The 144,179-nt window shown below is 42.5% G+C and overlaps 2 protein-coding genes across 4 annotated transcripts; both read right to left on the bottom strand.

Annotated features, from left to right (window-relative positions):
• Positions 1 to 23,957: 23,957 nt before the first annotated feature.
• Positions 23,958 to 118,817, bottom strand: PAX3 (paired box 3). 3 transcript variants are annotated; one of them, XM_044751516.2, is made up of 10 exons: positions 118,346 to 118,581; positions 116,795 to 117,030; positions 115,318 to 115,447; positions 114,055 to 114,189; positions 54,399 to 54,604; positions 44,620 to 44,785; positions 43,506 to 43,720; positions 25,995 to 26,241; positions 25,470 to 25,500; positions 25,121 to 25,314 (listed from the first exon to the last, which is right to left on the bottom strand). In XM_044751516.2, the coding sequence occupies exons 1-10, from the start codon at positions 118,428 to 118,430 to the stop codon at positions 25,248 to 25,250; spliced, it is 1,518 nt and encodes a 505-aa protein (XP_044607451.1). In that variant the 5' UTR covers positions 118,431 to 118,581; the 3' UTR covers positions 25,121 to 25,247. The 3 variants fall into 3 exon arrangements, with proteins under 3 accessions (XP_044607452.1, XP_070345756.1, XP_044607451.1); XM_044751517.2 differs by having other exon boundaries at positions 23,958 to 25,500; positions 118,346 to 118,817; XM_070489655.1 differs by having other exon boundaries at positions 23,958 to 25,500; positions 115,318 to 115,444.
• An 18,365-nt stretch (positions 118,818 to 137,182) lies between these two features.
• RNF228 (ring finger protein 228) lies at positions 137,183 to 140,250 on the bottom strand. Its single transcript, XM_044751540.2, has one exon. It carries the CDS (start codon positions 140,001 to 140,003, stop codon positions 138,966 to 138,968), a length of 1,038 nt encoding a protein of 345 aa, XP_044607475.2. The 5' UTR covers positions 140,004 to 140,250; the 3' UTR covers positions 137,183 to 138,965.
• Between the last annotated feature and the right edge of the window lie 3,929 nt (positions 140,251 to 144,179).

Raw genomic sequence — 144,179 nt, 5'->3', positions numbered from 1 at the left:
CACACCCATCACTGGAGCTGGGGGGAAAGAGGTCAGCCTCCCCTGAGACACACAGCTGCATGAAGTTGACTAAATACCCGAATAACATCAAAATTTTCAAGATGGAAGAAGGAGGAAATGGCTGTTGTGGAGGCCACCAAGGATGTAACTAACAATGCAACCAGCAAGTACCCCACATAGACAAATCGTCCATCTGTGAACTTTGTTTCTTAAAGGTTTCAATTATTGACCACAGAACCGTGTGGTTTTCTTACACAGAGAAATTAAAAGTCTAAGAAGAAAAAGAAGATAGGAAAGTAATAATGCAGAAAATGTGCTAGAATTCCTTTTTTCTCGTTTGCCTATTCCCAATAGGCTACAAAGTGGTAGAATCTCAAACTTAGCAGACATGTGAAAAAAATGTAAATGTTTTACTCAGTCCCTATAAGATCCCTGTCCACACAGTCTTCCTTCATCCACAACTGGGTCAGCTGACCCCCATCTCCATCACTCCCATCTCCTCCCATATGTACATCCCTGCCTCAGCCCCTGGAACGTATCCTTCTAGTGGTCAGGAAGAATTTAAGGAGCCAAAGTTCAGTCATTCATCAACCATTCTCTGAACCCATATAAAGCTTCCTGTCTCCAGTAAGTCCTAACGAGTAAGGCATAAATCCCTACAACTAATAGTAAAAAAAAATATGAGCTTTGGAGTCAAACAGATATGGGTTCAAAATCTAAACTTACCATCTGTGGAACATTGGACAAATTTCTTAATCTCTCTTTGACTCAGTAAAATTGGAGATGACAATAATATCTACCCCCTAGAATCACTGTGAAGATTAAATAATGCAAGTGAAGTGCTTACCAAGGTACCTTGCACAAAGGAAGCATTTGATAAAAGTTAGTTTTTATTATTACTTTTTTCCAGGAATCTGATTTCTGCTAACATCATACTTCTATTTCAAAATGTAACCACCCATCACACATTACTAGCTGAAGTTTGTGGATTTTTTTTCTGGAATAACGATAATTTAATAAATCTATTGGAAATTTGTCTCCTAAATTAGTACTTGGCTATTTATCCCTCACTCTCTATCTCAGTTTTATCCATCTAATATATTTATTTCTCTCTTAAATGAGTTCGTCACATCTGAAAAATGAATATTTAAATTATGATATACCAAAGGTCCAACCCATTGTAGCCTACTGCACTAAAAGAATGAACAAGAATTTCATGATCCAAATGATTCTTCTCATTAATGTGATGATTTCACATCTTAATTATGTATGACTCAAGTCTATAGCAAGATAAAACAAAATTGAACTTTGGATCTTGAACAGAACTGCTCCACAGAGGAATGACAGAGCAGAACTGTGTTTGATTATTCTAGCCTGTGCCAACCTGAACAGCTATAAGAGCACCGGTGGGTCCAAAACACATCACTTATCACCTGGATGATTTCAGTAGCTTCCTGGCTCCACTCTTTCCTCCCCAGGGTCTGTTGTTCCCACAGCAGCCACAGCAATCTTTTAAAAACAAAAATCAAAACCCTCTCGTTCCTTCCCTTCATGCTTAGAATAAACTCCAATGTTCTTACTGTGACCAACGAAGCTTTGCACGGTCTGGACCTTTCCAACTCTCCTAGACTCCTGTCCCCCGCTCTCTCCCTCTCACTCCTCCTCAGCTGAATTTATCCTCCAATATGCCAAGCTCTTCCCCTTTGCATTGCCTTCATGCTTTTGATCCCTCTGCCTAGAATCTTCTTCCCCCCAGATCATCAGACAACTAACTCTTTCTTATCATTCAAGTCTGCTCAAATATCACCTGCTATGACACAATAGGTCTAGGCTCTGCGTCAAACAGCGCCCCTGACCCCAACATCTTACCCTGCTTTATTTTTCTTCTCACCATTACAACTTGACCTGGCATTTATTTACTGTCTGTCTCCTCCACTGGAATGTAGTCTCCATGAAGGTAAGTGCTTTGTTCACACATCTCTATATCCCCAGCTCTTAGAGCTGTGTCTGTCACATAGTAGACACTCAGTTAATGAATACATAGCACAGTCGTGGACGTTGGCCACAACACAATAATTGTGAGGCTTTCAGAGACAGCGGGAGCCATCTTCATTTATTAATAAAATTTGCAACATAACATTTGTTCATATAGATGATATTATTATCATTCCTATAACTCTTTCAAGAATGCCACTGAAAATTGTGATATTCAAAACAAACACAAAGGATCTCTAAATTAGTCTACAATATCAAGGAAATCATTGACAAAAAGAGATAATCTGATACATTATAAATAAGTACACGTTAAAAATACTTTGCCCTTACTTCAACTTAATCAGTATTAAATATATGCTGTTTTTATATTCATGGGAATAACCTGTGGAAATCAATGACCATTAATGGCCACCAATGAAAATAGGGGAAACACTCATATTATAGGATTTATGAATGTTTTCAAGTCATGGAAAGGGAGAATGTCAGCTTTCAACTCTTAGCTTTCCAGTAAAAGAATATGAAACAGCACTGTAATTATGTTCTGCAGATGTTGTGCTAATAATTTTCCCGTTGCATATAAATTGTATCAGGGTAGGCGGAAAGAGGGAATTGATATATTTCCATATTCAATGGTATTATTTCATAAAGAATGATAAAACATGTTCAGCTATACTACAGATACTCCCGGAGTTAATTCCGAATGAAGGCATAAAGCCATGGTCTTCATAGCCAGATAATATCATGAGTGACAAATTCCTTCAAACTATTCACCATACTTGATTCGAGCAGTTTTTCTTCCTTTTATGCCCATAATTTAAAAGAACACAATCCAAAAAATTCCATTACTGATGCCCATGATAAATCAGCGGCATGTTAATACCAACTTATAAAGGGAGAAACAGTCAGCGCAAGTTATGCTGCTTCTTGAAAGTTCTTTTGCAAATAAATCCGTTTTTTAGAAAGTTGATCTTTTTTCTTTTGCTTAGACGTCATCTGCGTTTAGGCAATAATTCTGGCTTATCAAGCTGGAATTAACTGAATAAGGTGTCTACGTCTCCCTTGAGATAGGAGCCTTCTACACGTATTTAGCACAGGATCCTTGTTTCAGTGTTCAAAGAATACTTTCGTCTTCAAAGTAATACTTCTCCGCCACGGACGGGTCACATTCTTGTTTCAGTGCTTGCTCTCATTGAACTCCTGGTAAAGATCTTTCTTTGAAATGGCTTTCTTGGAGCGACTGTAACCCAAAAAGACAGTTAATGCCAGGAAAGAGTAAAACAACATGACAAAAAAAAAAAGAAAGAAAGAAAGAAATAGGCATTGTCATATGGTTTGGATTTTGGATTTTTTCTCTTCTATGGCATTTTTACTTCGCTTTCCAGTTTTCTTTCCAGTAGTTGAAAAACACTGAGAGATGCAAGCATTCAGTTCTCTTGATTCGTGGTATTGCTTTTCTCAAGAATGAAAAAAGGGAACCTCATCTTCAGATCAAGCTAGCATCCTGTCCTGTTCCTCCTTTGTAGGGCAGTGACCTCCCTGCTCTCAATTCCAGCTACTTGATCATGAGTGATTTGCCCTAAAACTCTAAGTACTCGGAGAAGAAACTCATTTTTAAAACTGAAACTAAAATGCACTTACAGACAATACAAATGTAAATCTTCATTGCAACTTTAATGAAAACAAGTTTTAATATGAGAGTAACATGCAGGCTTGACTGCCCGATTTTTTTCTGAGGAAAAGTAAATTGAAAGACACATTGGTTTTGTATAAATTATTTTCAAACAAAAATCTGAATCATATCCCTCATTTCACATATTTGCGCTTGAAAAAATAAGAGACAGAAAAAGCATATTCTAAAATCTTCAGAACCGACTCACAATTTAACATTTTCATTTCAGTTCCCAAACAAACAAAAATGTTCTAACTTCACTCTCAAGAAAAGGAAATGCTTTTGTACATTTCCCAGAAAGTGAAATCCTTAACTGTCCTGGGCAGGTCAACCGTGTGGGGAAATTTCAGATCTTTTTGGGGCAGTTTGTCCTGGATCAGATCCCCCTGCTTGATATTAGTGACCCGGACTTCTGTGGACTCTAACTTCCCATTATGTTTTACCAGCACAGCCATCTAAGGTAAATTGTTGTTTTACAAAGTAGTGAAACCCTATCTCAGCTACAAACATGCTCGAACACACACAAACCTTCCATCTCTGGACCAACGACAATCCCAGCTGTTTCTGCCTGGGATCCCAATCCTCGTGGCCAAGCACGCCCCCTTTGAAGTGGAGAGCACCTCTGCCGACCTGCATTTTGCAAACTTTGCGCTGTTTCTCTAAGCCTGACCCCTGAACTGATTGTCTGATGACTAATTCACATGCTAAGCTTGCGGTATATCAGTATCACTGGCTTGCCTGCGTTTGTCATTAAGGGTTTGTAGTAAAAAGAAAGATAAAAGAGAAAGGTGTAATATTAGACCGGCAGGCAAACATCTTATGAGTGTGTTTTGAAAATGTGACTTAGAAGTAAGCAACTCATTTTAAATGTCGTTCAGGTTATGTAGAAGGCCTATATATTGTTATTTATAACTTTCCTAACTTTCATTTCTTTCTTTCCAAACTATTGGCTACTGTTGAAAATCTGTCTTATGCATGAACGACATCACTGCTATGTGAGTTTCAAAACTGTCTAGGAAAGTAAAGATTAATTCTTCAACAATGCCTGCATCTGAAACAGGTTCGTTTCAGGTTAGTCCTTCTGATACCATTACTGTTACCAGAGTAGTCTAACAAAAATTAAAGAAAAGCGAGTATACGGATGTTTCTGATCAAAAACGCTAAGTGGCTTCTTAAATCAATTACCAATTTTTCTGAGTTGTTAAGATAACCTTTTGTCTTACACATATATGCAGGAGATGAAAAATAATTTGTTTTAACTTTTCATTGCAGGAAGTAATTTCACTAAACATCATTTTGTCCACAAGATTTATGTTCTATTAATACTTGAAAGATAGTCTGTCGGACTATCTTGGCAATTGCTGCAATGAAATTCTTTAAAGAAATAGTAGGCCCTCTAAATGTGGATAATGGCTCTTTGAACAGACTCTAAAGACCCATTTCCATAGACTGAACCAATTCTTTTAAAGAAATACACAAGGAGAAGTCAAATAAAAGGGGTGGAGCAAAATGAGAAGATTAAAAAGAGAGTAAAAGATTAAAAGAAGGAAAGAATATAAGGAAAACTCAAAAGGAAAAAAGATCAAAAAGAGGATTAACCACGTTACTTGTTGTTTTTCAGAAATTAAAAAAGTATGGAGGATGAGGAATTTGTTTCCTTTTGGCCCAAGAAAAACGCCAATTATGGTAGCTAAACTGCCCGGATCACATATCAGCATGCTTTGGAAATGTGAGAAATGGATGGGAAATATAAACACGGAGCAATAGCTTACAGTTATGTTATGAATTAAGCCAGAAAAATATCAAGATTTAGTCACTGAATAAGCTGCCAAGGTTAATTTTCCTTGATGAACTTGAGCAAGATCAGAATAGGAGCGATAGCGCTGGAGTTGCATGTTTTGTGCATCGCCCCCACTGCTTTCTAGAATCAAATTCTTCATTTTCTCATGGAAAAAAAACCTCCGGCTAAGAGAACACAGTCAATAATAATGAAGTCCTGAAATTCCCTTGCATTTCTTCATTTTTATTTGATCAGTGCCCTAGGTTCTAAGTTTAGATCTCTGATACAGTAAAACCAGGTAGCCAACACAATGCCACGTAGAGTCATTTACTAAGGGCCTTTGTATACAATTATCTTTTGCCTTTTTTATTCTATCATTTTGATATCAGGAATTGATCATTTCAATTCACTTTTAAATATAGAAAGTATTTCAGATATTGTATATATTAATCAATTTGGTAAAATTTAATTTTGCACATCTTAAAATGGGATGTATACTTTATCATTAAATATATGTGTGTGTCTAATTACCTAGTTTACTTTATTCCTGGGGAATTTATAGGAATATTTTCATTACGATTTTTCTGGTCCACATATTTCCTTTGAGTTTGACTTTTTTTGTTGTTGTTGTTGCCTTTACTCCAGTTAACATAAAACTAAAGATTTTTTTCAACCACAGATCTTTTTAATTGTCAAATATTAATTGCTTAAAAAAGAAGAAAATCAAATAACTTAGAGACTCGAAAAGATAGAGCAAAGAAACGGTAACTCATGAAAGAGAAGCTAGAATGGGGCAAAAAATTACAAAGCTGTTGGATTACACTGATGAAAATGTGTGAATTCTACTAAAAATACAGATTTAAATTCTGAATTATGAGGTGGAATTAAATTAAAAATTGTTTATGGCATTTAGATACTCTAAGCATGTATTTAATATACTCTTTCTCAAACACGCAGAGGTTTATATATACCAGCAACACAACTAATGGGACTTTGAATAACTTTTAGCAGCCTCTCATTTTTCCCCTCCCCTTTATGAACTACGTAAAATTTTTCTTGAATCTCAGTTGCTCTCAGTTTTATCACGTTCCTCTTATAAGGCACGTAGCATAGAATACAACTCACAAAAGTGCACGAATGTTATGTTGTTACCCATTTGTCAGCAGTCAAAACGAGCAGACTGTCTGCTCTCTGAGGCAGGTCACCAGAAACAGACAACCGAGGTCAGGAGCCACAACTGCTACTTTACCTCCCGCTGTCGCCATCTTGTGTGCCCTTTGGTGGGTTGGCTGGAGGTGCAAGAAGGATGATAGGTTACTGAACAGGGATGGGACATTGACTGAAAATAGAGTTGCTTACCACAGCAATTGCACTTCTGGAAACCCATCCTATGGAAACAAAGTGCCAACGTGGAAGGAGATCTATATATATCTTTACATATAAAGCTTACCCAAGTATAGTCACGAGCAGAAAAAACTCTGGGTGTCTGTCCTCCATCAGGAAATAGTGTAATGAATTATGGCAGATCCACTCTCTGCAATATTATGTAGCGGGGTGTCCATTATATCAGCTGTTATGTGAAAAAATAAGGCACAGAGTAATGTGTTAAAAACAAAACACAACACCATATGTGCAAATATAGTGTTTGTATGAGCTTAAAGAATAAGTGGAAAGATACTGTTAATTTAAGGAGATGAAAGGAAGATATGCAGACTTAACTTTTTATTTATATGCCTCTTTCTGGTTTGGTTATAAGGAGTATAGAATCAACTTATAGAATCAATATCTAATTTTATACATATATTAGAATATATTCAAATACTTCTAATAAGGGATCATAAGGAGAAAAATACATGTTTTTTTCTCCTATCCATTTTTTTGGAATCCTTTGTTCTAGAATTAATTTTTTGAACCAACCTTTAGACCTCTGAAGATGACAAAGAAGAATGCGGGGGAGGGTCTCCAAGTAGGTAAAGGAAACTGAAGTTGCAGAATAACTGGGGGATGAATGTTTCAGGAAAACTTAACACCAGTCCAAAGGCCCTGACGTAGTGGATGCTTAGAGTGTTAAGAAACAGCAAGGAGGTCAGTGTGGTTAGGGCTGAGTAAACAAGAAAATTAGAACAGAGAGGTTGTAAAGGCACCCAGGGACCAGATTATAAAAAATAGCTTTTCAAATTTTTTCACTACAATTCAAAGTAAGAAAAACACTTTTGCACCACAAACAGTATAGACACACACGCACAGAGATCACAAACCACAGTTTAAGAAACACTGATTGGATTTTATTCTAAGTCTAAGAAAAAAAGGTCATTGGAAGCAGAAGAGTTACGAGGTTTGACCTACATTTAAAAGAATCACCCTGGCCGATGTGTGGAAAACAGACTTGGGACTGAGGTGGCAGGAATGAAAGCAACGATTCCATTTAGGGACATTGAGGTGATGGTCTAGGGACAAGAGGGTGATGGCTACACTGGAATGTTACCAGTACGAGGAATAAGAGGTGATAGGATTTAGGATATATTTTTGATGCAAAGCAACTAGAATGTGCTGAGAATTTGGTTGTGCAGTATGAGAGAAAAAGAAGAGTCGAAAGTGACTCCCGCATATGTGTATGGGGACAAATGGCAACTAGACTTTTGGTGGTGGACACATGCAGTCTATACAGGAGTCGAAATATAATGATGCACACCTGAAATTTATATAACGTTATAAACAAGGTGACCTCAAGAAAAAAATTTAAAAATAAATAAATTTTTAAAAAGTGACTCCCAACTTTGGGGCGTAATCTGCTGGGTGAATGGTGATGCCATTACTTAGGCAAGGAGTACCTGATAGACTCAGATTGTGACCGAGGGGGAATAAAGACGTCTACTTAGGATACGTTGAGTTTGAGCTGTCTTTAAGAACATCCACTTGGATAAGGTAAGTGGCCCCTTTTGAAGTGAGAAATACTATATGGCTTGCTTTGGCTAATGAAATATGAGCAAAAGTGAAGTATGTCACTCTGGTGGAGATGTAAATTTGGGTGACGTCACTGTCTAGATGGCTAACTGGTACAGACACTGAACAAATGGAAAGCTTTGAAGGCAGAATTTTTCAAACAGTGAATCTTGGCCATTAAATTAACGTAGGAGTCATGACCAGAATTCTTTTAGTGAAATAAAATAAAATGAAATTAATAGAACAGGATAAGATAAAACAGAACAGAACCAAATAGAATGGAATAGACTAGAATAGAATAGAAAACATCAGAGGACACCACATGTACACATAGCAGGAACTACACACTCAGCAAAAAAAAATGCAGCCATTTATGATGAACCATGTAAGAGACACAGTAAGGAAGATGTGATCAATGCACATATTGAAAAACAATATTTGATCTTTTGCTCACCTGTATTTCATTTAACTTTCCAGTAGGTGATGGTTTACCATAACAGGATAACTAATATTGTGTATATTTTCAATTAGGACACAGGAAGTAAAAGTAAGTTGATAGAGAAAATCCCCAGGTCACAACCGAATGCTAGACCTTTCCTTACTTGTCCTCTTTTTTTTTTTAGGATTTATGCCTTTTTTTTTTTTGTAAGGAAGATTGGCCCTGAGCTAACATCTGTTGCCAATCTCCCTCTTTCTTTTTTTCTTTCTCCCAAACCCCAGTACCTAGTTGTATATCCTAGTTGTAGGTCATTCTAATTCGTCTAGGTGGAATGCTGCCAGAGCATGACCTGATGAGCTGTGTGTAGGTCCACGCCCAGGATCCAAACCAGTGAACTCTAGGCCACCAAAGTGGAGCATGTGAACATAACCACTTCGCTACGGGGCTAACCGCTGTTCTCTTTCTTTATAGCAGTTCCTAACTCATATTCGATTTGTAATATTAAAAGAACTGAGGGGCCCAGTTATGACCACACCTTCCATGGTTATTTTTGTGTGTCCTTAGGGATCTTGATGATGGTGTCATTTTGTTTGTTTATATCCAAGCTTCCACTCATACACGAGAATAGAAAAAAGATTGAGAAAACCCCCTTGGTATCTATTACCTTTGAGTGCTTACTAACTGTTACCTACTATAATAATAAGATTCAATGTGAACAAGCCCTTAAATTCAAGTTCAATGACTTAAAGCATTCACCCAGTCAATATTTATTGAACAGCCACTAGGTTGCAAGAAAATTATCTTGTTTATTTCTGACGACAACCTTGTGAGAGGTGAGTTAATGTCTTCAATTTGTAACTGAGAAAACCAGGACTCATGATGTTTAATGAGATGCCTATTCAGTTACTCAGTGGGATTTGGGATTGCAAACCAGATCTTTCTGAAGCCAAGCCAAGCTGGATTTTGTTACACTACATCACAGCAGCTTCATCTAAGAACGCTGTTAGCGTTGTTATCAAAGGAAGAGATTGGAAACACCCCACTTCTCGTCGAAAAGGGAATGGTTCAGTGAATTATGGTACAGTACATTTGACAATGCGCATTAATGCAGAAGAACTATATGATACTTATAGGAGCGTTTTCAACATACATTATGTAGAAATAAAACAATCCAGCAACTAAGGAAAAGAAGACAGACGGTGTTTATTGAATATTCTTATTTGAGTACCAAAAAGGGATACACACATATAGCCATATGTTTACATATGTTTACATATAAAGAGAAAATTTTGAGCACCATCTACCAGAACCTGTTAACAGTGGCTGCCCCTAGAGAGAAGACTAGGGGTCTAGAGTAAGAAATCAAATTGCTTTTCATTGTTTACTACCAAGTTTGCCGTTAACCTACGTGGTCTTCATGAGTGCTACAGTTAGAATAACCCAGATCTCTTCCCAGGCACACAGTGGGAATGCATTTCCCCCCGCTGTTTTTGAGGTTAGGCTGTGCAGCTTCCTTTAGTCACTAAAATGGGAGCAGATATAAAATGTGTCATGTCTGAGTGGACATTTTAACAGCTAAAGGCCAATTCACCTATTACCTTCTCCTGTCCTGGCCATGCTGAAAGCATGCTCAGAGATAAAACCTGCATCAGCCAGAGACCCTGAGCTACCGTGATGAGCAGAGCTCTCCTGCCTGCCCACATCAGATGTGTAGAGAGAGCAACAAGTAAACTTTCCTTATCTTAAGCTGCTAAGATCTGAGGTTGCTTGTTATGGCAGCATCATTCAGCCTATCCTGGCTCATACAACACAGCAAAGAACTGCTGATGTAAAGAGAAACACAAACCTAGCAATTACATTAGAACTTTTTAGTATTTTTAAAAAGGGGGAAATGTGTTTTAAAATAATAAATGGGTTCATTCATTCAGTAAGCAAATATTTATTAAGGACCAAGTATGTTCCAGGCAATTATAGGCACAGGGGAAGTCCTGTTAAATAAGACAGACAAGATCCATCCTCATAATTAGCACAAAAAAATAAATGAGCAAGAAGGTATCAGGTAATGATGTGTGCTCTGATGAACATAAAGACACCTGATGTTATTGGGAGGGACCCGGTGACTAGTTTGGGAGGCCAGAGGGATCTCTGGGAAGAAATCACTTCAGCTGATGGTTGCAGTTATAATGATAGTCTAAAACCACAAAGAAGTTTCTTTAAACTTCTCCGTAGTCTCCAAATCTTCTTGAGTAGGTCTATATTTCATTTTAAATCAGAATAATAGCATAATATACATAAATAACAGCAAATAAAATGATGCGGTAATGGAGTCCTCAGTTAGAAAACCCAGGAGGTCCAGCCTTCACCCGGAAAGTGAGGCACCATATTCAGTTACACCTGCAGATGGAACCGATAGAGTCGTAAGTGGATACAGAAGCAAACGTTGGCACCTCTCTAAGTGGAGGAGGCCACCAATTGAAAATGAATCCCATAAAACATCAATCAAGATAGCAGTAAAGGGGGTGAAATGTGTACACACGTAGAAACAATTGAAAACATATTTGCCTAATTATACAGACAAAGATATCAAGATGAGTGCTGAAAGGATTTGAAAACGTAGGCGATGCAGAATCTCTGCCCTAATGGAACTCAATTCCGGCGCTGGTTATATGGCCTCGGGGACAAATGCCACCAATTACGAAAACATTAAAGAGTTAATAAAGCCTGTGAAGTGTTTCCAAAGAGAGAAGGATCTGAAAGAAGGAAGCCACAATTCCGCTTTTATCAGCAATTACTCTTTCATATTTTTGTATCAAGCTAACTTTATTAAATCATTCTGCAAAGGTCAAGTGGGATGTGTCTTTTCTAGACTATTTTCGAATTTCATGACACAGGCTGAGTAACTGGATAACATACACTGTATTTCCAAAGACTGGAAGACATTTACACCCAAGTACTGATTTCCTGTGGTGTGATATTAGTCGCTTAGACAATGGGGTTTTATACAACTCTGTGTATGGATAGTAACCCAGCCAATTCCTTTCTGGGTGCCTGAAAATTTTCCAGTCACCAGCTGTCAGAAACACAGATTAGCTGCTTATGATTAGAAAAAGAATCTAGTTCTAATTCAACTCCACAGCAATATGGCACAACATCCTCAGGTTGCCATAATCAACACTTTTTCTTAAATGAAATATATTATTCCAAAGGTATAAAATCCATTTAGCTGCTTGCATAATAACTTAGGAGACAGAAAGTTCTCTTAGTCAAATGTCTTGTTCCCTAGTATTGGGGCAATGCTGACGACTGTGAAAAGTTGACCAATTCAAAATAAGACCCCAATATTTAAATTTGTATGGCATCTCTGTTATGGTCATGTTAAAAATGACAATAAAACAAGTGTACTATATTTATTATCTTTTACCAAAATTTTAAAAATTTTTCACAGATATTATGTCACTTTTCTTTCAGCATCTCTAATAGGGTCGGCACTTCTGGTGGTGCTACCCCAATGCAAAGAGTCAAAGAAAACCAAAATGGTATCGGTGGTTGTGTTTGGGCTGTGGTTGTCTTTAGGTGAGTTTTTTTCATCTTTCTATTTTTCTGTGTTTTCAATTTTTCTTTAATGGGTCTTTATTGCGCTTACAATGAAAACAGAATTTTTAACATTTAGAAGTAAATACCAACAGATATGACTACTTCCATAATAAACCTGGTAAGGCAAGATTTAACGTCTTTTCTTTGTCCTATTTTCACCAACTCATTGGCCTCTATGCTGCACACACTTCTTCATTAAGAAGCAAAGTATCACGTTTTTCATCTATACCCAGTAGGGAGGGAAAGAGAATGAACATTTCTAGGAAGTTCACTATATACGCCAGAACTGTGCTAAGACACATAAAATTAACCCAGTCAATCTCCCCATCCTATGAGCTAAGTATTACTCACTTAATTTTAAAAATGGTAGCTCAGAGAAGCTACTGTCTCAAAGGCATAAGTAAACTAATAATAGGAGATGAAATCAGGATCTAAACCCACATCTGACAGATTCCACAGGCAAAAATCTCTCCTGTATGACACACACAGAGGTCAAGTCTCATCCAGCCACCTTCCCAGCATTTCCAGCCCTGCCTCTCTCAGACTCATCCTCCAGTTGGGCGATCTGTTGTTTGACCACCCGTGCCCTGGACCATGGGGTTAAAAGCCCACTTGTGTCTGCAAAACTCTACTCACAATTTTCCCCTTACAAACACAGATTTCTGTAAAATCCAAACCCAAAAGCACTAGAAATACTCCTCTACAAGAAATTCCTGATACCCCCAATAACCTCTCCCCAAGTACTGTCATACCACCATTAGGAACCAGTCTTGCAGTGAGATATTCCTCCATGTGCAAGTACAGCAGGTAGGGGATTGGAGACCACTGCCTCAGACTAACCCCTACTATACTTCCTTTGGGTCTTAGAAACATACCTGCTTTCATGACTAAAGCTGCAGTGATAAATAAACCGCCATCAGAAACGATTCTTTGGAGTGGAGGTCAGCTTATTATTTGCTGGTTTGTAACTTCGGCCCCATTATTTTTGGAACTCTCAGTGGTAAGAGAGAGTCATTTCAAAAGTATGACCATATAGGGCAAAAAAAAAAGAAACTATGAATACGTCTTCTCAATAAACTGTATTCAATAAAAGAGCTATTTTGTGACTTGTCCATTCATGGTCATTAAAATAATCCTTCCAGCATTTTAGCAGCTTGGATAAGTTAATGTTCAAGTTTAAAAGCCCAGGAATATGTTTTATTATCTCCATATTATGGTTAATGTGATTCAATAATAATAGTAATAGCTAACACTTAATTGCTCACTACTAGCCAGGCATACGTGAGATCTCGTTTAACCCTCGATAGAGTCCAATAAAGAACCCATCACCAATTTTATTTCTTTACAGAATTTGAAATTAAAGAAATTAGATAACATCCAAAATCACTTAGGTAGTAAAAATTTTAAAATTGCTAACTCAGAACTTAAAACCGAGGTCTGGAGTCCCCACACCCTGTAGCATTAGGCTGCACGGCCTTCAGAATATTTTCAGAGCAATATGTTATTTTTAAGGACTCAGAACATGCAAAGGCATGGGAGGAGGGTTGTCTCAGAAGAATGTCCCTCATACTTTGGAACTCTGTCAAGTCCGACAGCTTGGGGTCCCTTTTCAACGTATCTGTGGGATCCCCAGGCAGAAATGAAGTCGTCTCTTCTCTGGCACACAGTGGCACTCATCTCGGTTATTGTCCCAAGCCCCAGAAAGCAACTCTCCAAAATGATCTTTCCAATGATATATTTTAGGTTGCATTTCTCCCCGCTTTAAAACCCTAGTTTAGCTGCCTCACATGTACTTAGGAGGAAACGCTTAGAATGGCCCTCAAGGTCCTGAAAGACCCAGCCTCTGCCCTCCTCTCCAATGGCATTTCTACCACTTACTCCTAGCTCATGGTGCTGCAACTCCCCCAAAAAGGATCAATCCAGTCTCCAGTCCTCTTAGTCCCTACACCTGAGCCAGGAAGCACGGCTAAAGACGATCCCTCCACCCTCGCCGGGGCCCAACACTGCTCCACATCCTCTCTGTGTTCCAAGACAGAGCCCTACCTGCTCCCCGTGGCCATTTTAAATGCTTGCCCCCTCCATTCTGCTCTCAGCTCCAGAGAAAACAGAAGTGGCAGAGGTGAACTCCTGCAACTTCGCAGCCTCCTCTTCCACCTCCAACATGTCTGAGTTCTTCACTGCTTCCCATATTTAAGTAGAAAAGGTTTAAAAGGATGCTTTTTCCTGGATAAAGCCAGTCCCTCTAAATGTGCACTGCATCTTACTCATTCCCGTCTTATTCTGCAAGGATTTCCTTGCTTCCATCATTGTCATCACTGACCTCCTTCTACTTTTTCAACATCTCACAGGGCAACAAGGCTTGCCCTGTGGCTTTAGGAAAGGTGCTTAAACTTTCTGAGTGCCAGATGATGTTACCACATTGTTGAGTTGCTGTAAGGATCTTTAGATAATATACAAAGTCCCTTTCACAATGCTGGGAGAGTCATTCTTTGCAAAAGCTCAACAAAATGTAACTATTATTATTATAGGGTAATTTCCTAAATCACTAATCTAAGTTGTCAGTATTCTACTTAAGAGTTCTTCAGTGGCATCGCTTTACCTTTAGAATAAAATACAAATGCAGGAGCATGATATAATTCAAGGCACTCTGGCCGGGGCCCTGGCTACCTGTCCAAGCGCATCATTCTGTTATGTGGACAATTGATGTTGCATTTATCAGTCAGTTTCAATGCGGCTTAGACCTCCCTTTCTCTCATTCTCATTGCTCCCCCTACCCACACCTCATCTGCACTTACACAGTTATTCTGGAGCTGTCAATACCGCATGGGTTGAATGACTATGTTCATCGCACTTTCCATCAGTCGGCTGGCAACATCTTAAAAACTGGCTCTGTATTATATCAGAGGACTAGTCTATCATTCACAATGCCTCGTAAAACTTAGAAAGCCGGTTTCTTTTACAAGTTCAAATAATTTGAGCAGAAGTCTAACAGACAACAATGTTAAGCAAGTATTTAAGAACCCAGTGAGGCCATCTCCTAGCTGAAGGCTGGTACTGTGGAGAGAGAACTAAACTGAGACTCAGAAAAGCTGAGTTGTATTCCTGACTCTACCATTACTAGCTGAGTGTGAAACTTTGGACAATCATTTGATGTTTCTGTTGCTTAACCTTCTTGTAAAAGGAGAATTGTTTCCTGATCTGCCTTCCTCATGAAGACATCGGGAAGGTCAATAAAATGCATGTGAACATTCCTTGCAATTCTAAAGTGTTCTACAGACCACCACAGGTGCATAAATAGTACCCCTCAAACTCTTCGATATTTACAATAAAAAGAAAGTCTACAGATAATAGAAATACATATGGAGACATTTTCTGACAATCAGTTCTCAAGATGGTGTCTTATTTCCAATGTCAAATTTGAGAGTCAGAACAAAGGAGAAGGGAAATAAATGAGGTCAGATAAGTAGCCAAAAGAAGGAAAACCGAAAGAAAATGTGCTTGGATTTTGTAAAAAAAAAAAAGAAAAAAGAAAGAAAAAGAAAAATAGATTTAAGGAATTTACTTTTTATTAATGTTTTCTTTACTGTGCGCTGTAGGCAGAGCATAAGTCTGAGCACAAAAGAGAAACAGAACACATAAAAAGCTCCATAATTCAGACTAAATCATGGGGGTAACCAAAATCCTTGAAAATTGCAGTGGATATGTGGAGAAATTAAACAGCTGTGTAAGAATTGATATGTGGTGATTTTTTTCTTTCTAGAATTTCTTTTTACTGTTTAAAAGTAAATAGGTTTTAAATGGTGCCCTAGACTGAGTACATTCTCCCCCAAATTCATATGTCGAAACCTAATAGCCAGTGTGATGGTATTAGGAGGTGGGGCTTTTGGGGGGTGATTAGGTCACGAGGGTGGAGTTCTCATCAATGGGATTAGGGTCCTTATAAAAGACACCTGAGAGCTCCCTTCCCCCTTCAGCCACAGGAGGACACAGTGAGAAGACAGCCAGCTGTGAACCAGGAAGCAGGTCCTCACCAGACACCAAATCTGCTGCTGTTTTGATCTTGGACTTTTGGGCCTCCAGAACCATGAGAAATAAATTTCTGTTGTTTTTAAGCCACTCCATCTACCGTAGTCTGTTATAGCAGCTCAGATGGACTAAGATACATATAATTGAATGATCATGAAAATATATTGTATATTTGGCTGAATACTGGAAGAGAACATGCAAACCTGAAAACGTCTCTTACTTTGGCAGAACAACATATTTGTCAAACTTTCTCTAGAGTTAGACTATTCTCTATTTTTAAAAAATTGGAACAAAATTAAATTGATAGAAATTTTTCAAGAAATGCAGTTTTATTATCACCAAATATATATGGTAACTTAAACTACCAACAAACGAAATGTTTCCAAGTATAAATTTCTATAAGTATTTTGAAAAAAAATACATGTGCCTCTGAATTATAATTACCAGACAACTTTGTTCATTCCTAAATGATTCCTTTTGTGATCTTGAAGATCTGATTTTATTAAGTAGGCTCATGACCATCAGGATAATCACATTTACACCATAATTTTCTTGGCATTTGCTTTTAGTACAAAGGTATACTAAAATTTAGCTTTCATCAAATAGCCTTAGAAGCTATGTTATAAATTCATCCATAGATTATGAGCTTATTAAACTAGGAATTATGACTTGTTTTATCTTTTTAATCTCCCCAATCCTGGGAACTAGAGCAGAAGGAATGAATTCATTGAAGCCCCAAATACCTTCTATATTTTTTCCACTTGTAGGGACCATCCACGTTACATTATCAGCAAACTATAAACACTAAGACACAATTGTAGAATTTAGTATTTAAATCAATTACAACTGAAAACAAGTGAGTGTGTTATATTTAAGGTGTAAAGAACTATTTGTGTACTGCATAATAACCAAGCATAGATGGTAAGCAACAATTTAATTCCATTCAATAAACATGTCAAACAGGTTGACAATGAACAAAAGATAGCTGGAAACACAAGAAGAACCAAGACACTGTCCTTCTCTTCCTGAAACAAACTGTGGAGGAGACAGACAAGTTCAAAACAGCTGTGAAACTGTTTATATAAGCAAGTCTGATGTTCCAGATCTCCTGGTATGGTAACTATAAAAGAACATTCTCACTCTCTTTTTTATGCCCAGCTTTTTAGAGTACAAACACCCCACTGCTTAACCCCAAGAAGTCCAACATTTGGCGAGATTCCTCTCATCCAATATCTCTGGGAATTCTTGGTAAATGACTCCATCTCATGTAAATCTCACTTTTCCATCACAGTCAACCATCTGACTTTTGATGGCTGCTGTGAATGACACTTCTTAACGTCCCCATGTCAGCCTTCCTCAAGCAGTGTTTGCTCATGTTGCACCACTTCTCCCCAACTTAGGCATGGACCCGTTCCTTAATTCCTTATGATGATGGCCTGACTTTTCTAAAGCATTGAGAAAGAAACTGCAAAACAGAAAGCTTAAACCCAGGTACGATTTGTGGGCCCTCCCGGATCCTTCTCCACTCTTTTCCACTCTGCTCTCTGTGTAGGGGTCTGCTGTGTGGACCCGCATACTTGGCTCCTGTGCTCTCTGGCTTCTGACTGGGTTTCGCCAACGGGAGTCCCAGCAGGAGTTGGGAGATGGGAGAAAAGTGAGGCCAAGATATTTTCCTTTGGCTCCCTCCTCTCACAGTCACCTCTGGGTGTCTGTATCATTTCATCAGAAGTTGCTCTCAGAGCCAACTGCTCCACATGACTCTCTCTCTTTCCAGGTTGCCGTATGCCCTCCCTCCCCTCTCCATAGCAGCTGTCCCACTCTCCAGGGGTTTCTGCAAAACCCCTTGCAATTCCCCTTCGCCCCTCCAACTTTGTAAATAGTCTCTTTATTAAAAAACCTCTCTTTAAATTTCCAAATTCAAGTGCGGCATTTTTTTTCAAATTACAGTCAAGCATTTCACCCTGCCTGATACAAACCATCACTGCCTGAAACTACAGCACCCCCAGACACAAATGCTTCCGCAAGGGCTCTCAGCCTGTCACTGTGCTTCTGGGAACAGTTTATTTCCCTTGAGGAGGCCTCCACCTTCCAACCCCGGAAAGTAATAATTGGTTTTTTACAACTAAAACTCCACCTACAAAGATAGCCTTTGACATCCTTCTGAAAAGCTACTTAGTCTCTCTTCATCTGTATGTAGATCTGCATCCCAGAACTGGATATTTGCTTTCTCTTTACGTAAACAAGAGACCCATCAGAGTGTGTTTGGGAATGGGGGAGGGGTACAGTTTGCCCCAAAGAAGAATTTAAACTTGGAGGTTAAAAAAGAAAAAGAAAGGGACCGGCCCTGTGGTGTAGTGGTTAAGTTCCACACATTCCACTTCAGCAGCCCAGGTTCTCTGGGTTCAGCTCCTGGGCATGGACCTACGCCACTCATCAGCCACGCTGTGGCAGCAATCCACATATAAAGTGGCGGAAGACTGGCACAGATGTTAGTGCAGGGCTAATCTTCCTCAAGCACAATGAAGAGAAAGATTGGCAACAGATGTTAGCTCAAGGCTAGTCTCCCTCAGCATGAAAAAAAAAAAAAGAAAAAAGGCAGTTCTTTCCATTGATGCCCAGGAAGATTGAGCAAAGTGATCTTGGGAGCCATCCTCAGCAGAGCACTCAATTATACACATCTGGATAATTAGTAAGAATGGATGATCCCAGTTAGCCCGGAACAATAGGTAGAGGTAATGAAGAGCATTGCAACTTCCAGACCTCCTACAAAGAGCTCTCCACCAATGAAAATGCACCCAGGCCACTAAGAGTTGGCATTGCACCCCTACCAAGCTCTTGGGGGTCAGTTTAAGAAGGGGATAATCATGGCAGGTGTATGTTCCTTCTCTCACAAGTTTCTTATCAAGCCCCTAAGATTGAAAGTCTCTCAATCCATTTTTTTTCTGCTTTTTCTCCCCAAATCCCCCAAGTACATAGCTGTATATTCTAGTTGTGGGTCCTTCTAGTTGTGGCATGTGGGACGCCGCCTCAACGTGGCCTAATGAGCAGTGCCATGTCTGTGCCCAGGATCCAAACCAGTGAAACCCTGGGCCACCACAGCAGAGTGCGTGAACTTAACCACTCGGCCACGGGGCCGGCCCCTTTCAATCCATTTTTAAGAAAAAAAGAATTGCCCCGTTTTACCTAATCTCACATCTTCTGACCCTATCAACTGGGGATTACCAGAAGGCTCTGACTATGGACTCGTCTTACTGGAGAATCCACAAGGCCCAGCCCCTGTCTGACCTCCCCAGCTTTTTTTGTCTGGCAACTCCACAGCAACTATCATATAAAAATAGAACTGGCATGCCCTTTGCTGCATCTGCCCAGTAATTTTCTATTTATCCTTAGAGATTCAGCTCCAGGGTCACTTCCTCTGAAAAGTGTTTCAATGCCAGGTGCAGTTATGCCCCCTCTCCTTGGGTTCCCATACTAACTTTTCCATACATCTTACTTTGTGTTCCAACTCTCTGTTTACTGATCCAGCTCATTCCTCTGCTCAGGGCTCTTTTGACAGCAGAAACTGTGTCTTTTTCACCATTATAGCCCCACTGTCCAGCATGCAGTAGCAGCTTGGTATGTATCCAACAAATTAATTAATTAGGAAATAAAAATCATTGCCTATCTCCCTCACTCTACAAGTGGTGAAAAGAGCTAGCATGCGTGGTGCTTATTTTCAAGGTTCAGAAGCTGTATGAATGCTCAGCTTGGAGGAATCTGGAGAGTCAGATGAGTGGGATTAAAAGGCACTTATGTCTTCAGTTCCATGATTAAAACTCTCCTCAACGCTACAGGATCATAAGAGCCTGGGTAACAAGACATCAACACACCTCTTGGGGAAAAGCCCAGGCACCACTGATTTTCGTGTGGTGGGGCTTTGCAGACCTCCAGCTGGGGATATGATGGGATCATACATAGCACAATGCCAACCAAACAGTAATCCCACAACTCGTCCTCATGCAGCATCACTGCTGCCTCCCCACATCTCTCCCTCTGGCTTGAGAGCTGGTGGTGGGGTGTAGGGGAAGATAAGGCTAAAGCCTCTCCATATTCCAAAGTGACTTCCCTCCCTCAGCTGTACTGTGGTGAATGACCCTGACCACTGCTTCGAGCCCCATAAAACTCATCAGTCAGTTTTCTGGCCAAGGCTTCAATGTGGCCAAAGTCTTCACCCTGAATTCTTGCTTTGTCAATGCTCCCTGCATCCATCTCTGTGGATTCTGAGTCCAGTGGCCCGGGTGGGCCCAGGCACTAGTCTGTTTTTTATATATAACTCCTCAGACAACTATACAGCCAGGGCTGAAAACCAGTACTCTATGCAATAAACCAGCTGGCTATTTCCCTTTTCTGTTCTAATCATCCCAGTAGTGAATCAAAAAATCACCACTTAGTAGCATCTGTATCCGTCAGAATCACCAGAAATATGGCTTTCCAGTGACTTGATAGGCCCTCTGCCTTCCACTCCTTCCTTAAGGTTTTGCACCAGTCCAATCTTAGGAAAATCTGTGTGCCTTTGGTCTTATATGAACCAAATGGCTGGTCCTCTATACCCCAGGGATTATTGCAATGTCAAACCTGTTCGCCCCAATTCCCACACCCTGAGGTTGAGATGTCTTCAGGAGATCATGTGGGGACAGTATAAGACAGTCACTCTTCATTCATTCATTTCTTCAACAGGCCATTATGGGTTATGGGTCATTCTGGGTCATCAGGGCACAGGGCACTTAGGGTACAATGGTCACCAATACCAAAGAGTGGGTTTATGAAGAAGAAAGAACTAGCTTATATCACTGACATTTGGCAAGAAGCCTGAGCCAAGCTCAGTTTCTTCCTTTTCTCTGATATACTGTCTCACACTAATTCCAGATCCACGAGTGCTTGTCTAAGGCTGAGTCTGGCCTTGTGGATCTCTTCACATAAATACTGCCACTTGTCACTTGTTCTGCTCCTCGATGTTTGACAGCAGCTCTTCTTACCCATTAATGATTAAACACCAAACATCATTTACTCAGAACGGTTGAGATCCAAGTTTTCATCCTCAACGTAGGTTTCCTTCCTGTAGAGATCTTGGTTCTGGTTCCATGTGGTAATTATGTCATTTGAGGATTGATTCTTCCATGGCATGCCACATAAGAAGCATCAACTAATCCACCCCCTCCCCCATTTAGACTCCTTCTAAACTCATGACCATGAACCAGTGACCTTGTCTGTTACACAGGTTCTACATGCCAGCACTAACGGAGATCCCTTCTAATCTAGGAGGTCCCCCAAATACCCAAATGCGTGTGAAAATACATTTCCAAATTGAGCTAATTAAAGGCATAAAACATTCATGCTTATTTCCGTCACAGATGTGAAAAATGATACCTATTTCTAGGAAAATTGCTCCCAAGGAATGGCCCAGCAACTGACATTAATGCATCCATTATTTAATCATTTTAAGTTCTGATTTTCACTTATTTTTAATTTTTTGAATTAAATTGTATAACTATATGGACAAGGGGGCACCTCTCCACACAAGATCAGTTTCAAGTGCAGTTGAATGCCAAGGGTTCAAAGTCTTCAGGGCTGCTTGTCCCAAACGATGAGAGTAGGGGCCCTGACTCGAGTTAGAACTGGCAGAAATCAGATCCCCATTCCCCTAGAGATGGATTAAATACCTCCCCAAAAAATGTTAGAGAAAAAATGATCTACAGAGACTTTCAACATGAGAAATATGAGCAGAGCAACAAATCCAGAGACATGCCAAAATAAGAGAAGGGCATAAAGAAGTGTATGAAAAAGAGATATGAGCTACACATGGCAAGTTCTGAGATGAGGAGGGAAGGGAAAGTGATATGTAAGATCGTTTTCTGTTGTGTGATCCCACATACTGGTAGCATTTCTCTCATGTATTGGGAATGAATTACTTTTTTTTTTAACGCTTGTTTTCAACTTGAGTTTGGCATGAGGCTAGGTTGACATAGTGAAGTGAGTACAGCAAGCAGGATTTGGAGAGGTAAAATAATAAAAACAGCTTCTGCCACCAGGCTGAACAGAGGTCAAAGCCTGCTTCTGCTATTTCTGGCTATGTGTGACCCTGGCCAAACTGATGAACAATGGTGGACCTCAGTCCTTTCATCTCTAAATTGCGGCTAATAATGCCTACCTCACAGGATTTTGTGAGGATTAAACAAGATACAAAAGCAATGTTCAGGAACATTCTTCTTATAATGTTTTTGGAATAGATAATTGTCAGAAAAAGGGCAACATATTTGCCTGGAAGGACAAGAGTGTGAGCTAAGAAGACCTAAGGCATTTAGAGAATTTGGAAATATTTGCCTCCTGCACTTCGAGTCCTAGGCGTTTTTAAAAGATGAACTCACACGCTTTTGAACAGCGCTGACCAATAGAACTTTCTATGATGACAGGAATGTTCTATGCCTACACTGCCCAATACAGTAGCTTTGAGCCACATGTGGCTATTGCACACTTGAAATGTGGCTGGTACAACTGAGGAACTGACTTGTTAATTTTATTTCCTTTAATTTAAACAGCCATGCACAGCTAGTTGCTACCGAATTAGACAGAACTGCTTTAGATCTTTTTGACTATAAGGTTCTCCCACACCAATCTGGACTTGGGGAAGCAGAAGAGTTTGAGTTTAAGCACAGAGGCTCTGGAATCAGTCTGCCCGGGTTTAAACCCAACTCTGCTGCTGAGTGACCTCACGTAAACTCCTTGTGCCTCAGTTTCCTCATCTGTAAAAGACGAATGTTAATGACATCACTTGTTTCATATATGATATTGGGAGGAATAAATAAGTTAATAGAAGTAAGAGCCTCAAAGGGTATTATGATTATTTCCCCAATATAAACAGTCCTCACGCTTTATTGTAATTATGCGTTTATGCCTCTGCTTTACCCACTAGTTTGTAAGCACTGCTATTAACACCAGGGCCAAGCAGCCTGCCTCGCATGTTCAGACTCTCATTAAATATGTGTTGAAGGGAGAGAGGGAGGGAGGAAGAAAGAAAGAATGAAACAGGTATAATATTTTTCATGAAGAGTGAAGAAAGCTTCTAAAACATCATATGAGAGCTTTCAATAAAAATTTCAGTGGAGGTGATAGTAGGAGATGAAGATAGAGTCTGGTGTTCTGGAGGAAAACAGGCTTTTAAGTGATGGTGGAGGAGTTTCATAGCTCTGAGAGAACCAAGGAGAGAGGAAGGCAGACTTGAGAGTCTTTTCTAGATTCCACGTCCATGAAATCACAAACTCAAAAGTGTGTTCTTAAAAGTCCTTAAAAGTGTGTTCAACCAGGCTTCTTCAAAAGAATACAGTTGTGAGTTGTGCAACCTTATTTGTCCAAGTTATAGTCTAATCTAACAGGCACTTGGAGGTGAAGTATATATTTTGTTGGGTCCCCATTTCCAAGTTTTTATTATATGACATTCACCAGTTTCCCCAAAAAAGCAGTGTGGGGCAAGTTTTCATAACTGTTTATTCATTATAAATAGTAAATATTTACTGCACTTTTTACATGAAAGACATTTTTACAACACGTTGTTGGTTGAGGCTGCAACACAAAGATAACACTTCTCTTGATCCATCACGCTCTAAGACCAATGTATGAACTAAACTCGGTACTATGTGTCTAATCTCACTATCTCTCTACATCATAATTCTTAACTCTAAAAGGAATGTATTTGTGCCTACCTCGTTCATGGTTCCGAGAATAGAAAGAAATAAATAACACTGCCTTCCACCTCTTTGTTCCTCTTAAGATCTCAAAAAGCAAATTTATTGACATTCTAAAATGTCACCACACAAACGTATATAAACCTCAGTTCCTAGAATCTCTTAATATTGGATATCATTGTATAATTTAAAAGTACATGAGAGCCACGTGGACATTTCTGTTCTTGCCCTGCCTTTCACAGAAAAGAGAAGAATGCAAACGTAATCATTTTAAAGCACTATTCTCAAACATGGTCTCTAATCAAAAGGAGCAAGTCGGGTGTTGGTTGTCCAACCAATGGCGAACATCACTGCATTCTACCACAATGAATCACGGGCTGCGAAAACAAAGCACCTGCAAAAATATAGTTCTGATTCTGTTTATATGGCCCTGGCCATTGCCAAAGCATCCGTGAGGTACACAGTATTGCACACTGATAAGCAGCTGTGGGAATGCACATCACTTCTTCTCCACCACACCCTCCCCCCGTCCAGGTTGGCTTCCAAATGAAAATGAATTGGGAACACGTCACACACTTCTCCCACACCAGGAAAGAAAACCAGTTTTTCTTCCTGCTATCCCATATCTTGTTAGCAAGCTGGTCCGTCCAGGACATTTATTGACAACTGGATTACAAATGAGGATAACAAATAATTTATTTGGGAGGTCCTTTACATCTAGTCTAACTTCCTAAAAATGGCGGCATTTATTTTGATGTCAATTTCCAGTGTGTAAAAGTCAATGATTCCTCCATTCCTGCTTCATTAAGCAAGCAGTTTGAAAGTTGAAGAAGTGTCCCCATTGGACATCAAACATGTTATAGTTTAGAGTATTCTCCGACTATCTTTTAGAACATTCTGCTTGCACAAACCAGGCTAGATAAATCTCACGCGTGCACACACGGCCACGGACACACACACACACACACACACACACACACACAAATGGAATGTTTTAGCTCCTTGATCATCAGCACTAAAGAGCTGGGATATTTTGATATGTAGCCATGTTAAATCATTGCTTTAAAATGTTGCATTTGTCTTTTATTGTTCCAGGTCTTCCTTTTCTCCACTGCTTATGTTCCACACGTTCAAAAGAATTTGAAACCAACTACTGGAGAAAGAAAATCAGTCACTCTCCTTTGTCTCCTGTCAGGACTTCCCCCCAAAAGGGTGATTTTTTTTTTTCTGAGAAGGTTCTTCATGTCTAGGCTGTGGAGACCGGAAACAGGGCCAGTTTCTGCTCCAAGTGGACAGTTCACTTATGCGATATCTGGTTTGAGATAATGAAAGGCACCTGTAAGAAAACACACACAGCTTTTTAGGTCACGCTGGGACAATTCACAGCAAGGGGCAAAATCAGCTACAGGCTGACAATGTCATATTTAATACCGCGGTATCAAAGGATCGAGACTAATATTTTTATTCCTGAGACAAGTTTGACACAACTCTGTGTCTTTGGGATTATACCTCATATGATCCTTGAGCTGACCTCATTAAGAACATGTGTTTCTAATGCCAGGGGTTATTTCATTTTGGCCAACCCTTATGTTTTACCTAGTGGCAATCAGGTTTCACGTCTCAGCAATTAATAACCGCAAGATGTTGTTGACATCAGTTAAGAAAATAATTATACAAGGGATCCCTTGCTGGAACAATCAGCAAGCTTTGCCACAAAATTGATGCTGGGATGTAAGGCTTAATCATGTGGCCATATCCTGTTTCTTAAGGAAGAGTGGACGTTTTTCACCCTTCTAGGAGTAATTACCCCCTAGACAGTCTGAGGCTTACTTTGTCCATACTGCCCGTATTGGTAGCCTGTGACAGGGTCCATACTGTAGCCCGTGGTGCTATAGGTGGGTGGACAATAGGACTGAGATGTTGGCAGACTGTCCAAGCTCTTCATATGGTCTAGTCTCTGACTGCAGCTGGCCGACACCGTGGTGGTAGGTTCCAGGCCCCCCGTGAGAGGGGAGAGAGCATAATCGGTCTGGGGCTGATGGGGTACCCCGCCATGGTTGGTCAGGAGTCCCATTACCTAAAATAAACAGGCAGATTGGGAAGAAATGAGAATGCAGGGCAGACCAGGTTATAGCCGATCGCTGGAAGAATAACTGGGGAAGTCTAATTTTTATCTCTTTGGAAATCGACTGTTAAAGAGCTGTCCAGAAGACAGTGACCCCAATTCAAAGTGACACAGGTATTACATCATGCCCAATGATAACATCTGACTGCCATTTCAGAAGAAGGAAAGAGGGGAGGGAGAAGGGGGGAGGAAAGGAAAAGAGAAAGAAGGAAAGGGGGTGAGCGAGAGAGATTACACTCACCATGCCTCTAGTGATAAAATCGGACAGGAATTTCAAAGAAGGGGAAAAAAGGAAGGACGGAGGGACACAGGGATAGAGGGATGGAGGGAGGGAGAAATTATACCTGTTCGTATAGAATAATGTTTAACCATATATTACATCTGGAAATTTCACACATCATTTCAAACAAGCATTTGCTTACATTTTTTTTAAAGTTAATAAATTTATATCCAATTCTTTTTGTGTATTTTGAGATCTCTATGTCCTTTTTCATAGAGTTCCCCCTCAAGAAAGTTTCTCTCTCTATCTTGGCCATCTTCCAGTAATTAGAAATAATTACTTCCTCCCCAACGTTCCTTTGTCTCACTCTGGAATCATTACTTCGGTCACTACTTTGAATTATTAGAGCTTTGGGGGGAATAACCCACTCATCTCTATCCCCAGCATGTAACAGAGTGCCTGGCACATAATAGTGAGTGAATGAATGGATGAATGAATGAATGGTGATTCTCCAGGTAACTGCCTCCATTACCTATCCTTTCTTTTCTTCTCTAAACTAACATTTCATGTATAAGAAGTGTTAAAAGGAAAGAAAAGCCTGAAATGCAAACATATTAAACAAATTCCATTCCATTTCATAAATAACCCTAGAGAGCAAGACAGCTTTAAAAAAAACAAAACTGTGATAACAGAACAACTTTCAGATGAGCAAGGTGAAGTGTTTCACAAACTCAAGCTCACTGACCCTTGAAATGCCTTGTGATGGAAGTAAGTAGATAATTAATTTTGCAGCTGGAAAACGGCCACAGGAGAGAAAAGATTTTTCTCAACTTCCTACAATTCAGTGGCAGGACTCACAAAGCAATTGCGGAAGAAATGGACTGCTGGGTGAAGAGTCTGACCTGATTACAAACTACCACCCACTTACAAAATACTTACAAAGTGCAGGGGCCCACAATCCCACAATCTTGCCATAATACTCCTGTCTTTTAGGACACTTGAAGCATATGGAGAGTAAAGTGTACCAACGACACAACTGGAGAGGGCAGCAATGAAACCCACGCCCTGACTCTAGGCCTTGTGCTATCACCCAAGGTGACTCAGCCAGTAGAATCCTAGATCTAGGGGTTCCAGCAAGGCAGGTAGGAGGGACTAGTCCTGCATCCCGGAAAGCATCCTAAGTTCCATTCCAAACACAGTAAGGCCACAATCCCCTTTAGAAAGGATTTGCATAATCCTCATAGCAAAACAAAATCTTCTTGAAATAAAACTTTAAACTGATCCATCTTCACTTAGCCCCAAGAGACAGAAAAAAAGAAAAAGAGAGAGAAGGAGAGAGAATCTGTTCACCACCTTCTATGGATTACCCTTTTTTCCTCCATTCTAACGAGCCACTGCTTCCCCTGGCCTTTCCCCAGAGGCCCCAGTCTTCCGTCCTTGTCTCCCTTTCATGTGAGTTACTGTGTCTGTGCGCACGTGGAGGGGTGGGCCAGTGTGGAGAAAGCAGCCAAGTAATAACCAAATTTTTAAAGACATCCCAAAGGATCTAGACTGGAGTTATGTGATAAAATACCTTTTTAAAAATCTCTAAAAATTACTTATATTCTAAAAACTAATCATAAGTGACAGAGCATGGTTTTGTTTTATTGGGGATTTGGGGAAAAGGAAAATCACAAAATAAAGTAAGAATCCACAGGATTCACGGCTCCAGGAGGATGGAAATCACTAGAACCTGGCACTCTCTGAGGGTCCCACCCCACAGCTGTTTACAGCAAGTTGATTACTTCATTTTCTCACTTTAAAAATGTGAACATAACCCAGAATGCATTGAAGCTATTTCCTGAAAGTTCTTCCCCCTATGTGGGTTTTTTTTTTCTTCTTTGCCTTTCTTTGAGCTTATATAAATCATTTTACAGTGTATGCTTGGAAAATTCATAAGCTTCCATTGATATACTAATTTATGAAATATTTTATTTCAAGTCAAAATTACCCATGTCTATTAGAAGAAAAGAGTCTTTAAAACAGAGGTTGTTACTCCTAAATCAGGGGTACCTCTTTGTGTACTGTCTGATGGGCAAGAATGGATAGGGAAAATTAAAATGTGAAAACTGTGATTTTTTTAAAGAAAAGGGGACAATGACACAGGGCACCAATATTTTACTGTGTAACTAAGCTGTGCTAAGTAAAAAAACAGCCACTTAGAAAAAGCAATTTTGCAATTGTATCAATCCAGAGAAAAAAACTATCCAGTGGTTCCAGAAAAAAGGAAATTTATTTTAAATCAAGAGTGTCCTGCATGAAGATACGTACTTGAAACTCATTTAATGGTATGTCACTTTAAGGGAGAAATGGAATACTCTATATACGGTTATAGTTGAAAAGGAAGAGCAAGATTTTATCCAAAACATGCACACTCTCCCAAGCGTACATGAGCTATATGTACATCTTTGTGATAAGCTTTTTTTAATCCTCTGCCATACATTTCTTGTTTACATTTTGAAGGCAGCAATAACTTTGTCCATGGGGGAAAAAAAAATGAAGATCCTAAAAGAGAAGAAATGAGTACTTCCTATAAGCAAAACTCAGCTTATGATGTTCATGTAGCAACTTTGTGCAACTGCTGAATTAGAAAATACTTTAGGATAGGATTTAAATCTAAGACCTTAAAATAAATCTACTGGAGAATGGAGAAGATATCTGCCAGGGCTGTATTCTAAGGCAAAAGAAAGATAGTTTCTCAAAAATTCCAGGGCTCAGTGTCTTTAAGACATCCTGGAGCGTGACTCAGTCAGGAGTATGGCTGCTGGGTGAAGGGAATACGATGGATGCTTACTGGTCTTCCTATCCGTATTGTCTCTGTCACACATGGGAAACTAGTGACAGCTCCTGCTTTAGCAATGTCCCTTAGCTCAGCAGCCCAATACTTGCAGCGGCTAATGTGAGGAGATGCAGAGGACCCAAGACCGGCTTATCTTTGGTCCCTTTGACTTTCCTGATAGAGCCCAAGAAACAGGCATTCTCCCACAAATTCTGATTTCCGCTGTGATAGTCACATATTGTAATCATGATTTCCTTCTCAAAAATTGTTTAAGGATGAGGAAAGAGGTACTAATATTTTCCTACATTGATCTGAAATTGAAATTTATAGATAATTATAACTAACGTGATTTATTTCAATATTTCACATTGAGAAGGCTGGAAATATATGCCTTTTTAATAACTTCTAATTGAAGAATTAAAAAGGCAATCTGTGTTGGGAAAATAATAGTGAATCTATCAATACAAAATACATTACTTTCCCCTAACATAATTTAAAATCTCAACTCTCTGTGGAAGGGTCCCATTACACTTTTATGTATGTTTTTCTAAAAGCTATTTTGTATTTCACGTGGTCCAAGGGAAGCGATGGAAATTTCTTCTTGCTGCACAAAGTTGTTGTTAAACGAACTTCTTGGAACTCTCTCCAATATGGTTATAGGATGTCTTCCAGTCATATTTTCTTTTTAAGAATAGTCCCAGGATTTCTTTTATACATGCTTTTCCTATAGCAATTTATAATTCAAAGCCGAAAATAAAATCCTCATTTGTGGCAAAGTGTGTTTTTTTCCCTCATAAGCTATTAGTAAGCTGTTTCTACTACAGGGTTGGCATTTTTCCCTGACTTTTTTTTTTTAATTTGGGGTAGGGGAGGTACGACTGCCTGGTTTTCACAAACAATTTCAAAGGAAAAGAAAGAAACTCTGTGCTACTCAGTCCTGTTGATGGAACGCTGACCACATTCTTATTAATTGCCAGATAAGTCCAGGAGATACAATGACCAAGAAAAGAGTTGTCCCTTAATAAGAACCTCTGTTTTGTCCCATTGGGAAGGGACATGGGGGCAGGACTTAGCTTTTACTTTCAGTTGAGTACAACTCTTAGGTAAGGCATCTGAAAAAAATCTAATAAGTATATTTCTAAATTGTTACCTCCAAAACATTTCCCAGACACTACTTCTAAATTGTTTTACGGATAACCTTTAAAAACAAATGCGTGAGCTGACACCTCTCCCACCAGTTCCTCAGTCGTTTGCATTATTAGAGACATTTTCTGAAGATGTCTTTAAGGTCATTCTCAAGTTTCAGGATTCCAAGTAGGTTGTTTATATCTTGATTGGAAGATTATATGGTTCAGGAAAAACTAACTCTTTACGATTGCTTCATGCCATATTTCTCTTAATTAATTTTCCTGCCGTAAGATCAAATATAAATCATAAAAACTACGGGCCAAATTAAGATTTACATTTAAAACAATGTATCTGGAAAAATGTCTGTCTTGGTGTAAGCATTATGGTTTTGCCATCAGTCAAAGGTGCTCAGAGCTTATCAGAAATCTAAAATGGTTTAGCAAATTATGGTGTACATCCAGGCGCTTCTTTATTCCTTAGCAGGAATCCTGGTTGATGTCTTTATTTTCTTTTTTATACTTAAATAATCAGATCTTCTTCTGATTTAACATTTAATAATATACGTTTAAGTTGCTTTTTAGAAAACCATTGTGCTGATATACAAGGTTTTAGGGGTTTTTTTTTAGGTTCTACCCTCCTCTCCAAAAGTCTACTGACTATACATATATATTTAATTTGGATATCACTTATTTCTAGAACCAAACAAAATATTCGAATGTTTATCCGAATGTTTTTTGCCTATACGGGTGCTACCGGAGTCACTTAATGGTTTAATTTCAATGACTGTCTCTTTGAGCCTGAAAAGCCTAAAATTTGAACAGAGAAAACGTTCCTGAAAATGTTGTCTTCAGATTGAAATGCCTTAGGAATGATCCTGCAGTTGATTAGCATCTAAATAATTAGATTTTTGGCCTGGTCTGTTTGAAAGCTGTAAGAGGGAAGTGGCCTGAAGGCAGAAGTTTCTCTCAAGGTAAGTATGGTGACCTTCTCACCCACACCGAGAGCTATGGGAGGGCATGCATGGCTGACTGTTGCCTAACCACACAGAAAACCAGGGCGTGTAAAATGTCCACCTAAAAACATCTTTATTTTCTACTTTCATCCTGAGCTCACATTTTGCAAGTAGCTATGTTTAATGCATGACAAAAGACTGAGCGCCAGGCAAGTGTGGCTCATATGTTGCATAATGTCCAAGTTTTATTTGTAAAGAGCACAGTCAGTACTGTCTTAGTAAAACTCCAAGTGGTGTATGTGCTTTAATCTCCAGGCCTGCAATCAATTACAGAATAACTTTTATTTTATCAATTCTTTAGAGTATCTGTTTCTCAATAGAGCTAAGCTACTAAATAGATAGCAACACTCTTTAGGGACTGATGACTAAAATATTAATCTAGGCGAAGAATTAGCATAGAAATGGCTTGCAAGAAATACATATATATACACACACATGCATATATACATATATATAGTTTACTTCTAGCTAATGATAAACAATCACATCACGTCCATCTACTATCAATAAAATAAAGCCCATTAAGAAAAAGCTTATTCCACCTATATGAAAAAGTATGCTAGTTAATACAGTTGGTATTTGACTATGTTAGACCCACCATGGGCTGTAATAAAATTCTCATATGTTTGAATTCATTTACGCATGCCTGCATTTAATATGCTTTGTGACCATGTCTACAATTAATATGATTTATGAGAAAAGAACATGTGCCATATTGGGGGGTATACCATACGTATTTTTTTTCTTCTATGAATGAAAAATATAACAGAACGGCTCAGGGAAAATTGTTGGCCGTTAGCATATTGAGAGGGACTCACAGGGCCCTGAGTAAACTTGGGAGAGTTAATGATATCCTCTTATCTGACCCTGACACATTTGCAGCATGTAATTTACAGAAGCTCTGTCCAGGGAATCTTGACAAATGCTCCTAACGATGTCAGGGCAATGTTCCATTCTAATGTAAAACAGATGTGGGTCAGATACCCTCATTCATCACTTAACACAGAGAGTCTCAAACTCTTTCTAGCAGGAATGACATTACCTGCTGTTAACTCTTCTCATTTCAGGAAATTTCTTACAACCACAGTAGCTCTCTGAAGGATAAGCATTCAAACCTATCACCATTTCAAAAACCTGTCTAAATACACGACTGTGGAAAATCAAACATATATCTTGGTTTAATTTCATGACTACTTCAGGACACGTTTGCTAAATGTTAATTGACCCTTGGGGACCTAAGATTCCAAATATAGAAAGGGAAAAGCTCTATGCTCGGGCATCCCACAAGACCTCAGTGAGACGGCGTTTAGAACTTTACCTCTAATTGCCCATAATATAAACCTGCATTCAAGGAGCTGATTTACCCTAATAACCATTCATAAACGCAAACCTTGCCAAACCTTAAATGCCCAGCTCTGTGTGAAATTCACAAAAAAAGAAAGAAAAAAAAAAACCCCATAATAAAGTACAAATCCACATTGCCTTTCAGGAAGAGGGATCTCAACTCCACCCCTCCTAAGAAGAAGGATGTTGGGCTACACGGTATTCCGGTTCCTCTAGAATCTTCCCTACCACCCAATACATTCCAGCCCACTAAGGAAGGAAAACAGCTGCCAACTCAACAAAGAAATTTCTTCTTTCTTCTAGACCAGGTGTGATATAGGCAAACACTTCCGTGGCTGCGCAAAGTCAATGTCTTAAGACTCCATCTATTAAATGCCTGAAGATCACAGAAGAGAAACTTCCCTGCCCTCTTCACGTGAAGGAAGCTATGTCCTTAAAATAGAGAAGAGAGCCAGCTGAAACAACCAAGTGATACTGACTTAATGAGTAGATCTCAACAATGAACATCCCCTTTAGGCAAGGTTTTCTGGTCTGTTTCACAGACGTTGCGGTAAGGCAGAACAAGCATGCATTTAAGATGCACGGAGACTTGTAGCAACTCTACAGATATTGGAGTTTGAGAACACAGTCCTCCAAGAACCAGAAGCTACTACAGCGCTAAGCTAAAGTCCCATCTACCTTAATTTCCTCTCTTACCTGATTCCAGGGGCACTGGACCGATGAAGATGTATGGCTTTTCCACCTGAAAATTGACTAGTGTCCTTGATCATAAATTGGGCAGTGGCTATGTCCCCTATTGCACAGGCAACTTTGTGTAGGCTGGCAACATACAGGGCCTACAGTGAAGCCACTTACATAGTTTTTTGATCTACAAAAATTTAATCTGCTCCTACAGATCTCGACAAAATAAAGTCTTTGTAATTTAGTGATTAAAAGAATGTTCCTGGGGGCCGGCCCCATGGCTGAGTGGTTAAGTCTGCATGCCCCACTTTGGCGGCCCAGGGTTTTGCTGGTTCAGATTCTGGGTGTGGACATAGCACCACTCATCAGGCCATGCTAAGGCAGCATCCCACGTAGCACAACCAGAGGTACTCACAACTAGAATATACGACTATGGGGGGTGGGGGGGGGGGGGCGTTGGGGAAAAGAAGAAAAAAAGAAAAGCCAGAAGATTGGCAACAGATGTTAGCTCAGGTGCCAATCTTTGGGGAAAAGAAAAAACAAAGAATGTTCCTCAGTCAGTTACTTCCAAATTACTTAGACTGTCCCTTAATTTCTAAAGCCTTTCTACTTTACCTATTGTTTCAGATCCCTTTATCCCTTGCTGATGAGAAAGAAGCACAACACACATCAGATTCTCCTGCCTTTGAGATAAGTATCATGCTTCTAATTTATCTAGTACCATAGAAGCTGGACTGTATATTTTTGAAAATGTGTTCCTGTTGATATTATATTTCAATAAATCAAAACAAGAATAAGAAACAGAAAACAATAGGAAACTCCTGTCTGCTCCCCACTCTTAGCCCCATGGAATGAAGGATCATTGGCTCTTGTTCGTTGTAGTGGATTCTCATGTTATTGTGATCTGAATTACGGAAACAAACCTAATTTTTGTATGATGTATTTCTAAGGACTATCATATCCCAGACATATTACAATTACTGCATTCTGAATGGACACCAATATTTAAAATATCTAAGTGGAGTACCTGAAAATACTCCGGGCCACCAAGAAACTGACTTTCCTTTATATTACTCAGTTTCCACATTTGCCTTCTTTGTCAAAAACAAACAAAAATTTTGGGGCTTTTTTTTGGTCAGAGGTTCACGTGATATTTTTAAGTCAATAATGAAGGCCCTGTCGCGATAGTATTACTACTTTATCAAAAAACATTTAAGTTTCCTAAGTACTGCGTATCTCAGCATAACTCTACAGGACAATTCTTTTTCGATATCTTCCAAGGTTAACAAGGTGAAACAGAAGCTGAGATATTTTAGGCAACGTGTCGAACACACCCAGCTAGTGAGCGGCTGAGAAATATTGGAAGCTCATGCTTTTGACCTTGGGGTTCCTTTTGTAGGTCAATGAGTTACACCCACTGCAATCGATTCACTAAACAGGAATTCTCTTTCTTTCCTTTACTCCCTTATCTGCCTCATGGAAACATTCTTAAGCAGTTTATAGCTTCTTCTTTAAAATTTCTCTTTTTCCTGCTAAGTTCTTATACAGAGACATGGGAATGTGTTGAAGTAGAAGATAACACCAAATGTTAAATAGAAAGAAACAGTCCCTTGTGAAAAAACTCAAGGGAAATATTCATCATTTGGGTCTCCAGCTGAGTTTTCTTTCATTCAGCACTTTCTAGGAAATGTTTCTCAAAACTTGGTAGTTTGATGCTCAACAAAAGGGCTCCAAGTTAAACTGGAGAACACCGAGTTACACAAACATGTTTCCATGCTGCAAGACTTGCCAGAGCCTTTAGTAGGCTAAGATGCACTGGGACTCTGAAAGATAAAGAGAGATAATTTGTAACATTTACCAAGTTGCTGATTCAGAATCCTTTTTGCCCAAACCACTGTTCCAAGGAGCCCAGTTTGGGGAACAAGGCTTTAGTAACAGGCACTGTTTGGTTTCTGGGTATTCAAAGACGATGATGACCTAGTACCATTTTTCTAGAAGCGCATGGTCAAAGGGAGAAATGGATACATTATCATATAATACAGTGTGGTATGGGTTTTAACAAGGTATGATGAGCACACCGGTGTGGCAGCAACGGAGGCCAAAACAAGACATTCTGCCTGGAATAGTCACAGAAGGGCTGATATTGAACTAGAAATTTTCCCATGGAGTCATACAATAGAAGATCAGAGGGTTTTTAAATCTCAGAACAGATGCAATAGTTTACTTACATTTTTTAATGCAAGCTGCCCAAAACGAGACATCAGTATTTTGTGAGAAAGAGAGTTATTTCTTTAAATAAGGGCTGCCTCCTTCATTAGTTCAGAGCTGAGGACTGGCTGCATAGTCATCTTACAGCTAAGAAATCTGCCCTTCAGGGAGAAATCCTACCCTGTGACTCCACAAAACACACTGAGTCAAAGGGCCTCCCAATTCCCCATCTTTCCCATTGATCATGAGGGACAATGCAATCACCAACCTCAGAAACCAGTTTACTGAGCTCCGGCTAAATGTCAAGAGTAATTTTTAAATATTATGCTATACATTGAAAAATATACACCTCTGATGAAACCCAGACTGTTTTGCAGAGACAGATTCTTTAGAAAAAAACCAAAAAATAGTACACAACTAATGACTGAATCCAGTCTCCTGTGCCTACAGTACAAAGCACACATTCAACCCCTAATTGAATAAATATGCAAGTATTCAGATTTCTGTAGATATTCCCATTTTGCAAATGCAGTAATAAATTAAAAGCTTTACATTGCATTCCAACCGCATATAAAGGGTTGATTCAGACCATTAGCCTCACACCAGAATCCAGCATGGCTTTACAGTGTATTACCAACTACAAAGGAAAACTTTTTATTCTAGGAACTTAGTTATAGACTAAGCAATCACACTCAATTTTTTTCTCCTCAATGGCTAAAGGAATTCAAATGGACCTAAAAACCATGAGGTTGTTGCATCTGATTTGTCTAATGTACAAGAGAAAGTAGCTGATGGAGTTTCTAGTTAAATCAATTCAACAAATACAAAAATATTTAATTCAGCAGGAAAGGTTTTCTTGTGGCTCATTTCAGTAACATGATGTAAGATTTAGTCACTGGCTGCTGCTCCTTCCCTTTCTTTAAAAAAGGAGATTTTGGCCAAGTAGTTGTTTCTCTCACAATTCTCCAATCTGTAACTAACTCAAGAGGCTGTGGCTAGAGTTGACATAAACCAGGGCTCTCCTCATATTCTTTAAGGGTAGCAACCACAGCCTTCGGAGAAAAACCAAAGGCACCAGGTCAATTACAGCCTGCATTGCTTCAACAAATGGATTAGCAGCAAAGTTTTCACCACGGAGCAGAATATCTCGAAAACGTAATATGGCAGAATGGAAACATGCAAATGGCCGATGGTTATTCTGGTGTAGCTGAAATGGGCTCATTTATGATCATAAACATCCTCGAGCTTTCATAAACATGTGAGGCTCCTGCAGCCCTGGTTTTGAGCTCATGAACTGCTTTAGAAATGAAACAGAAAGAGGCTCAAACTTGGAGAGGCTGCCACTTTTGTACGGAATGTCTCTCTGTCTAAGCTTTGTTTGACACCCAACCAATCTCTTTAATCAAAATCACTCTTTTGCTTCCACAGATGAATTTCTGGAAAGTGTAAAGGGAAGGAAGTGCCTCTGTTGGGAATTTGGTTGGTGGCACCTGCTTGTTTGGATCTTCACGATGATAAAGATAGGCTGAGGGCACAGGATCTGCAACCGGTGTGTGAAATGGACAAAACAAATAGCCTAGCATCAAGTAGCTTCTGGATGTGAGCCCAAAAATGTCCAGAAAAATAGCTCCTCTGAAACAGGAGCTGGCCCTGCCACCAGGGTAAACCTTCCTGGTTTTATATGTTTCAACAGTACAAGAGGAGGCTAAGGAATTATCATGCTACAGTGAAAAAGATTTTCTCTCTATAGGAAACAGAAAAGTACCCATCACAACCATTCTTAATGACTATACCCCATGCACACAAGCTGATTCACAGTAAGCCCTTACACCTTCGATGGACAAAGAACCATCATCCTGCCTTACAGCTAAGGAATTTGAGATAATTATGAACACTGCAGTCCAAAAAATGACAAGCAAAATCAAAAGCAGCCTTGAGTTTTGTGTACACATATTAACACTTAAATGCTTCTCCCTAATAAGTTTCAGGATTAACAAATGTTTGTCAAAAGAAACTGTGCTGAGCAACTGAAATCTAATTTGAAATGGAACCACAACAGTCTAATACATATATGCATGAAATGGAGAAGCTGCCTAATAAGCGTGGCTGACACCAAATATGCAATTTACATACATTACACACTAATAATCTCAATTTTAATATTACTCTTTAAAAGCAACTGGATGGGTGGTTGAGTTAAAGGTTTTCTTTTGTAAAATGTGAATTAAGAACAAAAGTTGATCCTGGCATCTTACGCCCTTAACCACAATCTCGTTAACACAAAGATCTATCTGCTCTTTCTTGAGTCTATTTCAGAGACGGTACTTCATTCCCACAAACAAAGCTGTGATGATTCAACCAGACTTAACACATGAATGGTCAGTAAACTTGATGAGATCTGCAGACCTGCTCTTTGTTCCTGAGGTGCTGAGTGGTGAGCAAACATTCAAGCATCTTTAAGCCTGGTACGCAAATCTTTATGAGAATTTTTTCTTTCCTCAGTAGATTATCCATGAAATAGCCAGGTGTACTGCTTATTCAATTACATCTTACCCAAGACCTGGACAAAATTCGAAATAAGGCCTTTGAGCATTAGCTCTTACCATGGGGATTTATTAATAACAGTTAAACATTCTCTACAACAAAACTTTTTTGTGTGTAATTTAAGCCTATTTTCTTATTTTGTCATTGGTTTCACTCATAAACCAGAAACGAAAATCTCCCCATCTGCTCTAAACATAAAATGTGTTCATAATAACCCAGATTTATACCAAATGTATTTTTAAGCATTGCTGAATTCAGAGAGTACTCAAAATTTATGGCCTCTGAGGTTGCAAAGAGGACTTCCTCTTTTTAAGGAGGAAAATGCTTAAAATGAACATAGCAAAGGTTCAGAAAGCTTCTTGGATATCAAATGGCTCCACAGGAAAAAAAAATGTCAATGATATAAGAGTAAATGAATCAAAACCATATGGATCAAATTTTCCCTAAAATACACAGTTTGAAAAATTAAGGAGGAAAAGTACTTGGCAAAATGTGTTTTAGGTTTTACCAAACCCAAAACATTTGAAGAATCATTTGCAATGGTTGATGAACCCTAAGTGCAGCCAAGTTGGCCCATTTTTGTATACTGCAGAACAATAAAAAAGCTTCCTAGAAACCATGTAACCCACTGATACTGTATTTCACTCAAGAAATCATTAGAAGCTGTCACCAAAAACTGGGGAGTTTGTAGAAGTGGGGTGGAAGTGGGGCATGAAATGATAAAAGTTTGTTAATTTAATTGGTGTTGTGTTTTGGGGTTGGCTATGTGTGTTTTGGAGGTGGGGGAGTAGTAAGTATAGTATTTCCTTCAAAAGAAAGTTAATTAGAAGAACTTCGGCCAAATGTTAATTAGTCTCACGTCTTGAGCATATGGTAGTATTTCCTCAGTACTCCATACTCCAGGTCAGTATTCCTTTTTCTCTCCTGCACATGCAGGAAGGTGCTGGTAATATACCATGTGGGTTCAGAGGGGAAATATATGGTCTCTATTTCCTGTATTCTTTCTGTACTGTCCCCACGTGAAGAGAACACAACCTCTCTAAAGAAGGCTGCCACTGCCGAGGAAAGCCCTCGTTAGAGCAGGTTGAATGGTTTTCTTCTCAGACCGTGTTTTGCCGTTCATTATGTAAGTCCTGTCTCCTAAAAGGGTTATGTAGTTCAAACGATCCCAGCAATTCAGAGACAGTAGAAAATTTTGAGGTCATTAGCCTACTCCCTCTCTCACCCATCACTGAGAATCTCAAGTTCCCTAACAGATCCAGCCTTTGAGGGAACGTGAAGCCAAGCCCTCCATCTGTGAATCCTTTCGACCATGCCTGCAGGAAAATCCGAACGTCGGTGATAGAGACCCTGGAAAACTTCCTAGGACATTATGCTTATTTAGCCAGTGAAATGTGTAATTTGTGTTTATAGAAGAGTTAGTAACAACGAGAAGAGAGATAGGTTTCACTCCTAACTCTACCAGTAACTCACTCTGTCATTCAGATGACTGTGTTTCATTGGCCTCAGTTTTTCCGTAAGTAAAATGGGAATATTCCCCAGATGTAGTTACTGAGTCCCTCAGAACAAGACAAACTTGCCAACGATTAGGTAGTGCACAGACCCTTTCAGCCACTTGAAGAGGGATCGGACCAAACCCTCTAAAAGTTTTTGTCAATATTCTGAGACTTAGAATGTCACAAATACATGTCACTCTTGTTACTCCAATCTGACCAGCTGGACAGGTGTGACCTTCCTGAGCCACCGCTTCACATCTGTCCCTCATGAAGCTGAGACCTCCCCGGAGAACAGGACCGAGGGCATCTAAGAAACACCATTTGGCTAACGGCTCTTATTCCAAGCTTTAAGAGAGTCTTTGCTTGAAGGAACAGATATGTTAGAGAGCCCAAAGGAAAACCAACTAAAATCTACATACATACAAAGAAACGATTTGCCTTTCATTGTGGTCTCTATTAATTCCTTGACAAGAAACTAGGAAGCCCATGCTACAAGAGTTCACACACATTCTAACTCATGATTTCCAAGTCTGAATGGCAAACAACCCATCAATTTCAGTGACATGAGGCAAAAAAGTCAAATAAAATGCACAAACATTTTTAACAAGTCAAATAGCCCGCAAGGAAGAGATCAACAATGAATTGGCCATAACAACTCAAAACAATTTAGATCCAATTCCGTTTAAATTAATAGATGGGAAATATCCTGTGATGAAATACAAAGGCAGAGAAAAGGTGAGATGCAAAGTTATATACACTACTCCATTATATTTTTTAAAAAGCATAAGACCCAAAAAGAGCTGAAAGGCAATATGCAAAAATATTAAGAGTGGTTACCAAGGGGAAATTTTTTTCTACTCTAAACACACTTTTTAAATTTTTCCCGTTGTCTACAATAACCATGCAGTAAGTACTTTTAGTACTGGGAGAAGTTAAAAGATTGATAGAAAAAGTGTGTAAAGCAAAAAAGCGCGTAAAGAACGTATTAGCTAAAAGAGTGTAAATTAACCTGAACCCAAAAGTTTAGAAAACTTGCCCCTACAAAATGATTTAAAAATATGACTAACGCCCCCTGCCTCTATTTTTCATGAAACCTGTTTCCTCTTCACCCAAGTTGGGCTATCATGGATGAGATCCTAGACTAGGAGCCAGGAATCCTTGGTCTAGCCCCAGTCCTCTCACTATCAGCCCTGTGGCCTTCAGCAGGCCACAAGCTCTCTGAGCCTCAGTTGATCTGTCTGCATATCAGATGCTCAGATAGAGGCAGAGGGAGGGGAAGAGTAGGAGGAGAAAAGGAAAAATGGTAATTGCAGGATTCGTTGCATTTTTAATATGACCTGATCCAATATGGTCATGAGCACTTCTAGGTAATAAGTAATAAGCTGAAAGGACTACCACCATTTCTTTACTATCTTCTTTAATAGGTAACCCAGGCTGTTAGATGTGGGCTCTTTGCTTCAAATTTTTCTTCAAAATAATCTTAATAAAGCCAGACAATCAAAAGAAGGGTAGCCCCCCTCTTTGCTTAAATAGAGACATTCCTGAGAAGTGATAAATCCCAAAAGCTACAGGAATCTTTCTACTTCCCAACGCTCCTACTCCGTCATTTTATAAACATATTCAGCAAGGTACTGATTCACTCACTATCTTTCATTCTCCAACTTTGCCTGAGGAGGTAAGGAGGAACTTCATATCATTTGTCCCTTTTCCAACTCATCGGGGATGCTATAAAAACTTAGACAATGTGGGTTCTTAGTGGTGGTTTGCAGCGGAAACGTATGGCCGAAATGCAAAATAAACTGGATATTTGCAATGTAATAAGTAATGAATTAACATAATATGTAAGAGCATAGTAAAGAAATACAGGAAAAGTTGCCTGTGGAATTTTCCATTGCTTGATATTGGCATGATTCCCTCCCTACCGCCGACTCTGGAATCATAGCCAGGCTTCCTGAAAAATCAAGGATTAGCAGTTTCAAGATCAAGTGCTAGTAATTCCATTTATGCAATAGTTATAGACTACAATATTGCACACATTATAACATACAAGATAATATATTTATAATACAAGAAACTAGCAGTTTCATTTACAAAATACAGATTTGTGTCATTATTTTTATGATGATTCAACACTAAAGAAATGCCAAGAAATCCTGGGTCTCCCCTTACAGAAGTAGTTAGCATTGGCATTTACTTTTATTAAAACTTTCAACCAAATCATGTTCATAAAAAGCTTTTCTATGGCCCCCAATTCCTTATGTTAAAAATTGCAGAGATAACTACTTCTGAAGTTACTTCTAAACTGTGGAAGAAGTTTATATGTTATAAATCTGGGCATTTTAAAGATGCATCTATTAATATAAGTCCATGAGTGTCATGCAAAATCACATTCACAAAGGCCAGCAGTTGGAAATTAAATGTCTTAAAGTCCTGTAGGAAGCACGTTCGTTGTTTTCATGTTGTTATTTCTCGGCTGAGGTTTAAAGCCACGTCTTATTTTTTATCCCAGGATGTGCTATAGGAATCTATGAAACTTAATTACATTTACTGTTACAAAAAAGGATTTATGAACTTTTGCCTTTAGGCAGAAATGTTTATTTCATTGCCTTTGCTATTCATTCTTTTCAACTCCAACGGCTTTGAACTTTTCAGCTGCTCAGAGTTATCACCGTTGTCCAGAGCCCAGGAACTCCACTCCCAAGACGCACACCACAAGTTGAAGAAAACGAAGACGGCAAAGATATATGAGTCGTTATTTTGGCCACCCTTTGTGCCATTAAAATCTCATTTTCTGCCTATTAGAATGCCCTCTTGGTGCTTAGGCAGCGGTGAGTGTCAGTGATTACTGTGTAATTGAGGATAATTGTCTTTTCACTTTTCATTTGTGTCATTCTGAGCTTCTCTCTGTTTTTCTAACCACCAAGAGGAAAAGGGAGTAAGAAAAGATAAAGCTGTTAAAACTCTCACTCTTGGTCCTGAAGAGATTCTCGATTGCAATTATAGATTGCAACCCCTTTGTGACATTTCTCCAAATTTAGCGGGCAGCTATCCTCGCCACCTGGGCCAGGCACTCTCTAATAAAATCAAGCAATCTGTATTTAAACAACTGCTAATAATGTCAACTTCAGACAGATGCCACATGTAGGAAATTTACCCAACCCTCTGACATGCAATTATCAAGGCAATTTATTAATACGATCTCTCAAGAAAAGCTCATAGTCCAATGCAAATTAGAAAAACAATTACTACATTCAGATATCGATATATTCCCAAAGAGCAGTAATTCTCCTAGTTTGTGCACTTATAACTCATTTATCCCAAAGTCCTGTAGCCATCAGCTGGGTCTCCCTCCATACGACTTGTTTGCTTCCTCTCCGATGTTTTATAAAAGCTTTGGTGTTTTCTTGTTAGCTGCTTTTGCTCACAACCCTATCACCTGACCAAATACCATTAAAAAAAAGATGTGTGTATGAGTTTTTCAACCAAAGCCCAGAACTAGGAGTGGAGATGACAAACGCCTTGACTACTGAGTATAAACATAAAGTCTCCATGATTACATTAAAAATCTCTTGAATTTTAAGTCTGAGCTACAACTTTTGATACAGCCAGTAGGAAGGGTGGGGAGAAAGGAAACTAAAATCATGTGGCTTGGATAAAGAATACATTATGGTTTAAATTTGGCAATTCATTATATGACTGCCTCGGGGAATTGGCTATTTGGTTCTGGTATACAGCAAATCGTCTGTCTGGAAACACGGGACTGACCTGAGGTGAAAGGCCATTGCCAATGGCGGGGTTCATGGGGTTGGAGGGCCCGGACGGAGGCACAAAGCTGTCTGTATAGCTGGAAAATCCATGCCTGGTGCTGGGGAGGCAGTAGGCAGAGCCGCTGTCTGGGTTTGAAGGAATAGTGCTTTGGTGTACAGTACTCGGAGGAAGCGGTTGAGGTCTGTGAACGGTGCTGCTGGGATCCGACACGGCTGCAATGAAGAAGACTGTCAGAAGAAAGCTCCTTTGTAGGTCAGCAGAGAAAGTTCAGAGCGAGAGTTCACCGTCACCAAGCCATCAGTAGCATCTATCGGTCAGACCAAATGTTAATTCCAAACTGCATTTCTCAACAAGCAGGTGCAGAACCACTTGTAACAAGTATAGCCACAGCTCTGCACATATGTGCAAGTACGTAAGTTATCTATATACTTTCCTGGCACACTCACCCAGAATAGGAATTCAGAAATCACATAATGAATGCTAACAAATCCATTTGGGCAGTGAATGTTATTAAAAATCAACATAGGAATTAACCAATGGGAGAATTGCAAGTCTCAAATTTCTTATCAATACATTTTCAAAGCACCTTAATATTAGTGTCATAGTATAGTTTCGAATGCCTAGAATGCTATCTTTCATAATCCAAAATAATTTAGTCTTATCTTTTATCCCGTTCACCTCTACGTGCTAACAGATGGACTTCATCAAAGCTTACCTTCCCTCTATTACTACTGTGGTTAGTAACCATCACAGAGCTTCAGACTGGAGAAATTGCAGACTGGAGTACAAATGTAGAGGTAAAATTTTAACGAAAGAAAATTGCATGTTTATTTAGGAAGGTTGTTTTGTTTCATTGTTCTGTTTTGTTTTGTTCTAAAATACTGAAATAGTATTATATTGCAACACAGTTTATCTAGAGAGATTCAGCTATGTCATAGAACAAACTATGTTTCTGAAATGTGACAGGTACACTTAGGGCAACCTGATATAATGTAATTAACATCCAAATAGCAATGATGTCGGCATCGCAGAGGAATTCATTGCATAAAATACGCAGCAGGGAAACCAATTGGGAGTTACATGTTAACTCCTTGACTCCCTTCCTTCATACCTTGTGGAATAGCCGTGGGCTGGTAAGAGGTCTCGGACAGCTGGTACGTTGGCAGAGTCGGCATGGCAGTGGGAGGGAATCCCCCCGGAATGAGATGGTTGAAAGCCATCAGTTGATTGGCCCCAGCTTGCTTCCTCCACCTTGCACGGCGGTTGCTAAACCAGACCTATGGATTTAATTTAAAATTTGAGGATTTCACTGATGAAATAATAGTACATTCTTAATGAATTTTTCATGCTAAAACAGATTAAAGGCCCCTTACTGACAGGGCAAATAGATGTAAGAGCCCTCCACCTTCTGGGTTGTATTGTCAGGGGAGAAAGGAGAGTTAAATGTCAGGGGTCATGGAGGGGTTTCCAGGCTTTTGCATGGTCTTGCAAAGCCCCCACAAAGCCCGTGATGACTGTGGGCAGGGATGGCTGAGCAGGAGTGGAAACAACGAGAACTCCCCACTACCATCATCAACACCCTCCAACTTTCATACACTCTCCAAGGATCCATGAGTCTCTGACGCCCACACAACATAGGTCCTAAGTTGGCCTTGCCTATTACTCTAATCCTTGTATCTTATGTTCTTATCAGTCTGTCTCTGTGTTTCCAGGGTCACTATGAGCATAGCTCCTGGAGAGTCATATAAATGGGCCAGAAGGATAAATGGAGCCATTTTACCATCCCTTTCAAAGTGTGAGACATTTGGAAGTAGACGCCACAGAGGTAAGTATTTCAAGAAATGAAAGCATTTTATCTAAGATCCCTTAAATAACTAGTTTGTTTATTATTTCTTTAAACAACAGCTTTAAGCACCTATCATTCTCTGTGCCAGGCATATGCTAACTAGGTACCTTCAGAAAAACTTGATGTAATATAATAAAATGCCTTCAAGGAACTCAAAGCCCAAGTATTTCGTGTGAGGAGCCGGAGAGGTACGACAATAATAGGAGCAAGAAATGCAACTGAACATCTAAAATGTTGAGAAATTGTGATAGAAGGCTTTGAATGGGCCCCATGATCTTCCCAACTCTTATATCTCCAGAGTTTAAATGTAGAGCTTTGAATGATTTTTCCACTGTGCAAGCGATGTTTCCCCCAATGCGAGAAAGGATTTCTACCAATTAAAGATATTCTAATTCCTATATCAAAAGTTCATTGAAAACTTAATATGGAGAAAGCACGATGCTTGGAGCCGAACAGATAAAGGCCTGAATAAAATGACAGGATAAGACAGGATTCCTGTACTTATGTAGCTTACAGACTTGTCCTCATAGATTTCACAGAGTCAGCAAGGAAATCAAAATAATTGCTCACTAGAGGTAGAAGCTCCATCTTTGGAAATCCACAGAATCCAGAAAAGTTTAGAGCGGAGACAGATTTTCAACTTATTTGAAAGCTTGGCTATGATTTCAACCAGAGGTCACACCAGATGGGAGTGATATATGTGAGACCAGCATGTCTAAGAAAAGATAAGACTTGATTTCCTTACAGAACAAAGTTAGCAATTACACAGCTTAATTGTAACTTTTTAAGTCATACAATTTTTCAAAAGAGTGGAGGGAGGAATTTCTCCCTTCTGGAGCAAGAAAGTCCAATTTAGCAAATACTTTGCCAAAGCATCTGCTTAAACTTTTGCTACTTACCCAAGCATTTGTCTGAAAATGAGCATGTTCTTCTCTAAGCATGCTGCAAGATACTGGTGAGGAAAGCTGTTTGAACTTCCTCAAAATACTAACATTTAATATTCCTTAAGTTTCCAACAGGAAGAGAGGTAAGTCAATATTTTCCCATGTTGATACATAATTGAATTAGAGTTTTACTTAACTTAATATATTGCCACCTGGGATAACAGAACCATGAACAGTACTCAATTTCAGATCTGCATCAATTGTGTTTTCTCACTGCAAGTTGAAGCGTCTGTTACCATGACTCTCAGAGGCATCAGGGTAAGAAAACTGTTTTCAAGGATGAGCTTGAACAAGCTGTGCTAGCCTGAAGGGGCTAAGGGTAAGAAGTTAGGGCCCTATTCATGCCAGAGGGCACTGTGCTACACCACACACTGTGGTTATATTCTATACTATAAAACCTCCAGCTTAATGAGGCAAAACTGGTTCAGGTGAAGCGGTCCTCACACTTATCTAGACCAACCTATGTGCAGGGCATCTTCAGATTTCTATACTAGACTGGGAGGAGAGCTGAATTTCCAAAAGTCCTGATGTGACTTCACTTATTCAGACTTACTATCCTCAATTCTACTGTTGAGATCCTTTATGAAGAACTCAGAAGCTTGCACGTCTGTCATTATCAGAGCATGTTGCCAGTCTCTCTGGGCCAACTGGCTTCTGTAACCTTTAGAAAAGTAAACCAAGTTTGATTTATTCACTGAGTGGCTATGCCTGGTCTCTCCATCAATCTCAAACTACGTTTGATTCAAGTTCATTCTAACTCCTCCACAACCCAATTTTTTAAATCAAAAATGTCTTTCCTCAGGGACTGGCTCAGTAATGCAGTGGTTATGTTCACATGCTCTGCTTTGGTGGCCCAGGGTTTGTGGGTGTGGATCCCAGGCGCCAATCTACACACTGCTCTTCAGGCCATGACGTGGCGGCATCCCACAATACAAAATAGAGGAAGATTGGCACAGATGTTAGCTCAGGGACAATCTTCCTCAAGTAAAAAGAGGAAGAATGGCAGCAGACGTTAGCTCAGGGCCAATCTTCCTCACCAAAAGAAAAAAAAAGGTCTTTGTTCAAATAATAAATTAGAAGAAACACCATAAATTTGTACAAATAATAAATTAGAAGAAACATAACTTTGTACAAATACCTTCAAAACATTAAATCCAAAAGACTAGAGGTGTAAGGTTTTTTGGGTCTGTATTCATTTTTCCAAAATGATACAAATAAATCTTGAAGACACTGAGTAAACCCACCAGGAGTTGTATTAAAAAGAAGTTCTTAGACTTACAATGTAATATCTATTATAAATAATAATAAAAGATAAAGAGAAATAGTTGAGAAGCAAATCTTTACTGAAAAACAAATCTTCAATTAGAGGTTCAAGAGTTTCCCCAAGGAAGGAATTTAAATATTGTTTAAATTTAGGCTAAATAAATCCAGAGGGCTGTTCCTGAGAGAACCAGGGCTTCCTGAGGACTGGCCTGCCTGTCTCTGGCCACCAGATTTTTCTATCATCTTGCCATTACCAGCCTCTGCATCTCCATCTCCTAGAACTGCTGAGTGTGCCAAAGGAAAGACTAAAGAAAAAACCTACGAAAGTCACAAATTGGGAAATGGTCCTTGCCTTCTTCATGCTTTGAAACTCATAAAAGACACATCTCCTATTTTTATTAGAAAAACAGAAAAGATGCCCTTGAAATAAGTTTCATTTTCAATACCCAAACTGGCCAACTACAATGATCCTGGGATACTGTTGCCAGCCCATCTTTAACTGAAAGATAGTCTCTTGGTACCCAGAAATCTTAGATAACTCTTTCAATATTGTATCACTAATTCCTAACAGACAACGAGTAAATAATCTACTGCACAACATGTATAAGTGTATAACACTACATAAGTTCACCTACAATGGGGGGAAGGCATTTATGCCTTGGCGTTACAATAGCTAGAAACTTCTCTTTGTTTTGACAAGAGTAGTGATAGCAACAGAGACAAACTGGCCTTTGATGATCTAGGGGAGAATACATGTGTTCCACCAATTTCTTACCCAGTAGGGCAGGAAGAACAAGTTTTACAAAGTCAGCTGTATACCTTTATGTAATTTTTATGAGCTATGATTCAATGTAATTTCATTCTCCCCTCACAACATAACCCGGCATTCCACATCACACTTAGCACGGTAAGAAAGTGGGGGCAGGAGGCAGACACTAGTGGATGTCTACTATGAGGCCCAGTTAATTGCTTATAATTGTTCGTATAATATCACACTACATCAAAACTCGCCCTCACAGCAAGTTTTTACTTCATTTGATGAGCTGCAGCCTGCTTTATTTTCATCTGCCCCCTGGATCTGTCTCTCTTCAGAGCCTTTCCACAAAGCCATATTCACGCCTTTTGAAAATGATCTTTAGGTCCATTTCTGGAGCAATATAACATCCAATGAATTTTTCCAGTAAAATTTAAATTGTTTAAAAGATCCCCATAACATCCTGCTAACTAAGGAAAACAAGGTAATGAATCACAAAAGAAGAAGGTTTTCCTAAATTTTTCTCTTCAGGAGTAAAATAAGTAATTTGTTCAGATTCTAAACAATCTAAGTTGAGCAAAACTTGGTAGATATCTTTAAAAGATGGAGTGAAACTTCTCATTCACACGGGTGCAATGCAGACCAGGCAAAAGTTGCATCCCAGCTTCCCCACACCCACTAGTAAGTGGTAACCTCTGTGACCTTGAACAATTTGCTGAACATCCATGGGCCTCTGTTTTCTCATCTGCTAAATGGGAGAAATAAAAAAACTCCTGCACAAGATTGTCGTGACAATTAAATGAGAATACAATTAGAGCCCTTCACAGAATAGCTAAGAGATATTGTGTTCAATAAATATTTACTATTAAGTGAGAATGTCACATTGACACCTCAGTCTGAGAAATCCAAGAATTAAAGTCTCGCTTTGTTTTCTTAGCTCTGTGGTCTAGAGCCAAAGCCTTTTGTGCCTATGAGCAAACAGGAAAGTGCCTGAACAACACCTCAAATAACTGAAAGCCAGTTTGGCTTGAATGGAGGCTTAGGTCAAATTTGCTTCCAAGTTTCATGGATTAGTGCTAATTGCCCATAGTGTAAGCCTAATTTTGCCCGTCCATAAATTACTGGTTCCCATTTTTGGTGTGGTCCTCAAAGGCAATCTAACCTACATTATTCCAGATGGGTTATTTCAAATGCAATTTTAAAACTGGGGGAGAATATATACTTAGTCTTTAGGAAGAGAATTCACAACAAGATTATAAAATGTTTGATTAAGCACTAGATTTGATGATGTCTAACGCTACAATGCCAAATACAGTTCTTTCCAAGGAGGTCAATTCAGGACAAGCTGCTCATTCCTCTGGACCTTCTCATTGGGTCCACTCCCTCTCTCTGTCTATACCACACTCTTCCAGCCCTCCTATCACTGTGGCTATCCAGCTTTGACCACTGTATCCAGAGCAGGTTGTGGGGAGGAGAGGTGAGGTTGACGAGGAGAAATGTCATGCTCTTGTGAATGTCAGAGGATCACGGACAGACATGAAAACATACTCGACTGCATCTTTATACATCCCAAAGTAAACTCCTGTTGAGAATGGCAGGATGACCATATTTTTGTTCATTACTGGAGTTCAGGGTCGAATATTCCATGCCTATCTTAACATCTGAACCATCCAGATCTGTTAGATCGCTTTAAATCACCATGGGGCTTCCCTGAGAATCCCAAATTACTGATGCTAGAAGAGTCCTGAGAGATCATGCATCCTAGTAGTTTCCCATTAGGGGACAGTAGCGGGGGACGTGGTATTTGAGAGTATCATGAAAGCCAGAGGTCCTCTCCCTAGTTAATGTTTATGTGTGTGTGTGCGCGCACACACACACACACACACAGAAGCAAAGGCACAAAATTTTATGCACAAATCTCAAGTCTCTGCGATCTCCTGAAGTCATCCATGATTATCCTGGTGGTCCATGGACCCAGACTGAGATCATCTGATCTAAACTATCCTATATTCTAAAATTTAAAAAAAAGGAGACCAGTCCTGTGGCTGAGTGGTTAAGTTTGCATGCTCTGCTTTGGTGGCCCAGGGTTTTGCTGGTTTGGATCCTGGGCACGGACCTAGCACCACTCATCAGGCCGTGCTGAGGCGGCATCCCACATAGCACAACAGGAAGGACCTACAACTAGAATATACAACTGTACTGGGGGTCTTTGGGGAGAAAAAGAAAAAAAAAACCTGAAGCCCAGCAGGACTACAGTAGAATTAAGTGATTTGCTCATCAAAACACTTTTGGCAAGCTGAGACCAAAATCCACATCTTCTGACTCCTAGTTAAATGCTGTTTCTACAAGCAGTTTCCTTTCCTGTCTTCCATTATTTTGGTGGCAAAAAAGAATGATACTTCCTTGCTTCACAGAGTTCTTAGATGGAATATTTATTAAAACTTTTGCACATCATAACTATTTGCAAGTCATTCTTCCCACAAAACTTTAATGCCTGCCACTTTTTGCATAATAACAGCTAGCCAGGAGATTATTTAGGCAAATTAGTCTTTGGTGTACAATAATTCTTAGAGTGTGTACTCAGATATGGCTATGATAGACACAACACAGTTGATGTCCAAACAAATTTTTATGACATATGACAATGGCTTAAGTTATGATAGCTTTAGTCTCATCTCTATCCAGAAGAGTTTAGAAATATTTTTCTTCAGGAAAAAAAAATGAGATGTAGACATGTTTGGGGTTTTTTTTTGGTGTGGTGTTTGGTTTTCCCCGGTGCCCCAAATTAAACTAACTCACACTTTCTGGCTATCACTCAAACTGAGTTGACTTTGCTACTGCTTTCCCAGATCCTTCTAAAAACGAAAGGATTTTGTTCTGGCATTTTAATCAGTGATTAACTGCTCCCTTCTTTTTCCTGCTGGGATAAGTAAAAGATCCATATGCCGGGTGTTGTAGGGAATTTGTTAGGCTGTAGATCATAGCTGTGGTGCAAGACATGATGTGTCTCATGGGACCTAATGAAGCCATAAGGAATGTAAAGAGTCACCGGGTTAAAGCCACATTAGGACAGCTGTTAGGTTAATGAGGGCCCTGCTTTGGAGAGGAGGTCACTGTATAGAAAAATATGAACCACTCTTTATTGGTTTGATCCCATGTCCTCTGGAAGTTAATGGGCCATTCTTATTCTCCTTTGACATTCTTCCAGCCAGATGCGAATGCCGGGCACTGTACAAGCTGCATGGATTTGAGATTTATTCTGTCTGCCATCCTCGTCTTTGGCAAAGGCAAGAATGAGGCAGAGCAACACTGAACACTCCTTTCAGTTTTCCATCACTTTTTTAGTTTGACTTCCTTAAAATCAATGTTTATTTTTTGACTCTGAGTTCAGAGCTGATAGTCAATCTGTCTCAAGGACAGACCCAGTATGTGGGCTTAGTCAGCCATGGAGCCATGAAATAGAGTGGATACTCATTAATGGTTTGCTGAAAGAATGGAGGAATGAATGGACCTCATTTCACACTTAAACCAGGTAATCATAGAACTGTAACAAAAGCAAAATAGATTTGCTACATGTAATATTTGTAACATTGTTATATACATCATAATATGCATACTATATATGTTATATTATATAATATTTATGATACATATTATCACGATTTGTGGTAAATGGTGGTCATTTCTGGAAAGGAACATGGTATCCCAATGTAACAGGTAGAGAGATTGAATAGTGCCAACTATAAAACATCTAGACTATAAACCTTGGTGCATGTGTGACTCTCCCCTTCACTCACCCTTCCACCCACCTCCAGCTTACACAATCAGTTGCCTACATTCCACTTCTGAATACTTTTCACCGCTATCCTTCCTTTCCATTCCCACTGCCACTGACTTATTTCATGCCCACAGCCTCCACTGCCTATCGCATCACATTTGAGCTCCCAAGCCTGAAATCCAAGCCCTCTGTAGGATGTCTTCAGCCTGGATTTCCAACCATATTCCTTCCTGCAACCCTACCACTCTCTACCCTCCAACCAAATTGAACTATTCACTAGTTCCTCAACATGACTAGAGTGAAAATTAAAGGTCAGCTGATATGTAACTCATGTGCTTTCAACTCTCCGAGCTTCTGCTCATATTATTCGCTGTTACTAAAACACTCTCCCACCCTCCCTGTCCAATGAATGTCCATCCAGTCTCAAAAGTCCATCTTAAGGGGCCAGCCCCGTGGCCGAGTGGTTAAGTTTGCGCACTCGGCTGCAGGCAGCCCAGTGTTTCGTCAGTTTGAATCCTGGGCGTGGACATGCCACTGCTCATCAAGCCATGCTGAGGCGGCATCCCACATGCCACAACTAGAAGGACCCACAACTAAGAATATACAACTATGTACTGGGCGGCTTTGGGGAGAAAAAGGAAAAAATAAAATCTTTAAAAAAAAAAGTCCATCTTAAATCTGCCGTCTTCATGAGCCTTTCTTGTTGACTCCAAGATCTCATCTTCTCCTCTTCTCAACTCCCACTCTTCTTTGTCTCTCTCTATGGCACTTAGATCTGCTTTGTTTCCAAATTATTTGCATGTTTACTCTATAACCCATGTTAGACTGTGGCTCCCTGAGAGACTTGTCTTAATTCATCTCAGCATTCCTTGACTTTCCTAGCGCTATCACGAACATGTGGAAAGTCAATTTGTTTAAAGCCGTCCCTCTGACCAGGCTCTGCAGCCGGGAAGAGGCTGTTTCTCAAACTTTTGTAATAGGAGAGGCAATTGGCTGCATAGGAGAAAGTGTCGGTCAATCTAGAGACTATAGCAACTGACTAGTTCACTGCTGAGTCCTCAGTTTCACCTTGACTGTAAAAATCAAGTATCTGGGAATAAGGCAATATTTCTGGATAAGGCAACTTAACTTCTGGGGCAGTAAGGAGTCCAGGACACCATGAGACATCCAAAATCTTCAAACAGTGCTTTACTACCTTGAGGGGGAACTGCATCGTTAATGATGAAAACATTATTCTATCACTGAATAGAAATGTTACACCAAAGTAGCCTTTTCCAGAGGGTTCAGAGCACTTCTAAGAGTTCAAAAGATAATTTTAAATGTCCTTAAAACAATAGTTACTTGAAACGCTTCTAAACTATAAACCCTTAAAGGAAGAGATTTTTGCCTTTGTACATCTTTATCATTGAAAGGCCACAGACAGGAAGTGTGTGGAATGCAATTACCTCAATCACTTACTAGCTATGTGACTTTGGGTAGTTACTTAAATAGTCTGAGTGTTAGTTTCCTCATCTATAAATTGCGTGTATTAATAGCACCAACCTAGGGTTTTAATGATGAGTAAATGGGTTAATTCATGAAAAGCACTTAGAATAGTGCCTGGCACAAAGTAATCACTCAAAATTTTGCCTTTTATCTATGTACCACCCCCAGTGTCCATAACAAGGATCCTGAAACGGTGAGTAACATGAATTGACACACTTCCTGTGCCCTCCTCGATATAATCATATTCTCCTAGTACTGATAACCAAAGTCTAGAATAAGAATGCACATTTTCATAAATACAAAAACAAACCCATACAGGAACACAAAGAAAGCAAATTAAATTGATCATATTTTTGAATCTATTCATATAAGATACTTGTATCAAACAACATGACAGAAAAGAAACCAAACATATCCACCATATCAATAAATTCAGCTGGACTTACGAACCTATTAAGAGAAAAAAGAAAAGAATTTTCTGACTGGTTAGCAAAGTAAAATGCTGATGTAGACAATGGGCATAACTGAAATAAGAGAGATGCAAACAAGGGAGCAGGGCAGGAGGTTGGAACAGGCAAATGCAAATAAAAAGAAAAAAGAGGTCAGGACATTGTCATTGTAACGAGGCAAAATATAAAGAAAAGGCATTAGAGAGACAGGAGGAAACTTCATAAAGCTAGAGGCTACAGTTCACAATTCACAAGGAAGCGCCATTCCTAATATATTTACTTTCTTGGTTTAAAATATGATTTTGACAAGAAGACACTTTTTTGTTTCCTGTCTGGATTTAAGCAGGATGTGGGTGTTTGAATGTCAGTACCTGGACTCGGGCCTCGGTGAGCTTCGCCCTCTGCGCCAGCTCCTCCCTGGTATAAATATCAGGGTAGTGGGTTCTCTCGAAAGCGCGTTCCAGTTCTTCAAGCTGTTCTGCGGTAAAGGTGGTTCGGCTTCTGCGCTGTTTCCTCTTTAGCGGCAGATCTGGTTCAGAGTCGATGTCAGAGCCTTCATCTGATTGGGGGGCTGAGGCTAAAAGCACAGGAGGAAAGAAGTGATAAAGTGGGAATCAAAAACCAGGTTTGACTGAGCCTTAATGAGTCAATTCCTAGTCTAAAATACATTGCCAATGTCTTCCCATGGACACCAAGCCCCTCTGTGCGGAGTTATGTTATTAAATGATATTTAATCTCTTCCTCTACCCTGTCTTCAAGCCCCACCAGCAGAAATAATTGTTCTCTGCCTCTGTCAGTCTAAACCCATTATGAGCTAGAAAACAGGGAAAGGGGTTATTTCATTTTTATAGCAATTAATGGGTACTCCATTCATGTCTAATGAATGAGTCCCACTTAATTTGGTTCCTGATAAATTTTCACCAACTTTTACACCGGGAAATCTTTTAACAAATGTGATTTTTTAAAAAATCCAAAATTGACTTAGTATCTAAAAAGGCAATAATAGTAAACTATTGCAGGATTCTTATAAATTTATACTCTTGACTGCTCCTATAAGAAAAATCATGTTTAAATTATCTCATCTCAAGACCAGATACTGGGAAATGCTTCAAGCAGAGGTTAAATATTGTTAATGAAAATTTCAAGAATAGACTCAAAAAAAAAGCAGGCATAGTCTAGTAAACTGTCCCCAAACTGAAGTTCGGAGTCTGGGTCTCTGCCAAATAGGTGGGCAGCTTCCCAGGACCGCTGCCTAATTTTAGGAACCCAGTGCAAAATGAAAATGAGGAACCCCATGTTCAAAAATTAATACTCATTTCAAGATGGCAACAACAGAGCACAAAACCAAGTGCAGGGTCCTTTTGAGCGTGGGGCCCTGGGCAACCGCAAAGGTCACATGACCCTGAAGCTAGCTCTGCGGCAGCCTCCTTCCTACCAAAACTTGAATTTGCCTATATTAATATGAATCAGGGAAGGAGACCTTCCAAATTAGTGTGCAGGTACCTAGGGAAGAGGAGAAGGAGCTGGAAAATTAGATAGGAATTTGCATTAATGATACAATATACTGTCTGTGAGCTGTGACTAACAGAGCATCTCTTGGGCTATAGAGGATTCTGTGTTTTGAGGGCACAGCAGACCCAGGGGTCTGGGCAGGAAAGCAGCCCCCTCCCAGAGGCCCTGAACGCTGGGGCCGTAGCAGAGGGCTGTGGACACTTAGCGTAGCACCAGAGCCAAGCAGCCTTGCTCCAATGCACTCTGAAAACTTGCCAATAACTGGAGAACCCACTCCAGGCTGAGGCGTGCTATCAGCAAATGCGGAAGGAAAGCCAGCAAACTGCAGATTTTTAATGTCAATGTCAAGGTAACTCATTTGCACCCTCAGGCTGGTAGGACCTGGGGAAATGCAGGTGGCACTAGAAGCAACATTAAAGGGCAATGTCTCCTATAATACTAATTTTATCTTAAGCTCAAACTTAACTCTGCCCTGCAGAAATCCAAACTTTCATTCTACTTCAGGATAAATTATAAGCTGTCCAAAAAGCTGCACATCCAAAATAACCCATAAATATAATTTTCAGTTTTCTAATTTGTAATAGTTCTACCTTTTATTCACATTCAAACACTGTGAAATAAAGAGTGTGAATTAATAATATATAAGACAAAAAAATACGCAGAAAAGCAAAAGGGAACTGTAATATATAATGAATCTACTGTATGTTAGGCATTATGCTTGGTTTTTCAATTATGTTATCAAATTTAATATAAAATGGTCTAATTTAATATAAATCTTATTTTAGCATATTTTAGGATTAACTTAAAAAAAGAAAAATAGACTTTCTTAAAGTATGGGGATATTTTAAAGGAGTACTAACACGCTATGAAATATGTCGTGTATGGCATTATAAACTTCAAAAGCTCCCAGTGTAACTTACACGTGTATATGTTTGATAAACGTGAGCCAAATTAAAAGAGTATAATAGTTTGTGCATAATTGTAGAGTAGTAGTTCTCAAACTTTTGGAGCATCAAATTCACCTGAAAAGCTTGTTAAAACACAGATTGCTGTCCCTCCTTCCACAATCTCTGATTCCGTAGGTCCAAGGTGGGCTCCAGAAATTTGCATTTCTAATACATTCCCTGACGATTGATGCTGATTTTTCTGATCCTGGACAACACTTTGAGAACCATCTCTATAGAATATTCCAGATTAATTATTCTTTTCTCTCTCAAAATTCCCAAGCATATACAACATTACCTGCCACGATTTATCAAAAAAAATTGCTTCCACGTATATATTTGTAAATTACAAATAATACACTCCCCAAGAAACCAATTACTTATTCCCCTAAAAAGACAATACATTTCATAAAATGTTTTCCTTCCATGCTTCCAGTTTCTGTTGCCCTAACTTTTCTGTCTAACGTGAATTCAGGTGAAAAACTCAACAGTATTTAAGAGCTGACCAAAAGCTTCCTCTGCCTGTGAGAATCTTAAATCTTTTCCTGCATTTTCTCTTACTATGATCCCATTAGGATAATAGTATGTGGAAATTTTCATGTTTCCTTTGGGAGTCTCTGGGGTTATTAAATCCTCTGGAGTAAATATGATGTGCCATGCACTGTCAGGTCAATTAATCAAAATCATATCTGGTTTCTGAAGAAAAAGGGCTCCTTAGATTTACGAGTACCAGCCAGCGTTAATGCTGAAGGTCAAGACCACTATGTTTCACCTTAGCAATCAACATCCTCCAGAATACAAGTTCTGTGAGCTCAATGCCCTTCCTCTGTCTTGGTCACTGCTGGAACACTTGGACATAGTAAATGCTCAATAAATACATGTAGAATGAATAAAGGTGCAGGGTGAAATTTAAGTTTTAAGCTAACGCTGATTTCTCTGCCGCCGTTTTACGTCTTTAAAATGGAAATTGTGCTTTTATGATTCTCCCACATCCATGTAGGTAAGCTTTGGGGGTCTATGAATCCTCAAAAATTACTCGGAAATTGTTGCAAGTGTTTACATACTGCACATTTCTGGGGAATAGTTATCAATTTTTTCAAAGAGGATTGTGATTTAAAAAAAAAAAAAAGATGAAGAACGACCAACAACTAGTCATTAAAAAGACAGAATATCTAAGAGTTCAATAGGGCAGTCTTTACTACCAAAAATAAAGTTTTCTTTAACAAGCTAGCAAATCACTACTTTTATTTCTACACTGTTTATTCAAAAGCAATCCACAGATCACATCTAACTAGGAAAACCACCACAGAGCATCATTTCAAGACACTGAGGAAATTATTTGCCTGATTTTTCTACTGGAAAATTGTCTGAACCAACTGAACATTTTTAACAATATGAAGCCACAATCTTACAAGTTAATTCCAACTTTCCCCCATCTGTAAACCCCAAAAGGATGTGGGCTTTAAAATATGTTGTGTCAGCAACCCGAGATTAATCCACTAGCTAGGAAATAGTAGCCATTTCTAAAGATGGAAACACCGCTATTTCTTATATTGCTCAGAAATAAAATTCATTATTTACACAGAACACGATCCACAATAACGTCCTGAATTTGAATCATTCCGTTTTCACCAAAAATAAATCTAAAACTTAAATTTCATTTTAATGGCACAAATGAAATCATTCTGTCGAAGCTCATCTATTTTAATATTCATCATTTCTGAAGATACCAGAACAAGTCAGATGCTAGATACAAAGTATCTAATCTTGCTAAATATTATATCAAAGTAAAAACAAGGCTTTTTTCAGACAGTTTGACAGAAAGAAATTACGGATTCCTTTCTGTGTAGAATATCCAAAGCTATGACTTGGAAACTATAAGCAGTGTTAGGAAAAAGTCTTTTAACTGAGTTAATAAATAGCCAGGATATAGCAACTAGGTTAATATAATCTCTTGAATCTATTTCTACTGTCCAGCCTTAATATTAAAGGGAGGTTTTGAATTACATTTAAGTTGTCGAATCATATTCTACATAGGCCTTCAGAAACAAAGTTTGCTTTATTATTCATTAGAGATATTGTCAGGAATTTGAAATTCCAGAATAGCTCTCATAAGAAAAGCCATGTCAGTACATAATACATGGCCTTTTTAGTGGAAATATTATTGTTTTAAACTGCATAACCATTCTCAGATTTTCTCCCAATCCATGTTCTTATCAGACTCTCAAAGTATTGACTCTATTCCCAGAACTCCCTCACAATCCATTCCCTGACTTAGACATTAGTTTAACTCAATGTCAACAACGAACCTGGAGCAGACCTTACCAAGAGGATGAAGATTTCTCTCTCATCCCCATGTAACTACACAAAAACTCTGTGAAGTAAATGCTTACTTCATGGTACAGAGAAAGGAAACAGAGAGGTAATTTAGGTCACACAGCTAGAGAAGGTAGGATTTAATCCAGGTCTATGGGACACCAGAGGGGTTACTCTCTTTCTCTCTTCCAGCTTGGAGTATCCTAAATAAGTGTTGAGTTCTTTTATGTTACACACACGCAGTCCTTTCGAAGAGGAATACCAGAAAGAAACCAAAAGAGGAACTCCAATGTAAATTATTTCTCTGATTGCCACTACTCTTCTCATTTGTCCCAAATTTTCAAAATTTCCTAAAATCAAGCAAAATTTACAGAAATACAACAGTTTAATTAATATTATACACCGAATCAAACAACTTTCAATTGAATTTAATTCAACAAACATTCAATGAATTCTATGTATTCAAGGTATAGTTGTTAACAATAAAGCACTAAGAAATGAATCAATTTGCCAAGATATCGAATGGATTTGTGTAAGAAATTTACATTTTCAGTCTCATAGACTCTCGGTCCTAAGATTGAGGGTCATTCTGGAACGCACTATTCATCACAAGCAGATGAACTGATCATTCATTTTATATCTGTATTAAAGTCTTCTTTTTTTGGATCAAAGACACCTTAGTGGAAGGATATCAAGAAGCGTAAAGAAACCTCGAATTCTTTTTTAGACCAAAGTGCAGGAAAAAATAACCTGAAATCACGGGCTATTGAGGAGAAATGCCAGAGTGATCATGGGAAATGTCACCGCTCACCAGGTGCCTGTGTTTCAACTCTGTCCTTTATTCTTACAAAGAAAGAAAGTTCATTTCTTCTTTTTCTGTCTCAAGTTAATTTCAGGTCTTAGGAGACAAATTTTTAGTTATCCCAATGGTTTCACATTAACTCCCAAGATTAACCTTGGGAAAATGGACATTTTCAGTTAAAAAAAAAAAAAAGAGCAAGCATAGGCAACAATTATACCCCACAGGATTACAAATTCTTGCTTCAGAAACAAATCAAACTGGGAGGAGAAGGCAGAAGTATTACCACCAGTGGACCAACCCTGAAGTTTAATTAAAGAAGGAATTACAGAATTAGAGAGTATGTCTTTGTCTGTTAACCCCTTGTGACCTTTCCTGTAGCCTCAGGGAATATTTCATCCTACTTAACGCTATTATACATGAGATCTTACCTAGATTTTATAGGGTTTTGGTCACGTGGAATTCTGTAATTATTGGTTTCCAGACCAGTATAATTCAGAGATGGGAGACAGGAAAAAAATGGAGAAACAAAATAATTCACAAGCGTGAATTTGGCACACTGTCTTTCTTCCCAGCAAGCCCTTTCACTTGAATAATTAAAGAATCAAAACATGACAACCATTTAAACTCTATGTTTGCCCCAGGTATAATACAATGCGATTTACAGACGCGGGAGGAGGTGGGGGATTTCTCTCTGTGAGCTTTGAGGCTGAACATCCTTAGTCATTGGTCACTTACTCTAAAATGGCCTCAGACCAAATCAGATGCTCTTTTCGTCTGTCCTAATCTTTCTGAGCTAGACCTGTCAGCATTTGTACTCAAAGTTGTGTTTCATTGATTTTTTTAAAAAAGATAAAAATAAAAATCGTTCCTGAGAGCTCCATGAGGTCATTTCATCCTGGGTGGAACACTTAAGGGTATTTCATAGGTATATTCCATGAGGGCTATAATGGGTCAACTCAAAGTTTGACGCACTCACTTGGCTAGTCGTAGAATGTCTCCTGTGTTTGTGAGTTTTGCCATTCAACATGAAGGGGACAATGGGACAACTAACTGCTTTCTGATCTGAAGTCGCCCTTTTACACTGAGAGAGATGTGAATGACCTCTCTCGTGTTTACTCCGGTGAAAGCCGGGAGGAGTGAAGCAAGACTGATATTCCCTCACAGACCCAGAGTAAATGACAAATGACATTTTCCCTTTGTGATCTTTGGGATTTTTGTTGACTTATTTGGAGGCTTTTGTTGGATCCCAAGAAATGGCCTGTGGCTGAGGCCTATTCTACCGATTTCCACGCTCCATCTGTGGAATCCATCAACGGGGCATTTACTCTCATTCAGGGCTCTGACACCTGCCTGGCAGGGAGCAGCAGACACAAAGAAAGCCGGAGTGGATGAGAAAGGGGAGGTTGGCTTTTTTTTTTTTTTTTCCAGAGGAGGGAGGAGGGGGGAGGTTGAAATGGATGCACAGTAGGGGTTAATCCAAGCCAGTTGAGAGACTTCAGCACCTGGAAGCTTCTCTTCCACATTAATTCACAAGCTAAGAAGTAATCGGCAACATTATTTTTCAAAGTGTTTTAAATCGCATATAAGTTGATAAAGGAAAAGAGACAGACAACTAAAAGGAACAAACCAAAAATCTACAGCAAAATCCTAAGGTAGATCTAGAAAATGTGTGCAACCTAACCAACTATCAAGCAATAAGTTGAACTTTCCAGAATTCCCAACCCAGAACTCAGATTTGAATAATTGTTATTTTGTTAGTTGATAATCTAGGAGAGATGGTTTGTAACCTAATCAGGAGTCTACATGGGGGTGAAGGAGTCTCGTTTCATTTTTATTGCCTTTACACTTTCTCCCCCAAATGTGCCAGCGCCAAGAATATTTATCAAATGCGACAAAAGATAGGACAATTACATGGCAAGGATATTCTGGGCTTTCTCGCAGAAAGGTTCTTTTAAGAACACTAAATCTAATTAAGACCCTCCAGCCATTTACCTACTCTTGTTCCTGCCCAGCAGTCCCCATTTTGGGGCTGGAGAAATGTAACGTTATTCCCCTCCCATCTGACCCCAGTCCCTTCCCTCGGAAGCCGGCTTCTCACAGCACGGGGTCATTAGAAGGAAAATAAGCTCCTGCCAGGTTGGTGCTAATCAAAATAGCACAAATAAACCCTGACACTCAACAACTCCCCGAGTGCCTGCTGCCCTGGGAGGAAAGTACAGATTGGTTATGAATATGGCCGGCGGCAGGGGCAGTCCAGGAGGGCCACCGAGAGCTCCTTCACCTGGGAATTATTTTAAATGCACAACATGGACCTTTGGGTGTTTATTTAAGATAAGGGCTGACAAGCAGAGGCTGGCAGAACAGCCAAGCTGCCTCCCAGGCATTGAGCTGTGTGGCCCCAAAGACCTCTGTATCCTAAGGTCCCAATAACTTTGAATTTCAGGTGCATGTGGATTTCCATCCACATTACGTTGAGAAATGTTATTCTGAGCATAGTTCTCTCCCAACGGCCACCACCTTCCTATCAGTCACATAAAAGGCTTCCTTTGTAACAATGAATCTAAAAAGAAAAGCTGATTTCTCCTTCGCTGATTGCAACCCTACTAGTGATTATTTTTAGCGGCTGAATTCACTGATATGTTTAAGTAAACACACACTTTTGTTCTTTCTCTTCCCCTGACACAAGCAACATTTTGCTTAAGGGAGCCGCAAAATCCTGACCAAACTATCTGTTTGAACACCTCCTTCCAGAGGCTTAAAGTGAAGGAGCAATGATTACTGGCTTAGAGACCCTGACACTGACCCAAATTAACCCAGGGGCTTCTTAAACCCTTTATTTTAAGACTTAACGTGTGTGTAACAAGAATTCCTTTTACAAAATGAATCTCTCTCATCAAGCAAAGATGAAGTCACACTTCCCTACCCCACTCCTGCAAATGATTTCTCTTTGCAAATTTTTCTTCAATGGCTTTTTTAAACTCCATGGTAACCGCCACCAGAGCATTTCAAAAAGAAAAAGAGAGGAAAGCCCCAAGAAAATGTGTCGCTATTCAATTAGGAAAACTGATTAGTTAACTAATTAATCAGCTAACAGCTTTCTAAGAATAGTCTCTCGTGATAAGAAGTTTCCCCCTCAAGAGCTTAAAAGTCAGTCATAATTAAAATGAAGAGCGGAGCCCTACCCATGTGAAGTCGCCCTGTCTCTAAAAGCAGTAAGCTAGGTTCTGGTTTACTCGGATTGGACTGCATGCAGCAAAGAAAGGTAATTTGCACACTGAAGGGGAAGAGAAAAGCAGTAGTTCTCGTGAAAGGAGAAGGGCCAAGTGACTTTTATTTACAATTGCCAAGAGAGAGGCCATTATGGACCATATGGGCCACAATTGCGCTCTTACCACGGGCTGGCCATCACGTCCTTTGGGGGCTGTTAATGAACTGGGTAATTGAGCTGCTGACATGTGTTACCAAAACAAAACAATAGGAAGAAGAGACAAATGAACATTTTATTTGCCAATCAGAGTAGGTTCAGCTTTTCACGGAGCTGCAGCTAAGTAACTGACTGAATACATAAAACAGTGCATTGAAAGCAAGCAGATGCAGGCACAATAATAGTTAACTGACAGCTTATGGCCCATCTGTGCTTAACATTTTGTTAAAGAAATTACTTGACTTGCTAAAGAGACAAATCATACAGCTGCCCCAAGTGCTGCATTATAGGAGATAAATCATTAGCTAAACTGTTTCACGCTTAAAATGACAATGCTTATTAACAGTTATGTTGGGACATTTTGTCAGCACAGCTTGACACAGTTATTACTTACTAAAAATCTGACGACTCATGGACGTTCAAGGGAATTGAGTTGGGGGAAAAAATCAGAACACTGCAAACAATTTGAAAGAACAAGAGACACGTTTAATCTCTCACGATTAAATATGCATTTCTAAGACATTATGAACGGAAAAAAATAAACCCTATGAAATAGAATATAAGATCATGTTCCACATAGCAATTATATACCTTTCTTCCATTTACACCTTATTTATTCAGAACTGTAGAATATTAGACTTGCTCTCATTCTGGGTGGATTACCGTTAATTTCACCAAGGATATCAGAACAAAAAAAATAAGTAGTTTAAGAAATAATCGTGTCTGGCCACTTTACTTTCCCACATAGATTCACCTTCCTCCTTTGGAAAAATATTTCTTTAATGGGGAAAGAAAAACAGTGTTGCAAAAGACTCGATTTATGAGGAGATTTAGTTTATGTTTTTGTTACTGCATCTGAATTGAAACCATATTTTTCGATCCAAGTGTGGTTCATCCACTGCCTTGTAGAACAACTTACCTCTGGAATCATTTCTATGTAAACTGGTTAACTAGAGGCAGAACATGGATCCCCCAAAGCCCTTCTTTTGATGGTTCCTTCAACATTCTGGGCAAAATTAACTTAATGATAGTAATATTGATATAAGAAAAGTTGCTATCCACTGACTCGCTGACAGCTTACTATAGCCAATTCCTGCTTCCTGAGTCCTTTATGTGCATTTTCTTTCACCTTTACCAAAACCCTACTTGCCGGAGTATTGTCATCCCATCTTATAGATGAGAAAAAGTGAGGTGCAGAGCATGAAGTAACCTACTTGATCCATGAGAACTCAGAAAGGCTACCCAAATAGAAGATCATATATATCAAAAAAGATCTCATTAGCATTGTCATTTGAGGAGTAGAATAGATGTGGGTTGGAAGATATCATATCAATATCATCACATCTTTTTCTTCCTGATCTACAGTGCCAGGACTCAGATGTCACAGTCAACCCTACAAACCAGTTCAAAATATGACCATAAAAGGTGAGTGATATTTTCTGTGGTGGTTGGTGTATGTGAAAATTATGTTATGTACAGTTACTAAGAAAGAATTCTGGCTATGAAACCTAAACCTTAGCTATATTTATGGAGCTTTAAATAAGACACAATCAGACTTGTGAGACAACTGACAAAGACGAAGAATCACCCTGTCTTCATCTTTATGTTCCACTATCGAATATTATTGCTACTTCGTGCATCAGTCATTTTAAAGTCAACAAATAAACTAAGGCTGAAGATATAAAAAGGTAAGAAGTTACACAGAGCCTTTCAGGAGGCAGAAGACAAGAGAATGCCTTTGTCATCCTTATTAAGAGAAGACTACCCAAAGACACACAAAACCTAAACAGCTTTATCCACACCTAAACTTTGCCAGGATTAGCATGACAGGAGATGTTGGGAAAATAGAAGAAAGGTAGATTTAAGAAGGTAGTTAAATACAACACTCTTTGTGCCAGAAACATACACAAGGAGGTAAGAAGATAAATGACTAAGAGACCTGAAATACTAGAGCAAAGCATTTACAAAATTGCAGAAGCATTGGAAGAAACCCTAGGCCAATCTCTTCATTCCACAGCTGCGGTACGGAGAGAGTAAGAGAGGTTGCCCCAAATCATACAACTTTCAATAAACATTTATCGAATGCCTAAGATGTGGTTAACATTGTCCTTGGCACCAGAGACACAATATGAATAATGTATGGAGCTTAAACTCAGAAAGTAAAACTTAAATCGCCTAACTCCCACTCCAGTCCTCTTCCCACTGAGGCAAAGGAAAGTATCAGTATATATAAAAGATAATCCAGCCGTGCCCTGCAGCAACAGAAAGATTAAATGGCCTCTCAAGGCTGAAAAACCTAGATACATTATTTACTAAATAACAGAGCCATAGATCCTGTGAGCCTGTGATCTTTAATATAGAGATCAAATTCATACATAAATGCTTGCGCTGACACCTCCCATATGGAATTTCAAGATTGTTTCTTCGCTTTTCGTTTTCCATTGGGCTCCATACGGAGGCAAAGGCTCAGCACAGGAAGCTTGTTTTGAAAATCCACATCTTATCTGGGCAATTATTGCTCGTTGAAAGATAGAAAGAGGTAATAACTGAACATAAATGAAAGAGGAAACTCTTTTCCTGGAGGCACCAGAGAAGGCCGAGCTTAATTCTCACTGGCGAATGAATTAGTAGCAACATCAAGGTCATCATCAGAAATCATTCATGGGATACCTACTGTGCAAGAAGTACTTCACTACAGGCTGGGAGGAAAAGGATAATGAAGAAGAGAGTGTGATTTCTCCTCTTCATCCTGCAAAGGTATGAGCTCAGGTCTGGAAGGTTGGCTTTCAGATCGGTGTCATATCCCTCCAGAGGACCGCGGGAGGAATTGGCAAACCAGTTGACACGACTAAGTAGATGATGTGAATGATTATCACTGTCCTTAGATAGGGACAGCTGCTTTTTGAAGTTGAGTTTTCTTCTCTTTGTGTCTAAGCCACAGTCACCATTGAACCCAGAAGAAGTGCTGCCAAAGGTTTGAGCCAACAGAGTTCTATGTCATGTAGGAAGACCTACAGCTCTGGAGACAGCCAATCTACTTCAAACACCCACTTGGCCACTTCTCTGATTTGGGCCAAGCTGCTTAATCCTCTGATCCAGTTTTTTGATTAGTAAAATGTAGTTTAAAACACCTATTTCAAAGGCTAGTTTGAAGGAAAGAAGACAGTTTGTGAAGCACAGAACAGTTCCTGATGCACAATACATCCACAGCAAACGTAGTCCTCTCTACATGCCTTCACCTTCGTGTTATCCACCCCTCTAGGCATAGAGGAATAGCATGATAAAATGCTCTTTATATTCCAAGACTGAGAGAGGAAAATGATCTTCAGAACTCTGGAGATGTTTATAGAAGTTCCAGAATTTGTGAAATAAGACCATCGTCCAATCTGCCAATCTGCTTCCTCTTCTGAAAATCCTGCCTATAATCAGCCAGTATATATGTATCCACAAAGAAGGATATTTTGCTCTTTCTCCATATCTAATTCCTTCAAAAATCCAAAATGTAGGCCAGGGTACTCTACTCCTCATGGCCCAGGACACGTGTCTGTGCTATGGGATCAATGATTAAGGTAGCTATGAAAGTAAATAAATTCTATGCTCCCAGATACCTCAGGGCCTGAACAAGAAGGCTAAGCTTAACAAAAATCAGGCAACCAGCCTAAAAGGAATTAAGTAAACTTGGCCTCTCTTTTATGCCAACATTCATTTTTGTTTCCATGGGGAAGAACTTTGAATACGTTTGCTTGGAGGCAAATTATCACCTTCTTTGATGTCTACGATATGTATCTATATAGGCAAAATGAAGTATAGTTTTGAGGAGTTCACCATCTGATCATTTTGCTTGGTGTCCACAGCCAACGTACATATGTCAGGTACCCAATTCCAGAAAAAAATACCAAGAATTTCTTCAGTAGCAGGCTTCTCCATGAAGTATTGGATAATTGCCTTGCCTCTCCACATTGCCTTTTCAGGAACAATCTTGCAAAACTGGAGGGAAATGAATAAGGAAATGCTAGAGAGGAGAGAGTAAGGGAGAGGAGAAGAGAAAAGACCAGAAGAGAAGAGGATCCACTTTAATTCCTAGCAAAGAAGAATAATAACACAGTAAGTGATTCAGAGTCAGTGGGTTGACCCCAGGCACTCATTTCTCCAAAGACTCTGATGACAAGTCTTTTTGAGTTAGGAAAGCCTGCTCTGAGGACTTAGAGTAGGGGGAGAGGGTCTGAAAACATGTCCTTGGTCCTTGGCATCTTTGAATAAATTAAGGACTCTCCTGGATGCAGACCACAGATAGTCCTACTCATCCTTCCCACACACACCAGTCAGTAATTTTAAGTGGAAATCAACCCATCATTTGTCAGGACAATGCCAACATTTAAAGAATATGTTGCCAAATCAGTTCAAACTCAAGCCCTACTCTTCACCACCCAATCATAAGTTTATTCCTAAGAAGAATTTCTTGGACAAAATATATTTCTTATTTTTGTTTGTGTTTTTGTTTTTACATTATAAAAGTACTCTACATTATAAAATAAAATTTGAGTAGTGTTTAAAAATAAAAAACAATGATAGTCCCAGAATCCAAAACAATCACTAGTGATTTTAAGTTAGGGAGTTAGATTATATAGATATATGGATGGATGGGTGGATAGATGGATATATGGATGGATGGATGGATGGATCAAGAGATGGATGTAGATATAGCTTGACCAAACTCCTTTACTGTGTTTCTTTCCATTATTTTGTTCTATCTATAGTAACAAAATATAAATTTTAAAAACTCTTTATTAATTAGCTACATATTTAAAAAGTAAATAAAATTCTTTCCTCCAGCAACTATTCAAATGAATTTATCTTTGCTGTTTTAATAACAACAACAAAGTTGTTTGCTTGATAGTACTGTTGATATGTGAAGATTTAACTTGAGTTCTGAAATTAGGTAGCACTACTCCTTCCAATTTGCTCATATACACCTGTTGATACATTTGAATGTGCAAATACCAGCATTTGACCATCTCTATATATGAGGACTGAGAAAATGACATATATTCACATTGCATTCACAGAACAGAAGTATATAATTCATTCACACAAGCACTGAAACCACTCTCATACATCTCCGTCTTCACTCTCAGAATAAATAAGCCACAGTTTTAAGAAAATTTGTCAAAGGCCTGCGACATCGGAGGTTGTTGACCGTACCGACCACTCCTCCCAAATCCTTATCCCCATTTCTAACCAGGCTGTTACTAAGTAAGAGAGGGCCCTTAAAATGCTTTCTTTTTCCTGACAGAGGCAGTCAGAGCAGGATGAGTGTGTAAATGGCTGAGCATGAGACGGTGGATAGAGAAGAAAACCAACTGAAGCTCAAAGAATGAGGAATATATCACTGTCTAAAGTCTTTTTTTCCCCCTATGTGCTAGAGATGTTCATGTTTTATGTTAAATGTGCTGCATTCCATAGAATTTTAAAAGCTGGAAATCACTTTAAAGATCATCAGATCACACTTTACCTTTCAGATAGGAAAAATAACTGAGTTGCAAATAGATGAAATGATATCTCTATCACCACCTGGCTTGTTAGTGGCAGAGTTAATCCCAAACCTAGATCTGCTTTCAATTCTGAATTCCAGCTCTTTCCTCTTTATCACACCAGCAACTTGTAATTTTCTGTGGGTCTGTGAGTGAATTAGCTTCTATTTTCCAATCAGCTATGGTAGCTAGAGTCTTCCTCCCACTGACAAACCCACTGAATCCCAAAATTAATGAAATGAGATGAAATAATTTGGACTCAAGATTGGGCCCAGAGGAAAATAAATAAATGTTTAGTATCTCAACCATTCTATGGACATCCAACCATTATATGATGCTGTTTTTGCTCCTGATTGTTAAAGTTCTTTACTTCATTATATCTTTAAAACAACTCTGTGAGTTAGACATTATTATCTTTGTTTTTAAAATGAAATCAGCACTCAGATTGTTTAAAAGGACTTGCCCCAAATCTCTGCAAGCCAATTAAGTGTCAGAGTTAAGAAGATAATTATTCTAAAAGTGCATAGAAACGATTTCTAGATTTTCTAGATTTCTTAGTATCATTCACAAATTTCTTCCCTCAAGTAGCATGTGTATTCAAACATTGATCATTAATAACCAACTTTAACAAGAAATAATGATTAATATATTCCTGAGTAAATCAGCTTTAAGACATAGAAAACTATTAATTAATGTGAATTTGAACATCTACACAAAAACCTGCTAAGAGTTCACTTGGTGGAATTTAAAGTTTTCGTTGGACTGGAACAAACCTATTTGCCAGACTCCCATGTGCTTACCAAAACAGAGCAGCAATTGGTCATATCTTGACTTTCCTACCCTAACTCACTGTCTGTTCTACCTAGAATGCCCTGTCTGCGCATCTTTACACAATATCAGGCATAGGTCTCAAAACCCAGTTCCACAAAACCATCCCTGAACCTCCCAGGCATAAATACTCCACCTTTCTCTGTACTGCGAGACACTTCATATTTTCCATACATTCAGCACATTTCCCTCTTAATTGAACTATTGACTAAAGTTTGGGGTCAACTCTTTTGCAGTCACTTACTTCTCTGAGTAACTGCTTCCATGAATTTGTATAAGTTTAGTTGTGTGTCCCAGTGGTATTTTTTCATTTAAAGGGTCAGTCAAAGGTCAGTAAAGCCACTAGTAAGTCCATACAGACAAATCTAACAAATGTAAACATTGCCTTACTAAGAGCGGGTTTGGAGAGAACTTGGTTCCTCGCTTGCCAGTTGAGTAGTTTTTCAAGCCAAAAATTAGAGGTCATTTTAAGAGAAATAGCTTTGCTTGTCAAAGTTCAATGGTTAATTTGACTGCCACGATGGTGAAGAATTCACAAAAGAAGAGAAACTGACTGAATGGTGTCATGGCATTATCACAAAATAGGGAAAGAATAATTGAGAGAAGCATGGAGACCATTCTATCTCAATCTTTCATAGGATTCCAGTTAATTTTGGAGTCATCTACAGGCCAAGGATAAAGAGACTCTTTCTTGGCTTCAGTAGTTACCAGTGAGAGAAAGTATGTGCAAATGTTTAGTAAACTGTAACATTTATGTAACATACACGTTTTTATCATCATCATCACTACCATATTGTCATTATTATAGTAGATAATGGAGTACCCATTAAACAAAAACTTTGTTAGCCAGTACTAAATTAAAGAGGTATTTAGTAAGCCTTTCATCTTCTATAGAAACTAAAAATATGAGTGTATGAGGTTCTTCTCTGATCAATTAAAGACACTTGGCTCTCTTTTTTCTCAACTTCCTGATTTTTTTTTGAATACAGGAAGATACCAACAGTGTCATTCCTATCTCAGCATCACGCCCCTTTCCCTGAGAAAATCTTTCTTTTCACATTTTCTCCTTCAGTCTTAGTCCTTAGGGAAGATTTACTCTCAACTTCCAGAATCCTACATATCTATGAACAAAGATGCTTTTCTTCTCCTCTTCCAAAAAGGTTTGAGTAAGTCTCAGCCCAAAAATACAGAGCCGCAAGCAGATCCATGTTTTCTTGGGACTGAAGCTTTTACAGTTTGGGGAGAGGAAGTTCTTCTTTAAGAAAAGAACACAAAATTACATTACTTTTGGATGTTTTACAAAATCACATGACCGTGTGACACATTGGTGGGGTCCTTTGCAGGGATTTGTAAGGAGCCCTTGCCAGTGAGGGCCCTGAACCTCTGGTGAAGCCAGACAGTCCCTAAATGCAATGCACAAGACAAAAACACTCTCCTCCTGCATCTACCCTTTCTGATGAACACAGCATAAACATCCCTAAACAACATTAGTGACAAAGCACTCTACAGCCCAAATAGACAGACAAGTCAACCAACATTCATTATTGTAAACTACTTAAGGTCTTTCATGGGGGCATGAGGTTTCTTTGCCAATTCCACTGAAATCAACCCTCAGAAGTAGCCACTTCCTCAGCCTACGAGTAAAGTTCATCCTATAAACTGTGATTATGGAGACATACAAGTGATGGAGAGCTCAGAGAACCTCATGATAAATATGTAAAGCTATTTTGCTTTGTTTCTAACCATAAAGAAATGTCCTAGGAACCTGAGACATATCCTAGGTAGGGGGTCTCGTGTATGGTGGTACCCTCCTGAAATCACTAGCATGAGTGTGGTTCCTGCCTAATGGCCTCAAAAGAAATGCAATTGAAACAACTTGTTTTAAATATTATTTTTTTTTGCAATGAATATGTACTACTTTTGTAATAATGGAAATAGTTCCACTATTGGGAAGTAGCCCAAAAAAAGCTTGGGTATTTTCATAAGAATTTTCAAACAATCTTGAGTCAATTCAACATTTTGGACAACATGCGAAATCTTTTTGTACCTAAAAGATGATACAACCAGCTCCCTCCTAAACCGGAAAAAGTAATCAGCATAATTATCATAAACACCACTAAAAATTCTATGCATGTTAACTAACTTTGTAACATCTTGCACAGGAAATGTTTGCACCACAGAAACTTGGAAAAAGTTATTATGAAAAGGAGGATATGCACCAGACATAGGCCAGATATAATACCCTAGAAATTAAAGTGGAGGAAATGGGACAATTAGAAAGTTAGAAGGAAAAATAATGCTTTTGTTTAAGTTGGTTGGCTATTTCAGGCACAAGAGCTGGAGAGTTTCACTTACCAAAATATTACCTTGAATTTCTTCTTGACTTGCATCTGAAGATGTGGCTTTATACTCATCTGAGATTTCATAAATTCTAAATATGATATAGGACCTCACATAGTTTTACCCCAAAGGACTAATCTGGGACTAAATTTCTTTACATTTCTTCACACTTTTTTTTTTTTTTATTAATGTTATGATAGATTACAACCTTGTGAGATTTCAGTTGTACATTTTTGTTAGTCATGTTGTGGGTACACCACTTCCCCCTCTGTGCCCTCCCCCCACCCCCCCTTTTCCCTGGTAACCACCGATCAGATCTCCTTATCAATATACTAAATTCCACCTATGAGTGGAGTCATATAGAGTTCATCTTTCTCTGACTGGCTTATTTCGCTTAACATAATACCCTCGACGTCCATCCACGTTGTTGTGAATGGGCCAATTTTGTCTTTTTTTATGGCTGAGTAGTATTCCATTGTGTATATATACCACATCTTCTTTATCCAATCATCAGTTTCTGGGCATGTAGGCTGGTTCCACGTCTTGGCTATTGTAAATAATGCTGTGATGAACATAGGGGTGCAACGGACTCTTGAGATTTCTGATATCAGGTTCTTAGGATAGATACCCAGTAATGGGATGGCTGGGTCATAGGGTATTTCTATTTTTAACTTTTTGAGAAATCTCCATACTGTTTTCCATAGTGGCTGTACCAGTTTGCATTCCCACCAACAGTGTATGAGGGTTCCTCTTTCTCAACAACCTCTCCAACATTTGTCACTCTTGGTTTTGGATGTTTTTGCGAATCTAACGGGTGTAAGGTGATATCTTAGTGTAGTTTTGATTTGCATTTCCCTGATGATTAGCGATGATGAACATCTTTTCATGTGTCTATTGGCCATATTCATATCTTCTTTTGAGAAATGTCTGTTGGTGTCCTCTGCCCATTTTTTGATCGGGTTGTTTGTTTTTTTGTTGTTAAGCAGTGTGAGTTCTTTGTATATTATGGAGATTAACCCTTTGTCGGATAAGTGGCTTGTGAATATTTTTTCCCAATTAGTGAGCTGTTTTTTTGTTTCAATCCTGTTTTCCCTTGCCTTGAAGAAGCTCTTTAGTCTGATGAAGTCCCATTTGTTTATTCTTTCTATTGTTTCCCTCAACTGAGGAGTTACAGTGTCCAAAAAGATTCTTTTGAAACTGATGTCAAAGAGTGTACTGCCTATATTCTCTTCCAAAAGACTTATTGTCTCAGGCCTAATCTTTAGGTCTTTGATCCATTTTGAGTTTATTTTGGTGTGTGGTGAAAAAGACTGGTCAATTTTCAATCTTTTGCATGTGGCTGTCCAGTTTTCCCAGCACCATTTGTTGAAGAGACTTTCTTTTCTCCATTGTAGGCCCTCTGCTCCTTTGTCGAAGATTAGCTGTCCATAGATGTGTGGTTTTATCTCTGGGCTTTCAATTCTGTTCCATTGATCTGTGGACCTGTTTTTGTACCAGTACCATGCTGTTTTGATCACTGTAGCTTTGTAGTATGTTTTGAAATCGGGGATTGTGATTCCGCTGGCTTTGTTTTTCTTGCTCAGGATTGCTTTAGCAATTCGCGGTCTTTTGTTGCCCCATATGAATTTTAGGATTGTTTGTTCAATATCTGTGAAGAATGTTCTTGGGATTCTGATTGGGATAGCATTGAATCTGTATATTGCTTTAGGTAGTATGGACATTTTAACTATGTTTATTCTTCCAATCCATGTGCAAGGAATGTCTTTCCATCTCTTTACGTCATCGTCAATTTCTTTCAAGAAAGTCTTGTAGTTTTCATTGTATAGATCCTTCACTTCCTTGGTTAAGTTTATCCCAAGGTATTTTATTCTTTTCGTTGTGATTGTGAATGGGATTGAGTTCTTGAGTTCTTTTTCTGTTAGTTCATTGTTAGTGTATAGAAATGCTACTGATTTATGCACGTTAATTTTATACCCTGCTACTTTGCTGTAGTTGTTGATTATTTCTAATAGTTTTTCTGTGGATTCTTTGGGGTTTTCTATATATAAGATCATGTCGTCTGCAAACAACGAGAGTTTTACTTCTTTGTTACCTATTTGGATTCCTTTTATTTCTTTTTCCTGCTGAATTGCTCTGGCCAGCACCTCCAGTACTATGTTGAATAGGAGTGGTGAAAGCGGGCACCCTTGTCTTGTTCCTGTCCTCAGAGGGATGGCTTTCAGTTTTTGTCCATTGAGTATGATGTTGGCTGTGGGTCTATCATATATGGCCTTTATTATGTTGAGGTACTTTCCTTCTATACCCATTTTACTGAGGGTTTTTATCATAAATGGGTGTTGGATCTTGTCGAATGCTTTCTCTGCATCTATTGAGATGATCATGTGGTTTTTGTTTTTCATTTTGTTGATGTAGTGTATCACGTTGATTGACTTGCGGATGTTGAACCATCCCTGTGTCCCTGGTATAAATCCCACTTGATCATGGTGTATAATCTTTTTGATGTATTGCTGTAATCAGTTTGCCAAAATTTTGTTGAGGTCTTCACACTTTTAAATAGATCAAACACTAATTTTCACTTAGCAGTTCTAACACATTATCATTGGAGAAAGATTTATTAAAGATGAAATCTTGAGCTGACTTTGCCAAGACGCCACAAAATTGAAAGCGCACATTTGCGTTTGAAGGACCACCTACCCCATCACTTCAGTTGTCTCCAGGAAGTGTTCCACTTTGTGGGTGGAACCAATCTTGGGTGAATGAGGAAGACTGTCAAGACCCCATCACATGTTTTGCTGCATAACTGGAAGTTGCCAACAGAATTCTAAGAATGGGAATCACCGCAAACACGGATGTAGCATTGGGAAATAAAAGAATACTTCCAAATTGAAGACGTGAAGGTCCATAACAGGGGTCAGCCAAACACAAGCCATTGCCTGTCTTTGCACATCCCGTGAGCTAAGAATAGTTCTTACATTTTTAAATGGTTGGGAAAAAAATAGAAAGAAAAATAACATTGACTCAAGAAAACTAAATAAAATCTTGCTGTCCACAAATAAAGTTTATTGGAACATAGCCATGCCCATTCATTGATGTATTTTTTATGGCTATGTGCTACAAAAATGAGCTGAGTAGTTGTGACAGAGACCAATGGTCTGCAAAACCAAAAATATTCACTATATAGCCCTTTACAGGAAAAAAAGTGCCTAGGCTATACAATAGCCAAGCTTTTATGGGTACTTATTATGTACTAGGTACTGCATCAAGCATCTTTACTTGCTTTCGTTCATCTAATCTTCAAATTAACACTATTATTATCCCCCATTTTACAGATGAAAAAATTGAGGCACAGAGAGAGTTACATAGCTAGTACGGGGTAGAGGTGCATTTAACGTAATATCTTTCTCATGTAGATGCTTGTGTTTATGAACTCTGTGCCAAACTTCATTCCCACATTCCCTGTCACCACCAAAGCCCGTCACCACTATCATCTCCCAAGGGCAGGCAAAACATAGAGTCGAAACTCTCATTATCCACAGCATGATGCAACTCCCAAACCCTCTGCAGTGTGGCTGGAGGGCTGCCTCGCCCTATCTCCTCCTGCTGTCATTCCCACGTGTCCAAGCATGAATGAAGCCGGAGTGAAGCCTTCCCACAACGGCCCAGGACTCTGTAGTGTTCCTCAACTTTACAGAGCTGGTAACAAATATAACTCATGGATTAATTACACCCAAGAACCAAGCTACTGCTCAGTTCCCAGGGAGATAGAGGACCAGGAAACTTTTAAAGGGATGGCAGTTTTCCAGGCGGTCTGGAGTCCTGCTGCTATGGTCACCTTAGCCTAATGTTGACCCTTGCTTTGAACTCAGACTCTTAGACTGACTTAGATCTCAATGCCATGAACTCAGTGACCTCTGACATGAACCACTGGCTACACCCCCAGAAATGGTAGAACCATAATTGTCACCTCACTCCCCAATCATATGACCTGATGCCCCATACACCACTCCCATCCTTTATGTCTAAATGGCCACCACCAGGGCAGCAAGTTTACCTATTTGGTAAACAAGGAAGCGAGAGGCAGTGCAAAACAAAGAACTGGTGTTCTAGTCCCGGGATTCTATTCTCAACCAAGACAGTCAGTTAAGCAAGCAGCCTAAACTGGATGGCTCTCGGATTCCCCATCTGTACAGGAGTGACAACAATCCACAGGTGATGGTGATGAACAAATTTGCAGGGCTGTGAATAGACTTCGGAAAATACAGAGTACTACAGAAACGTAAAACATAAGGAAATTATTGCACTGAAGTATAAAATGTATATCTTGGTTTGACCTTAGTATACCAACTTTCTCAAAAACTAAAAACATTTTGGGGTGTGATTCAGGATCCAAAACTTCATGCTAACCAAGCCCCTGTCTATACAAATAAACTTAGATAATGCACCACCAGAAACAGCAATAAAACAAACTGCCAAAGACAGCAGCAGGGTCCAGAGAAATGAACATAACCTCTAGCATACATATGTTTAGACATATGTTTTCTTTCCCAGGAAAAAAAGAAGAGATCAAAGTTTTTAATAACCTTGTCACAAAATTTTTCTTGAATTCCACATTGATTTAGTCACCAAATCCTTATTTAGTGCCCACTCTATGTCCAGTTCTGTGCAAAGCAGTATATGCAAGAAGGTGAACAGAATATAGTCTAGCCATTAGCAAATTAAAAAAAAATCTGACATCCAATCTCCAGGAAATGCCAATCGTAAATGTTTTTTTAAATGGAGAGTTTCGCTTTAAGTTTTCAGTCAGACATGTTAGATGGTGAACTAGATAATAGGTGGACTTTTAATCCCATTTTGTGTTCAGTGGATACGTTATTTGCCTGGGGTGGGGGTAGATGTCAAAGTCTTTTTTTCATCTTACACTCTGTCAGTCTTTTCTCACCTTACATTAGGTTGGTTTTGTTGTACTGAAATATGCTTGTCTGTTCTGACATGCTTCCTCTTGTTATAAGTATTGTCCAATGCTCCAGAAATATAAGGTTACTCTGAAGTTCTGAAAGTCAGGGTCTCTTAGACATCCAGAAAGACCTTTGGATCTCTGGGTTTGCCAGAGTCTCTGAGTATTATTTCATCACAAAAGCATCTCTAAGACCCATTTCTGGGACTGCCCCCAAACTGACATCTCTGTCAACGCCATGATTACTTAGGATGCAAGAGAGTATCGTGACTGCCTGAGACTATTGGAAGATCTTAGAGAGAGTTGGTAAGCATTTATTTCATATCACTCAGCAGTATAAGTATGTCAGACCTCTCCATATGAACATGCATTTATCATAGACCCTCACATGCTTAAGGTTTACAATTAAGCTTTCTATTCTCAACTCACTTGGGCAAGTTGCAACATTAATAGAAATAGAGATTTTGGTTTTTCAACAGCCAAACTCATTCACAGATTTGATTGGAGAAAAAAGGAACATATCATCTTCAAAAACATGATTCATGGGATCTGATTTTCCTACTCAGAATGAGTGAGGTAGTCTCGCTATTGAGGTATGCGGTAGAAAATATCTGTCCTGCCTAAATATGGTCAAGGTCTCAGGGAGATGGGGGAGGGGTATTAAGACCTCCTAGCTATAAAGTCTCCACTAGGTGATAAAGTCTTCACATCACTATGAAATGGAGATATTGTGCAAACCATCTGCCAGGATCTGCACCAGAGTCACCTAAGAATCTGTTTGTTTGTTAAAAATGATGATTTCTGGTCTCTACCCCAGATCTGCAAAATCAAAATCACTTGAAGTTGATCCCAGAAATATTATTTTAAGCAAGGAACCCATACAGTAATTGTAATAATCCTAACACTCAGCTAGAATGAAACATGTCAGTCAATGTTCTGAGCATTTTACATGTACTAACTCAGGTTCTGTTACGTATGACTCTTAGGTTCCATGAAATTGGTGAACCACTGGGCTAGATTTTGGAGCAAGATGCACATAGAGTCAAACCCTGGATCTGTCATTTTCTAGCAGTGTGGCCATCAACAGGTTACTTAAACTCTCCCAACCCCAGGGAACTCCTGTGTAAAACAGGGGTAATGATTTCTACTTCGCATGGTGTTGTGATGGTGGAATTTCTGATACACATAAAGCATCAAATAGATGTGCACTATAACTCCTTCATGAACTGACGGAGTGCATGCTATCTGACAGTGGGCGCTCAAGCGCATTTATGAAAACGTCCCTAATGGAGCAGTAATGATGTGCCCAGTCATACTCTTTACTCACAGCTGGGAAAGCGTACCTTGAGAGGGAGCAATGGCTTCCCTATGGCTTGTGCCAGACCCTGTCCTTGGAAGCTTCAGAGCCCATGGACTCTTTCCTTCCTTCTGGGACTAGGAATGTACCAGAACCAATCACATTGCAAGGAGGCAAACTGGCTGGCAGGCAGATCCTCTTAAGTGTTTTCAGGGTTTCCACGAAGGACTTTCTCTGCTCACAGAAAACCATTCTCCCCTCCAATCAGCCCCGAGGACTGTGCTCACCATTCCCTGGAAGATTCCTTGATCCAAGCCGAACCTCCTCACATTCCATAAGGCCATCCCTCCCTCTCGGAGCCCCCTGCGGTCCTTCCTTGATCCCTCGGGCTCACACCGAGGCAGGCACTTCCTGGTCCTCCCCTCTCCCTCTCCGCTCCCACCGAGACAATCCCTCAGGCACAAAGACCCCCTAACCTCCTCCAGGCCCTCAGCCCTGGAGACGCGGAAACCGTTCTTTGATTTCTCTACTGCAAGGAATTAACTTTTCTTTACTGGTAGCCTAGAAGTCTCATTTTCTCAGGAACACAAAATTAAATACCGTATGCCACAGCGATGTTTAAACTAACAATCTCTTAAATTTCCTTTTCCTAAAAAAAGCAGAAAGTGAATGTGAAGACGGTATTTTTAACCTTATGCTTCAAGTACACAACTGGTTTTGGGGAGAGTAACTTGACTCCCTCACAGAAAGCAGTTGTTGAATTGGATGAACTCCCTCTCCATTTTGAAATCTTACACGGTCCCTAGACCGACTCTCCCTTTAAAAGTGCCGATGTGGCCACCCAACGTTAAATTCTACACTTTGAGTCAGCCTGCATCATTGAAGTGGACCCTGAGGTTGTGAGATTGTTTCGTTTAATCACGTGAATTGGAGATAGTAAATCTAATGGGCATGCTGGTAAAATGTGAAAAATATTCACAGAATGGACACACACAGGCACACCACGCCACAGGATCTTTTTTTGGTGAGGAAAAACAGCACTAAATGAGGGGAAGAAAAACTTCCACATAGATACACATTTTAAACTTTGCTTAAATGTCTCCAGGTGCCTTCTCTTAATAGGGAAACAACACGCAATTGTTGAATAAATTGCTTAGCATTTTTAGGCCTTCAAAGAGTATCTAATTCCTCACAGTCTCTGCCCTACCATTGAAGTTTTCACATCATAGTAATTCATATGCATTTTGTTTTCCTTTGCTTTTGATTCATACAGCCAGACATAAAGGGCCAATTAATAATACATTTGTATGTTTTATTTAATTTTTGTTACTCTCTAAATGTTTAGTCCCTTTCCACTTTTACGTTTTAAGCACTAGTACTATACTAAATTATTTTTCTGCCCCTACAGCTGCCAGAAAAATTAAAACCTGCACAGTTTGCAAATGTTTAAAAAATAATTATTTGAGGTCTTATCACGCTAATTACAGAGACTCCAGTTCTCAACGACTTCCACTGCGAGACTGCCTCTTTTCCAGACACTGTTTCAAAAACATCCCTCATGTTGCGTAGAAAAAGTAATGAAATTAACTACCTGTCTCAATTCATCTTTTCAAAGGCCAACGAAGAATGCATACAATTGTCACTGATGGAAATGTCTTCCCCCGATATTATGATTAAAACAACCCACAAAGAAGAGTCGTGAAGACTTGAGGGCTCTGAGCATTTGAGAACAGCGCAGACAGCAGACATGGGGGGCCTCTTGAGGCTCAAAGGCTGAGGTTGGGCAGGAAACGCGTCCTTTTGCGCCCACCGGGCCTCCCCGCGGACGCCCCAAACGCCCCGCTGACCGCGGCCGAATCCCGGCTCCGCGCGGTCCACCCCAGCACGGCGGTGGGAACGTCCAGGCCGGTACAGAAGAAGCTTTGTAACGGGATGAACGGCAAACCTTTCTGGGAAAAAAGAAGAAAAAAAAAAGAACCGCCTCAAAGGCGAGGAATATTCGAAGGACACCTTGCCATCCTACAACCGACTTGATGTTCTGGAGAGCTCTCGAGCACATTTACATTTTATGTTAAATCAAATTAGGACTAATTCATATTACAACCATCCACTTCTTTTGGAGGGAAATATAGTGGTGGAAAGAACAATATATTTGTCTGCCCCTTACTATGACCTTAGAAGTGGCGTTTGTGTGTTTAAGCCTCAATTACTTGTTCTGCAAAGTGGGCCTCATATTTGCCTCATAGTATTGTTTTGAGGATTAAATTATATAATGTATGTGAAGCTTTATCATTATTACTATTATTCCATATTAATTATAAGTGAGAATAATTTTCTGATTCCATTATTAAATAATATTTAACAAACCTCATAGAGTAATTTTTTAAAAACTGAATACCTCTCCACAAATTTATTTAAATACAAAGCTTATATTCAGAGCCTGAATCATGACCCTTCCCTCTCCTTTTCATTGACCTAGAGATAAGCTTTGACCTGCTGTTTGATAATCACACTTATTCTGAAGACGCCTTGTTCCTTCCAGGAACGGCAGCTTGACCCCAGAATCTGGAAACTGACATGCACCAGTGTACCTCTTTCCTCCCTCCTTGGCTCACCAGCAAAAACCTTTCACCTTTGGACTTGATTCCTAAACCTTGTATATTGTTTGCAATTAGAGGATATTTGGGACAGATGGAGGATTTTTTTATTTGAATTTTATTGCACACTGACTATGGCTTTCTAAAGTGTGGATCTAAAATTCAATTCTTTAAAAGAAAATTCTCTCATTGGTAACACTGAGACTTTTTTCCTGAGACTTATTCTCTAGGGTCAAATCTGGGATTGACTGCATGGCACTGATTTAACCCACTATAAAAATCTCAAACCCTGAGGCATACCGTGAAGTGAACTGCTGAAGTGGCCTTAACAAGAGAACTGGAATAAAGAAATTTCTTCCAGTAGATTTGTACCTTTATGGCTTCCTTTCAAAAAAATTAAACTTAAAATTTCAAGTTTCCTAACCTAAATTTGTTCTATATTTTACCTGTTGTACAGCAGCTGAGGTCTACCTTCCAAGAGTAGTTTCTTATAAGAGGAAAAACCTACTCTTACAGTTTCTAAATGAACACACACGTACATACATGCATACACACACACACACACACTTGGAAGCAACCAACACAACTTATCCAACAGAACATCATTGTTGAATAAGCCTAGTCCCCACTTCCTGATACATTCTGAGATGGAAATTTCTAATTCCTGGAATCATATTACATTAAAGGCAGGAATCGAATTGCTTCTGCCTGTTTTATATCTAGATCAAAAGGTAAGACCAAAAGGTTGTACAAAGCAAATAAGCATTTTGCAGGTAATCTATGATATATCAAATATAAAGACTAGGCATAGCATTCTACCAATTAACATTTATCAAGAACATCAAAATAAAAGGGGTTTATAACTACTAGTCCAAACAGAGAAATTAACCTGGGAAATAATATTGATTGTGTTTAGAGGAATAAAAATCCACATGCCCATATTTTCTGAAATATTTCAAAGCCAGAGCTGGTGTTACAAAATTCAGCATTTTGCCTTTTTGTTTTAATGGAAAAAATAAAAAATAGCTAATAACTTTCACCTTGGAATCAGAAGTTCAGTACTTTGCAGTCATCCTGTCCCTTTTCTCACAGACACAGTAGGAATTTTTTTGTCTAAAAGTAAGATGTTGTCTCAGATTGGCCTCCTTCTGCTAGTTCCTACTAGCTCAGTGGCCTTGGATCAGTCACTTAACTTTTCTGAGCCTCCCTTTCTTCACCTCGGAGATGGGAAAAGCAATGCTCTTCTGCAGTACATCAAAACAGTGAAGTGGCAAATAAATACTACACTAAAAGAACTATAGAAAAATAAGTATTATCATTACCATTGCTGGATTATGATAGTTTTATTATAATATTTCTATTTGTTCTTTAATGAAGAAATCAAATAACTATCTTTCATTTACATGTGGCTCTGTTTCAACACCATAAGGTCTTGATTAAGGAACAAAAAAAGTATTTCAGGCAACATAAAATTTTAAAATAATGCTTTCCTTGGAACCATTGAACAATCACCCAGAACCACCCAGACTTTGTACAAATAATTTTAGTGAACTCAAGTAGCCACAAACGTTCAGCACCACATCCTTCAATGCAATACAGTCACAACACAGAATTCCTAAAATGTCCTAACCGATAAGCTTTAACCTTAGATATCCATCTTAATATACAGTTTTCAAGGAGCAATCTGAAATAAGCAGTCTTTAGCCCAAAACTTCCAAAATTAGACCAACAAACTGAACTATTCTAGCAGAGCTGGGGTGCATATACTGAGCTGCCAAGGTACCCAAGATGACTGATTGTAACACTCTCCCTCAAAAAGCCAAGTTTCACAGGCAAACTCTTCCAAATTTGAGAGTCACTTCTTAAATCTTAGACTATATTTTGAGCTCACTTTCATAATGCTAACATCGACTTCGTAAGTGTTACATGTTAATTCTATTGTAAATGTTAGAAAGTAGGTAGAAAAAACATACTAAATGCCTGGCATGCATGCCAATGTCTATAAAACACTGGGACACAGCATTCAAAGTTCATTGGAACTTTGCAATGAAATTCTAGACTAGGAGGAAAAGATACCAAGAAAATGGTAACATCCTTCTAATTATCCCCTTCTGAGGCAGAGCAGGGGGTGGATTTCTTGTTTCCTTTTACTTCCCTCCCTGAGTTCCTGATAGTCTAGCTTTTAATACATGGGTCAGAACATGGGCCTGGAAACACTATAATATTGTACATTTGCAAACGTTTTTGGAAGGACCTAAAGGCTTAAAACTATATAAATTAAATAAATGATACAAAAGCCAAGGGCAGGTTGACCTGTTCTTCATGAGCATACATTAAATGTTTCATGTATGCCTTCCTTGTTCTCTGAGACTGATTTGAGTGTCGCATGACAAATGCAGAAAGCAGGGTAAACACATGTGGCAATTCAGTCTATCTCTGGTGTAGACATGACTTTGCTCAAACTCTCTGACTCACAGCCAACCATTTCACTAACACCGAGCATTTATATAGAGGAAGAATTTTTACTGGAATGACATCGCCAGTTTGGTAGATAATTTCAATAATTTTTCATGTAATAGAAATAGATTCATTTTATCTTTACCCACTGATTTCCAAAACTCAACAAAACATCTTTCAAAAAAATAATGTGCCCAGCAGGAATTTTTGTAGATAGGCATAAACCGATTCTAAAATGTATGTGGGAACGCACTAGAATAGCTAAAAACAATTTTGAAAAAGAAGAATAAGGTTGGAGGAAACCGATTACTGGATTTTAAGAATTACTACAAACCTATAGTGATCAGGACATTGTGGTTTTGGCAAAGGGAGGGGCATAAAAATTTATATGAAACATAACAGACTCATGCAAATCTGGCCTATGATTTTGACAAAGTTGCAAATGCAATTCGATAGAGAAAGGAAATTTTTCCAACAAATGGTGCTGGAACAACTGGACTTCCATATGCAAAAAATAAACAACACTTGTGCTAAACATAAAACCACATAAAAAAAATTAACTGAAAATGGATCACAGACCTAAATGTAAAATCTATGTTTTATAGGAGAAAATCTTCATGACCAGAAGCTCGGCAAAAAATTGTTAGACATGATACTAAAAAGTAGAAACACAAAACTAAACATTGGCAAACTGGACTTCATTGAAATTAAAATCTTTTCTTCTGCAAAAGACACTGTTAGAAGAATGAAAAGACAAGCTAAAGACTGAGAGAAAATATTTGCAAATCACATATCTGACAAAGGAATTTTATCCAGAGTATGAAAAGAACTCACAAAATTCAACAATAAAAAATCAAAATAAACAATTAGAATATGAGCAAAAGAGTTGAACCAACAGTCACCAAAGAGGATATATGGATGGCAAATAAACACACTAAAAGATGTTTAATATCATTAGCCATTAGGGAAATGTGAATTAAAATCATGATTAGCTATCACAGCACATCTATTAGAATAGCTAAAATAAAAAGAAACTGACAATACCAATGGCTGGCACCAATGCAGAGCAACTGGAACTTCAAGCATTGCTGGTAGAATGCAGAATGGTATAGTCATTGTGGAAAACAGTTTGGCAGTTTCTTATAAAATTAAACATATGCTCTACACATGACCCAGCAACCCCACTCCCAGGCATGTACTCTAGAGAAATGAAAATTTGTCTTCACACAAAACCTTTACACAAAAGTCTAAACTACCTCTATTCATAATGAACAAAAACTGGAAATAACCTTGAGCCAGCCTTGATGGTCTAGTGGTTAAAGTTCCACGCTCTCTGCCTCGGCAGCCCAGGTTCTTTTCCCGGTCACAGAACCACACAGTAGCCATGCTGTGGCAGCAGCTCACACAAAAGAACTAGAATGACTTACAAGTAGGCTGTACAACCATGCACTGGGCCTTTGGGGAGAAGAAAAAGGAAAAGAGGAGGATTGGCAACAGATGTTAGCTCAGGGCGAATCCTTCTGTACAAAACAAAACCAACCAAACAAACAATAAAACTGGAAATAACCTAAATATTCCTCAGCTGGTGAGTGGAAAAACAACTGTGGCGCATCCATTCAATAGAATAATATTCAGCAATAAAAAGGAATGAAATATTGACACATTCAATGACTTGGATGAACCTCAAAATAATTGTACTGAGTGAAACTAGCCAGTCTCAAAAAGTTACATACTGTATGATTCAATTTATATGATATTCTTAAAAGAACAAGACTACATTGATGGAAAACAGATTACTGGTGGCCAGGAGGGAGGGGTGGAAGGAGAGTGTAATTTCAAAGGGATGTCATGAGGGAGTGTTGGGGACAATGGAATTATATTGTATGCTGATTGTGATGGTGTTTACATCAATTTATATATGTGTTAACATTCTAGAAAAGAACAAATACATGTACACACATATTCATAGCAGCACTATTCAAAACCAAAGGATGGAAACAGCCCAAAAGTCCACCAATGGATGAATGCATAAACAAATTTGGGATATGGTATATGCATATGGTGGAATATTATTTGGCCATAAAAAGGAATGGAGTACTGATACTTGCTACAATATGAATGAACCTCTAAAACATTATGCTAAGTGAAAGAAGCTAGACACAAAAGGTCATATATTGTATGATCCCATTTATATGAAATAACCAGAATAATTCCATCCATAGAGACAGAACACAGACTGGTGGTTGCTAGGAGATGGAAGAATGGTGAGCAATTGCTTAATGGGTACAGGGTTTCCTTTTGGGGTGATGGAAATGTTTTAAAACTAGATAGAGCTGGTGGTTGCACTGGACTGTGAATGCACTAAATGCCACTGAATTGTCCACTTTAAAATGGTTAATTCTGTACTATATAAACTTCACCTCAATTTAAAAAATCCACAAAGTCTATTCTACTATACTATAATTTCAAAAAATAAATGTGAAGTCACAAAAAGAAGGAAACTAGAAAAAAAATAAATGAGTTTGTAACTCCATGCTCAGCTTAGCTCTTTGAACAAAGCATAAAGGAAGAATTCAAGTTAAGTTATTACATTCCAGAGGACTTCCCATTTCTGTGCATTCCACTCTGTTCTTCCCCAAAATGCTCCCGCAAAATGGTCAGTCATGGGGGAGAAATTTTTTGTCTCATAAAAAAAAGAACTCAAGAGTATGATTCAATTTCTTTTCAAACAACGGTTACTCAATAACAAATGTTAAAGTGGCCCACCTATTGTGACAACATAGATGGACCTCCAGGGCCTTATGCTGAGTGAATAAGTCAGACAGAGAAAGACAGATCCTGCATGGTCTCACTTATATGTGGAATCTAAAAAAGCCAAACTCAGAGAAACAGAGACCAAAATGGTGGTTATCAGGGCTGGAGGGTGGGAGAAGAGGGGAGCTGTTGGCCAGAGGACAAACTCTCAGTTATAAGATGAATAAGTTCTTGAATGTACAGCATAGCGATTTTAGTTAATAATACTGTATCAGAAAATTGAAAGTTGCTAAGAGAGTAGATCCTCAATGTCCTCACCACAAAAAAGAAATGTTAATTATATGACGTAATGCAGGTGTCAGCTAATGCTATGGTGGTACTCATTTTGCAATGTATAAGTCTATCAAATCAACACGTTGTACACCTTAAACTTACACAGTGTTATATGTGAATTAAATCTTAATAAAGCTGGGGGGAAGTGCCCTATCCAGCCTTTTGAAATGTGTTTGAGTTTAAGAATATATTGCTTGTTTATTTTTAATGGAACAGAAGAGAAACCAAAAAAAAAAAAACACAGGGGCTTATTTTGCCTTTTAAGACTGAGCAATTCTAGTGACAAGACTCCTTGTTGCCTTCCGTGGCTTGCCAATTCCCACACACACTGTGTGTTCAACTGCTCCGTGCCTTTGTCTAGGCTGTTCCCTCTGCCTGTAATGTTTTTCCTCTTTAGTCCTCCTTGTGCTGGTCAACTCCTAGTCATCCTCTATCGCTCAGCCCTGAGATCTTCTCATCCAGGAATCATCCTCAACCCTGTGGATGGCCAGACCACCTTTTCCTGCATCCCCAGAGCGTGTTAGATTGGCATGACCTGCCCATGTGATCTGCTCCTCTGCCCATATCTCCCCCTCCAGGCTCTGGGCCCCTGCAGAGGAAGGGGCATATCTTATTAATCATTATTTTCTCCAGTGACGAGCATACAGTAGGCATTCAATAAGCATAGTTGGTTTGTGTGGATTGTTGTCTGTTTCTCATAAAACAGTCTGAATTGGTTTCTGGACAAGGCCTTGTCTCTCTTCCTCATACAGCCCTGTTACCCTTGCTTTAAAATGAGCATCGATTCCCCAGGTCCTACACTTTCCCACTAGTTCTAAGTTAACCTCCTGTGGACTCTTAATACTTGGAGCAAGATTTTTCCTCTAACTCTTTCAGGGTCCTGGGAGTTAGAACATTCAGCAAGCCAGACTTCAAACAATTCCAGAAGAGGATGGTGGTTTGAGCTTCTTGAGTTCACACACATCCACGTAGAACCTGACAGAACAGCTAGAATTCCCAGTTAACGCCCAGGACTGAATCACTCTTAACCAACTAATCAGTAAGGGAACCAATGTCCCACCTCATGCCAGAACCTGGCTCACCGGTGCCTGCAGAGGCGCTCTCTCCAAGAGTTTAAAAGCAGGGCCAACCCAATAGTGCTGGAAGCATCGGGTAGCTGACCCAGGTTTCAGGGGACCCTCTTTTAAAAAGAATATTGATTTACAAATACAAAATCTAGGTACAAAGTGAATCCTTTTTTAGAGTGGGAAAAAAAATCACCATAAGCTACTGGAGCTCCCTTTCGTGTGTATCTCTCAAGGTAATGCACTAGAGATGCTGGCATAGAAACACATCCCGGTTTCCTCTCCCCACCCAGAACCCTCTACAGCACTCAGCAAACTCCCAGCATTCTCAGGGGTTCGCGCACATAAGAACCCTAAAGTTTAGCTCTATTTGCTTCCTGGGAAATGCACCTCTGAGCCAGACCCCATAAATCAGACTAACAGGGACAATACCTGATGCTCACTGAGGGGCACACGGGGCCCTGTGTATTCTCCCATATAAATTTTACCACAATTTTATAAGGCAAATACCATGATTGGCCCCATTTCGTAGACTACCAGCTACAGAGGCTCACTCCCTGAAAACAGACCCCCTTCTCAATACTTTCTTAATGTCACTTGTCTTCCCAGAAGCCACAAGCCAGTTACACAGTGTGGCAGTGAAGAGTGCAGATTCTAGAGCCAGTCAAACCTGGACTATGAGCCCAGCTCTGTCCTTTACAAACCGTGTTACTCGAGCTCTCTCAACTTCTGCATCCTTAGCTATAAAGTAGGAAGTACAGGGGCCAGCTGGGTGGCACAGCAGTTAAGTTCCTACGTTCCGCTTCTTGGTGGCCCAGGGTTCACCAGTTCGGATCCCGGGTGCAGACATGGCACCGCTTGGCAAAAGTCATGCTGTGGTAGGCGTCCCACGTATAAAGTAGAGGAAGATGGGCATGGATGTTAGCTCAGGGCCAGTCTTCCTCAGCAAAAAGAGGAGGATTGGTGGCAGATGTTAGCTCAGGGCCAATCTTCCTCAAAAAAAATAAAGTAAAATAGAAAGTACATCATTACTATTGCTTTTCTGTTATCTGTCTGGCCCTTGAAGGGCTGATGGTGAATCAGGGATAAATTCTGATTTGGGGAACCACTAAAACCATGAGATCCCAAAGACCATGCAGATGCCAGGAATAGCTTGTGTACCTCTAGGAAGCAGCTTTGGGAATGAGAGAATTGGGTTTACTGCGCTGTAAACCTATGAAAGCATGTGGCCTTGAACCAGTACGTAGCAGAAGCTACAAGTGTAATAACTGTAACTCTGCTCTGTAAGCTAGATTCAGCCACTTCAATCCACATTCACCAAGGTAGAGGTGGAACAGACGATAACACTTTCTTGAGCTCAGAATCACAGTCTCACGTGGAGATCACGCGTGATGCTGGTGGCTCAGGAAGGTGGGCGAAGTTAGACTAGAGGACGAAATGGATCCCAAATTGATCTTCCTCTCCACTGTGCCCCAGCCTTCACTTCTTGCAACAAAAATTGGGAGTTTGTATGGGGAAACGAGTAAGAAAAAAAAGGCCAGAAGGGTAAAAGTTGGTGGAAATTTGCAAATCACCCAAAAGCAGTGGGAGGAGCAGAATGAAAAGAAAAATGTTCCCAGTCTTTCTTCCCACTTCATTCTCACTTTAATCTGAAAGATACATCAATATTTTCAGTCTTCCAAGACCATGGACATTTCCTAATATTTCCAGACACTGTGATTTTTAGTCATCCTGAAAAAGGACATCAAAATGAGCTACGTATTTTTAAACTAAAATAAAACAATTTTTCAAAATTACTATGGAAAAATGTCCCCGTTTTATAAGTGGAAAAGCTTCCGTGGTTACGATTGGTCAAAATGTCCTAGCTTATTCTATTTCTGCTGCCTGAGTTTCCCTTTATTTGGCAAGTATTGTTTAATTAAGTTTTTATATTATTATTTGGGGTATTTTGTGGCACTTTTCTCCCAAGACACCCAAAGAAATTTGCAAATTCACTAAATTCCAGTTAATTAAGGGGCTACTGCTCTGTTAACTGTTTCCCACACAGAAATGCCTCCTAACCCCTCAAACATTGTTCTGTCCTTAGCATTAAACAGAAGAGGACAGAGAATTTACAGATTGGCTCTCCTAAATGAAGTTCTTAATATGTTCAAAAATTAACCATCTAATTGGTTTTCCTAGTTTTGTAGACAATTCACCCTGGTGATCGCCAAATCAGGATTTTTGTGTGTTTTTAAGAAGAGGGACGTTTTCAAGCACCAGTGCATCATTAGCGTGTTAAAAAGCAGAGCAATTGAGGGTTTAGTTCAATAATGGACTTTTTACAAAGACAGAAACTTTATATTAATAGATACATTCTGGAACAGTATGTCAAAAAGCTGCCTAACAGATCCTTCAGATCTATTACTCTCCCTCCAAACAAAACCCATTACGCACAAAGGCAACATCAAACAACAATCCACAACAGCGCATATTGCAAATAATCCCAACAGCGTCCTCTGGGGTCCCCGTAGAAACCGGCCATGTTTGGTCATTCAGAGACAAGTTCGACCTATCTGCTGACGTTTCATGTGGGTGCGTGGGCTTTTCCCCCTCTCTCACCCATCCACCCCTGGGGGAGATGGAAATCTTTTTAACATCCGTTTGCTCACACTTTCAAAGGAGCCCTTGGTGGATGCTGTCCTTTTGTTTTGACCAATAAAAGTGGAATCCCAAAATATCCGTCCTGGCCACACTAATAGAAACCAATCGAGGCTCCAGTCGGATCCCCAGTCCTACCTCCTCCGCTCGCCCCTCTACGTAACTTCTGCAACACACAGCGCTGTTCCCGAGGACGGCTTTCCGACCACCCCCACGCCCCCAAGGGTGTGTCAACAGCCAGACACAATGGGGAACGCTAAGAGCCACTTGCCGACTTTTCTCTGGACCTCCTCTTTTCCACGCGGGCAGAAGCGACTGTTCGCCAAATCCTTCACATTATTTGAGCACAGCATTTGCAGGCTAATTTTTGGTTTCTAAAAAGGAACTTTCCTAGATGGCTAAACGTGTTTGTCTTTAAGGATTGTTAAAGAAGAAATCATGCATATTTCAGCCAGCTCCAGATGAAACGAGTTAAGTGATTCTCCCGCATGCTAATGTTTGAAAATGCCATATTTGTGCCATATTTGGACCTTTTTACAAGGAACTCAACTTCAACGCAGCCCCCGCCTCTCCTCCAGCCCCCTCCCCCACTACTCCATTATGTATATATGTTGCATAATTATGGAGCAGTGAGTATTTATCACCTTTTCTGGGCAGTAAGCAGAAAGAACTACAATACCATTACTTCCAGTTACTGCCTTTCCCAAGATAATTAGGTAACAGTGGAAGGAGCATCCGTAGGCCTAACGCTGTTCGAGTTAAGTGATTGACACGGCTCTGTCTGGCTGCTCGATTAACTGTTTCATTTTGTTGCTATTTGCAGTTTGCTTGGCTAATACTCCGAACAAATACAGACTGTTTCTTTAGCCTCTTTTTTCTCTTTGACCTTCTCCTGCCCATTTTCTTTGACTCACTTCAAACTGCCTTGAAAAGGCCTGTTGAATACACACAGTCCATCAGAGGCCCAGGTCCATCCTACTCTTGTCCTGAATGCCTTACTTCAAAGATGGGCCGCATTCTTTAATTGCCCTTTGAATTAATATCAAAGGGTCACAATGCGAGTGCCAAAAGAGAAAGGGGCTTTAATGAAGCAAAGAGCTGCCATTCATTTGCAGATAAGCACATTTTTATGCCTGAATGGTCACTGCGGCTAAAGGCTTCGGGAAGGGGAGGCTGTCCTGAGAGGACTTTTCCTTAAGTAGTGATTAGTTCAAACAAACAAGAGTAAACAAATAAAAAAAAAAAGGTCTACAAACAGCGACAACATAAAATAAATAATAAGGTGAAACTCGTGAGCCGCGATGCCGCTCCCATACTTCCCTTTAAAAAAAGAAAAAGCTGCACTTAATTAGCAAATCCATTCACCATTTTTAATCCCATATTTCAACACTGAAATTCCAACGACAGGGTTCAACAACGTGCCTAAGACAAAGAAAGTCGTTTCAGTCTGAAATTTTGTGCCACGGGTAATACAGAGGGAGAATGTTATACCTTTAAAATGCAGGGGAAAAGAAAATGTAACTTTCACAAAATACATCCCAGTGCTGAAGACGTAATTATTCTTGATACAAACATTTGAGCTTAAATTATTGATGCTTCACTGTTTTGGTACAGAGAACTTAGTTTGCAAAACATATCTACTGTGTAGCTATCTATCCATGTAGGTCTATTTTCCATTTCTCCCAAAGAAGTCACCGTTTAGTGGCCATTGTCTTCACTGTCCCCTTGTCTTACTGTAGCTGCAACTACAGAATGTGTACACCAGCAGGACCGGGGTCAACATAAGGTAAAATACAGCTCAGATCATAAATGATTACAGAGTGAAACAGTAAGCTATGCTTCCCCTCCTCATCATTCTCCTGTTGGAGCAACTGGTGATTAAGGAAGGATTTCAGTCCTGGTGAATTATCATCTTAGCTAAAGCTCAGACAATATCCTTGGTGCCCAGCTACAAAGCGGATGGTTGGCGTCTGGTAAACATAATATTCGGACCATTACCTGGACCTGCCTCCCTTCAGTTGATGCCTTGGTAAACAGAGTGGATGTTACTCTCAGTGACGTAACAAGGAAGGTCCTTGTTCATATGTTTCAGTCTCCGAAAGTAAGTTGCCCGTTTTGAATCTGTGCACATAAAATTACCATGGCTGTGTTAAAAGAAAGAGAGAAAAAAAGAGTTCTCCCTTATCTTTGAAGAAATCAAAAGCATCTTCTCTTCCTTGGCCTTATTTTCCATGAGCTTGTCCATCTGGTTCATGATTGCCAAAATAGAGCAAGAAAAGGGCAACAAATAAATGTCAGAGTCAGCCAATCTGCATAAATCTCCACCTCCTTCCAGAGAAACTCCTTCCTGGCCTGCTGGGCCTTCCAGTCTTGTGGCGTGAGCCAACAGGCATCGGAACAACATGGAAATCAAAAGACTTATTCTGCCCAATCCAAACCCTTAAAAGCGGCTTTCCCTCCTACCACTTTTCCACTAGATATGCACCAGCATGCTGCTTTGCAAGAAGGCAATGTTGTCCCAGCAACTAGGTCCCATATGTCCTAAACACAGAATTATTTCAGCATATTCTGGACTGACCGCAGGAAAATCCACTTAGTTCTTGTTAAACTGTCCTCTGAGAAAGCATTAAAGCAAGTCAACTAGCTACCAAATCTTGTTTCAATGAATACAAAAGCAATCAGCAGACTACAAGTAAATAATACTTTATATTTTTTCAGAACTTCAAATGTGTTTAGGGCCACTAATACATCACAACAATCCTTTGATGCAGTGGAGCAAGAATTACCCCTGACTTGAGAGAAAACCAGCTCAGAACGGCTAAGTGATTTTCCCATGATCACACAGCTAGTTACAAATAAGACAAAAAGCAAAGTCTTTTAACCCCAAACGCTTGCATAAAACCACAGTTATATCTGGTGCAGAACGAGGTTTGGGAAGTCCAACGGGCTGTGATTTCTTTAGCAAAATGCACAAGTAGAATTAACTTCAAGACACTCAAATCCAGCTTAAGGAGACACAAGAAAAGCATTTGGATCATATATTTCAATGCTTCTCCAGGATGCTACAGTCATATAAATATAACCATTGATAAGCTCCACTCAAACATAGCAGTCATGGTAATGCTGATGTTGATGATAATTGTACTGCTGACGATAATGATTATATAGTGCATTTGTCAAGGGCTTTACACTTCATAAAGTGTTTTTCACACCTGATATCTGATGGAATGATATGACTCTTGGAGATGAGAAAAAAAATTTTTCACTTTAATTTCAAGTGCCAAAGGAATGATGCAATATGAGTCTCTAACTTGCCTTGAAGGCAGGTGAAGTTTTAAAATCTAAACAGCCTAGTCACCGAAGCTACCTAAGTAATAGGTTTCTTATTTCCTTTGTAACTCTCAATAAAACTAAGGGGCATTTGATACCCACGTAAAATTTACATTCCCAAGGGACAAATCATTCATGATAGCGTTCTCTTCTCTAGCCACCCTCCCATTTGCAGCTCGAAAAAGGTGCTTCTGAAATTCAGGTCCATGTGAATCAGCCCTCTCTCAAGCTTGACCTGGAAGCCGCAAAAATGCAAGGGGAAGGTGTGCCAACTTCACAAATAGCTGTTTTACTAAAGGGGTTTCCTAGACTTGAATGAAAACCTTGTCCAGATGGAGGCTGGATCTCTCTCCTGAAGGTTTTCACTTTCTCTGTGTCACCAGGACATAACCACAAAGCTGCTGGCATTGCATGCAACCCTCCTACCAGACAATGTGGACCTGGAATCTGAGGAATATTGAGTTCAGCAAACACTGCATAGCAGCCTCCACTGTTTTTCTCCCATTAGGAATCAGAAGCACACCTGGAAGGAAGCTCTCGCCTTCAGTGAAGAAAAGTGAAGCAGCCTGTCCTGAAATTTGGAGACTTAGAGAGGTTGTATTAGCTTGACTTCTTAAAAAATCTAAGTCTATCTCTTCTGCTCTCGCTGCCACTTCGCCCAACCCGCACGTTGCCCAAGCATGGAGTAAGTGTTATGTCAACTAAAGAGGCTTAAAGGGGAAGAAAATGTGATCTAAACAAACCTCTAGGAGCAGACATCCTGCTGTAGGCTTCAATGGGAAACATTTGTTATGAAGTAATAAGAATTTGCATAATTTGGGGGAAGACTTTGTTTTCAAAGTAATTCTCTTTTTCACCTGCTTAGGTCTTTGCCGTGTATGGCTTTGGTTAAGTTTTGTTGATGGAGGCTCATGTTTAACCAACTGTTTTTAATTTACAAATTAAACTTGTCAGAAGTAGAAATCTTTCCCTTGGAACTCTTCCAATATGTCAAGAATTAATTCTAATGAAAACGGCATTGCCTAAATGCAGGATGGCCAGTCACTTATTTTATTTACACAAAGTCCTTCTCAGTTTCTTTGATAAAAGCAGCTAAATCTTTTTCCTCTTTCATGTTTTGTCAGCACTTGATTCCTTTTGTCCCTTGGCTATTTGCCTAGCTGTGGACAATAAGGCGGGAAGAATAGAAGCAGATTGTTGGAATGGCCCTCAATAAACCTAATTATGACATGTTGACTGCCCTCACCATGACACAGTCAAGGGCCCCAGGCTTATTCAATTACCCTTGCCAGGTTTCTCTTTCAGACCTAAAGTTATCCTTTGACTGTTTGTATTTCTGAACAGTATTGATGTTCATTGTGAAAGAAAATCCCCTAGACTTTGAGGGGTTTTTAAGTTGATGCTGTTATTGTAGCTAATTTTTATTAACTGAATGATAACATGATAAAGAAATAGACTTTTGTTATGTAATAAGAACAAATCAGTATGTGCTTAAAGTTACACCTCTCTTTCCTTTCTCTTCCAGCCAGCCCAGCAGGACTTGTAACCTGAATTAATAAACAAAATAATTTCTTCAACCTGCACATCCCTTACAACATGATACAGAGTCCAGCTCCACAGCACGAGACTGTTGCTTCACCGTGCTTCCTCTTAACTTAAAAAATAATCGTCATATGATTTGGGGGGGGAGGGGGTGTTTTAACCACCAAGAAAGTTCTTTGCCCTATTAACACCAGGGAACATAAGTTCATGGGTAGCCTTATGCCAACAGCTATTTCTTCAGCTGTTTGAGATAGACAGGATGAACAGTATTTAATTAAAACTCTGGCTGCTGGTTAGCGGAGCCCTTTCCTCCTCCAGGAGATTGTTCGGCGATCACGCCAGTGGTTCCCGCAAAGCCAGTGGATAAAAGCTGTGTGTCAAGTGAACAAAAGGGTGGAAAAATGAAGGAATGCCAAAAATCAGCTCCTGATCCATCCTAGCTTTTAAGTCAACGAGATCTGATAGAATTAATATTCAGTTGTATTTAAAGCTGCACAAAGCTGAGCAGAGACGATTGTTGTGTAAGTTACAGCATCTCTGGGTAATTTCTTTCTTTTTCTTTTTTTTTTTTTCTGTTGAGAAACTCATTGTTCCTCTTAGGTAATTTGACAGCTCTTGGAACTATAATAAAATAAAAATTCAACTACAATATAACCAAGTAGGTGCTATAATTTCTTAAATTTGTTCCTCATTTCCTTTATTCATTTCCTTTATTAGAAAATTCTCATCTTTCGAATAAGAGCGGGTTGAATTGTAACCTGTCCTGCAAGTGAATTTAGAGTAGAGTATTTATTTGGTTTCTGGGGAAATTATCTTTTTAATCCTAATGTGAGAAATCAACTTCACAAAGGACTTGTGAAATAAAACATACGGAATCCTTCATGTTTGAAGAATGTTTGGATTAAGAACTCTCTAGAATGTGTTCTGCTCTGCTGCTGGATCCTCTCAAAAATAGCAAGTTTCATTTTCGCCAAATTCCAAGAGGATATTTTTCATCTTAAACATCCAAAATGCATTCTACAACATTGTCTTTAACTATTATTAATATAAATAATTTCAGTGCAATGTGTATTTACTTTATATTATAGAAGGTCATTCTACAGTTTAGTTTCAGCACTTGTTGATTTAATTTTCTTTAATGCGTATAAATTTGTATTCATATCAACTTTTAAAAATTGTCCCTCTGAACAATTGCAAAAATAATCATAAGAGAACTCTTCCTATAAATAAAAAGCATCTCCGTTAACAGCAGCATGGAAAACAGGAAATGTCTCGCCACTAGAAAGTTGAATTGTTCCTCCAAAAGTGTTCAAATTACTTTAATCAGCAAATGGAACCTCCTGTATAAAGGAAGTGAAAAAATAAGTCTGCTTTTGCTACTTTATAGTGGAAATGTTATTAAAATATCCAAGAGGTCTCAATATTTTAACCTGAAGCATATGTATTTTTGCATTCCCTAAAATGTTTTAATGTTTTTATGTAGTTAGACAGAATAACAACTCTTCAGATCTCAACGAGCACTTCCCTAAGAAAACATGAAAAAAAAATAAGTGGAGGAAATCAAATACTCAGATTCAATACTGCCCACCACCCAAAACTTGGCCAAGCATTATAAATGCCTGCTGTTTTACAAGTTATACGGTTATCTTGCTATTCAAACTATATTAAACAAATGTACGCCATAACTCACAAATTCAACTTCTTCAACTCCAGTGGCACCGAATTCACGTGGCAGTATAAGTCAGAGGTTTGCTTGTGGATATGGAAAGGGGAGTCAATAATTTGAGTTGTTTTGGTTTGTATGGAGTTACTCAATAAAAATCCTAATGTTGACTGAAAGTAGCTAAGATCAGATTTCTTCTTTAATCTAGAAGTCAAGGAGTGACTTTCTCTCTTAGCAAATAAAAATTTTAATTTGTGATTCAAAGTTCAAAATTGCAAAACATTTGATCTGAGTACAGGATAATCACCAAGAAAAATAGAAACAAACTCTTTCATATGGTAAACAGTGGTACTTATTATTCTGAACATATAAAGGATAGTTTCTCTTCCTGATGTTCTCATTTTATAATGTTCAGCTTCTATTTTTAAAGATTGGTAGATATTTTGTAGCAATATTTGCTTACATATGTTTCCACAAATCTATTTGCTTAAGATAGAGAAAAATACAACAAAATCTAAGCCACAGATATCAGATACATAAGAAAAATGCAGGCAAATATTAGTTTGGATATTTTATATGCTCTAAAAATTTCTCAAACAAAAAACAAATTTTCACAATGCATTTTACATTGCTAATTTTATCGTTTGGTTTTTGCAATTAAGGATTCCAGCATTTGAGTGAATCATTGTCTATTTTCAGAATATATACCTAAAAAGTAAATATATAGTAGATGTTGCCTTTTGAAATAATTTTCTTCCACAAAAACAAAAGAGCAAAAAAGTGAGGGGGAAAAATTATTAAAATATCTTCTTGATAAGCTATGACATCCTGCCTTGACTTATTTTCAATGTAACAAAAACTATTTCTTACATTCTTTCCAAGTTTCTAAAATGCTTCATAGCAAAGCCCTTGCAAAAACAATAAAAGTTTTCAGATTTGAAGTTAGCCCCCATTTAGCCTTCACGAGTTTTCTCACAAACTCAGCTTTGCACAGAAAAACTTAATTGATTCAAACACAATTTATTTTATTCGTAAGTGTATATGCATGTATCTTAACTTAGAGGCAAAAAGGAATAATTTTGTTTATCCGATTTGGTTTCTGACAACTGCTAGTGGGGGAGCTAATTTAAGTTTAAGATGCGACAGCAGAATCAGATGAAGTGAATGCCTCATTGTCTCCTCAAGCCAGACAGTTCCTAGCTCTGACTTGGTCAGCTACCAGAAATCTCGTGTGTCCCTCTCTGGGCACAGGGGGAAATGTCTAGGCACAGACAATTTGAAAGGGAGAATGTTACTGTCTTGCTTAAGAAACTCTAACTTAAGGTGAAGCTCTCTAAGCAATACACCCAGGCTTTTCCAGCCTCATCTGGAAGCCACAGCTGTGTCAGGAGGTGCAAGAAATCATGTATTTCCCCATATGGATGGAAAAGAGCCGGCGTCCACCTGTTCAATTGCACAGCAAGCTTCTTTTCCCACCCTCACTATTCTCACACTTGAAGGCATCCTTCACCTCCGAGACCAGACAGGTCGGAGGCGCTCACCTTCTAAGATATCAAGGGGCCACGGGCCTCTCCATCCGAGCCCTGGTGCCCCCGCTGCCTGGAGGCCTCGCTGTTTCCTCAAACAGCTGCCTGGACTTCCAAGAGTCCACTGAGAACAGGACACGGCCACAGCTGCCACAGCCTGCCAGAGCTAAGAGATCCCATAGCCTTCACTTTGCCAATGCTCCCATTTTTCAGAGGAAGGGAGAATGAGATCCAGAGAGAGAAAACAACCCTGTCACAGCAATAGTTTCGGAGATCTACAAGAAATAGCTAAAAATTGGCTTATACAATCTTAACAGCTGAGGGTACGAAGGCCCCCCAAATTACAGGTCCTGCCCACCTGCCTGTATCCAGTGAGTGTTTGGATGGTCCTCATCTTCTTGTGAGGAGCTGGTCCAGGATCCCTCTAAAGGGCTCCCTGCCAAGGACCGAGGATGCTGTGTGGTAAAAAGGCCACATGGGTACATTCTCAATGGCTCTGGCTTGCCAGACCCAGACTTTCGCTCCACGGGTAAATAAGATAAGGCATAAGAAATGAGGAAGCGTCCTGGAAACTCTAAAATCCAAGACACAGGAGGAGGGTAACTGAGGAGGAGGAGGAGGAGGAAGAGTGGCAGTATTTTGTTCTCACCCACGGCTGTGCCAATCCCACACTCCATGCCCAGGGAGCCCACCTTTCCTCACCTCTGCCTTTCCCACCCTAAACTGGATGAGGACAAGGGTAGGTGCAGTTTTGTGGGGACCTGAAGCTTTTACCATTTAGGGAGCCCCTCTTGAGAAGTAAATACCAACACATCTTAATTTTGCAGCATTTGCAAAAACCTAGTGGCATGAAGATGTTGTTTGGGCCCCTCCCGGAGCCTGGAAGGGGCCCACCCAGTGAGGAGCCCTGGAACTGAAGGTTATTACATCATCGTAAACCCACCTCTGACAAGGACTCCTCTTTCATCTTCCGCGTGAGAAGGCCTGGGGGAGATGTGGGCTGCTTCTAGATGCTTGTATCCACTGTCACTACCTAGTACTTATAAAATATCAATCAAGTCTAAGTGTCAACTTTGGGCACTCAGCAGAGAATCCAAGATCATTTAACAGTGCACGAACACAACAGGCTGTTTCTCAACCCCATATATTGTAGACGGAATAAACCGCAGCTCTTCCACTCAGAGCCTGGTGGCTTTACTCCAAAGCAATGGGTCTCCAAGGCTCTCCAGGACCCCAGCACTGGGAGTCTAGGAGACTGTGACCTTCCAGAAGATTCCTACAAGTGCTTCAGAGCACTTTCCAGAAGTTCTTCCAGCCAGCGGATCCATTATAGACGCCCCTTGGACCCTAGTCCTCTTGAAAAGGGGAACTTCTCCTGACCTCTGACAACTGTCCAGGTGCCACTAGAAGTGTGAGACCTCAGGGGCCGGCCCCATGGCTGTGTGGTTAAGTTCCCACATTCCACTTTGGCAGCCCACAGTTCGCCAGTTCGGATCCTGGGCGAGGACCTACACACCACTCATCAAGCCATGCTATGATGGCATCCCACATGGAGGAACTAGAATGACTTGCAACAAGGATACACAACTATGTACTGGGGCTTTGGGGAGAAAAAAACCCAGGAAGATCGGCAACAGATGTTAGGTCAGGGCCAATCTTCCTCATCAAAAAAAATAAAGAAAGAAAGAAAGAAAAAGCATTAATACAAAAAGAAGTGTGAGAGCTCAGATCAGACGTCTGCTCCTTGGGGGGAGTTTTGAGCTCTGAAGAGAGATGGGCCCCACAGTGCTCTCCCTGTCTACACCTCTAGGCCAGAACAGACCCTTCTTGGCCTTCCTCTGGCCCTGCTCTTTGCAAGAAAGCCCAAAGGACACAGCCATGGCGGTTCCCTGACACCCAGGAAGTGTGGAAAATCCACCTGTGGTGGAGGATGCTCTTGGGCCCACCTGGCCCTGCCTCGTCCTGAATAGCTCAGCAGGGTACCATGCCCTTGCAAGTCATGCTCACCAGCAAGGAGCTCCCTCATTGCAGAACTAGTCCTGCTCATTCACAGTGAAGACAGGATCCTCTGGAGTGTGAGTAAAAGGGTCTCAGAAACCTATCCCTTGCCCCCAGGGAAAAGCTTTCCTACATGGATACCTGGAATTCTACCATTAGGGATTCATTCCCCATGCTAGGTGATCAGCTCCCTAAGAAGGGTAACCAGCTGAGGCTGATGTGAATGAGGTAGGTCTCACTGGAAACAGATGCTATATGCATGTGTGTGGAGAAGGGGTGCACAGGGGAGGGTAAGCCAGATGGAAGCAAGACGGGGGTGGGGGAGACGGGAAAGGAGAGGGGACAACATCCGAGACTGACCTCCCTCTTTTTGCCCAAAGCCAGCCCGTAAAGCCTTTGTGAAAGGAGAGTGGGAGAAAACATTTTCAGAAGTTTTGGGAGCAGAAGGTTGAGGGAGGGAGATTTTCAAACATCCCTGTAAAAAGCCCAAAGTTGTTCTGGTAATAGCCTTTCCTATAACCTACAGTATGAGTGATTGTTCTATTTTTCCTAAAGTTTTTCCAAAAGGATTTTCCACGTACCAGAAATTTCAATGTGAAAGATAGTTATTGTCTTTCCTAATGAATTTAATTTGGGTTTTCAATTTTTAAAAAAATAGAAAGGATTCATTTTAGGGGAAGAATCGTTGGTTTAAACTTGTAAATTGAATTACAGTAATTCAATAAAAGGATGAAAGTTAGCCAGCAAATGAAGATTCAGACCAAATTCAATTCTCTACATCATTTGTATTTTGTAACAAAGAAATTGTTCTCTCTTTATCTGCCCAAGGTATACGTTGGTACCTCATTAGGAATAAAAGCTCATGCAGTGGCTTAGTTTCGATTTTCCTGAAAAGAACAAACAACATGACACAAAAGTATGCCAGGTAATGCCTATTTGCTGTGACCTGCACAATGCCTACATGGGCCCACAGTCTACTGACCGCTTATTAAACCTCTGATGAAAACAAGATGAGGTGGCCTTTCGAGCTACCAACTGACTTTATGCTCAGGAACGCCCTGAGAAATATCAGCTGATACTTTCCACAGGCTAAAAGAAGACGGAACAAAGTCAAGGCCCAAAACGTTCACTCAGAAATGCCCAGAAGCTGAATCCAAAATAGACCAGGCCTTGAGTTTCCACTCTGGCCTTCTACCTGGAGCCGGTTGCCTATATAGTTGGGACGTGTCAATTTCCCGCATCCCCAGAGCCTCTGCACTCTTCAGCATGACTCTGCGGTTTCTGATCTGATGCTAAGTCCCCAGTCCTCCATTTGCCTTCTTTCAGACAGAAATTCAGCAAGTATTCAGAGCTTGGCAGGGCTAGTGACCACAAGCAGACATTGGCTTCTAGTAAGAAACTATAGAAGTTGCCTTCCACTGCCCTCTGATAAATGTGTGTCCTGTGCACACAAGCCCCGGATGTGCCCTGTCTGCATAAAAAGCCAAGCAAATCTACTACCTGGAAAGTTTCCACGCTGGATAGCTTCCCAAATCTTCTGCTCTGGTGTCTTGCTAGTCGACCAGAGGCACTGTGAGGAGACCCCTATTGATTTGCTTGACTTCCTGAAATGGACTCCCAGCCTCCTTTAGAAATTGTCTGAGAGGATGCTAGAAGTTCCAAAATTTTCCAAAATATAGCCAACAATTCCAGACACTGAGAGCCCATTCATTTGGGAGTCATGAAATGGAAATTTGAAGCATTTCCCCCAGATGAACTCAAGTCCCTTTTTATTTTAAAAAGTCGCAAATTGACAAATCAGAAGAGAAGGAGCAGCTCTCACACTGAAACCCCTACTCGCTGACATAGAGCCAGTCCCCTGGAGAATGCCTGTACTTGCTGCTATTTCCCTTTACCTGTGTGGACGAGAACAGCGTGAGCACGTGTGGAGAATCGAAAGTTCGGTTACTCTGCCGAGGCAGGCCTGAAAACCACTTGTTTTCTATGGTCTAAATTTCTGTTGAGAACATCACAGCAACCTGACAAACAAATGAAAATTCTCCTCATTGGGATTAACCCTCCTTAGACCCGCCTTCCTACGTGGAGAGCTGCATGCTTTTGCAGGTAGTAATCACATGTCACAAATTATGGGCCTGATTCAATCCAAATTATGCACAGAGCTGGAAGAGGAAAAAAAAAAAAAGCTGCTTTAGATTTTTCTCAGCTCTTTGCAGATGCTCTTAATGCCAGGCCTGTTTACATCGCCGAACTAACTTCTTTAGATTTCCATAAGCAAATCAGGGGAACCTAGAGCGTTTAGAAAGCTACCTTCTATCTAAGCACGAACAAAGGTTCTAGCATGAGGACTATCTCGCTGCCTCGTGACTGGTGGAACTGCACTACGTGTGCTGGGGCTGGAGGCAGAAACAGTCAATAAAGAAGACTTGTTTTTGGTTTTCTGCTATTTTTTTAAACCAAATCAAGATTTCGATTTTCAAAAATAAATCCTTAGTTCCTAACTCATTCTCCTATTTCTGAAAGTTCCATTCCTAAACAGGAACGACTTGAAACACTTACTTTATAATATTTATCGGTGTTCACATCTCCTGTTTTCTCAGAAGGGTTTGGAGAGGGTTGTTTTTCCCATATCATTGGAGCACAGTTCTTTCTGGCTCATTTCACAGCCTTGGACGTCCAGCCTAGGTAAGCCAGGTACTCAGCAGCATCAACAACTGAATTCCCAAGCATCAGATTTAAGGGGAAAAGGGCTGAAATGATTTGAGGGAGGCAAGGTATGTGCAAAAGCATAACAAGTCTTTTGTGCATAGAAGGGAATGGATATATTCTCCCTCAACGTTTGTAAGATTAAAAATCAGTCTTTACCAAACTCAAGGAATCCTCAGGGAATCAGGCCAGCACTTCTCTAAAATTAGAAATACAAGACAGTGTTTTGTTACTCGCAATCTGCTCTCTTACCAGTTCAAACCTAATTCGGTGACTCTGAAAGACAATTTCTCTTTTGTCACTAAACAATCAGAATATGTTGCCTCTAAATTGTTATAAAACTATCCATAATTTTTCCAGCACAGAAAGAAAAACAACTAAGAATGCTTAACATAAATATACTGTTTTTGATGACAGTGACATGAAATAAACAGTAAATAAGAAAAAAAGGATAAAAAGAGGAACTATTAAGTCAAAGAGAAAAGCTTTCCTTGGATTTAAAGAATGTTCCATTTGGGGAAATAACAGAATATTAGTAAAATGTCCAGAGGGTAGTCACTGTTAGCAGAAAAACTTCCTAAGCAGAAATGTCAAAACCCGGCTTGCATATGGACAGTGGTAGAGAAAGTGTCTCATTTTTCTTGTGCAAGTGGCCATGGGCAAACATATTCCTGCTTCCCAGGAACTCTGTCACCATTTGTTCTTAAAGCAGAACCTAAATTCTACCAAAGCTATCAAAATTACAAATGCCATTCCCTTTGTCTCTACCACGGAGGAATTATTTTACAAATAAACTCACACCTGTGCCAAATGGTGCTGTTAGACTGGAAACAATCTAAATGGTGTCGAATAAATCATCACTTGCCAATATGATGGAATAGTATGCAGCTATATAAACAGGCTGGGAAAGCCCATCAGACCCTGCTGTGGAGTAATTGCTGAGATTTACTCTAAAGTGAAAAGAAAAAAAGCAAGGTGCAGGATAATGTATACAGTAGGCTACCATTTGTGCAAAGGGGGAGGAGAGAATATTTTTTTAAATGTAATAGCTTGTGTATGCACAGACTCTCTAGAAAGATAGCCAAGATACTGAAGAGGTGGGAGGAAAACTTGTCACAAACATCCTTTTACATCTTTTGAATTTTGTACAAACTGAATGTTTTACCCAGTCAACAATAAATATGATGATTTCAGAATAAAATCTGACAAAGCGTATATTTCACTTGAGTGTTCAAGTTGACAAGAGGGCAATTCTCAGAATAAAAGAATGCTTCCCTTTTGAGGCTGAGAGTTGGCCCCCATAATCCAGGAGTCCCCTTGCATCTAAAAGCCTTCAGGGGGCCAGCACCGTCCAGAAGGAAGGCCCCATGGCTCGCCAGCGAATTTTTATCAGTTCACTGGGGGCTGGCCGGCCAAGGAGCCCGGCTGCCTGCTGCGACGCCTAAGCCGTAACAGCTGCATAAACTGGCTTTGCCCCAGCCTGACCTATTTCGGAGACAGGTCAGACCAGTGCATGCGGGGATAAGAAAACAACCTTCCTTCTGTCCAGTGGCTGCACTGGCAAGCTGCTCTAGCGGGAGAACATGGGGGCAGCCACTCTCCAGTCCCCAGAAGACTTACAAGCCAGGCTACCTTCTTTCACCCCAATAACACGGAAGTCCCAAGCTTCTGGAACTGGATAGAGGGAAACCGAATAGAAAGGTCATTGAAATGCATCCTCCAGCTTCACGAATGCTGTTTTGGAAAGTTTGCTTAATATTTCTGAACTCAGATTTTGAAAGGAGAGGGATTAAGAAGAATTATACACAAAGCAGGAAGAATGCACACAATCTCACGTGCAGAGCAATAAAGACACTTAAGAACAATGAAGTAGGCTGAAGAAGGGATGTAAGGAGAAATTGGACAAAAACAATTCCACAAAACGAAGGATTGTGACAGGATTTCAGGAGCAAGAATGTAGGCATGAGATCCATTTTCAAACGGAATTTGTCAATCTCTGACTGAGCAAAGAGAACTTGTGCAAAGAAAACAAAGAAAAGTTTGATTTGCAGTTTTTTAAAAGCCAAGTTAATCTAAGAGAGAAATGTAGTCTATATAGAATGGGCAGGAAAAGTAATTAAGAAATATCTTTTGACATCTCAGTGAAGGGTTTTAGAATTTTATTATTTTTCATATCTATTAAATTAATAAAGTCTTATTACATTAAATGGTGGCTTATAAATTGGATTTTTTTTGACTCAGTGAAAGTGGACTTTGAGGGGTGTGTGTGCATGTGTGTGTGTGTGTTGATCTTCATTGTCACTCCTAAGCCCTGAATTAAGCTTTTATCTGCCCTTGGGCAGAGCCCATCTGCCAGGAGGCTTGTCACTTTCTGCGTGTTCGGAGGTTGATTTTTCCCCAAGATTTTGAGTTTTCCCATGATGAGTGTAATTTGCACATGACTTGCATCCTCTTATTTTATTCTCATATCACCCTGGGAAGTTGATATGATGTGCCCCATCTTACAGATGGCAAAACTGAAGTTCAAGGGGTCACATCTGAAATGTGCTTGGTCTCCATTTTAGACCAAAATTAGTGATGCAAGAACAGGTCCCTTTTACCCTGGCTCTTCTGCTCTTAGAAGGCAAACAAGGACGCGAAAAAGGATGTTGGGGTATATTTAAATCAGAGCAGACAAGAAACACTCAATTGTCTTAGTGAACCTCAATCAGGAAACCGGCCAAGTGGGGATTCAGAAAGAAGGAACCTGTTGCTTTTCTTGTAATAAAATGAATTGGACCAATTAATTTTCTTTACTTCAGGTTAAGCTCAACCATGGTAACTGAGACACATACACCCACCTGTTGGCTAAGACTTTCTTACTCATGTTAAGATATTTGAATATTGGAAGAATTTAAAAATATGTGTTTGATGATAGACTCTATAATTATTTAAAAATGAAATTTTTTAAAAAAAAGATAGACACTATAAGGGAAACACGGAAGATAGTAATACCCTCATACAATGCCCAAGTGCCCGTTGACTGGATAAGTTATGCCTATACTACAGTTTGCTAAAAAAATAAGAGGGATATGCTGACGGTACTTTTAGCATATTTGTATATCTGTCAAATTACAAACCTACAAAAATTGGCTTCCTGTTAAAAACGCAAATTTGTACGTGACCATATAAGCATTTACTATGAAAGCACAAGAAAACTAAACCAATTCCATGTTGTAATATAAATTGCACAGCAATTAACTTTCTTTTCTTAACTCTTCTGCCCTAACTTGCTTATTATTTCCATCTAATGACATAAGGCCAAGTGCATTTAATTCTGCAGTTGTTTCCAGAAATATGTCTACCATCTGATTATAAAAATTTTGAAAATTTACATTTAAGCCTCCATAAAATTATACTATTTGAATTCTCAATTTGATCCTGGAAATTTTTAAATGCTGAAAATCAATGGTATTTCCTCTCGTTCAATCCTATGTTGGTCAGCCAAGAATAGTCTGTCATTTTCATCACAAAGCATGTTGATCAGTATTTTAAAGTGGAATCCATTGGAATTAGACCCAGGATGAATGAGAAACTGGCTCCTAGAATCAAGAGTTTATATTAATATACTACTTTAGATGCAGTAAATCTGGCCAAATAAAAGTACATAAGAGTCAAGAAATTACTAAATGGGGTTAAGGAAACAAATACACAGGTAGTTCGCTCTTGTCTGTTATGAGTTCTAATTTGTTTTACTGGGTGAGGTTCATTTCCCAATTCCTGCAGTAAGAAGGACATAAAAACTCAGACTACTTTGATCAAGTTGCTTCCCCCCAAAGAGAAAGGGTTCCTTGTTGTCATTCTTGTTTTTTACTTAAAATCCTGCAGCAAAAATTTAAACGTTACAAACTTTGGTAAAGTAACATGCGAGGTAAAACTCTTTCTCAAGATTTTACTATACAGGAGAAATGGGGATCAAATTAAATTCTAAATTTTACAGTGTTGATCTTTATTATTTCCTTTATATTGCCCTTTATAATTTCTTTTTTAAAGAGAAGTGGCCATTTCCATAGTGGATATTATCTGTTCGTCTTTTCTTTGTTTTTATCCGGAAGGAAGGAAAACAGACATTGAAGGTAAGAATTCATAAAGCCTATTATTCCTCAAGCGTCTTTAACAATTGCATGGTTTTCACATCTCCCTTTGCAAAGCTGAAGTTTCTAACTCACCTCTCTCGAATAGACGTCTTATAGTGTTAATGGGCATTTTGATAACTGTGCATGTTCCAGTTACAAATGGGAAATTACCTATTTTCTGTTTCTTTGGAAGCAGAGTCCCAACACAGATAATTTGAGGGGAAGCTTCGTTGGAGGAGAGATGTCCTGATTTTGCAAAAGCTCCACACTACTGAAGCTCAGTGTTTGGCCCAACACTGCAAGGTAGAGCTGAAAGCTGAGCCCACCACTTTCTACCAAAGGCTGGCATGTATAGGGCAAGAAAATCTTTCCCAACAGAGAAGAGGATGGCCCTCTGCTCCCACTTTGGTGTACATCTTCCAACAGAATGGCAACTTCTGAAATTCCCTTTCACTTTTTCTGGTCACAGTTCCCAAGCTAAAAGCAGCCAGTTCTTTTTTTTTTCTAACTATAATATCAAAAAAAATTTTTTTTATTTCCAGCTTTATTGAGATATAATTGACATCAGCCAGTTCTTCAGTCAGTAATTCTGCCTTAGTAATGAGATCAGGCCCAACTTGGAGCTCAACTCTGCTGTCCCCCTTGCAGTATATGAACACCCAGCCTGATGCCCAAGGGGGAAAAGTCACTTTAACTCTGCATGTATGTGAAATATACACGTACATGTGGAACATGCCACAAAGAACTCTCTAAGACTGCCTCTGGACCCAGGACAAGGTAACCATAACAGATCTGAGCTGACTCACACTTCCAGCTCAATCTATTTCAGGTGGTTGTTCTACACTGCAATGATGGAGGCTCTATAAGAGCATTTGAGCATAGGTAGATTATTAATTAACTGGGAGATTGTAATAGAAAAAATATTAGAAAATATCTGCTAATGATTCTGACGCTGTATGTCAAGATTCATCTTGTTCAAGAGTGAACAAGAAAGAGTAAAAAATAAAATGAAATAAAAAGAAAGACCTACGCACTATTATTTAGTACTGAAATGAGCACAGTCAGAGAAGGGGATTCAGAAAATAATCCTCCCACATGGACAGATCCACGATGCACAGTTGAATTTCCAAAGCCTGACGCTGGCATAAATTCCACAGCCTCAGTTAGAGTGACTTGTTGGAATTTGCAAATTAAGTGCAGAGATGGCATTTCCAAAAAAACCTGCAGGAATTTTAGCTCTCATAATAAAAGAAAAATCTATCCAAATATATTGAATTCTGAAACCAAAAAAAAAAAAAAGTTTAACAGTTCTTCTAAAAATCAGCAGCCAAAAAAGTCATAAAATCACTCAGGGAAATATTTTTCCTAGCATTCAACAGCAGTGCTGAGTATGAACTGGGAAGCTGTGCTGTTGCCTCAAATTCTGATGACTCTAAAAAGTGCAATCCATAGGAAAAATAAACCTCTATTTTGTGCAACTGCATATAGTTTATTGCCGGCATAATTCATAGTGATCAACTTATAAATAAACTCTAACCATGCACAAACTATACATACAAACAAACACATATCTACTCCTGCATTATAGGGGCTTTAAAAATATGAGACTCATTTAACCATCTATAAACACAAAAACTACGGAAACACATGTAGAGAAGTGTAGTCAATAGAGCTCCCAGTTTCCAGTGTATTTAATTATTCCCCACCTAGTTTTACAGAGAAGTCTGACATCTTTCCCTTACATCATTCCAGTCTGGAAGGCAACTTTATTGAAACTTGCATATTGGAAATTTATCAACATGTGGATAGTAGCTTCCATGCCTCCCACCGCTCCCCCAAAATGAGAATCTATTTGATGATCCATTCACCATCTTAGCCTCAGTTCTAAACAAGAAATCACTGTAGGATAATTAAAAACACCCCATGACTCTCTTCTCTACAAACCTAGGACATGTAACTGGTTTGGGTTCCTATTTCTGAAAGAGAATTTGGTCAATCCTCCTTAGAGGTTTCAGAGGAAAAGGAGGATTTTCCAAGACAGATAAATTGAAATGATCCTGCTTTGATCTCAGTGGTTAAGAATCCCTCACAATAGAAGATGGCCACTGAGGGGCCTCGCTCCTGGCCTTTTAATGCATAACAATGGTATCAACAAACAGCCACTTAATCAATATTTGGCCAGAACTGCTGAAAACTTCCTTTTCAGATTTTAATTCCTAGTTGTAAAACAACCCCAGAGCAGCTAGTGAGATAAGGCATTAAACTGACTGCTTAATTGCCTTTTAGTGTCTTGTTAGTTATATATGTACATTCTTAATGGTTCTTTAATCTTTATTTACCCGCATAAATAAGTTACCTGCCATAGAGCCCCACCAAACTGAACCTTCTCTGCCCCAACCCTGGCCAAACTCTCTCTCACCACTTGTTCGTCGATACTGCTGCAGATTTTAATTTTCATCGGCTATTTACTGAAGTACAACTTAAACATTTAACCGCATGGCTAGGAAGGATTTCTGTGTGTCCTCAAAATAGTGTATGTATGCATGGATGTTGAAACTGGGTTCCGTGGTCCTCTTCACCTGCTTGATTCCCGCCTATTCCACTCTCCTGAACCGAGCGCGCTCGCTGGTTCCGCCTCACCGCCCCGGTGGGTTTTATTGCGCGGCCCTGGGGACTTTTAAATGACCCTTCTGTAATTATTACGCACTTGAAGCCCTTACGTCCCCGTTCCGGTGCTATCAACAATCAAATCAAGCCCCAAAATAAACATACGATTTCAAGCATTAATTAGAAAATCTGCACGTTTTCCATAAGGCTAGAAAGTAAGCACACAGCAGCCCACCCAACAAAACAAACAAGCAAATAAGAAAAAGCCACGATCGGAACTTTAGTGTTTCCTCTTCAATCGTTCCAACAGGAAAATCGTTACCGTTACGTCCTTACAAAGAATGTGGCGTGTTGTTTTAATTTAATTCAAGTTCTTATATTTCCAAACATTTTTAAACGGGTGATGTTCCCTTGTTAAGCAACGTAAGGGCTTCCGAGAACATGAAATTTACTCAAACGATTAGAGACGACGTTGGGGTCAAATGTGAGATTCTGACAAATGGACTTGGAGAGGGGGCTGTCCACTTTATTAAGGTTCCGATGCCACCAACAGAAGATCTTATACCCCGTGATTGTAATCTGTGGGAAAGTTCCTCCGCCGCCTCCCGCTCACCCCTTGCCTCGCGCCAAAACGTCCTTCCCAGCTAACTCTGGGGAAGAAACTGCCTTCCGTTCCCCTCGATTTTAGTGGCGCTCCGGTTAACGACAAAGTGCTCTTTCATGATTCCGCTAGACATGAAGTACTTCGAGGACTTTTAAAACTCTTCCGCGTTTTTAATTGCTTTATCTTATGCCCCACTGAAAAGTCGACGTCGTCCCTCTTAACGTCAGAAAATCTCATAAGTTTACAAACAAAACGAGGACTCGAGCAAAACTTTTGTTGTCACTTTTACTTTCTCGAACCGAAAAAGCAGCACTGTTTTTCATAAATGTCAAAAGAGGCGGGGAAACATATGAAATGAGTGCAAGTCCCAACGACCTATGCTTGGGGTCTCTTAGCTCAATCTTGAAAATTGTTGCAAACCTCCCACGCTCGCTCGTGATTTTACAAGGAGGAAAGTCCTGTGAAAGTGTATCTCCAGCCCCAATCAAAACATCAATTTGGCAATCTGGCCTCTCTCCCCCTGCCCCGCCGAGCTGCCACTTCAAAGCCGCTGCAACAAGTCAGTAATTGTAACGTTGCATCTAAATATTTAAACGAGAGTCTTGCAGTCGCGTGTCCATTTACAGTCCTCATCTGTCCCCTAATTCCATTACGGCACAAAGCAAAAATGTTTCCCAAAACTCACAAACAGGAAAAGCGTCACCCAGTTGGAGAAGGAGGAGGAGGAGAAGGAGGAGGAGGAGACGGAGGAGGGGGAAGAGGAGGAGGGGGAGGAGGAGGGGGAGGAGGAGGAGGAGATGAAGGAGCAGTTTCTATTGATTAGCCTCTGCTTTTGTGTTAAGGGCTTTCTTTAAAATAAGAAAAAAAATGGGGGGAGGTTGCAGAAATTTCACTAATGTGAGCCTCAGGCAAGGGAGAAAAAAAAAAAAGAGGAGAAGAAGGGGGGGAGGCGGGCTGTGTCTAGATGAAAGTGAGAAGGACATAAAGGAGGCAATTGAGTCGGCTGCAGCCCGGCGAGCTAAGCTTCGAGCCGGCCGGAGCGCAGGGGAGGGGGCGGCGCGGCGCGGCGCTTTGGCGCAGGGCGCAGGAGTGGGGGCCGGCCCATTGTGGCGGCGCCCGCGGGCCCGCTCGGCCGCGCCGGGGGAGGAACAGAGGCGCCCATTGAGTGGCCTGAGCGCGGGCCGTGCCCACAGCCCCTGGTGCCGCGACCGTGGCTTGGTTCCTGCCGCTGCGCCTGCTCGGATCTAGGTGCTGGCTAGGGGCGGGAAAAGGTGGGGGTTGCGTGTTCCCTGGCCGCCCAACCCTCTCTTTCCACCAGGGCAAAGGAGCTGGAAGGATGCACCCAGTAGAGGCGCACGGCTTCCACCGCGCGCCAGGGCGCACGGGCTTGAGCGCACCGGGTCGGCAAGCTGCGCTGTTCTTGGATTGGGCGAGGGACAAGGGAGTTGGGAAGGTGAAAGCGGCCATCTAGCAGAAAGGGCAAGATTCTAGAGAAAGAACGAGAGTGGTTCTGACCTCTTTCAGAGTGCCTCTGTCCCTCTGTCCTAGTGTCTGACAAGCAGAAAGATGTCCCCTGGAAAGCCAGTCTCAGCAGCCCCCGGCAGGCCCGAATGGAAGCTGGAACCTCCGAAGACAGCGCTGCCCTGCTCAGGACACCCAAATCTCCCTCTTCGGCTGGGTCGCTCCCTCTCTGCCAGGGCGCTCGGAGCCCTTATCAACATTCCTTCTATTTTACAAGCAGGGCGGCCTGAAACTTTTGATGCCCAAACAACAGAGGGAATTTTTTGAGGTTTCTAAACTTCCCTTCAAACTACACATCGCTCTGTCCTTTCTCTGGGCCCCTCTTGCCCTCCAGGGCTCATCTGAAAAGGGAGCAAGAGGCGTTGAAGAGACTGACGCTGCATCTTCCTTGACAACCTCGAATTAAAGTAGACTTCAGCCTTCCAGGTGTGTGTGATTTCACCAGCAACGCCCCCGCTGGGGAGAATACTCTCATTTTAAAAATGGTAGCAATTGCCCTTGAATGGCAGCCGGCCCAGCTAGACGGCCCAAAAGACTAGAAACATTTTGTAGGTGAAATGGCCACTTTTTCCACGCTGGAGAGTCCATAAAACTTCCTGGCCCAGCAGCTATTGGGGCTCATTGAATAATTCATCCCTCATTGCAAGCCCATAATGTCTATTCTCGGGCCTTTGTGGGGCTGTTTTCTCTTCTTTTCTCCTTGAATTATAAAAAGGTTGCCTTCCTTTGTTCACATCAAGCTGCTGCGGGCCAGAGCTTTGTCTGGGCCGAGCTAAAGTGTGAGTTTCAATGGACTCTCCCCGCTTTGTCTTCCAAGTTCATCTCCAAGTGTAGATTGTGTAGAGAAGGCCTTCTTTGTAAAAGCTGGAAAAGTTGTACAAATGTTTGACCAGCTCATTTGGGGCGTTTTGTCTCCTGGGCCTCGGTTGCCTGTGCTGCGAAGGAACTGCCGATCTCCCGTGCAGCCGCCTCCAGCAACAAGTAGCAAAGCGGTGCCACCCTCCCCACCCCTTCCTGACCCTCTCCCACCGCTCTGGGCTCCTTGCCTCGCTGCCTGCAGGGGCCTGCTGGGTTTGAAGTTGGCTAGTTTCTCGCCTTCCTTCCTCCCCCAGCACCTCTATTTTGTATCTAGACCTGGAAAAGAAGCCAGAGCGTCTTCTCAGAGACCAGGGCAGAAATGGACCCCTTTAAAAGGAGGGGCTTAGACTGTCTGTGTGAGGCCCCTGCTTTTAAGGGATGGAAGCAACAGCATATGTATCTCCCTGCTATGGGTTTTGGTGTCTTTTCTTGATTGTCTGTGTGTGCCAGAGAATCTAGGCTTCTGCTTCTCCCTGAAACCAGCCATTTGGATTTGTAACACCTAAATCTAACTGTCCCTTCTAGGTTGTGTATAGATTTTGCATTGATTTCTAAAGCTGCTGTTCTGGAGGACCAGCAGTCTACCATGGAGTTGGACAGTGGAGGTCAAAGAAGGGCCCAGCTTCCCGAGTCACAATCCTACCCTGGATGCCATCTGGCTTGCTGAGAGCTGGGACCCAGCTGGTCCAAGTGGGTGACCACTCCAAGCCCACCTGAAGAGGTGCCTGCCCTTCTAGGGCAACTCAAAACTCAACTCAGCCCAACGAAGTTCCAGCCCGGGGGAGGGAACGCCAGCATGGGCTGGGACATCTGGGGGACAACCAACCCTTTGCTCCATCCCCAAGGCCAAAATTGTGGAGATGCAAAACTGCTGAGACTCATGCTGCAGTGAGCTCTTCCCAGTTCAGCCCCGAGGGGGTTGACTTTCTTTTCTCGGGGGGGGGGGGGGGGGGGGGGGAGGGGAATAGCTTTAGGCTCTAAAGATGGCCCAAAGCAGGTGGAAGAGAAGCAGGCTGCACTTATGGCTCCAAAGGGGAGATTTTCTCTTGATGCTGACAAATCACAGCCAACAAGAAGGGGCTGGTCCGCACCTCTGGATGGAGAGAGGGTGCCAGCACTGCATGCCTAAGAACCCAGATCCTCTCGTTTGTAACCTAGAGCTTCAGCTTGTTTTACCTCCCAGACACACAGAGATCAAACCTCATCACATTTGAAAACCAATTTCAAGCAAAGAAAAAACAGCCAACTTACACATATATTTATAAGGCAGCCAATGTGGTGCAACTTTGGGGGCCCACTGCCCAAAATAGTTTTGAGTTTCTCTCTCTCTCCCGCCTCTCCTCTGATGTGGGAAACTTTGGAGACCCGGGCCTTTCCTGAGGACGCAAAAGTTCCTTTAATCTCTGGAGGCTCAGGGACTACCCCCAGACCCCCAGCCACTCAGGCTCCCAGTCCCCGACACCTGAGGGCAAGAGGGTCGCCCGGCACCTAAAGCGCCATTTGCAGTTCTAGACTCCGAGGGGCTGGGAGTGGTGTGGAAGAAAGATTTATAAAATGGAAAAACACAGAGCAGAGATTTTTGTTTTCATTGCAATGCGTCTCTGGGCTTTCACTTGAGGGCTCTTTGCCGGGTGCAGTGGGTATGAGCGAGGAGGCATCTTGACAGAGCCGAGGCTGGGCCGCCCTCAGGCCCCCAACCTCAGAGCGGGGATGTCCGCGGAGGCGCGCGCAGGCCCTCAGCGCGCCACCCAGCGCGCCACCACTTACCTCGCTCGCTCAGGATGCCGTCGATGCTGTGTTTCGCCTTCTTCTCGCTCTCCTCTGCCTCTTTCCTCTCCAGGTCGGCCTCCTCCTCTTCGCCTTTCCCGAATTTACTCCTCAGGATGCGGCTGATGGAACTCACTGAAGACGGGAAGAGGAAGGGAGCGCGTTACACTGAGACGTGCAGGGCTGTTGGGGACGGAGCCTGCCAGTTCGCAGCCGGCCGGAGAACGGCTGCCCTGCACAGCTCGCTTCTGTCTCTCCCTGCATCTTGGGGCACCCTGGTCCTTCTAATACTCCCTCACCCTCCCACTCAGTAATCGGCACCTAGGAACAGGAAGACCGGAACCTGGGAAGCTCCAACCTCCAAGTTAGGGCCGGGAAAAGCCGTTTCTCTCCCTCTTTTCCCGGCAGGAAGCATTTCCTTCTTGACTCTATAGACGGGGCTCTAGATATCCACTTAAGAGAATTTTCCCACCAGCTCTCCCTGCACTGCCCCCCCAAGGCCTTAGGCCCCGCAGTTCGTGTTAAGGAGGGAAGAACCACAGCGGACCCGTCCCCTGCAATTCAACTTTCTTTTGAGGCTATAAAGGGTTTAAATTTCAACTGCAGAATCGTTTCCTATTGTAAAAAGCAAAAGAAAATGCACTTTCCCCCATTTATTTTTTCCAGATTCCAGTCTGGTAAACAAATCCATGCTCTGAAATATCTCGTTCTCGCAGGGGGGAAAAGGGAGTTTCCTTTTAATTAAAAACAAACTCTGCCGCGCGCCCTCGCGCTCGCCCCTCTTCTCTCTCCGCCTCCCCCTGGCTGCCGGGGGCGCCGGATGGTCCCTGGGACTCTTGGGAAAAATCCTGGCCGTCGCCGAAGCCTCCCCTCCTTTGCGCACACGGCAAATTCTTAGCGCACGGCAAATTGGCGCGGCCCAATCTCCCTTCGGTTGGGGTTACCAAAACATTTGTTTCTCTTTAAAAGGGAACATCAATATTAATACACGCTTGGCTTCGCCTTGCGTTTCCTGCCCAGCCTCCTCGACAGAAATTCTCTTCGGGAGCCCTCAGCGGCTGTCTCTCAACCCCAAGACAGGCAGCTCATCACTTTCTCCATAAAACGCCAAGAACGTCTGGTTCGTAAATATTTCAGGGCCCTTGGGAGGTGACGCCTCTCCATCGCCCAGATCGATCATTGGGGTGATTATGGCTCGGACGACCCGCCCGGGTAATAGCGACTGACGGCCGCGCCTCAGGAAGACGTTAATGGGCCTGGTACCTGAGGGCACGGTGTTTCGATCACAGACCGCGTCCTTGAGTAATTTGTCTCGAATTTCCCAGCTGAACATGCCTGGGTTCTCCCTTTTGTATTCCTCAATTTTCTTCTCCACGTCAGGCGTTGTCACCTGCTTTAAGAGAATAGGCAGGCAGGCGTTGGTACCCAGTACTCTGGGCCAGATGAAGCGGCCCCACCGCCTCCGGGCCTGGCCGGATGCTCCTTCCTACGCCCCCGGGAAGGTCCCCCTTGCAGCAAAGGGACCCCAACTCTCTGAGGCAGTTTACTTTGGAAAGGGGCAGACAGGAAATCATCCCACCCCCAAGCAGCCTGGGGACCCTTATCCTTCCCAGATAAGCTCGGAAATCCGAATAAATTAAGAAGCGTTGTAACATCTTGTGTGTAGAGGGGGGCGTACTTTTCTGATCCCTGGAAATAAAGAAAGGCAACTCCTTAAACGGAATCAACACGAAAACGAAAGTAAAAAAAAAAAAAAACAAACTTGAAAAAGGGCCAGAAGAATCAGGTTAGGTGTGCAACTTGTGACTCTTGAAGGAACACAAGATTTTAGCTAAAGTGAAGAGCAGAAGGGAACGCAAAAGGTGAGTATTTAGGTTTAAAAAAATTAGAGTGGAGAACAAATTTGCATAATTTGAGAGACTGGCTCTTTTTTTTTTTTTTTTTTTCCGTAGAGTTTCTAGAGATTCTTAGAGAGGTTGTGAAGGAGGAGAGAAGTAGGGTGATTGAAAGTCTTCAATTTACCAGAACTCTGCTTTTGATTTTACCCTGTGGCAACTAGAAAATTATATTGCATTTTCCCCACACCTAGAAGAAAAGGCAGACACTATATAATCCCCTCCCACTTTGCCCAGGCCAGTGTGACTCTCTTTCCTTTTTTAAAGGGAAACAAAATAATTTGAGGATAGCACCAAACTGCTTTTTAAAGCATGGGCTCATTACAAAGAAAACAAATCACCATAGGTAGCTTTTGCCTCCTTGAAGATAACTTGGGGAGGAGATTGGGAATGGGAGTCTAGAGAGAAATTATCAGGAAACCAAAAGTGGCTCCTTAGATTAGTTTTGGAAAGGGCAGTGCAGGGGTGGGAGCTGGAAAGATCCTTGGGGAAGAAACCAGCAACAGGTGGGCACACACAGCTTGCACACTTTAAGTGTTTGCCTATTCAAATAATTTGATAAGGATTCCAGGATTGGGGGGTAAAAAAACAAACGCTGTATCTCCTTTGCAAAAAAGGCTAGAAGTTTCCTTTTAGCGTTTATCAAGGAGCGTCAGATCAGGCAGCATCTGAGTCCCCACCACCGCCACCACCACCACCGCCAACCCCAACACACACACACCTTCTCAGACTTGAAAAATAACTCCTCGGAAAGCCCCAGCTGGCAGTCGTTGCCCCCTGCCCCATCTTCCCTAACCCCGGAGGCAGGAGGCCAGGAGACCTCCGGGGCCGGCCCGCACGCTCACCTTGGGCTTGCTGCCGCCGATAGCACCGGGACGGATGGAGCCTGTCTCCTGGTACCTGCACAGGATCTTAGAGACGCAGCCGTGGGACACGCGCAACTGGCGGGAGATGACGCACGGCCGGATGCCGTGGTGGGCCATCTCCACGATCTTGTGGCGGATGTGGTTGGGGAGCGGTCTGCCGTTGATAAATACACCGCCGAGCTGGTTGACCCGGCCCTGGCCGAGGGGGGTGGACACTGGCAGCAGAAGGCGAAAAGAGAGGCAGGAGGAAAGTCATTTTAGGAGAACAGAGCACCGCAGCCCCAAAGAGGAGCCCACCTAATTTCGCACTCTCCTAGCCAATCCGCAAGTTACAGCCTCAGCGCGGAAACTGCTAAACTGCTCGACATCCGGCTCCCAGCCCCACACCCTTTTTCAATCACATTTGTTCAAATTACTAAGCAATTCGGGGCGCATAATCTTGTGTGAAGGGAGAAACCGGGGCAAAATAACCCGCCCCAGAGACACTGTCTTCCCTTTCGGCCCAGGAAAGGTGGCAACTTGGGTGTTGGGGTGGGGGGAGACCCTGGGGCTGGTATAAAGGGTATCTTGCTCCAGAAACAGCCTCCTGGCAGGAAGATGTTCACCCAGGCGCTGGCCTTCTCAGCTCCGCTCTCACTAAACCCTGTGCAACTGGGGCGGGTCCTTTCGGAGGAACTTGGAGCTGACAGCCCTTGGGGTTTCTGGCTAAAACTGCGGCAGGCGAAGATCAAAGAGGGTCCTGAAAGGAGGCCACAGGTGGCAACGCGTGTCACCTGTTACACCTCGGGACAGAGGCGACAAGCCGGGTCTGCTCGCAGGCCCCCTGGGCTCCGCTCATGCTCCGCATATTGCATTCTACTCTGGACCGAGGGCCAAGGGCAGGAGCCGCGGGATCCCCGCTCGGGCGCCCCAACCTCGCCAACTGTCTAGAAGGGCCAGGGCTTGCAAACCTTTCTGCCTCTCTGAGATTTCCAGAATCTTCAAACTGATTGAAAGGCAGTTTTCCAAACGGGTTACGGAAACTTCGACATGTCACTTGGGATGAATGGAACTCTAATTAATCAATTAATACTAAAAATTCCTATCACGATGCTGAGCGGCGTCAGCCACCACATCTCTGTATCCGCAAGAAAATTCTTCCGGAACTAACAAGAGTTTAGCAAATATGGACGCAGCCGGGAGAATTTTGAGAAGCCTTTGGGTGAACAAAATGTGCACAGCTTGCTTTCTGGTGCTCAGAAGCCGGGTCACCCCTTCTGCACCACGGCGTTTCCAAAACAACAGGGAAAGTGGACCGGCCGGGGAGCAGGCCTGGCCTCTTGGCTCCGGGAGAAGTTGCGGAGAGAACGGCGCTCCGTCTGCAGAAGGAAAATCGAGTCGGGATCTCGCCCCGACTGATACCTCCTGGGGTGGAGGTGCCCAGGGCATGGGCTCCGTGGACGCGCCGAAGGAGCCTGTGGAGACCCCGGGTAGGGTGGAGCGGCCCGGCCCGGGCCCCGGGCTCCCGGCGGCGCTGAGGCCCTTCCTTACCTTCCAGCGGGAACCCGCTACGAGGGTAGTTCTGCCCCGGGCCCGGCCGCATCATCCTGGGCACAGCTCCGGCCAGCGTGGTCATCCTGGGGGCAGCTTCGCTTGGAAATTATATCCAGGTGAAAGCGAAATAGGCGAGCGCGGGCGCTGGTGACCCTCGGGTACTCCCCCGAGCGTGGAGAGCCCCTCCCCAAAAAGGCTGGAGAGAGAGGGAGGGACGCGGGGAGGGGGCTAGCTCGCTCCTAGTCCACAGAGAGGCTCGAGATGCAACCGGGGAATGGGGCGGGCAGGGAGGCCCCAGAGTCCAGGATCCCGAGCTCAGGACGGAAAAGTTTGGTGCGAGCCTTGGGCGTGTGGCCCCGCGGCTGGGGGCGCTGGGGAGGGGGATCCGAGCGCCGCGACCAGCCAGGGAGGGGGGGTGGGGGCGGGAGCGCCGCAGGCCCGAGTCTCCTCCCGTCGTGACACCGAGTGCGGGGATCCAGGCTCGGGAGCATTTATTAGTTCTTTCATCCAAAGCTTGGTCAGGAGCCCTGAGCTGCGATTGGCCGACGGGGAGACCGTCCCGGGTGGCGGAGACACGCGCTGATTGGGCGACAGCGACCACTTTCTCTTCCCATCCACGGCGGTGCCGAGGCCTCCGCGGGCCCCGAGAGGGACCCGCGCAGGGCCCTATCCCCGGGAGAGAAGGATAGACCGGTGGAAACTCAGAAAACCGGAAGGAGATGGCAGCTGCAGAGAGTGGAGAGGGGTCCCTATCTCTGTCTCTGTCCCTATCTATATGTGTCTCTCTCTCCCTCCTTGACTTTCCATTTCTCTGTCTCTTTGTTTCTGTCTCTCTCTGTGTATCTCTGTGTCTTTCTCTGTCTCTGATTCTATTCCTCTCATTCTATCTCTGTGTGTCTCTCTAGGTCTCTGTATTTCTACCTGTGGGGCGCTCTCTCTGTTTCTCTCCTTCATTTTTCTTGGCTTACTGCCACTGGAGGGGGCGCAATTTCAATAAGAAAACATTAGAAGCCCTCGGACAGGTTTAGCCTTCCTTCCTCTGGTCCATGCCCCTTGGCCTAGGCTTGTTGTGGGGGTCTTCCTGGCGGGGTTCTTCCCAGGAGGAGTCCAGGGTGTGCTGATAAGTTCTTTTATCTTCTCTGTCTGGGGACTGGGGTGGTGTGCAGCTTAGGGAGTCCTGCCGAGGCTCCAGGACTCACTAGTCGAGGGCCGGAGAGAGGAGGAGGTAGAAAACTGTCTTCTCTTCTTGATTGAAAAACTCACTCTGGGAAGCCCCAGCTCTAAATCTCGACGTGTGCGTAACGTAGGCAGAGATGCGTCTATACGTTAAAGTTTTGCCCGGCTGCAGCGTTTGTTCTCAGGAATTTATTATGGTATTCAGACTAAACTGCTGGAAAAATAAAAGGAGCAAAGTCTTGGCTAGGAGCTGAAGTGTCCCCAGCAGGATATGACGCCAGGAGTGTTGTAAAGACTGTCTGTCCTTAGAGAAGGTACCATTGTGCATAGCCTTTTATTTATAACTTGGTAAGTGCCAGCGAACTCGCCTCCTTTACACCCCCAGTGCCAGCCCCGCGCTCTGTGCTCCGCTTTATTCGCTCAAGTCTATTCAGGGACTGTCACTCCGGGGCTGTGAGGTATTCAGGGCCTTAATCAATCAAAAGGATGAGAATCGGGCAGGTTTTTCCCTTTGAAATAAAGGAAACAATGACTTCTGGGCTTCAAGTTCCCCCTTCCCCTTTTACGATTTTTGAATTTTTCCTACACTGGAGTTCTCCACCCCTCTCTCTCGGTCCCCCCTTCCCCCAACTTCTTTGACAGTTTTTACGCGACTCGGGCCCCCAACCCCAGTTCCCCACCCCCTAATTAAGGAAAACTCAGAAGGCAAGATGGGGGGGAGCGATATAGCTGCTCCACTGTCTGCGAGTTGGCTCTTTAAAAATCCACTAGAAGGGGAAAAAGCAGGCAGGTTTCCGCTAGGCCCAACGTCAAAAGGCTTGGTTGACCCTGGGAGCATCCAAGACAGGCCTCTGGAGACACCCGAAAAAGTCTGAACAGCCCCTCACCCACCCATGGGGGGAGTGCCCCGTGTGCATTCATAGTAGAGAGAGACACTGCTTATAATAAGCCCTGTTTAACCTGGTTTTACACAAAATGACTCAATTTGTCAAGGGGGAAACTTTCTCATTTCCTTTTTGGGGGCCACCAAAATGTGTCCTTGCTTCCCAAGCCACTTCTCAGAGATTGCGTCACATCACGGGAGCTAGTTTTCCAAGTTCTCTCTCCAAAAGTTTGAGTGGAGCAGAGCATTCTCGACGGTCCGCGGTAATCGTTAGGCGAGCGAGGTACCCAAACGATTTCAGGAGGGCAATGCAGACTCAACCGGAAGCCCAAAGGAGCCCCGCGACCCGCGGCGAGCGGTTAAAGAAGGCCAGGGAGGAGTCTCATTTGTGTTTGAGCTGAGGGCGCGTCTCCAAGCCCTCCCCGCGGCGGCCCGGCGCTCTGCTGCCGGGCGTCCTCTCCCGAGAGCCAGCAGATCCGAGAAGGGACGCGCTTGCTGCACGTTCCTGCTCCCGGGTTGCGCGTCCTCGCGAAAGCCGCAGAGCTGGGAGGACCTGTGAATGGAGGTACTGCCGGTGGAATTGGATCTCGAGTGCCCATGAGTGCCGGGCCAGGATGCGCATCCATAAACCTACCACCGCTTCTATAAAAATGTACAAATGGAGGCCAAGAGGGTGTGTGTGGGTTGGGGGCCTGCAGCTCGAGGGTGTCTCCGCCTCTGCCCTGCGGGAGCGCTCTGAGGTTTATATGTGGCCAGAAGACTAGCTCGTCCCTTCTGCACTCGGGCAGCGCCCAGAGGACCCGGAGACCCAGGGCGGGGTGGGAGGACACCCTCAGGCGCCCAGCAGCCGGGCCAGTGGGGCTGCGGGGCCACTTCCAAAGACCTAGGGAGTCCAAACTCCCTGAGGTCGGTATCCCTGAAGTGCGACCCGGGAGGGCCAGGACTGCAATGTTGGCTGCGGCTCCCGGGCCGGTGGCAACCACTCCCAGCCAGGCCAGACCAGGCCTAAAGCCCGGGTTGGGGCACAGCCGGCCGTGTGCAACAGGTGGGGTGGTTACGGATTTCCCAGACTATTTTCGAAGAGCGCACCCCGGTTCTACCCTTCAGCCACTCCTTCCCTGTCTCCGAAGCTCGGGCCTCCTCTTACTTCTTTCTGTGTCTGTCCGGAAGCCGAAGCCACCACCGCCCCCCACTCCTTGGAGCGGGAAGGGCGTCTCCCCCAGGCCCCTTCCCCTGCCCGGAGTCTGTGGACCGCAGAGACCCCATGCCAACTCTGGCGGCGATACAGGCGCTAATTGGCTAAGGAATGATCCCGCAGTGGGGCTTGGAAGGCGAGCGCCGGCGCCCTGCAGCCCTGAACCCAGGTTCGGGAGTCAGTACCATTTCCCTAGACTGACAAATTACCCAGAAAGCAGCCAGAAATCTCTACGACGGTTCTTTGAACCAACATGTTGTCCGCCAGCACTGTCTGTGCACGTGCAAAATGAAACGGGGAGCCTTGAGGACAAGAGAAAGACAATTTGACCAAAAAGAGCAAAGTAACTTGCTGGTGCCGCCTCTGACCCCAGGTTCAGAGGCGCTTCAGATGACATAGACACCCGGCTGCCTGTCCAAGCCTGGAGGGAACATGCCCGTTCACTTGAAGGCGGTCCCTCCCTACTGATTTGGGCGCGTGGATACGCAGTCCAGTCGCGGTGAGGGGTGTCTGCTTGAGCCGCAGGACACCCTTCGGCGTGCAGCTACCGCACTTGTGGACCCCAGGCATAAGCGTTTCACGACCCACGGACTTCTTGTGGTCTGTGAGAGAGAACCTCATATCTAGCCGGACACAGGCCTTAAGAGGAAATTAAGATCTATGTAAAATAGTGTCCCTGACCTAGTGGGGCAGGAGGGTGGCGTCTGCCACCAGGTCCTTTTTGCTCCATCTGGAGGGCTCGGCTCTGGGAGACTGGCAGCCCCGCGGGGATGCGCCTGGCCGCCTGCCCCGTCCCCGGTACCGCTCTCAGGATGCAGTCCGAGGTTTGAGCAAACGCCACCCAACCCTCAGCCCGCAGAAAGGCTTTCCTGCGTTCACCGGGAGGAAATCAACCGGCCAGGTCTCTGACCACGCGCTTCTTGCCCGGATACGAAGATACTGGATTGGTGCATGCTCCAGTTAAACCCGCGGCGGGTCGCAGCGCCTGGCGTAGCCACCGTCACTAGGCCCCCCGCAGTTGTTTGTCAAAAGCTTTGGCGCCACTATTCTCCCGCATTGGAAAACCAGTCGGAATGAGGTCGGATTCAGGGACTGAATGGGGATCCGGGCGCTGCACTGAAAAGTGCTGTGGGCCAGCCCCAGTGGTTTTGCCCCTGCCGTGCCCCTGCAGCCGAGAGAGCCGGCGAGAATGTGTGAGTGGGTTCTCAATAAAGAATATATGGTTTGTGGGAAGAAAAAGAAAGAAGGAAAAAGAGAAAAGGAAAAAGAAAGGAGGGGAAGAAGAGAAATGCAAAAGAAAAAATGTTTGAAAGGCAGGGAGAGAGGGAGAGGATGAAATCTCATGGGGATTTGTCTTCTACAGACGTTCATGTGGTGCTGCAAAAATTATTTTTAAGTAAATAAGGAAGACAAGATGCCAGAGCCCGATTCTCCAGGGGAAAAAGCGTCTCATAAAAAAATTAGAGTAAGTCCCCTCTAATCTTTAAAAAATGTTCTGCCCAACTCGGTAAGAGTCCACTGGGAGATTAGACGTTTAGAAGAGAAATCCAGCAACTGCTCTGCTGAAGTGTGTGTGCGGTGCGAGCATGGGGGGTAGGTGGGGGGCAGGGATAGAGGAATCTGGGGGGACGGGCTGGCATTGGGGGCAGCTTGGGCCTTGGGGAAGAGAGGAAGTGCGGAGGCCAGGCGGGGCATCTGGGGGGAGGGGGATGGGTTTCGAAAGCAGAGTCGAGGAGCATGGATAGGAGTGCTGGGGGGAAGCAGGACTTCTGTTGGGTGTCCTTGACGTCTGGAGCAAAAAGGAAAGCAAATAACCACTCCAGGAACTCCTGCCTCGGGTGTTTGGGGGCGCCTCTGGACACAAAGAGCCCAGACTGTGGGTTCCACTCCTGGGGCGGCGGGGAGAGCGAGTGGAGCGGGAACGTGGAGGAACCTAACAAGTCTTGCGCCTGGATCAGGCCAGGTCTCTCTGACTCCACGCGGTCCCGGTGCCTGAGCCCACGCGGTGAGCCACCGCTGCTTCTCGGCCTGAATCCCTTCTCCCCGAAGTGAATTTCAGACGGAGGGCTGGGAGGCGGGACATGAAAAGCAAGAAAAGAGAGATCCAGGAGAAGAATATTCAAACCCGGCGTCTCTAGCGGAGCCTGGACGCGCGCCACATTGAGGCCACAGGAGCCTAAGGCAGCAGTGCTGTGCCTGAGCCCAGGATCCGCGGTCCCCAGGTACTAAGATAGCGCAGCCCGCTCAGCCGAGTAAACGCAACAGGTGCGGGGAGGCGGAGGAGGCCCGGTCTCCGCCCGCTGAGCCTGCGCGATTCGCCCGGAGCCGGAGGAGCGCGGGCCCGGCACAGGGGGGAGTTCTCAAGAGTGTTGCACTCGCCCGGCCTCTGGGCCACCCCGCCCCCGTCGGAGTGAGGAGGGGCCCCAGCCGACCTGGGATATATCCTCTTCTGACCCCACAAGCCTTTCAAAGGGAGGAAGAGGAGGAGGAGGAGAAAAGGAAAAAGAGGGAGAAAGAGGAGAGAGGAAAAGGAGGAGGAAGAGGAGGACGAGGAGGGAGAAAGGAAGGAAGGAAGGAAGGCAGGAAGGAAGAGAGAAAAGAAAGAAAGAAAGGAAAGAAGGAGAAAAAGACTCCAAGAAAGGATGCCTCTGCCCTTAAAATCTCTATATACATGAATAGCACTAAGTTCCTTCCCACACCTTCAACTTTCTCTCCATCTCCCTTCTCCCAGGAAGAGAGAAAGATTCTTTCCTCTTTTAAATCAGCTTTCTCTTCCTGAAGATGAATCTTGAAACAAGCCTTGGGTTTTGGGGGCGAGGAGTGGGAGAATAGCTTTGATTTAGAACCTTGGAGACGGGAAAACCCTGAGGGAAACTTCGAAAAGAGGAAAACTGACCATCTCGAACGCCGAAAGCTATCGAAAGGAGCCGGCCAGACAGGGTGGTTTAGCAGGAGGGAGCCACGGACAGCAGTGCAGACCCGCCGGCGCTAACTGGTGCGCCGAGACGTCACACAAAGCTGTCCGGGGTCCCCTCGGTGCCCCGAGCTCAGGTCGCTCTCGCAGTCTTGCTTCTTTCCCCCCCCCCGGAAAACCTCGCGAGAGGCATCCCGGTTCCCAGACACCCAACGCCCAGCCCGGGCCTGGAATTAAGACAAGTAGCCCCAAAAGGAACGAGCTTCAGAGAGCCTTTTTTCTTCTTTTCATTTCCAAACGAAATCTAATACTATGTGGCTGCAAAAATATATATCACTGGCCCAGAGTCTGAAAGATTAACATTTGGATATGTAGGAAATGTAATCTGCATGGCTAATTGATTCCCAGCGTATCAGTTTAAAGGATAAAGATCGATATCTACATGATGGATATTGTATTAATAGGGGCATAAATAAAGGCCGAAGAGTCGTTACCCGAACCTTTGAAGCCTCTTCCCGGCTCTCGGCCCTCCACGCGGCCGCTCGGCCTCCCCCACCTTCCCCCTCCCAGCCCCTGAAGGGTGGAAAGTGTTTGCACCCCCTCCCCGCCCCCTGGAAAAGTCTCCGGCTAAAGCCAGAGTGTTTTACTGCGGCGACGCCGGAGGGAGAGGCGGCACCTTTTTCTTGGGTTGTAGCAGGTGGACAGTAAGGCGGGAGGGAGGGTGATATCTTAGCAAAACGCACCACTCAGATACTGAGAAACAGACACACGAGACATACGCAGCCACAAACGTTCTCACGCACACGCGCAGACACCCGAAATCCACACACAGACATACGTAGGCACACAGACGCACAAACATCCAGCCATAGACACGTTCACACATTCACACGAGGGGGGAGGTTCCCAGGGTTTCCTGTGCGCCCTCGGCCTTAGGGACGTGGAGTGAGCGCCTCTTTCCATCCCGCAGCTCCTCCCTGAGAGCACGGACGGAAGCCCTGGGCGAGCCCAGGGATTGGTGATCGCGGCGGCCCCTGGAGGTCCTCTCTGGATGGATCAAGGGGAGCAGTGGGGAGGCGCAGCGGGGAGCACGCGGGAGGTGAGGAGAGGAGTGCCCCGCCAGTCCCACAGCTTCCTTTGAGGGGAGGGAGGCCCACCCGGAGCTAGGGTGGGTGCAGACGGAGTTGCGGCCTGGAGGAGGAGTACCAGGGAGTAGGTCCCGGAGGCAGCGAGGCGAGGGGAACAGGATGAGGGACACTTGGATCCGGAACAAGAACGCCTCAGCCGGATGGTTGCCAATTAGTCCTGGGTCCCAGCGGCCGCCTCCACCGCGAAGCCTGCGCCACCGAGGGCCTTTTCCAAATGCAAATAAATCACCCTTCGAGCCTCTTCGCCATTAATTAAGAGGGACGTTTCGACAAAATGGGAGTAATCTTTATTAATTACGCAGCCCTCAGCGCGCCGTTTGCATCAATCACGCCCAAAGCGAAAGTACAGGGGGCGCCTAATCCCTTCCCAAGGCGCGTTTGGCGAAGGAGCTGAGAAACTAGCGTTTCTCTCCCTTACGTCCATCTCTCAGGGCCGGTGTTGCAGTCGCGGACAGAGTAGACACGGCTCGTGGCGCCGCTCAAGGATGCCTTTCCCCAGGGCCCAGAGCCTGCTGCGGTCCGGCCCGACGGCTCGCGGAGCCCGGACCGAGCCCGGAAACGTCGCCCCCTCTCGTGCCTCTCCCATCTGGGCACTCACTCGTATACACACACAGACTAGTAAGTATACACCCCACGACCCTCCCGCCCTCCAGCCCCACGCCAGGCCCACACAGTTCCCCACCCACTTCTTCCCTCGGATGCGCCAAGGAAGAGTCCGACAAAAATCAATTCTGCGGAGCCCAAATCTCGGCCAAGCAGCGATCCTGGGGGGAGCTTCAGTCCTCAGGACGCCCGAAGGGTGGGGTGCGGAAAACCTCAGAAGCCGTCCAGGAGGCCAACTCCTCTTGGGCGCCGAGGGTGCAAGAGGACGCGAGCATTGCGCAGGTGGGGTGGGGGTGGGGGTGGGGGTGGGGGTGGGGGTGGGGATGGGGGTGGGGGGCTTCAGTTCTTGCCAGAAAACCCGGAAAAGCTCGAAGCCTCTAGGTCGCGTGTAGGAAAGCTGGCTGGAGGTGGGGGTCGCCAAATTCATGTTCCTTCTGGCAGCTTCGCCGCACTCACGTCGGCTGAGGGCAGAGACCCTGGGCTCACATGTGCCCTGGGGCACAGCATCCCTTGCGACCACCCCTCCTAGCCGGGGCTGGTCTCTTGGACAGAACTCCTTTCAGCCCCAACCCCCCAACGCCGTCCTAGCAGGTCCTGTCCTCTCTGAGCCTTGAGCCTCGGCCATCGGGGCTGAGATTCTTCCATTCAAGCTCCTTAAAGAAATTCTGCTGGATTTAAAAAATAAAGCAATTCAGGGCTCAGACTTAACAGGGCATTGATTTCCAATGCCGTGGAGGATGAGGTGGGAGTTCGCAAGCCCTCCTCGTGGCCTCTTCCCTCTCAGACAGCGAGGATCCGACCCCCAGGGACACTGGATCCACTCCGAATTGGCTCATCTGGTTTTGCAGCCCAATTATAAATGCTGTGTTAAGCCTGGCGTCGGACGTCGGGCCGTTGGCGGGTTCCCGGTCTAAATGACTGGCCCGCCCGCCCTTGAGTCCTTGGGTGCCCTTGGCCTTCGGGCCTTTCGGAGCCTCCCTCGGAGGCGGGAAGAGATTTTCCGTCTTGAGCGCGATGCCTGGAGCTGCTGAGCCCTAGAGCGCCGCCCTAGGGACCCGACGGCCTGCGGAGAAGGCCGACCTGTCGCGCTGCTTTAGTCTGCGTTGGTGGAGCCAAGAGATGCGGGAGGCAGTAGCCCGCGAGCCAGCATCACCCTCCTGGCTTTAGCGGCGCTTGGAGCATCGGCCTTTCCCTGCTGCTTGCTTCGGGCCCTGGCTCGGCACGCTCCGGTGTCCGACATTCTCCCCTCCGAAAATTCTCATGAAATGCTCAGGTTCCTTTGCACACTGGTCACCTCCAGGGCCTGAGACACCTGCAAACCTGACCCTTGAAGCCTTTCCCCGAGGATTTGATTATTTTGATTATTTTTTTCTACTCCCTCCTCCCCCAGTGAATGGTCGGTTGGGCCTGCTAGGGATGTGTCTCCAGAACAATCACAGAGCTGGCACACATGGCCTTTCATTCACTCCACACATACTTGCTGAGCTTCTACTGCATGTTGTTCCAAGTGCTGGGGCTATACGAGTGATGGAGACAGACCACAGTCCTCGTCCTGGCAGAGCCACACTCCGGAAAATAACCCAAAAGAATATCAATGCAACCAGTCAGGATTGCATAGCCTGGAAGGATGAGGCTCAACTCTGGAGGATCTTGAAGGACTTGGGGGAAGCAGGAGAGCCAGAGGGCAGGTATGGGACTCTGGAATGGGATGGGGGCGTTGCTATTTCACCCTGAGAAGTCCAGGCAGGCTCAGTGGAGGTAAGTAAGAAGAGAAGGGAGGGTAGGAAGGAGCGTTTGGTGAACGCAGGAAAAACGCGAAGGGAGAGAGTGAAGGAGCCATGTTCATCACCGAGGCTTTAGTGAGCAACTACTACCCACTGGGCATTAGTGAGCAACTACTACCCACTGGGCATTCTGAAGTCCTGGCAAACTGGGGCTGGGCCTGGGCAGCCAAGCCTGCAGATGTGCTCTGCCTAGAGAGAGGCAGCTCTTGGGGCTCTGCGTCTCTCCACATTTCCCACCGTCCCTTTTTGGAAGACACTTCCTTCAGAAGGGGTGACGGGGGCTGATTCTTCCCAGGAACAGGTAGCGGCTTCCTTGAGGCCATCCCTCTCTCTGCCTCTGGGAGGAAGGCAGGTGTCACAGTTGGAAGTGAGGGGATTGGGACCTCCCTGTCTCCTCTCTTCTCATGGTGTGGCTCAAAACTCCAGAGCAGCCTTGGGCACCTTCATCTGGACCCCCATTGCCTGCAAAGTGAGTTTTTATTTGAAAGAAAGTGAAAGTCCAGCTTCTTGGTGTCTAGGTACCCCCCTCACTCGAACCTGTCACTCCCATTCCCCAAAGAAGAGCAAATTCTCCCAGGCAGGCGAAATGTTTGACCTAGAAGTGCCCTGCTGCACACATTGGGGGCAGGTGTGTGCATCTCTCATGAGTGATTCCAGGTGGCTGCCACCACCTCGAGGGGAAGGAGAGACCAAGGACTCCTCCAGAGGAGCCCAAGATCCTGGAGAACCAGTCATCCTTCCCCAGCCAGTGGTCTTGTGAGATAAATGGAAAAGAAACCAGCAGGGCCATTCAGGAGAGAATGTCTCATAAGGCTTCACAAATCATTAATACAAAGGCTTCAAAAACATCTTTCCCTGTAGAGATTTGGGACCAAGGGACCCAACTGATGAAGTGGAAGCAGCATCGTGTAGCCCTGCAGTGGGGGCTTGAAAAGAGGCCATGGGTTGCTCAGAACAACATGCAGAGGTACTGCTCAGCCCAAGGGAGCAGTTCCTACTTGTCACAAAAACTATTGATAAAGCAAAACTTTACAAGGCTTGGGAGCTACTTAGCAGAGGAGAAAAACAAACCGTGTAGCTGCAACAGAGGTGAGAAGGCTCAAACGGAAGCGGAAACCCCAAGGCATGTCCAGATCTAAGTTCTCCATCTCCAAAGAGGCTGAGGGGATTGTCAGACAGCCCAGACTGTCCTGTGACAATCGGGTCACAAGTCATCCCTGTAATACAAACGAGAATCTCTGGTTTCTCAAAACAGGGTCACATTTCGAAGGGGTGGAGGGCTTCAACTCTCCTCTTCTGATTGGCGAGGAAGACCTAGATTCAGAAAAGCAAGCAGTGTGGTTTCAGTGGGGGAGGATGACCCAGGAGGGCAGGAACCAGACCCTGGGGCGTCTGGGAATAGAGCGACAGGTCACCCTGGGAGGGAGAAATCAAAGAAGCTTTCTGAGCTCAAAAAGAAGGAAGGACTGTCAGAATGGAAGGTTTGCAAGACAGAAAAAAAGGGAAAGAAAATGAAAACCCTGGAAAGAGAGAGGATTCCTCCAAAACTGCAAAGAGGAGAGAGAGGGGAGAGAAGAGAGAGAGAGAGAGAGGCAAAGAGAGAGGGAGGGAGGGAGAATGGATAAATATGGAAGAAATGCTATGACTAAGATAGTCCTGATAAAATAAATCCTAATTGATGTCAATCAAGGTGGGTTCATGCTAGACAACAATGAATAACTGTTTCTGATTTGAAGGACCCATTTACACTGGAACAAGTAATCTGAATGCCCCTCTTACTGTTCCAGAATATGTGGGCATGGAGGAGATACTTGCATAATGGGGGACAGCAGGATATAGGGGGTTGAGAGGAAGAAAAGGACATTATGAAGGTAAATACAATAGTTGTGATCCTACTATGTGCCAGATGTGTCGCATACACCCTTACTTAGGACTGACTTAAGATAATTCTATTTGGCTTGTCCCCAAGGTTTTCAAATTCATTTCTGTTAAAAATAAAGTGAAATAGGGGTTGGACTTTGCCAGGTTATACATCGCAGAAATGCAGAGTGATGGGAGAAAGGGTGGATAGGAATAAAATCAACACTTGAAACAAACTCCTTTAAGGTATCAGTTATGGAAGTGCCAGGATAGGGGGTCAGGAAAAAGGATGCCACCATCCTCTGCCCGCCAGCACAGGCTGCTGGCCCATCTCTCTCAGCACTGTCCCAGCCTCCCTCCCAGGAATCAGGCCACACTTTCCAGGAGACTTCTCTGAGGACATGTCCAGTGTCCTAAAGGCATCATGAGAGCTCAGAAGGCCTGGCGCTTCTTGGGTCAGCTGCCTGAGTTCCCCATCTTGAAGCTATCTTGGGAGAACTAGGGAAATTAATTATGTGGTGACAATAGTACTTAATGATACTAGCACAATGCCATTATAGAATAGTAATAGAATACTATATTATTACATTATATTACTATTACTTTACGGTTCCTATATTGCTACAATATCATATTGCTATTATGGAATATTATGTTGTATAATATAATAATGGCACATATTTATCCAGCACTTCGTAGGTCCTGGCATTGTTCTCAGCACTTGACAAAGATTAGTTTACTTACTTCTCTAAACAACCAGATTATATCTTGTTAAAATGAGGCAAAGGTGGCACAAAGAAGTTAATTAACTTTCCCTAGTCATGCATCTAGGAAGCTGCAGAGCTAGGATTTAAATGGGCGCAATGTTATGTTGCCAGTCCTGTTTGTTCAGAAAGCCCTAGTTTCTGCTGCCCTGATCAGCCCTGGAAGGGATGAGATCTGGGAGCTGCCTAACTACTTTTCCTCTCGTTGTTTGCCTTGTTCTAGCTGTAAAAAAAAATTCAACAAAAGTTACCTTTAATGCCTCTGAGAGGTTCTGATCTATGTCATCTCAATTGAAAATAATTTGGAAATTTACTCCACCTCAGCCCCCTTTTAAAACACACCCAGGGGCTGGCCCAGGTGGCCGAGCGGTTAAGTTCCTGAGCTCCGCTTGGGCGGCCTGAGGTTTCACCAGTTCGAATCCTGGGCGCGAACAGGGCACCGCTCATGAGGCCATACTGAGGCGGCGTCCCACACATCACAACCAGAAGGACCCACAACGAAAATATGCAACTGTGTGCTGGGGGTATTTGGGGAGAAAAAGCAGGAGGAAAAAAGATATTTAAAACGCATCCAATGATATAATCCCACTTTTAAAGTTTTACTCATTTTAAACAACGCTTTTTCTAAATCCCAGGGAGAATTTGTTAGCCTATATTTTCATGCCCAGCAGAACGTGAGACACATTAGCATCATCCATCCGTCTCTAATTCCGCCCGGACACGTGGTAGGCGGCCGAGGAATATTTGCAGAAAGAATCCGAATCTTCCCGCTCATCGGCTCCACATTTGGAACGTATTCTCCTCTGGTCTTCTCGACGCCCTCCGAGGCGCCTAGCCGAGGGCGGGGGAGCACCTTGCCTTCTTCCCGAACCAAGGTCTGCACTAGGATGCAGGCGCGGCCCCTTCCCGGGAACTCCTGGAAACCCAAAGACTTCTAAGGTCTTCCCAAGTCCGCTTCCCTTCGCGTCCACGTCGCGCTGACCGCCCTCGGACAATGGGAGGGTTTGTTGGGAGACGCTTTGCATCTTTGAAAGCCGTGGAGGAAATGGGGAACACTGGTTTCCGGGACCCCCTCCGGGCTGGGAGCCCCCGCGCACTGCATCTCTCTTCTTAACCTACGCATTCGGGGGCTTCTCTATTTCTAAGAATAGGTCCAAACTCGGAGCTTTGGGGCGGGCGTTGGGAGGGGCCCGCGGGCGTCGGAGATTATAAATACACCGTCGGATCGTCCATAAAATACCCTTTAGATCCTGAAATCTAGAGGGTGTCACAAAATCCGGAGAATTAGGGCTGAAGACCAGGTTCCATACAAACACGAAACAAGCTAAGCGGAGAAGTGGAGCGCCTGGGTTGACAACCTACGGTGCCAGCTGGTCCTCTCCGTGCCCTACAAGAGGACTTGTGCCCTGGTCCCATGCCTCCCATTTCTGCCCCGGCCCCCGCCTGCCCTGCCGGATCTCAAGTGCGCGGGTTACTGGGCTGGGGATTGGGGCAAGGGGCTCAAGGAGACAGGTCGAGCGGCGGCTCCGCTGTGCGGGCACCAGCCTGTTACCCGGGACGGCCTCGGCTTCCCTCCAGCGCAGGGGACGGCGGAAGGTGCGGGACACAGGCCCTCCCCAGGATGCGGGATTCCACCCCGCCGACCCAGGAGGTGCCCCCGGGGTCCCTGTCGCAGTGGTAGCCCCCCTGGCGGTCCTCGCGAGGTCAGCAGGGACAGCGGCCAAAGCCCCGCGCGCCCCAGCTTCCCCCCCACTTCACCCAGAGCCCTTGGGCTCAGCTTGGAGCCACCGCGGGCGTCCGCGTCCAAGCGGAGAGAAATCGGGGTAACCCCCCGCCTCCCACCGACCCCGGGCAGCTGGGTCGCAGCGCAAATCCGTTTACACCTAGATCCAATAGCGTGGAATTAATTTGCACGCTAATGGCTACTGCGGAGGGTCTTTTAAAAGAATTTAATAGCTTTCCTAGTGAATACTTTTAAACAAGACTCTCGGCGCTGGAGCTGCTCCCACGTCCACACCTGTCAAGATTCCCCTTCAGTCGTCACTGGCGATGACACCACAGCTGTCACTGGCGAGGTTTTGTTAATTTAACCTCGAGACTTTCCTGGTTATCCACCTAATCCGCCCTCAAGTCCCCACATTGTCACTGAATTTTGATGACTCACGGGACCTAGAAAGCGCTCCCTATCTCGCGAGGGAGAGGGGACCCCACCGAGGAGCCCTGTGACGCGGGGAGGCGCAGCCGTCAGCCCGCCCACGTTAGGAAAGATCACAGCAGTCCGAATGGGGATGCAAATATTTACTTAACTTTCCTGGGAATACAAAGTCCACAGGAGTGTGAATGTGTGTGCGTGCTTGCGTGTGTGTGTGTGTGAAAAAGAGGCGGGCGGGGGAAAGAATGTCAGAGACCAGAGCAACAACGAAATAGTTATCTATACGATTTGGAGTTATCCAAATTATGGCCACTTCCCAAACCCAAGCATTGCTCCATGATCTCCCAGCGTCTAAGAAACCTGGCGGCATTTAGTTCATTAAAGTCAGATTAGGGATTTCCGTAAATATATTGTGAAATATATAGCTTTTAAATCTTGCTGTATAGGAGAATCACCCGGAGTCCCTTTTAAAAATACTGATTCTTCTCGCCTCCTCGCCCCCACCCCCAGACCAATTAAATATTGTCTCTGGGGGCGGGGCGAGTGCGTCCGCATTTTTTTTTTTTTTAAGCTCTGCAGGTAACTCTCACCTGCGGCCAGCGTTGGGAACCTCCGCTAAGGCTTGCATCAGGAAATAAATTTGCTGTGTGTGACTTTAATAAGGAATGGGCTCTAAGGGACAAATCGTTTGCCTTGGAAAGCGTAGTCCCAAATTTTCTTCCCAGCAATAACTGTCTACTTCTCACTTGGAATTCCTTCCCATAAACTACAACTCAAGTGCAATTGCTCTCTACCTCCCAAGTTTGACTACAAAATATTTTCAAAAGCACACACAGTAGACATATAAATCATATAAATGTATTATTTCTTTATGATGGAGAGGGCTCATTGTCGTGCTGCTAAAAGATAGTTGAGCAGACCATATGTTACCATGGTTTTTGAAATAATAGCTGTTGAAATAAAAATGTTCTGTTCTTGCAATGATTAAACACTTTCTCTTCTGTTTATCTTGCGATATGTTTTTGTTATATTAGGAGCGAGGAGAACTCTTTTTGTATATCAGCTCTACCCTTTTTCTTCCCATTTCAACATTCCCTTACTTCCACCCCATGGAGACGTGGTATTTCTAAATCAAAGATAATCCAATTTTACATGCAAAGACAATTTTTTTCTAAAGGAAGCATGCACATTCTTCCTGAGCTCCTAGGCATATTGTTGGAAATTGGACATTGAACATTCTTACTTCCCCAAATGTATTTTATAATAGGAATGATTGTGAATTTATCACAGAAACAAACTTGCTTCTCTTTGGCATATTTTAGTTTTGCATAAGAGAACAGAAGCCTCAAGTTTGATTGATGTATAGAAACAATGCTGATGATATATATTACAAAGCTTTTTTGTATGGACAATCAAAAGAGATCAAGCAAAAGATTGATGAAATCTCTCTCACACTGTCTCATTCACATAACTGTGAATTAAGACCTGGCTGTGCTCATTTCCAGCGCTCATTTCAGAAATAGTTACTGTGGTAAATATTAGATATGCCTCAAACAAAATTACAGTCTAACATACACAATAAAAACATATTATTTCCCCAAAATCCCACATTGTTTCAAAGGCAGAAACGTAAACACTCACTTAGTAGGGCGGCAGTTCATTGCGCATGACATAAATTTAATCATCTTTGTACTTAAATTGCAGCTTCAAATTGTAAATTAAACTGCAGAAATTTAAAATACAAACATTAGCTAATGGGAAATAAATGATTAAAGAGGAAATGAGTTGGATCACAGAATAATGAGAGATTACTCAGTTATTGAGATTATAGATTTAGTCAGTCTAGGAGGATCATTTACTAAAAATGGTAAAGATTGAAGAATTCATAAAACAGGGAGTAGCAAATAATGAGAAATTTAATAGATCTTGTTCTCAATGTTGTGGGAAATTTCACTGCATTGTAAACTTATTCTGACTATGTAGGTGCTGCTAGCTCTGGAGGGGATGGTGCGGACATGCTCACAAAGGCAGGAAGCCAAAAGGGGCTATACCTTGACATGCCATAATGCAGAAAATGATGGGAAAGGGAGGCCAAATGTCCTTTAGTCTCTCCAGTGGCTCCTGTAACTGAACAAAATGCAATAAGAGCTTCACCATAACAGTACTGAATTTTCTCAAACCTGAAAGTGCTTTTCAGGCGTATTTTTCAACTTTCAAAAAATCCTCATGAAGTAGGGAAAGTAATTGTTTACCTAAGTCCCCTGGGCTCTCAGGAGTTAACGAGTGGCATTGGGAGTGAGGGGAACCAAGTCACTTAACAGTCAGTCCAAAGTTCCCTGTTCAGCCAACTCAACAGAATATTTATGGACCACTTGAAAACTGCTAAGGCTTTGTGGATAGAGTGGGTGACCAGACAAGGTTCCTGTCCTTGTTTTTACATTTAGTTGCAGGAGATTGAGACAAAGCATGTAACAAGTAAATAAGACCACTGTAGACAGTAACAAGCATTAGGAAGAAAATAAAACTTCAACAAATATTCACTTGGGATAGAGTGGTCAGACCTCTCTAGGGAGGTGATAGCAGACCTTGGAGACTTGAATGATAAAAGGCCGTAGATCCACATAAGTCCTTAGTTTCTAAAGCACTTGCACCCACACTCTCTTGTCTGTAGAAATCCTTACACATCCCCATAGGGTAAGCAGGACTGATCCTTTTTGTTCCCATTTTATAGGTGAGGAGCCTGATGCTCAGAGATGTTAAATGACTTGCCAAGGTCTTTCCAAGTAAGGAGAGAGCCACTTCTCTTGGAAGCCATTCAGACTCACTTCTCTTGGAAGCCATTACTGGTCTTTAGACCCCAAACCAATGTTCTTCTTGGATGTGGACACTGTTCACCAAATCATATTGCATTCGGAGGCCAAGTATTTAATCTATCACCTGCAAGATGAGTTTCTTTCACTTGAAAATTTAGATTCTATAGAAATATGAATGATAACTCTAACCTGCAGCCCCAGAACCTGGGCCATGGGGGACCATGAGTTCCTGAGCAGGTGTGCAGGTCTGGCTTCTTGTAGTGACATTACTGGCAGTTCACACTTATGAGCTGGAGATGCGCCCAGGGTTGAATCAAGTTCTTCTGAGATGAGGATTTCCAAGGGAAGGGGAAAAAGCCCTCCACTGTCACCAGGAGTCCTCCGACATCTCACTGATCCGTCAACAATTACATCCTAAACTCCTGCTTCGTCTAAGGTGCCAATGTGCCAGAACTTTCCACACGATGCAGGAATGATTAATTCACATCTGCAGAATGGGGCGGGGGGGGGGGGGGGACATCTGAGTGCCAGATAACCACTAGAAACCAGACAAATGTTTTCCATCAGCCCATCCTACCACTCAATTCTTGATAAGGAAGTCAGAAATTAGCAAGAAAATAAAGCCAGCCAAGAAAAAAATCTCTCATGTTTAGGTTCTTAGCCAATAATTGCATCTATCTGATTTCAAAGTATTCTAATTCAAATTTCTCATTAGAGGAAATTTACATATGCAACCTATGAAAGAAACAAAATGTAGCTTATATGGTGACTGAGATGATTCAAAGATGTCTTTCTCATTTATGAGGAATTATTTAGTTGACGTCAGCAGTGTCCCTTCCTCTGCAGAACATAAATAAACTATACAAGGCAAGCTGGTCCCCAAGTAACTTTAGACAGACTCCTAGGTCGCCGATTTAAGGGAGTGAAATAACAAACACATGTGTGTGCACATGTGTACACATCTATGGTTACAGCCACAAAGCCAAGTTCTGTTACTAGCATGTGTGTATAGACACACATATATACATCACATGTGCGGATGTTCTTGTGCAGCTAAACAGTTGTGAATGCAAACACAATCTCAGCATTGGAGGTATACAAGGAATAAAAGACAAAAACAAATTCAGAAGTAATGCAAGTTACTTGGTGGAGGTATAAATAAATTAAAACCAATCTCTGATTCTTAGGATTAGGAACCTGAAAATATTAGGAGCCTGAAAATATTTTGAAGGAACCAAGAACAAACTCTGACAACAGAGTTTAGTTGTAGCGGATCTTATAGCAGCGGATGGGTGAGCAGCTCCTCCCTTCAGAATACAACAGATCTCACTTGGCCTTCAGGAGCCCTGTTAAACCCTAGAAATAATTTCATGAAGTGTCTACCCTAGCGATGTGCATTGCCATGTGTGAGTTATTTCTCTCTCAGCCCCATGCAAAATGTGAAATTAGGATTTGGATGGAGAGATGTGTTTCAGGAAGAGAAGTACCACACAAATAACTTGGAGCAATTTCCCCCTGAAATAAATTTCATGAAAAATAGGCTTTTCTATAAATGCTCCTGGTCTTTATTAAGACAATGCAGACATAAAACACATCATATTGCAATTCCTAAATTGCAGCCATATCACTTATCAATGGCCAATAAATTATTTCACTTGTATAACAGATACAAATGCTCCATTCAAGTTCAGTTAATAGAATAGTGTCAGGATGTCATGCAGACAGCTTGCATAAATACACAAGGAATAATAGCACACTCTTAGTAGCATCTGTGATTTTCAAGCAGGAAAACTTTGTCTTATTCCAAATTTCAAAATATGGAATAAAGAATGTTTTCATATAAAATTCATTTGGAACAGTTGGGTTTTTTTTCTCTTTAAAAAGGCATCTAATCCACCTGCAACATACATTTGCAATCCATCTTTTTAGTTACAAAGTCAGATAGATATATATTCTTTTTCATCTCATGTGATCAGTTGTGGACATTTCAGTGATTTCCAACAATATCAAACAGCGAAATTCAAAATAATATTTTTGTGATATATATATATATATAATATATATATATTTATAATCAAAGGAAGAAAGACTTGTCAATTTCATCTTTGGGCACTATTTTTCTATTTTATCAGATAATGGAAAGTCATTAGTTGTTTCACAGTATAAAATCTGGAATCAATTACCAACACTGCTTTATTTTCTGCTCCTAATTTCGAAATGTATTTGGACTGGAGGTATGGGAGAAATGTTACTGCTTACCAAACAACTTTCCTGGAAATTTTAATGCACAAAATTTCCAGATCTGGATCTTCCAAAATAAGTTATTTAAAAAATGAAATTAAGAAAAGAGGCGGGGGAAGCCTATAGTTTATATTCTGCGCGAATAACTTTTAATATCTTCCAGGTGGGGGCAACAGTAAGTCAGTTTTGAGAGGAGAGGGGAGAACGGGCTCTTTAAGCTCCCTGAGTCCAGTTACAGAAGATGAAATGGCTTCCTGATTGTTACACCGTGAATGAAATAACCTTAAGTTTCCAGGAGCCCAGTTTCCGGGACTCTTGGGCTCTGCCAGACCCTGGGCAGCAAGATCATCACCTCGTGTGCCGCGCCACCTCTCTGCACCGCGGAGACGGCAAGCGGACCCGAGAGCGCACGCGCGCTGCGCACCTGCCCAATCGCGGACAGTTGCGGGAGGTTGGTACGTCCAGTCTCCCCACTCGCGCCCGCGCCGTGTCCCGGGGGAGTGTACATCACTCTCAGCGCTCCAGGTCACTCACTTTCCAGGACCTCCAGAGGCAAGGAAACCTTTCTCTCACGTTTACATCTCATTCATTCTTCCTCTGGACAATTCAAGGCCACTCACAACTGCTGCAGATGTGTGTGCGCGCGCGCACCTATACTCTTAAAGAAACTCTAAAGTCACCGCAGCCAGAAAACCACCTTTCAGGCGGGGCGACGGGGGTTCCACTCCTCTCTCCTCTTCTCTTCCCAAATCCTCGCACTCTGGGGAGGGACGGCTGCCCACGCTGGCGAGGATGAAGGTGCTGCATGAAGCGGAGATGGATCTTGCACAGACCGGGAAGATGGACTCCCAACAGGCATCTCCGCCTCCTCGATGTCCCTCTCTGGCCCAGCGCGGAGGAGGCGGGACGTGGAGAGCCCGAGAGGAGGAAACCCCAGGCCCTGCAGTGGCCGGGCGGCGATGGGGTGCGCGTCCGGGGTCCGCAGGGAGAGGGCGGAGAAGCTCGAGCGCACCGAGCCAGTGGCCCCCTCCTCTCGGGCCGCGCGCGGCTGGAGGTGCGGGCAGGTGGCCGGCATGCGGTCTGGCTACGTGTCTCTCCTCCGCGGGCCGCTCGCCGCCCGCGCCCTCGGGCCGCCGCCGCCGCCGCCGCCGCTGCCGCCTCCAGCCGAGCCCGCGGCAGCGCCGTCGGGCCGGTACTTGAGCCAGCAGATGACCCAAGTGACGACGACTGAGAAGAGCGCCAAGATGCTGGCCACCGACAGGCAGATGGGCCCCACGGGCGAGGGCGAGGGCGACCCAGCCGCTGGGGCCGCGCCAGGGGGCGCTCCGCCGCCGGGGGGTCCTCCGCCGCCACCGCCGCCGTAGTGGTTGACGAAGATGAGGCCGGTGAAGAGCAGCACCACCATGGAGAGGAAGGAGAAGACGACGCACACGCAGCCGGCGGTGAGCGCGGCGCGCTTGCAGTTCTGGCAGCTCTCGTATGCGCCCGGGGCGCGCAGGCCGGCGCGGGCGCGTGGCCCGTGGGCCGCGTCCTCGGCGGGCGGCGGCGGCGGCAGCGGGGCCGGGGCTGGCAGCGGGGCCGCTGCAGGCGCTGGGCGGCGCGCGGGCAGCGGCGGGAGGCGGTCCTGGGGCAGCGGGTCGTGCGCGGCGCGCAGGGCCAGAGGGAAGGCCTCGGCGAGCTTAGTGTTGTTGGGCAGGCCGTGCACGCGGCTGTCGGGCAGCGGCGTGCGGTGGCGGCACACGGGGCACGCGATGGCGCCGGGCGGGCCGTGCCAGGGCGGCGGGCGCTGCGGGCGCTCAGGCGCGGCGGCGGCGGCGGCGGCGGCGGCGGCGGCGGCGCGGAGCTGCAGCTGGCTCAGGCACTCCTGGCAGAAGGTGTGCAGGCACGCCAGCAGCTTGGGCGCGCGCCGGTCCGCGTCGAAGTAGTTGTAGCAGATTTTGCACTCGTAGTCCTCGAGCGGAGGGAGGCCGGAGACCGTCACCGTGGCGCTCCGGGCTCCCGCGTCCCCGCCGTCCCGAGCTCCCGCCGCGGTGCCCCCGGCTCCTGTGGAGCTCCCGGGGCTGCTGGATGGGCTCCGCTCGCCGGCGCCGCCGCCGCCGCTATCGCTTGTCGGCGCTGCCATGGCAGGATCCGCCCCTCATCGGGGGCAAGGTGAGGCGCCTTCCTCCCCCTGCGCCGCCGCCTCGGCTCCCGGCGGGGAGGAGGCGCTTCTGCCTCCCCCCTCTGGCTGCTGTTGCCTGGCGGGGGAGGCACCGCTGGCTGGACCGGGCGGGGGCGCAGCGGCGACCGCCTTCCCCCCCGCTCCTCGGTCCCTCCCAGTCCCCGGGCGCCTCTCTGCCTTCCCGCTTGGGCCTCTCCAGGCAGCTCTCCTGGCCTCTTTGGATATCGGATTTTGTTGGACTTGGAACTGGGAGTTGAGGGCGGCTGGGGGCGGTGCGGGAACGGGATTTGGGGTGCGGCTGCTTAAGGATGTGGAGCGGGTGCAATACCTCCCCCACCATACACACACTGGGTGGTGGTGGGAAACCTGGTCCTGCTTTTTCCTTTTTTCTCTTCCTCGCCCTCTCCCCCTTTATCCCTGTTATTCCGTGTTTATCCTCCTCCATCTGGGGCTGAGTGCCTGGCGAAGCCTCCTCTCCCCCCACCAGCAAGAGCTTGCCGGTGATGTAATGCGGGCCGAGCAGGGAGGGGATGCAGCAGCCCCGGCAGCGGCGGCAGCGGCCGTTCCTATGCTTCGTGAACATAGTGATCTCATTTCTCTGTCCACGGGCGAAAGGCAGTAATCACCAAGCCATTGACACTTTCCGCCTTTATTAGAAGAGCCCGGGCAGCCCTGTAGCCTTCTCCGGGTGGAAGTCAGGGGTGCCGTTTTCCTTCCACCGTTTGGAGGAAATTGTGCAGCTGAACAGTACCTATTTTCCCCCTGAAATATTGCTGCCTGAGATTTAAGGAGGCACGAAGACACAGACTCGTGGCCAGATCTCCCTGGTTTCCTGACGCTGACCACAGTGGGGTGGAGGTAGCTGTTTCGTTGGTGCACAGGCAGCTACAGAGGCAGAGAGAGGGACATGTTACTGTCAAACAGGTTAACAGAATTTCAAAGTCCAGCTTAAACATAAGCCCTAACATCACTACCCACTTCGTCCACTTAAACTTTTAACACACAAACGTAGAGAGCCAGAAACTCCTTGAGTAACATGGCAAAGATCTCTCTGATTTTATTAAAACTAATAGAAGCCCATCTGAGCAGGTGAGCAAGAATTAGCACTTCCTGAAGATAGGTGGGTTTGAGGACCCTCTGAGGGGTGATGTCCAGATATTCCTAACCAGAAAGTTCTGTTCCCCTGTTTCTCCAGGTTGGACCTCACCCTATGAAGAGAGAACCCCTCCCCTCGAACCCCCAGCAAGGAGCAGGAAGGGGATGGCTCTCTGGGTTCTCAGGAGGTGGCAATGTCCCCTCTTTCTCTCTGGATTCTCAGCAGAAGACAGCAAGATGCCCCAGGGAATATTTGTGGAAAACGACGAATGAATGGGGAACAGGCTGAGGGAAAGGAAAGAAAGCTACTGGTAAACCACCGATGTGCAGACAAGAGGGGGAATTGTCATAAACAAGTATTAAGTTTCTATGATATTTGAAGATAAATTTCCTTTTTACTCTATGTGAATAGCAAATGTGATGTCTTAAATTTGAGGGAACCTTCGGTAAAGCTCACTAAAAACTACTAGCTTTCCATTTGCCGGCTTCAAATTTTATAACTGTGATTTAGAGTGACACTCATTATTTTTTTTCTGAATATGTAATTTTGTGATGTGGGCTGTGACGAGCAGAGGGCGGAGTAATGGGACATGGGGAGAAGGCCCTAGTCTGGTCTTGGGATGTTACAAAGTTACATAAACCTACATTTTAGTTTTAAAACAGGGCATGGAGAGAAGAGAAGCCCAGAAACAGGAGGGTCTAACGTGCATTTATGTTCTTGTCCTTCCCACCCACCCAGTTCCTAGGATGTGTGCAACCTTCATGCCAAAAGGGGACTGAGAAAGAGTTCTGAGGTCTACATGTTTGCATATGGCATCCATTTGGGCAAAACATTTAAATTAGTTTCACTCTATTACGCGTTCTCACCATTGACTAGAAGAACTGAGAAACAGAGCGTGGGCTACACCAGGGATGCGCAACTTCAGCACTATTGACATTTTGAGCTGGATACTTCTTTGTTGTGGGTGCTGTTCTGTGCATTGTCAGATGTTCAGCAGCATCCTTGCTCTCTACCGATTTGTTGTTAGAAGCAACCTTCCCAAGTGGTGACAGCCGAAAATGTCCTCTGGGGGCAAAATCACCCCTGGTTGAGGATCACAGGTTGACCCCAAAGTCACAGATTTGGTTATAGTGAAAACAAAAGCAGAAATATGTCCCAACTCTTAACTCATGCAAGCCAAGACAGCATCACCAGTCAAAGAAGTTATTTAGTAGCTACCGACAGTTCTTCTATAATTCACTGTACCTTGGGTACCACGGCACCCTCTTTGAGAGGTCCAGGTATGGTTTTTGTCAATAATGCATCCTGTTGATGAGGTCATAAACAATTGCCAGAATTTGGTTAACAATGCTGGAATTTATTCTCTGTGTTTCGATAGTTTTTAGGGGAAGCCAGCATCTCCAATTATTTTATATCCTAAGACCAGTCACTCAGTTTTAGGACTCATAAAGGTGTCATGTGGGGTTTCCATCAGTGCAATGAGGAGCCATTCCTGAAGAGCGTAAGTTTGCATGACACAGATCTCAGGCATCTGCCCTAACAGACTGTAAGGTCCCGTGCTCACAGTGTCCCCTCCAGCAGTAAGTAGTGAAGCGTGGTCATTCCTGTAGGGAGTCAGTCTTCGCTGTGGTGAAAGAGATCTTCTTGAAAGAGATAAGTCAGAAGCAAGGAACTCAATCTTCACATCACAACTTGCATTGGCTTTGCCAGACTTCTGCTCATGCCTTGAATATGTGAGACACACAGTATTTGCTAAATTGTTTTCTTTTTGAGGACCTGAGTAAACGGGAGACAGCAGTGGTCCCAGATCACCTCTTGTGTGCATTCCCTCCATGGGCCATCGAAAGAGACAGAATGTTTTAGTTTTGAGGGTAGCTGTCTCACAAAGGACTTAGTGGGGAGCAGGTGTTCACAAAGAGTGTGAGTTGACTGTCCTGAGTCCAACGTCTAGGTCTTCTCCTCATCTTCTGTGTAGCATTGAATGTGCCTCAGTTTCCCAAACTGTAAAATGGGGACAAGAGTGGTTTCTGCGTAAGTCTGTTGTGAGGAGTGAACATGTTGTACACATAACACTTAGAGAAGAGTCCTAGCCCCTGTTAACACTCATTACTATTTATGTCAGGGGTTTCTATTCCTGATCTTGATAATCCTCACAAACGACCCATGAGAGAGGCCTAGAGGTCTTGTGTAAACAGCCCAAGGTCACAGCCAATTGCAACAGAGTGGTCCAACTCTTCCATTATCTTAAAGATGGAGATGCAGGTAGCATCTCAGTCAGAAAGACCAGGAGGAGGCCTGACCTATGAATCTAACCATACAGCATTGATCTGCCAGCTGTAATAAATAAAGCACTATATAAAATATGAGGACACAGTGAAATCTCACTGATAATATTGGAAGAAGAGATGTATAGGCAGATAATGCCACTCAGAAGCAAGTAGTAAATGAGTCGATCACACAGTTGACGTTTTAAAATAGAAACTGGGTTGATTCCATTTGACATTTATTGAGGTCCTATTCTGGAAGGTATTATTGCTGTGTGATAAGGTACCTGGCCTCCAGATGCCAAGAATTTAATAGAAGATATTAAACGTGTATGCAAAACTCGGAGGCAGAAGAGGAAAGTCTGTGGTCCAGGGACAAGGTCTGGTGGGAATAAAGAGAAGAGAGAAGTATTTCTGCTGTGGGGATGTGGGAAGTTTCTGAAGACTCATGGTCAGTGTCTTGGAGCTTTAGCAAGATCCAGAGAGAAAGACAATTCAAGGCAGTGGCGGGAAGAGCAGGTGTGTTGAAGTCATGGCAAATGGCCTGCTTCAGAAAGAGCATGTAGGATGCTGTCCGGGGAAGCCCAGGATGCCGTACCGGCAGAGCGGGGCTTAATTCTGTAGACAACCGGATTCCACACTCAGTGCATGGCAGGCGTGCCCGTGGGAGAGTAAGCTTGAGTGGTGGGTTGGCTGGAGTTGGAAATAACCATCAAGAGGGAAACATATCAATTAAGAGGTTACTTCAGGAGCTAGATCTCATTGCCATATACTGTA

Source organism: Equus asinus, chromosome 19 (assembly GCF_041296235.1).
Source record: "Equus asinus isolate D_3611 breed Donkey chromosome 19, EquAss-T2T_v2, whole genome shotgun sequence".
In the NCBI taxonomy this organism is placed as follows: Eukaryota; Metazoa; Chordata; class Mammalia; order Perissodactyla; family Equidae; genus Equus; species Equus asinus.
Note: the sequence above shows the minus strand (reverse complement) of the source record. Positions and strands in the feature narration are given on the sequence as shown.

Coding starts and splice junctions, on each gene's coding strand:
- PAX3 (XM_044751516.2), bottom strand. CDS start 118,430: ATGACCACGCTGGCCGGAGCTGTGCCCAGGATGATGCGGCCGGGCCCG. Junction 44,786..54,398: donor TCACCGAGGCCCGAGTCCAG/GTACTGACATTC, acceptor TTAAATCCATAG/GTCTGGTTTAGCAACCGCCG. Junction 43,721..44,619: donor GCCCACGGCTATTCCACAAG/GTATGAAGGAAG, acceptor TCTTCATTGCAG/CCGTGTCGGATCCCAGCAGC.
- RNF228 (XM_044751540.2), bottom strand. CDS start 140,003: ATGGCAGCGCCGACAAGCGATAGCGGCGGCGGCGGCGCCGGCGAGCGG.